Below are 144,179 nucleotides of genomic sequence, written 5' to 3' on the forward strand. Positions count from 1 at the left end.
ACACATACTACGAGTACCGTAGGCTAGCAGACGAGTACTATGCCGCCCAAAAAAAGGCCACTGCTGCCGACGGGGTCTACAGGCCTAGCTAGTTTTGGTTTTCTCACAAAGAAACAAAAAACAGCTTTTGACAACCAAAATGCACCTGCTAGCGTGACAGCTAGCACTAACCTTGCAGCTACGGAGGATGCTGTCTTTGCTAGCGGACCTGATGCTGTTGAATGTGGGACCACCTGCACACACGAAGAAAGTTCCGAAGCGGAGCGGCATGAGGAGGCAGGAGGTACTGCTACAGAAGGACTGCCACTTAACTGGGGACACAATCAGTGGAGATCCTGGAAAGAAAGAAACCCCTGGCTGTTTTCAAAGGAGGGTGGTCTTGGATGCCTCGTCTGTAAGGAAGCCAAGACTCTTTTACTTTCGGAGAAAAAATATGGAACGCATTTGGCGGATGCCTGGATCAATGGGACTGTGAGTAGCCCTGTGCAGAAGCAGTTGGGGAATTTGTTTTACATACACCGCGACTCTATTGCTCATAAACGAGCTGTTGAAATAGCGGAGCTCAAACTAAAACAAGTGCTTCCGAAGAAAGTTGCAGAACTCAGCTCCAGCCTGTTTAATGAGACAGCTAGTTCAGGGCAGCCTATACTGTCGCTAAAGAAAGGTTGCCTTATACAAAATTGAATCCCATTATGCAACTTAATGAGATGAATGGTGCGACAGTCGGCCCTGCTCACAGATCCGATCATTCATGTGCCCAGATTGTGGAGCACATTGCACAAGAGATGAAAAAGAAATGTATTTCTAATATCAAATCACTTGATTCCCGTATTAGTCTAACGCTAGACGAAAGCACAATTCATGGACGCGCATACCTGATTATTTATGTCAGGTGCGATGTCACTGGGAATGGAGATATGGACAATGTGTATTTTGACATTGTTGAACTGGACCAGGGCACTGATGCAGAGTCGCTGTGTGGCGCACTGAAAAACAGCCTCCAGGCGGGGGAATGGATGAAGAGTTTCTTCGTAAAAACCTAATTAGCATAGCCACAGACGGTGCTGCCGTGCTAACCGGGAGACAGACTGGACTCATAGCCAGGCTGAAAAAGGATTTCCCTCGTCTTCAGGCAGTTCATTGTCTAGCTCATCGTTTGGAATTAGCGGTGAATGATTCATTGAAGGCTGTGGCAGGCTGTAATCATTTAGAGTTTGTCCTCGCTAAACTCTATTCTCTTTACCACCAGTCCACGAAAAGCCCCAGGGAGTTAGAGGAAGCGGCTGCGGAACTGAACATGCAGATTCTGAAAATCGGACAAGTCTTTACAATTAGATGGGTTTCCAGCAGTTACAACACTGTCAAAGCTGTGCTGAAGGACTTCCCAGTGTTAGCACATCACTTTAAATCTGCTAGTGAAGATGGCTCACGTTCCGGTGCAGAGAAAGCCAAGTACACTGGTTTACTAAAGCATCTGACATCCACTGGATTCCTCACTGATTTAGCGACAATGAAAGACGTGTTACGTGAACTACAAAGTCTCTCCCTGAAACTACAGAAACGCGACACGTCCCTGGTTGATGCAAGCCGCTACATACATCAGAAGATCGAGGTGCTCTCTGCCATGAAGGACAACGATGGGAAAACTGAACTAAAAGTCAAAGCGGGCATAACAAGCGGCCAGTTCAAAGGGGTTGATATTAGAGAAACTCAACCTAAAGTAAAGAAGTCCCAATTTTACCAGTCAATCCTTGATAATCTCACCAGGCGTCTCCCTGATAGTGAGCTGGTAACTATGTTGAAGCAGGGCTCGACATTATAAATGGCCCGCTGGCCCGGAAGCACTATTTAGACACCCCGGGCCAGCATAACGTACTTTCCACTTGCCCGCTCGGGCCACTAAAAATATTGCTTTAAAAAAAATGTCCTGTGGTATTTTGACTAGCAATTTAGTTAAATTGTTTCGTTTATCAACGCTACAACATAGCGTTCCGTGAGTCGGTTGTCTTTGTTGGAGGAAAAGCAAACAGCTGTTTGCTGAGGAGCGCAGCGCGAGCAGGCTCCCGTGAGCGGGAGCGCGCTCCTTCACTACAGACTATCGCGCCACCTAACCACCTAACCATTCGTCAAAATGTTTTTAATACCAGCGGTAACCGGCCAAGCGCCGTGCAAAAAACAATCTTCAAATAAAAGAAAGTCACCGGAGGAGTTAAAGGAGAGTGACAGGGAGCATGAGAAGAAGAGGGAGAGAAAGTTTCAGCCAGCTTGATCGATGGAGTTGGCTTCTAGTGGTGCAGTGACGCATCCTAAAACCCTTTTATAATCTATCGATTAGATTTAAGATTCGAAAATTATAAAAGTAGGGTAGACATGTGGAGATTATCCGGCTGAACAAAACGTGCATTTGGGTCATTCTACAGAAAAGGTGGAAGTGCTGTCACTTACTTTTGCAGACACCAAAATACATGACGTTGACCTAATACTCACATTCATTATATATGTTGAATAAATAGAGATTGTCTTTGCAATGGTACTAAATACAAAATAAATAAAAAATGGTTTTATACGTAAATTGCAATTTATTTAAAATGCCAAGTTCAAGGAACTGCCTTGGAAGTGGAACCTATAGTTTTAATTTAAAAGATTTTTTTTGCTACACAAAACGCTTTTATTTTTGAAATAATGTACTGTCTCTGAAGTGCCTCCTGTAACAAGAGATCATTTGAGGCAGAGCAGTGGACAAAGACATAAGTCAGATACTTCTTACTTTGTTTGTTAAAGGTGTCATTTTATCTTCAAATTTGACGTGCGTCTTTCAAGTCTGTCATTAGTGTTACTCATTGCATAGCCCTAGGGGTGAACATTTGAATGGGAAAATGTATTGTATTGAAGAGTTAAACGATTTTGATATTGACTGAAGCCATATTTGGTCTGACACAGGGCAGCCATTTTGTTAAAATGGTAGTGTTTTCTCCAAATTGTCACTGGTGTTACTCTTCTTCCTGGTAACACGTAACACCAGTGACATTCCTATACAAATAAGCTTTGTATAAAGTATACAAAATATTAAAATACTTTAAGCTCTACTTGTTGTGGATTCATCAAGATAAGAGTTAGTTATTGATATTTAACAGGTTTTAGAAGGAATATATTTCAGCAGATTTGTATCACCCAGATTCCACCTTTTCTGTAGAATGACCCATTTATCAGGTTAGTTTTCCACAGACCTTATTTCCAGCTATTTTCCAAAACCCTGTGGAGAAATCCCATTGCTTTTTGTTGAGGGAACCAGCAGCTTACTTCCTGGTTTTATGATGCGTCACTGGCTGCACCTCTCAATATGATGCCAATATAAACAAGGTCTTCTGTGGGCTCTGTACATCAATGCCGACCTATGCTGACACATAAGTGAAGAGTAGACAATATAAAGGTATTGGCGAAATGTCCCAGCAGTTTAGGAGAATGAAGGTTCTAATCTAATCTATAGCCATTACATTTCTAACTCCTAATTACAGGAAGTAGTGCATTATACTAATAATAATACTCATAATAATAGCAGAAATGTTTTAACAATGACCACAATATCTTTATTTTAATAAACCATATATGAACAATTGAGGAAAATGAGGAAGAACTGATGATTCAAATGTTGTAGTACAAGTAGTAATGTAGCATAAATTACTATTGCAACAATGTGTTAATTTTCTTCATTATTAGTCGATTTTTTTTTTGGTGGACGCATGCTCCGGGCCAGTGGTTACAATGGTGGGGCCAGTGATAATACAAGTCCACCGGCCCGGAGGGCCAGTGGCATTTTACCCTTAATGTCTACCCCTGTTGAAGCCTCTGGATCAGCACTTCTGGCCAAAAGAGAGGACAGAGCTTGTTCTGTTTGGAGAAAGGGAGGACAGCTTTGGGACAGTCAACCTTCCAGTGCCCTCTCCCCCTGCAGAAATGACATATCCGAATCACCCTGTGCCTGACCTCGCATCAAACGTTCAGGTCTACCCCAGGTTGACCTATCTTTCTCCTCCCATCTCCCAGGACCATACATACCCCTTTCATCCTGGACCCTGAAGTTGCGACCGCCCCTGTGCGTTAGCACATAATCATCTACCAGAGCAGCAGCCTCTGCAGCAGTTGTCACTTTACGCTCTCTGATGTAAACCGCAATGTGGCTGGGCACAGAATTTTTAAATTGCTCCAACACCATCAACTCACATAATGCGACATACGTATCCACTTTCAAGGAGTTACACCACCTACCGAAAGAGGTAACCAGATCCCTGGCAAACTCAACATGTGTCTGCTTGTCAGACATCTCCCAGGACCGAAACCTCTGTCGATAAGCCTCAGGGACCAACTCGTAAGCCTTCAACACCGCAGTTTTAACCCTCAGATACACTTTGCTGTCCGCCACCGTTAAAGCAGAATAAGCCTCCTGGGCCCTACCTGTTAGCACACACTGCAGCAATAAGGTGCTATTAGCCTCTGACCACTCTTTGCTCTCAGCAACACGCTCAAACAAGGAGAAAAACGTATCTGGATCTCGTTCATTAAATTGAGGCACCACCCGCAGATTACCGGCAACGTCAAATGGAGTAGCTCTACCAGGGAAATTAGAGGCCTGACTTGCAGCCCCAGCAGGTAAACCCAACCTCCGCTCCTCTAACTCAAGCCTTTTAATTTCTACCTGCAACAGCAACAGCTCCTTTCTCTGCTCAAAAGTCAGGTCTGTATCACGACAGCCAGACGTACTGCCACTGTCTCTGCTAGGATCAACAGTTTATTTTCCCCCTTTGAAAACACCCAACTCGAACAGATTTCCTCTAACAATCCCTCTTATGTTTTCCTTCATCCTCTTATCCCCAACATCCAAGCGGAAATGTTCAGCAACACCGATCAGCTGCTCACGTGAGAAGCCCTCCAGTAGCTCCTCTGTAGGCACTCTCACAAAGTCCTCCACACTCTCCATCATGACAACACTGAGTGCACGCTCACGCTACTACACAGCCTAAACGCTACCGTGGCCCGTCCCTCTAACTGCCTACAGAAACTAGCTAAACTCCACGCTAGTCTTCAGGTGCTAGTTATGGTGGGTACTTATGCACTTAATACCGTAAGCTCGGCGAAGCGACCAGCAAACCGGCAGCTCCACCCGCAGCCTCGGCGTGCTCCCGAGCTAATAGCTCTAACCACTTTCACACCGCACTAACAGCCCCCCCTACGACCTCCAAGGAAGACCGTACTAGACCTAACAGGGACAGATACCACGGTAACTAATGATCTGTGCTCGTACTTGCTGCCATACCACTCCGTGTACTAGAACTGCGAAACACTCACCCCAGCAACGCTACTCCCAAAACAACCAGCCGCACCAAGCGACAACAGCAGCTGCGCGAAATCCGTCCCCACAACGGACATCAAGTTGCACACGCTTCTCAGGTCCAAAGCAACGAGCCCCCATCTGTTAAAACCCGGCTCCTGGGCTGCAACAAAAAGCAGGGAGGCGAGGCGAAGGGTAAGAAAATAGCAATTGTTTATTCCCTTATAAACAATTTAATGAGAAAACCAGCCACAGGTCCCAGAGGCTGGCACGGAGAGAGTACCCAGAGGAGTTCCGCCCCACGTAACCGGCTGGGCTCCTCCTATATCCTTTCCTTTCCAGGTGTAGCTCATCAGCACCTGAACCGGTGAACCTAAGCACACCCACAAAGCACACACAGAAACAGCACCCCACGTGGTGTGGAGGGGTCGTCACATACCTTTTCGGGAATATTGTTACAAATACCAGACAATTAAAATGTCGTGCTGTGGGCTTCAATGTACTAACAGAACTTCCAAGAAGTCTAAAATGATAATATTATACATGTTAACCCCGTTCGCAGGTGTTTGTGTGCTTGGTAGCTTAGCTTGTTACTTATTAGCCAGCTAAGGACGTAACCCTTTATGCATACATATACATTTTAGTTTATGATTCAGCCTTGGGTAAGACTTTTATAGTCTATGGCTATGACGCCTATAATGCTAAACGGGAGCAAATGTTAACAGGGGACCCAATTATGCCAGTGGTTGCCGCGGGAGCTAACGGAGCCGCAGGGGGCTAGCTCCAGCCGGCGTCCCGGAGCTAGCCCACTGCGGCTCCGTTAGGTCCGGGCGGTGGAGTCCGTCTTTTCTCAACGTGTGAATGACAAGCATTAAGAATAACAAAATATAGCTAATTATCTTGCAGATTGTCTCATTTGATTATGAATGTAACGTTTATATAGGGGAACTACACTGTTAGCAGTAACTTGGTATGCATGTATTTCATGTTAGCTTAGCTTCTTAGCCTGAGCTAGCTCTGTTTACTTCCAGTTCGGAGGCAGCAGGTCCCGCCCAAGCCCCCAGGAAGTGCGCCGGACTCAGATGGAAATATTCGTGCTGGCCAAACGGCGGTACTGCACATCCGTTTGGTTGCCAGGCCCGGAAACACTTTTTCCCATTGACTTACATGGGGAAAGAATGGTCTGTAACTCGTTGGATATTTTTTTTTAAACTAAATAAACTACCCAGTATGAACACTTGTATAGCCCTTATTAAAAAAATTCGTTCCTCAAGTTGTTCAGCCAAAGCCCGCTGTCTTTACAGCTGAAACCCTGGTGGTGCAGACTTTGTACTCCTTCATACTGCTTTCGGGCAGTTGCCTCGTATTTGCATCCATACCTGTCAGTCACACACACACACACACACACACACACACACACACACACACACACACACACACACACACAGTATTTTTATGCATTGAATATTTTGTGAATCATGTTTTGTAATGATAATGAATTTAGTTATAAGTTACTTGTACTGTAACTTACTGATATACGTGATATAATCAGCGTATACCACAGGTAGAATTGTAAGTTACTTTTCACAACAAGTCGGTATCCCTCCGCGTCTGAGAAAAACTGTATACAGTTTGCTTTTCTGATTGGCTCCCTAATCCCTAATAAATACCTTGTTGCAGCTGTAGAGAACTTGTATGCCTCTGGGTAGCATATGGACTTGATCAAGGACTTTGATGGCTGTGCAAGACTAGTCTGTAGAACCTGCTTCAGTCTTGAGGCTGTGATCCTTCCTGCTCTTTGGCTAAACCATATTGCTGATAAGCTCTGGTTTCTGGTCTCCTCCTCTACTGCCTGGACCTGTGGCTGTGTCAGCTTTTCCTGTCTGAAGTCCTGGCATGCATTCTGCAACTCTGTTGGGGATAGCTGTAGCATCTCTGGTGTCCTATACTGAGGTAGTGGTTTAGGTAGCTTGCTCACAGATTTAGGGACAAATTCTCTGTAATATGGTTCCCTGGACATCAGTGCAGCACTTCTTGGGGAATTTCTGCTCAAAGTCTTGAAAAACTGCATATACCTCTCTGATCCTCGCTCCAATTTTGAACCCTGGACTGTGGGACGCTGAAATGTGTGCTTCTCACCTGTCCTTCCAGCAATGGTATCATCCAGTTTTTGCTTTTTGGATTTTGCGGATGAAAAGTCTATCATCGCAACTGGAGCAGCAGGAATCTGCACATGTGAGAGACAGATCAACATGTATGTGAACATACATGTAGGTGCAGTGTAACAATGAGACAGGCAAGGACGGCATGAACAGCTGACTGACCACTGGGGTCTGAATACCTTTTTGACATGTGATGGCATTAGCCACTTGCACTTCTCAGTGGTGCAGGATGCAGTCTCTCATCTTCACACCTGCTTCGATTGCAAACAGAACTGCTCCAACATGTGAGCAGGATTCTGACAAACTGTATAGACAGAGACATACTAGAATAACTAGATTGATCGTAAAAGCTAGTAATGGTATAACATGAATATTATAGCAGGCATTATTTTGTCTGAGCTTAAGTGTTGTGTCAAATATGCTTTGGGTTGGGATATTTATTTTATGACTTACCCAGCCATACAGTTACAGTGTGCTGTAACAACCTCTCCATCTTCTTTAGCTACAATCCACGTTTTTAATGGTGTTTCTCCAGACCTCTGGGAATGGTTGACCTACACAATTGAAGCTCCAGTTCACAACTTGCGAGTTGGTAACATACATTTAACAACATCACAAGCAACACATAACCAGATGGTCTTGGTAAAGAGGTTGTTTTTAATATTAACCTCAACATAGAGTGATATAAACAACGTGCAGGCTGTTCAAAGGCTCTGAGCTGTCTATACACACAAAACACAATATATCCTAAGCTAAACACATAACAAACATACACATATATACACACACAACACACTCACAGGCCAGTTAATGCTGAAGGCAAGGCGACAGCCGTAACACTGCCTTACATGAGTCCATGTAGCTAAAGTTAGCTAGCTAGATGTCTCCTAATAATGCTACTTAGAGGTAAGAAAGTATGGAGAGGCGAAGTCCCTCCCCTTCCGAAAGCCTCCATGGGACCCCGGAAGCGGAAAATTATACATTGAAGTCAATGGAGAGAGAAAGGTTATCTTTTGATCCCGTTTGAATTGTGCCACGAATGACACATATGATGTTTGTCAATTTAAAAGAACATTTTGCAAGTCAAAAAAATAAAAATGTGTCGTAAAACTGTGAAGTTACAATTTTTTTTGTGTGAAACCGCTCAGTGAACTACAGGTCTCTGGTCTCGCACAATACGCGTCACCAACATAAAGATGGCCGTCACGTTAGCACATTTCACCACATTCTTTCAGAATGAGAATACAATTATTTTACGAGGTGAAAATCACTACAAGTCTGGGCACGTTGAGAGCTGTACATATATGAAAGGGGAGTTAGTCGGTTCTGTAAGAGCCAGCATGCGGGACCGGCTTTACAAGGTTTCGGTGAGTAATATGAGTGCAATGTTTAACGTTAATGTCAGCTAGCTAACATTAGCTAACAAGGTACACTAACGTGTTTTGTTTTAGCAACTAGTTTTCTCCTTAAGAACTTCGTGGTCTCTGTGTATGCTGTGGATAACATTAGTGTTCACAAGAACAAGGTACACTCCCGTGTTTTGTTTTAGTTGCTCTTCAGATTGAAGCGGCCAGTTTTATATCGACTATACTGTATATGTGATCTCCTTTTTCTCGTTGTGTCATTTGACTTTATTTGCTGTGTGTAGATTCAAGGATGTTGGTTATCTAGGCACAGCTGTGTGTGACTCCCTCTGGTACACTGGTATGTGTTTTCCTAATGTAGAGAGCATTGATTAATTAATAAACTACACACTGAGTCTAGATCCTGACCAAATCCTTTTTTATTGTTGATCAAATGTTTTTCAAAAATGTATTCATACACATTTAGAAAAATACAATGTACAATCACAACCAATACAGCACAAATTACAAAAAATACAGAAAAAACAAACAATAACAACAGACAAGAGGACAAAACTATGGAAAAATAAACCCTCCCACCCCCAGATCCGGACCATCCTTGTATTATTGCTCATTCAATCTATTATAGCATGTTAACAAATGGTACTTACTTTATTTTTACAGATCTGCATGGGAGACGATGGCGCGATGCAGAGCGCTGTCTGTGATTGTGCACAGGAGATGTACAAATGCAGCCACGCTGCAGCATTGGCAATATTTGCCATGTGGCAGATCAGCTCCACAGATGTTGAGTGCCAGTGGAGGAAGCCTGGCACTTCCAAAGTAGTCCAGCCGGTGTCTCAACTTTACCAACAGCGAGAGGAGACATACAACCCACTGGCCAGAGACATCGCCAACTGTCAACTGGGAGGTTGTAAACGAAGCCGAAGGGGTGAAGGCTTTTGTGGAGGCCTATCAAGTGACAGTGTTCGAATCGAGTCTGGTCTCTTTGTGAGTGAGTCGGGTGTTTTGGGAGCATCACCCGATGGACTTGTGCAGCCATCTGCCCTGCTGGAGGTGAAGTGTCCACACAGCCAGAGGAACATGACCATCGCGGAGGCAGTTTAGTTACCATCCTTCTGTCTCCGTGAGGAGGGTGGGTCATATATTCTCAAGGAGAATCACCCATACTGGCACCAGGTCCAAGGGCAGCTGCATATCACAGACCGGAGTCTCTGCTACTTTGTTGTGTGGACCACGAAGGAGGCGATCATCATCCCCATCCCCAAAGACCCTGCATGGCATGGAAATCTCCTCCTCCTGGAACAATTCTACACCCAGCATATGCTCCCTGTGTTGGCCAGTAGAGAGGAGGACATTTCAATAAACATACTCTTAACACCCTCGGACTCTGCGTTGTGTTTCGTATGTGTGATGGGGTGTTATGCAGAGGGGAGGAAAACAGGACACAGCAGATTGGGATTGTGGTGGAGATGCTGAGCAGTTATTTAATTGTTGCATGTAATTATTATTATACTGCGTGCTTCTTAGTTATTCCATCTTTTGCTGTAACATGGATCTGTATGTAACTCTATATTTACTTGTTATCTAACACACTTCCTTCTACATCATCATTATACATGATGGTGTATATAGGATATATATATTTGTATACATATCTGTAAATTGTATAATTTTATTTAAACGTCTTTTTGATCTCTCAAACTGAGTAAGATTGACAATAAAGTTGACTTTGAAAAATATATATATTCTTTATGAAAATAGTTGACTGTTGTCAAATGAATCCAAATGAAAGTTGGATTGAACTACAACTACGCCTTTAAATCTCTACGGACTGTTTTTCAGTGGGATGGCAAGTTCCTATCTTTAAACATTTATTAGTTTTTTTCTCAGAACAGATTTGATTTTCTGAAGTTAATTTAACTTTGCCGACCATGTAAGGTCATCATTAAAAGGTACAATCAATTTGTTTATGGTTGACTAAAATAATGAAAAACATTCATTTGGATAATTTACTGACAGAATAAGAAACTCAATGATGCTCTACTCACCTGTTCCTTTTTTATAAAGTGAAACAGTTGAAACGATAGGTTTTAGTAAACTTAAAAACAACCTTCTCCAAAAGCTATCAAGGAATATACCGAATACTTGTTTTAGAACTTTATTACATATTTTTATATAAATAGTTTGAATGATCCATAATTGACAGAAGCTTGTGTTTACACTGACCTGTTACTCATATATTAATGTCTTTGTAACTTCAGTAAACCACTACCTCACTCATTTCTTTCATTCATCACGGTTCAGTAAACTAAGTGATACATGAACCAGTTTAAATCATTATAATAACGTAGGATTGCAACTCTTTGAAAATGTAGGTGGCTCTTAAAAGAGCCGTTGTGTTTGGGTGTGCTGGTCTCAGGTCAGTCTAAGCTCTCTCTCCGCGGATGCGGCGGGCCAGCTGGATGTCCTTGGGCATGATGGTGACCCTCTTTGCTTGGTTCATCTTACTGGGGGGCAGCTACATGGATGTCGGTGCAGTCCACAATCATTGTGCAGTTGAAGGCAGAATGAATTTATTATTGACTCCGAATGAAGCACAACTTCATGTCATACAATACAATGACTTTATTTGTAATTGTGTAAAAAAATATGAGCATTGATTAGCAAGCAGGACCTGCAGGAACAGAGAATGGTGATGGATGGAGCTGGGAAGAGAGAAGAATAAAGAAAACAGATCAACTTTATTATCGGATATTAAAAATTCAATTTCAAAACAAGTTGCCGCTCCTACAGTTTTCTAGTATGTAAAGATGATTTCACATGACCTATGCAAAATATCACACTCAATACATGTGTGTCTCTGGGGGGTGCATTGTGCCTTTGATGTATATAAATAATATACCATAACCAAATACTATTACGTACAGTGGAAATCAGGTTGCCAGAGCAGGTCAGTGTGCATGTTCCTCAATGTATCAGCAGTTACAGGTGAGGTAAAGAAAATAAAAGAGAAAAAGGTCAGTAACAACACTTTAAAGTAACAACACTTTGAATAATTATCTCTTCTAACAATTTTCTCTCAATAAGCACACAACGACTGTCTTTCCAACAAACAGATTGTCATCACAATGAAACATGTCCAGAAGAATGTCATGCAAAGCTCCCTGCCTGCCTTCGACTCTCCCTGAACTGCTTCCTTAGCACCCGGTGGAGGGCGCAGTAGGCTACTCTTCAAATGTTTCACGAAATACTTACCATCATGTTTGGTTACTGTTTAACATTTTGGTTTACTTCATGTAATAAAATAATAACTTCATGGTAAGGCTACTAAAAATGACAAGGCTAAGTAATGTAATGCTAACTAACGTGCTCGCTACTCGTCGCTACTAGCTAGGTAGCTAACTTGACTATGAACATGCACAACATGTATATTACCTATGATATTACCTGATATGTCTGATCCAGCGACTCCTGGTCCTTTCATCAGACGGGAATCGATAGAAGGAGCAAGTGGTATGATCACTTTTATGACTACAACCTGGTACAAAGCACACAGGCATCTTGTAAAAGTGAATTTATTTTTAGCGATCTATAATTTATTGGAGGGAATAAATCAGTTATGAGATCTTCTTCTTCTTCGCTTTAATTACGAGTCTTATTATAAATCACCGAGCATGCCTGTGACATCACTTACGCGACCCAGAATGGGATTTGGGATTTGTAGTCTTTGTAGTAGCGTATTTTTCATAGTCTTATATTTCAGCAGTTTTACGACAAAATGTGACTTTTTTGACATGGAAATGATTGTTTAAGATTGACAAACATCATATGTGTAGTTCGTGGCACAATTCAAACGGGATCAAAAGATATGTGTTCTCTCTCCATTGAATTCAATGTACATTTTTCGCTTCCGGGGTCCCATGGTCCGGAAGTAGATGGGCGTGACTTCGCCTCTCCATAGGTAGTTAACACTCACCCGGGCAAAAACAAGGCGACATTTGTTTAATGCCTCTTTGGTGCCGAGGTCATTCACCAATCCACACACGAAGTAGTTTAAAGCTTCCAGGCTTTTATACGCTTTCATCTGGCTAGCCGTGTAGTAGGAGGTATGAAGGACGAGGTAGCTGGTGATATCCATCGCCTCAACAGCGGGCAAATCGGATAAATCACGAGAAAAGTCGTTTTTTTTTCAGCTGATACGGATCGTATCCGATGTGTGCTGTGATTTTTTCACGATATCTGCGGCGTGTAGGTTCATTTAATTGTTTGACATAGTCGGTGTCCTCCATGATTCCTGCGTTGATGAATGATTGCGTTTTCACTTCCTGACCTCCACTTGAATTTCGCGCGTCATAGAAGTCACGTGACTGAAACCAAGCTATAACAACGGACCCATATCGCTTTACGGAGCCCACGGAGCTGTAATAATGGATATATTGCGCATGTTTGCTGTAATTCATCATTTGTAAAATATTATACGACATGGGCTGTATGATGTAAATGTTTTATTAAATAAAGTTAATATTACCGACGTAGATTAACGTCCCTGTAACTTCTTATTGCACTTGCAAATATACCATTAAAGGAGTTGAACGTTGCTGTTTGCTATTACTATGATACCACGCAGGGATAAGCAGAGTTTACAACCTTTGCACAACACGTTTTGACCCAGATTAATTAGCTATACCATACGATATCGCCCGAGGAAGTCGTCATACTTATAAATATATATGTGTCAAAGCTCTAATCAAATTAACAGTTGTATTAATTATACTTATATATATGTATATATATATATATGTATATAGCCTGTGTTGTATATCTATACACACAAATGAACAACCTTGTGTGTGTCAAATAACAAGTTGTATTGTAGTGTTTATTTTAGTGTTGTTTTATGCTTATCCACATTTTGACTTCAGAGCACAGGAGAATGCTGGGCACAACATAAAGCTCAACAGTGAAGCTGGCAATGCTGAACAAAACCATCTAGAGTTATAATATTTATTCAGCTAAAAAAGTCAAAGCTCTACGAAAATGTAATCAAAAATACATAAGCATTTCAGGTGAAATCAGCATTTTATATAGAAATTCACAAAAATAAGAAATGAAACCTAAAAGAGATTACCACAGTACACATGTATACCTCTGATGGTTGGCAAAGGTAGAACAAATAGTGACAACAAATGTAAATACAATTTATATAGATTAAAAGGTAATATATATAATATTGATTGCAATTATTATATTAAAAAATCCACCAAACATGATCAACAGGAAAGCCCTATTAAGGCATTTCATGGTTTGAACAAAAGTTGAGGATGGGGTCCAGACAGTTCAATCAGGAGAGACTTCATTTTGTTTAAAGAACATGTATTGACACATGTCATATGATAAATGTTAAGTCTTTGGCGATTAGACCCCGATCCTGAAATCTTATATCTAAAGGTGGAAAAGCCGTGAGCATATAGGGAAACCCCCGGGGTCTAGACACTGGTGATGATGATGCTGAAGATCTGGATTTGATGAGGAGATGGGATGAAGAGGAGGTGTGATGAGGTCTTTGGATTAGCTCTCCTGGTACTGGATTTGATGAAAGGAGGTGGATGGGGGGGGAGGCGGGCGGCAGCATGAACACCTGAAATCACAGCTGACTGCAGGAGGGAGGAGAACCATTTCAAAGTTTGGCTGCTGGAGAATGAGGACATACAATGGTTAACTTCTGTGCCATTGTTGGCTGCAGCAACAGAGGTGATCGAAACAGGGGGCCGAAGTCATTTTACAGGCTGCCGGCGGTTATTATAACACACCAGGGTGAAGCAACACATGAACTTTCAAAGCGTCGCCAGGAACAATTGCTCAATAGGATCGGACGGGAGGATCTCAAACCATCCAACCACAACTATACTCGCGTTTGTGGGGATCATTTCACGTCAGGTAAGTGTCGGGTTTTACATACAAACATTCAAAATGAACATATAACCCACGTACTAAGACATGGATCTTAACAAGGAAATAGGAATCCTGGAGTCTGTCATCGATCGACATATCAGATTGTGGAGTATCTACAAAGTAAAGTCATCCCTTGGTCATCTTCACACCAGTCTGTCAATCCCCTGCAGTGCTTCGTTTAACTGTAATTTAAAGTAATTCCTCCCCCTACTGGCCATTTGATTATATGTAAACAGTAAAGGCTGTACAGTCCCTGGCACCTTTTCAGAGGCTTTTGGTTCCCTCAATTATTTGTCATGTTCTAATATCTTGACACCAGCATTTTAAATATATCTAAAGTCTGACTTGTCCTGTCAAAAGAGGTCAAATTTGTTTTAATTAACAGTTCACCCAGGATATAACTGACCTACAAGTGGCACTTTTTTGACAAAAATCATCCTGACTGGGCACCGTCTGTCAAATTGGGCCACAAGAAAATTACAGCACCTTCCCCTGCTACACATGCCAGTTATAAGTTTACGCGCCAGAAAAAGGTCATCCATCGCACTACTTGATCTCTACAGCATGGTATCTGATATACCATCTTTAGAAGAGCCCACACCAGTCCTGGGAGCCACTGGGGAAGAGGAATGACTGATTAAACCAGAGACTGGCACTGCAACTCAGACTGATTAAGCTTGGGTAAATACATTTTAAAAAAACAATTGAAAGGGCAAAGTATTATATTTATTACAGGTTTCCAATTTACCCAGTGAAAAACAAGTACATGCTTCTTTAACTGTAAGCTGCAGAGATCACCTCACATAACAGAGATAGATTAACATTGTGTTCATATTACAGTTTTTTTCAATGCTAAAACACATTTTTTGAAAGCAGGACTTATTTTCTCAAAACACTAAACACATTCACAAAACCATACACACAAAGTGCAAAACACCTCATATATACTGCAGACTTAAGCACTGCACCCAGAACTACAGAAACACTTACCAAAACCAAACTGTTGCACCAAATGGCACACACTTCATTCATAGTACAAGACATTTTGTAAAACCAACTACACACCATCGTGCTCAAGCACACAGTTTTATGGGTTTTGATATAGAGAATTCTGCAAATAAAGATTGTTCAAGTCTCCAAAATATGTGCAGAAAGACAAATATACTGTTGTTATACTTTTACTTCGTGTCGAAAGGAGCCAGTTGAGGTGGTTCGGGCACCTAGTTAGGATGCCACCTGGGGGCCTCCCTAGGGAGGTGTTCCAGGCACGTCCAGCTGGGAAGAGACCAAGGGGTAGACCTAGGACCAGGTGGAGGGTTTATATCTCTTCGCTGGCCTGGGAGCGCCTTGGGATCCCCCAGTCAGAGCTGGTTGATGTCGCCAGGGAAAAGAAAGTTTGGGGCTCTCTGCTGGAACTGCTACTCCCGCGACCCGACCACGGATAAGCGGGAGAAGATGGATGGATGGATGGAAAGTTGAATTGCAAATTGGGTGCAGAGCTGAACATGTGTTTTAGAGTTTTGGATATTTGAGCTGAGGTTTTGCTCTTTGAGTGTCAGTTTAAATAATGATGATTTTTGTGTCATTTTAGTGTGTACAACTTGTTTTGATTGTTACACTTACATTACATTGCATTTAGCTGACGCTTTTATCCAAAGCGACTTACAATAAGTGCGTTCGACCAACAAGACACAACCTTGAAGAAAACAGAATCATATAAGTACATCAGGTTTCATAGAGCAAAAACATTTCAAGTGCTACTCAACTGGCTTTAGGTAAGCCAGTCCTTTATTAGTATACAAGTGCTTTGTTAGTAGTTATATCGCTCGAAGTGGAGTCGAAAGAGATGAGTTTTCAGTCTGGAAGGTGTGTAAGCTATCTGCTGTCCTGATGTCAATGGGGAGCTCATTCCACCATTTCGGAGCCAGGATAGCAAACCCACGTGTTTTTGCTGATGGGAACTTGGGTCCCCTTCGCAGCGAGGGTGCAGCGAGCTGTTTGGCTGATGCAGAGTGGAGTGCATGTACTGGGGTGTATGGTTTAACCATGTCCTGGATGTAGGAAAGGCCAGATCCATTCTCAGCATGGTACGCAAGTACCAGTGTCTTGAAGTGGATTCTAGCAGTTACCGGAAGCCAGTGGAGGGAGCGGAGGAGCGGAGTGGTGTGGGAACATTTAGGAAGGTTGAAGACCAGACGAGCCGCTGCATTCTGGATGAGCTGCAGAGGTCGGATGGCACATGCAGGTAGACCAGCCAGGAGGGAGTTGCAGTAGTCTAGGCGTGAGATGACGAGAGCCTGGACCAGAACCTGCGTGGCTTTCTGGGTCAGCTGGGGACGTATCCTCCTGATGTTGTAAAGCGTGTATCTGCAGCAGCGGGTTGTAGCAGCGATGTTTGCAGTGAAGGACAGGTTGTTATCTAGGGTCACACCCAGATTCCTTGCAGTCTGAGTCGGGGAAACAACAGAGGTGCCGTGTACTTACATGTTCTTTATATAGATTTGATGTAAAAGAAACAAGTTCAATCAAATAAATATATACACTGTCATTCAGATTGATTAGTACTTCTGTTTCTTTTGAGAGGGGACGCCTTTTCCTGGGTAACTGTCTTGGCATCACGTATCCGTACAGATGTTTCTATGTAGAACAGGAGAGATGCAACATGTGTACATGTCGATCCCAAACCAGCCTTGCAGTTGCAGTTAGCTGTGATGACTGCACCATCCTTCTTCATCAGTACCCACGGACATGTTGGCGGCAGCCCAATACTCTGAGAATGCAATACCTGAAAAATAAAATACAAAAATATTATTGGATTGTTGACTATTTAGAACCACCAATATTTTGGTCCAACTTTACTTTCAAATACTGATTGTTTACACAACCAGTGGGTGGTCAGCTCTTGTCATATTCCTATGCTAGGTAGCCCATAACAGAAGCTGACAACCAAGAATAGGTTCACAACTTTTGTAATTTAAATATATTGCAATATATAATAAAGCTTTAGTTATAAAGACCTTTTCATAAAGCATGTGTAGCTCAAAGTGCTTTACAAAATGGCACACATCACAAGTTAAAAATAAACCACAAGAAATTCCCTTCAGATCAGATGTTAAGACCTTTACAGGTACATGCAGCATAGCAACAACATATAACATTTTAACAGGTTAAGAGACACGAGGAGGTAAAAGGTATGATAATACAAATAAATAATAAGACACAAGACTAAGTTTATTGATGTAACAATATCCCTATAAAATAAAGTAGACATATAGCCTATAGGTACAACACAAATAAAAGCTGGTGTTTAAAAATGTCCACTGAGTTGGCCTCTGATATTTCTTGGTAGCGTAGTGGATACAAGCAGTCCCCCATTTTATTTTGGGGGACTTTAGGGATATTTAAAAAGCCAGCTGAAGAGGACCTCACGAAATATTTACTCACTTTTCCAGCTATTACAGCCACATCTCCTTGATATGCAACGCAAACGTCGCGGATCCACCCGGATGTGAACTGGTTATGTGCATCGAGTCCTTTGTACGCCTTCATTTCCTCCATGGTGTACAATGGTATAGGCGAAAAAACCAGGTAGTTCACGATATCACAGTAGGAAAGTGAAGGCCATGAATTTATGTCGGTGCTGTAATCCTTAACGGGAATCAAATAAGGGTCCACCGAACCAATCGACGCACATTTGTCTCTGTAAACGGTCTTATCCTCCGGGTTTAGTGATTCGTAGTAGCCTTACATTTTTGCCATTTTTGAACGCTGCCGCCAGTGGAGTGGTACTCCAAGATGTCTGCCGCGAAATCCCGTGACGTCATTAGGAAGCCTCTATATGCCATACATTTTTGGATACATTCACAGTAAATATTTATTCAGTACTTCGCCACATCGGCAGGTAAAAAAAGTTATTTAGCATTCCCAAACCTGAGCCTCACGCGCCGCCTATGACTATGTTGTATATGTATTAATACAGTAAGGTAATTCTTAAATACATAAACTATAATGTTTTTCTCACCGAACGAAAGCCACCCAATGGCTAACGCTTTTACTGACTGTACCATCTATCATCCAATCAGAGGCATCGGTGCTGCTCTCACTTTAGCGGGTACCACTTCATGCACTTTCGACAAAGAGCTTTCCATATTCGACGCATAGCGAAGTTAACTAGCGTTGTTTTGGTTAAAAGAAATTATGCGGGATTAAAGTACGGGTTTAAGTAGTATCATGGATTTATGTTTGTTGTGAGTTATGTTAAAAACATCATGCAGGCTTCTCTTCTGGGTCGATTGTTTTCTTACTTCGCTCACTTACTTGCTAACTAGCTAATGCTAAAGCTAACTCGAACACAACATTCTGATAGTGGATTGTGGAAAAACTTCCCTTTTTGTCTTCCCGTGAAGTCGCTCGTAAACAAGAGGTCAGTATGTGTGAGTGTGTCATTTGTGTGTGGTAGTCAAAACCTTTATTTCTTAACCATATCTTGTATCTAATTTGCCATCCGTTTTTCTGTTATCAACATTCTGTCACGTCGCCTTTTAGTTTCACTTAAAGCCGCTGAATGTTCGTCTCATTCTTTAAACCATAGACAACATTATGTACTGCTAGCACATCACAGGCTTATGGTCGTGTTTCAGTGTGTTAATACCAGTAGTGGAATAATTATTAAGATATGTATCTTAAGACGTGGAATTAGTAATATTTGCCCTGTGTTTAATATATTCTTTAAATAAAAGCAATACATTATGAGCACCAACATATACTTACGTTTAATGTTCAGCTTCCTACTGTTTCTTTGACACCTTGTACTTTCAGGTGACCTTATCAACATTTTTCCTGTATTTTCTGAAATCAGAAATCACTGACAGTTTGGATGGCCGTGGCTCCCGCCTTGATGGCAGATAGGATAATAGTCCTTGATGATGACGATGAAGAGGATATCCCTCAACCCTCCTGCTCTGCCTCCACCTCATCCTACCAGCTCAAAGCCAAACTCATCTCCCCCCTCAGAGCTCCGCAGCCTGCCCCTACCCACATTACACAGTCACCTTTTGCCTCTTCCAAGAATAACCCACAGGTTCTGCAGGCCACCAACCAGAAGTTGTTTACTGAAGTGAGTTCATATCAAGTTCATATTAAGTGTTTTATCCAAAGTGGTTTGTCCTTAGAGGTTTCTCAATTCTTAAATTTCCCCTCCTCAACTCCTATCCTCGAGACTTAGTCACAGGAGATGCGAGCGGAGGACCGAGGAGAGAGGAGGGGAAGCAGCAGGCGGTTAGAGAAATGAGAACTCCTCTCCTCTGAGCGGTCATTTTAAAGAGACGTCCATCAATGATGACAGGAGGCACAGCTGATGGACAGATGATGGACAGATGTGTTCATGATGACTTATATATTTACTTTTAATTCATTCACAGTGCGATATAATGAGACAATAACAGGCTACAGATGCGGGGACACACACATATTTATATAAATATATACAATTTTTTATGTATGAGAGCACTCTCATAATAACGTAACACAACCAGAGACTGGATATATCCCCCCCCCCCCTCTCTGGTCGCTGAAATGGGGAATTGAAATTACGGGCCAAAAGATGTATTTACAAGTATTAAAAGTAAGCAGAGGACACCAAACCAACTGAGACCCGTCTGTCCGCCGCATCTACGCACTGTACAACACGGACCTACATACTGTACCACACACACACACACACACACACACACACACCTACAGCTCCTAAAGCATAATCAGGCTACAGCCGTTGTGTATTTTATTATGTGAAGCACTAAATAGTCTTAGAAAAATATCGACTCTTTGTTTGTAGATATCTACTAAACTAAAGCATACAAATACAGAGAGTAATGTAGGTCTGTTACACTGAGTGATATATATTTTACACACTGCTCTGCTTTCTGCACGGACCTCACAGCTGTTCTCTCTGGAAACATCGCGTTGCCGTTCAAGCAGTTACTAAAATAATATCCAGGGGATGCATGCAGAGCTGTCATTGGCTGAGATAACTCCAGCCGTGCGTAACGCCTCCACTGTTCCCGGAAATGCAGCCGTGGAGGACCCATCAGTGTATCCTCGGTTAGAGCTCCTCCAGAGAGCCTCCTCGACGCTCGATGCTCGGTCCTCGATGTGCATTAAGAGAAGTTAGATGTCCTTCAAAATGGCGCGCTGAAATTCGAGTCGAGGAGGGGAAATTTGAGTATTGAGAAGCCTCTATTGTGTCATAACGGTGCTTTTTGTATTGTTCCACGAACTTCAGAGATTATTATATTAGGTAGGTTTTCTGCAAATAACAGGGGTTGAACTCTAGACAAATGTACAGTCCAAGCTATATTAACCTTTGGCTGGTTAATTTTTTTATTTATTACCGTAAAGACATGGTGATATTATTACATTTGCTAGTCATTGCAGAGATCTTTGTATCAAGCACCTGACCACAAGTTTGATTAGATGTGCAAAACTTCCATCTGAACTCGTGACAATAGTCGTCATACACAGAGAGTTGTCATTTCCTTGATAATACATCAAAACAGGATGTGAACTAGACACACCTGAATCCCATATGCTGATAGTGGTTGTGTTTTTATTGATTTTCTATAAAAACACCTTGCCTTTAATCCTTCATATTTTCTTTCCTCTTAGTTTGTGGAGCACTGCACCGTTCTCACCCAGGACTGCCCTGAGGTCTTAACTTTTCTTCAAACCAAACATGCCAAGGCCTCCCCCGACTATCTGTCATCGGTGGAGTTCAGGAATACCTTGGGACGATGTTTGACTCGCGCTCAGGCCAACCGTTCCAAAGCCTTTGTCTACATCAGTGAACTGTGCACTGCACTCAAGCAGAATGCAGCCAAGAGGAGGCTGATCCTATCCAAGGTTGGACCCTGCCCTTCTACCTCAACATCAAGTTATTTCCAGTCTTCCTCTTTTATGCTAAAAAATGAAGACGAGACTAAAGTGAAGATGGACGAGGAAGACGGAGGGGTGAACCCGGCAGCGGAGGATAAGGAACCATCCACCTCAGGGCTGCAGGAGGACCCGGAAGCAGAGAAAAAGACAAAGAGGGCATCCAGAAAACAGGTTAGTGGTGAACACTACTAGGTATGGTTTTTTGATCATAATGACCTTAATATAATAATAATAAGTTGGTCGAACGAATGCCTCCTCATCCGGAAGCTGACCGAGCAGACCCGAGCAGCAGTCGAGAGGAGCCGAGCGCATCCGCGAAGCACACAAAATGGCCGGCAAATCTAAATCTCTTCGGTCAAAATGTCCGGTCAAAATTATTTCCCTTTAGCACAATACCGCTTCAGTTGCGCCACTTATGTGACAGACAAGAAGAGTATGTGACAAACAAGAATAGTCAATTCTAATATCTAACTTAATATGGAGAAAGAGATGTCCTGTGTGGGTTGATTGTGCGTTGATCTGTTGGTAATGCCTCGGGGTTCCGGTGGGCATGTAAACAAATGCATAATGCTGCGCTATACTTTGTGGCCTCACCCGGTTGCATAGCGACACTTATTGTGTAGGTGTCTGTTAATAAGCATGTAGTAATATCATTAGCTAGTACTAGCTGGATTTGATCGATATGGACATAAACGCGAGTGAAGTCTAATCTGACGGGAGAGAGAGATCAGCTGCTGCTGACGAGTCGACACGCAGCTCTGCATGAACACATGCAGCGGTGAGCGGACAAAACACACACTTCAGGTTAGAATATCACACGTAGCTATTTTAATGACCTCTCAAACTACCTAACTAGTTATAGATATGTTTAGTTTTACTGTCGGGTCACTCATTACTGATCCGCGAGCTGCATGATACTGACATAATAGATTGCCCGATCGGGCAACCAGCAGGTGAGGCTTCATTGCCCGAGCTAAATACTAGATGGCCCCGGGCCATCGGGCAGTCCTTAATGTCGAGCCCTGAAAAGTATGAATTAACAATAATCACTGAATTGCTCATATAATCAGTTGTAATCTGGTAAATAATCAGGATAAAGGAAACGTTTAATGATTTCAAAACTAGGGAAGTTATTTGTAAATGTGGTTATATACCCATAATTCATTCACTGTTCAGCAAAATGGCCTTGTGATGTATTTTGTATTTTATGGCCACAATTAGTGCTTTATTAATAGGGAGTAATGTCACCTGATTTACTCGGTAGCGTTAGAAACCATTAACCAATCACAAAATATATATTATTTGTTTTGAACTTTACCCCTGACCAGCTTGAGAGATGTAGAGCCAAGTAACGCCAAACAACCCGGGTTAAACGTCTACATTCAGGATATGACCTTTGTGTGAGCAAACACTCCTGACCCTTCATGTCTTTTCTCAATGACTCTCAGATAGCCTACCTGGAGAACCTCCTGAAGCTTTACAACGATGAGATCTGCCGCCTGCAGCAGGCCGAGCTGAGTGTGGACGACCTTGGAAAGGAGGGCTCTTCGTACATCCAGGAACACAAGCTGAAACGCAAGGTCAGGCTGGGGCTCCGCTTGTTATAAACCCTGCTGAAACATTCAAAAGAACCGTATCACCAGATGATTATAATCACACCTGTCCTAACTCTCTCACTGTCCTATTCTCCTCCTCCAGATGATGAAGATTTATGAAAAGCTGTGTGAACTAAAGAGCTGCGACACGCTAACCGGCCGAGTCATGGAGCAGAGGATCAGCTACAAAAGCACCCGTTACCCTGAGATCAACAGGAGGGTGGGTGTTGGTTTAAATAGTTATACGTGTTGAAAGTCAAACACTGGGATAAACTGAGTATACTATTAGTCTAACTAACCAATATATTAGCAATAACCTCTAACCCTCTCAGCGATATCTTGATGTCAGCTAACATCCATCTTGCATGAAATTGATTTTATTATTATCAGCTAGATTTGACAAACACACAGAGCACAATACAAAACAGAAAATGAAAGAACCTTAAAATGTGATGAATCTTAATAGTTTTGAACAAGGATCTTCAGAATTTTAGATCAAGTGGTGTTGTAACGTAGACTTAGGTTGGAAGCTGTTATATTTCCTATTACTTTATTTCTATGTGGTTGCATTTGATATGCTCCTGATTCCTTACCCTATGTTTCTTCCTCCTGTCAGATTGAGCGCTTCATCAACGGTCCTGAGGCGCAGAGGAACCCTCCGGATTACCATGACATCCTGCAGCAGGTGCTGCGCGCCAACGAGCGCTACAACCTGTGCCTGACCCGGAAACTGCTGAACCAGATCGCCCAGGAGGCTTTCAGAGAGACCGGGAGCCGCATGCAGGAGAGGCGTCACCTGGACCTGGTGTACAACTTCGGCTCGCGCATCACTGACACCTACAAGCCCGGTAAGGTTCAAGGGAGGAGAAGCTGTGGCAGACTGACAGCATTGTGACTTTACTGAAAGCTAGGTTGTTAACACAAATGTGACAGTAATTACACCACAAAAAAACACATTTTTGTTCTCTTAGTAGAACTAAACCGTTTAGAACAAACAAAACAATATAACAGAAGTGCAACATTAACTATTTTCTATAAACTGAAATGGTGTATGCTAAAGCAACAGTTCTTTGTGTCTGCCCTATTTACAACTTATGTTGGAAAAAAAGGTCAAGTCTGACAAAATCCCTACCATATTTAGGACAATGCATCAGCCTACCTCTCTATAGTTGATCCTACTTTTTTTATCTTCAAATTAAATTGCTTTTATATGAAATGCATTGATTTTTCACCATATTATTAGCAATGACCATTCCTCGTTCCTCATTTGAACAACACTCAGACACTTTCTTTGATGTGTTTCTCAATGGGCCGTAGATCTGGTTTGCAGTTCAAAGAAAAGGGATCCATTATGACAGCTGGCAGATCAGGCCCATATGATAGACGTGTGGTGTTGCCGGTGCAAAGACTTGAGTTACTTCTAATTTTTCGCATTTCCTATCTGACTAATTTATTGTCCACCCCCCTCTACAGCCTCAGACCCGGCTCTGTCAGACACCTCCCTGCTGCGGAAGCTTCGTTCGAACAGAGAAATGGCCATGTCCCGTCTCGATGAGGTCATCACCAAGTTCGCTGTCAAGCAGGATGACACGGAGGAGCAGGAGAGGGCCAAACGACTGGAGAAAGACGGCAAAGACAAAAAGGTATGGAGCAGGAAAATCACCTGCTGCTTTCAGGGTGCTGATGTTTTCTTATTTATGCATACATGACAGAACTTTGGATCAACACATGAAGGCACCGCAGTGGGGGGATTCTATAATATAAGCTTACCTTATCTGCTGTTCCTCTCAATATAAAAACAGTGGACAGCCGTAATGTAAGGGCAACTTTTAGCAAATAAGATCAAACTGTGACTTTTACATGTCCTATCTGTTTCAGGCCAACAAATCAGAAAATGGAGAAGCAGAAAAGGAGGTGAACGGCAATGCACAGGAGGAGGTGGAGGAGGAGGAAGAAGAAGAAGAGGTGGAGGAGGAGGAGGATGATGATGAAGATGAAGAAGATGAGTCGTCAGACACTGACATCGAGGAGGAGATCCAGGCCAGCACTCAGCAAGCTGGAGGTCAGAGTTCACATTGTGATGGTTAATGTGTTTGGTGTCCTGCTAATGTCAACATGCGTCTAAAACATATTTGGGTTTATTTTCCAACAAGCGCGTCTCTCTCCGATGATATTGGGTTAGGAATGGCTCGATTAGGGATACATATCTCCTGAGTTTCTCTGTTGCCAATGTCATTCATTTCCCTCTTTGCATAGACGATGATGAGGAGGACGGTAACGAGGCAGAACCTGCGTGTGACGCTGCCGACAAGGAGGATCAGACGGATCAGTTGGCAGGAAGCGTTTCCAGAGATAAAGAAGGAAACGCGAAAGAGGACGACGAGGAGCCGCCAAGTGGACTCAGTCCTCTTTCTGAGGACAGCGGCTCCCAAGTCTCTCCGCTGTCTGACCTCCCCTCCTCTAGACAGAGCCCCAGCCAATCAGAGCCCATGAAGACCGAGGAGAAGACGCCGCTGTCTAATGGCGTCCCCTCAGCATTAGAGGAGCCCGCAGATTCCTCCGATCACGTTTCAGCCGTGCCTGTGAGCACCAGCAAAGGCACTAAGGACGCTGCAGACGTATTTTCAGCAGCAGCCAATGGGGGGACTGTGCCGCTGTCGCCAGTAGTCATCGTAGAAAATGGCAACACACAGACCAACGGCACGTCGCCGCCGCCCAGCATCAGAGCCACGAGGAGCCAGAAGAGGAAGAGGGAGGAAATGATACCCAGGAACTCCCGAAACTCAAAGCACATACTCATCCACGACAGGTACAGGCTTCATTGGGTTAGAGCAAACTGGTGGCTGTTTCCTGCTGCGAGGGAGTTAGCCTGTTCTACCTGATCTGAAATGAATGATTCACCTTTGTACTCTCAATGAACAGAAACTAGCCACTACTTGCTGAAGAGCAAAATACTCCTTAGTATAGAATAACAAACCAAAGTTTTAAATGCCACTTTCAAAGATGGTAACCGTGACATGGAGGCTTATTTAAAAAGTTGAAGCTCTAGGACTCTTTGATGAATAATAATGTAGCTCTGGATACATTTCTGATTCTACCTCGTCACTTCTCTCTCCCTAATGCTTTGTCTCTATCCCACTCTGCATCCACGTGGATATCCCTCTGGATATGACCTGCAGCTCTCCACAGCGCGCAGAGTCAACCCGAGCGAGCACTCCAACCCGGGAGATAGTCAGCAGCTCCCAGTCCACACCGCCGCCCAAGAAAAACAAGGTGAGGCCCACAGAGATCAGGAATGAGTGAATACACGGCACATGTTTACTCTAGTGACCAGTATATATTTCAGGTGTGCTGATCATGATTCATATTCTAAACAATGCCAAATAAATCGTTTTTTCTTATGCATATGTTTATATTGTATGTTTTACTGGTGATTCCCATCCTTTTCCATGTCACAGTAACCACTTATTGGGAGTATTTGTCTTTGTCACTTGAGGCTCTTGTTTGTACAGATCTTTTTATTACACTTTTTTTTTTAAATAGGAGGAACCAATCAATTTCTATTTATGATCAGCAATTGTACTTCCTGCTAGATGTAGATATGTTCAGCACAGTTTACAGCAAACTTCCTTTTACAGCAAGAACTTACGAAAATAAAGAGTTTTAATAAGAGAGAAAATGTTTCGTAGAAATAGTTCATTAATACAAAAAGATGTTTCATTATGAGCGCTGATCAAACTGTACTGTTTGTGTTTCCAGGTCAACGTGGCCACCCAGTGTGACCCTGATGAGGTCATCATCCTGTCAGACTCAGAATGACCTTTCACCTTTCACCTTTCACTGGACTGCAAGATTGTTCACACTTTTTCAGGACTGGCGTTTTGTGCTGGTTTGTAAGAAGAGGAAAAAAGGCTCAAACTGTTTGGGGGGGGAAAGTATTTGGAAAGCTATGAATGTAGTATACAATTTACATATAATATCAGCCAATATTTTTGAGAAGGCTTACATTAAAAATAATCATAACATCACATTTGAAAGAGAGCTGTATAACCTGGCAGGTTTTGGGGGGGATCAAGTGGTGGTCCTTTTCTCCCAGCAGAGGAGCGTTGATGTCCCACATGTCCCCTGTCCTCTGTGTCACTAAAGGGGACCTAATCCAGATCAATTGGCTGATTCAAACTTCTGGCACAGTGCTTCCTGCCTTTCAGTGTAACACAGTGTAAATGCTTCACTTATTAGTAGCATTGAAATTAGTTTGTTGGTGCTGTGAACGCAGAGGAAGAACTGCTTGTCTTGGAATGATCGTCCCCCAACAGGAACTTTTCTTTGTGTGCTTAAAGATGGAAACCAGTGCCTGAAAACATGAACTGTGCGACGGATTGTTTTCACTGACACTCGACTGGCCAGGGCTTACTGCTAGTTTGTTTAAATTTTTATATTTCAATCTCTTTTTGTCACAAAGGAGAGAAGGGATTAAAAATGAGTTTTGACATTGTTTTATTTTTTGCCTATGGTGTGCGTGGACTAAAGCTGTGTTCTCCGGTTGGAGACCGGCAGTAATTATGGACAACAATTTAAAACAAAATGATTTTTATGTTTTACCTCAACACGTATTTTTATTTTTAGGTTTATAATGAAGTGTAATGTTAATATTTGTATTGAGATCTATGGGTCCTGCAGGAAAGCTATATAGATCTCAGAGTTTTGCCATTTTAAAATGACACATTTGGACAAGGCTAATATAGAAAGGTTTTAAGGATAAGTGCAAGCAATATTCTTTATTTGACTTATTGTTAACAGATCCCATGAAAAGACCAACCCCAGAGAATTGTTACTAAACTCTGTATGGAAGAATGATACACATGTGTGTCTAAAACCTATTGAAAGCTGCACAAAAAGAGCCCCACTGTGTAATGTTCCTTCTTTAAATTGAACATGGACTGTAGTTTATCTTAGGACCCACATACTGTCCTGCTGCTGCCTGAAATATTCAATAGAGTTTTATATTTGTACTATTCCGTGGCTAAAAATAGTCCCAAACAAAAGCACAGTAACCTAAAGGATAAAGATGGACAAACACATTAGTGGTTTTGGTCTTTGTATGGTATTTGTTGACTAAGGCCTTATCCTAAAGCACACACTCCTATGACTGAGTTGACTCAAAACAAAAGAGAGAGAGATCAAGTTAAATAATCTTATTTGATGCTGCTCTGTCTAAGCACGACACTCATCATTTGGACATGTGCCCCTATAAGTAAGTGTATTAAGCCAAGCCCAAATCTAAACTCACCAAACTTTTATTCTCACCCATACATTGATTAGGTTTCATCCAACCATTATTTTCAGAGTTGTTCCTACCTGTCATTACACTGTATTTAAAACATTTTTTTGGCCATTAAACTTGAAACAAATTGACAAAAGCATTATGATGTCTTTTGTAAGTTTTCTGGTAATTTTAGAAGTTTTTTTTCGTTGTAAAATACAATGTAGAACTTAAGATCTCCAGCAATTGATTAATGATTTCCCTTTATCACAGCCAGTTGTCCTGTCCTCATTTAATGGAGCCCTTAATCTCTTGGTTGAAGGCAACGATGTCTGTCTTTTGCCCCGAATCCAATGTTTATACATTTTCCGATTGAAAATGATATTTTAGAGTAAGCAGACTTCTCAAATGAATTTAGCTATCACAGATACTAGGCCTCATCTATGCAGAGAGGTGATCCATCCACTGTGAATTGTTTTGTTTTTCAATTTTGATAAATAAATGATATTTTTGTAATGTTTACAGCCTGTTTTTTAATGAGACTTGTTCTTCAAAATACATCTATTCAAAATACATTTTTATAGTACGAAACAAAGATTTATTTATATTTGTCAAGATTTAAACAGAAATTAAAGACATACAAAGTCCATTATTCTCACCAAATAATGTATTAATCCTTTATTTTGATACAGAGCAGAGGTGAATATTGATCTGCGGTAGAATTATATTATTAGTACCACTCAGGATTTACATCGAAATGTCTATAGACAGCCGTCATCTTCTGTTCAACAATCAACTGGTCAGAAGACATGTTAAATGTTATGTAACGGTTTGAGGAATGTAAAAAAAAAATTAAAATACCTCAATACAGTATTCAGCGACACCTTTCAGCTCTGTACACACATCCTACCGTCTTTATATCTCACAGCTCTTCTATCACTTATTCAAATAACACAAGGTGCAAGAAACCATCTGACTGATTGTAATCTAGAGTAAACTGTATGTTTGTTCAAAACTGTTCAGTGTGCTTCAGAGCTGCTGAAAACATACCACCATCATGGGATTATTTTCAATGAATTACACTTTTAAACTAAATAAAAGTACAAACTCTTGGTTTTGGGTCTAGTTTTTATCATCATTTAAGAAGTTGAATATACACTTCCTGATTTGGCACAATTTATATTCTTTTTTGTAATTGTCACAAATAGTGAACTCTTGCTGTGCACATCACTCAGTTAATAAGATGATAACTGCTGGTCTTTCTCTAAAATCCAAGTTTAAATCTGTGCCAGTTTTCATGACACAGGAAGGTAACCCGCTATGACTATCTGGGGGTGCGTTTCACTTCTCTTATTTTTCATTTCCTCGCTCCTCGGTCTCGGTATCGTTGATTTGTCTGCGCCATCTTGAGTACCGTCCCAGTGGCATTATTTGTGCCGGACGACCAGGGGTCCTTCTCACTTCGGTTAAATGGATTCCTTGCGTCCCTCACTTGCGTCGTTTCCCTGCGACTAGTCCCTCCCACCAGGGAAGCATGGAGAGATGCAAGGAAACCACGAGAAGCAGGGAAATCAGTTTTAAGAGCAATGGGACGTCCTTTCCTCCGGAGCGTCACGTGAAGCGACGTCCGTTTGTGATGACGCTGCACAGCTGATCGTCTGACAGCAGCTCTGTCCCCGTTATTTCCACACACCCCCCCCCGCCTCTGTTAGTACACATTTACTGACACAAACATTTGTATCATCTGTTGTAGACCCCAATAAATAAAATAAAATAAGAACTAATTCTCAAAAAAGATAAACGCCATTCTTAAAATGTATAAACGAACAATAGTTTGATTAATATTGATTAGAGTGCACAATAGAAATAAAATAATTGAGAGAAGAAAAATAGATATATTATCTATCAAAACCCAGTTAGATTAACATTCATTGACACACTTTGTTTATTTGTTTGGATATGTGGCACATTAACATTTTAATAGCACTTAATGACTGACTGAATGGAAATGACAATAAATGAAAATGTAAAACGAAAAAAGCGATCATGAAAATGTTTCCAAAAAAGGAATAAAATGATTTTTGACCACTTTGTTGTTCAGATATATCACATATTTGTAACTAAATGATACATGAATTGAAACAAAACACGGTATAAACTGAGGAGTGACTCCCGTGTGTCATAGTCTGCTCCATCATTCACCAGTAGTTTTCCATTCACCTGTCTCACCTGTTTTCCACACCCACTCGTTAGCTCACTCTCTTTCTCTTCTGCACCCATTAGCTTCTGCCAGTATTTAAACTCGCACCTTACACACACTCTTTGCCAGATTGTACTTTGCCTCATGCTTGTCTTTCCCGCGTTTGAAACTAGATAGCCTACCCGGTTCCGACCCTGCCTGTCCTCGATCTGCCTGCTCTGCCTGTTCCCTGATCCTGCCTGTCCCTCGACTATCCTGTCTGGCCTGTTATCCGACCCTGCCTGTATCTACGCTGACTGCCTCGCTTACTCCCTGACTCTCTGCCTGTCCCTGACTCACCTTCTGCCCGCTGTCCTCCGGTGCGTTAAACTGCTCGGTTGGTATTCCTCAGATCCAGTGGAATCTCCAATAAAGTGTATTACCAATTCTCCTTGGTTTCTCGAGTGCTGCATTTGGGTTCTCCTTAAGATTGTGACAGAACAATCTGGCCAGAACATGGACCCAGCGCACTCTTCTTCACCTAAGGACCGTTTCGAGAGAGTTGAGGACGCTCTCCAGAGGCAGGAAGCCTCGATAGCCGCCCTGGCCACCGAGGCTCATCATGCTAACTCTTCACATGACCAGACGCTAACCTATTTAGCTGCGCAGCTACAGCAGCTAACGGCTACTGTGCAGCAGCTAGTGGCAGGAGTGGCCGCTCCAGCGCCTCTTCCTATGCCGTCGACACCGGCTTCTGCATCACCTCTGATGGGATTTACCCCGGAGCCTCGGGTGGGAACTCCGGAGCGCTACGCCGGGGAACCGGAGGGGGAGGGCTGCAGCCCGTTTCTTACGAACTGTTCTATCCTGTTTGCGCTGCAGCCACACACTTTCGCTTCTGAAGCTGCTCGTGTGGCGTTCACGGTCAATCATTTGACTGGGAAAGCCCGACTGTGGGGCATAGCGGAATGGGAGCAACAAACACCCGCCTGCTCTTCGTTCCCCGCTTTTTCTGCGGAGCTGCGCAAGGTGTTTGGACCCGTGTCTGTGGGCCCAGACGCTGCAGGAGGACTACTGAACCTGAGCCAGGGTAATTGATCTGTGGTGGATTATGCCATTGAGTTTCGCACCCGGAGCCGCCTCAGCAACTGGAATTCTGCAGCCCAGTGTGACGCCTATCTGCGTGGTTTGGCGGATTACATTAAAGACGAGCTGGTGTCGTTTGATCTGCCCAATTCACTGGATGGGTTGATTGAACTGACTTCCCGCATGGATCGGCGCATCCAGACACGGAGACTGGAGCGACGATCGGCGGGAGTTCAATATGCCTGGGCGCCCCGACGTCCGAGTTTGGCTGCGACTCCTCACCTCACTCCAGAGCCGCAACCAGGGGGGGGGGATGAGCCCATGCAGGTGGGTCGCACCAACCTCACTTTGGAGGAACGTGAGCATCGCAGACGTCGTAACCTGTGTCTCTACTGCGGCCGGGCCGGCCATTTTGTTTCTCACTGCCCGGTAAAAGGCAAGGCTCCGCAGTAATGGGGAACATACTGGTGAGCCAAACCCCTGGATTTGTTCCCACTCAGAGACCATTGAGCCACGCCAGGTTGCTATTACCGGATAGCTCTCAGGCTCTTGCTGTTTTTATTGACTCTGGTTCGGACGCGAATATTATGGACGAGAAGCTTATGCTGCAGTTGGGAATAGACCGGGTTCTTTTGTCTCGCCCAGTTCCAGCCAACGCCTTAGACGGTCACCTGCTGGGGACAGTGACTCATCAGACTGTACCCGTTCACATGCTCCTGTCTGGGAACCATTACGAAACTATTCAGTTTCATGTTCTCCGGTCTCCACATATTCCGCTGATCCTGGGTTATCCATGGCTCTGCCGCCACAACCCTAACATTGACTGGGAGACGGGAGCCATTTTGGGTTGGAGTCCTTCTTGTCATCTGATCTGCCTGAAACAGGCTGCCGCGCCTCAGCGTTCGGTGAACCCCAGCCAAGTTCCAGATGTTACAGGGGTTCCACCGGAATATCTGGACTTCAAGGAAGTATTCAGCAAGTCGAGGGCTACTTCCTTACCACCACACCGGCCCTACGACTGTGCCATCGACCTGCATCCCGGCACCAGCCCTCCCAGGGGTCGATTGTACTCCCTGTCTGCTCCGGAAAGAGTTTCCATGGAGACTTATATCAATGACTCTCTGGCGGCTGGAATTATTCGCCCGTCCTCATCACCTGCTGGCGCAGGGTTCTTCTTTGTAGAGAAGAAGGACAAGACCCTAAGACCCTGTATCGACTTTCGGGGTCTTAATGACATTACGATCAAGAATCGATACCCACTGCCTCTTATCTCTTCTGCATTCGAGTTGCTGCAGGGAGCAACCATATTCACAAAGCTGGACTTGCGTAACGCGTACCACTTGGTACGTATTCGCGAGGGGGATGAGTGGAAGACAGCCTTCAACACCACCTCGGGGCACTACGAGTACCTAGTCATGCCTTTTGGGCTTACAAACGCCCCTGCAGTATTCCAGGCGTTGGTAAATAACGTGCTCCGAGACATGTTGGACCGACACATGTTTGTTTACTTGGATGACATCCTGATCTTTTCCAAGACGCTGAAAGAACACGTGCACCACGTCCAGGCGGTTCTCAGGAGATTGCTCGAGAACTCGCTGTTTGTTAAAACGGAGAAGTGCGAGTTTCACACATCCTCTGTCTCTTTTCTGGGATACATCGTGGGACAGGGGAGCATCGAGATGGATCCTTCCAAGGTTGATGCAGTCACTTCCTGGCCGGTTCCAGAATCCCGGAAGCGGCTACAACAGTTCCTCGGGTTCGCCAACTTCTACCGGAGGTTCATTCGTGGATACAGTACCTTGGCCGCTCCTCTCACAGCCCTGACCTCCTCTAAGGTTATGTTCCAGTGGTCCTCCTCGGCTGAGGAGGCGTTCCAGAACCTTAAGGCCAGGTTCACCTCCGCCCCCATCCTCCGAGTACCCGATCCTGTAAGACTGTTTGTTTTGGAGGTGGATGCTTCTGATATGGGGGTGGGAGCCATCCTGTCTCAGCGAGCAATGAACAGCCAAAAACTCCATCCCTGTGCTTTCTTTTCAAGGCGTTTGACTCCAGCGGAAAGAAATTATGATGTGGGAAACCGGGAGCTGCTAGCAGTGAAGTTGGCTCTGGAGGAGTGGCGTCACTGGCTCGAGGAGACCAGTCAACCTTTCCTGGTGTGGACCGACCACAAAAATTTGGAGTACATCCGGTCGGCCCGCATACTGAATTCCCGACAGGCTAGATGGGCCCTTTTCTTCACTCGGTTCAATTTCTCCCTCTCCTACCGCTCTGGTTCTCGGAACATTAAGGCTGACGCTCTTTCTCGTCAGTTTGGAGAGGGAGGTAACATTCCCAGGGGCTTGGACACCATCCTTCCGACTCCTCAGCTCGTCGCCGCCCTCATCTGGGAGGTGGAGGAGAGGGTCAAGGCCGCCCAGCAGGACCAGCCGGGACCCAGTGCCTGTCCTCCGAACCGCCTGTTCGTTCCGCAGACGTTGAGGTCTGATGTTATCCAGTTGGCTCATAACTCCAGACTCACCTGCCATCCTGGGATCCAACGTACATGGGAGGTAGTCCAGCAAAGGTTCTGGTGGGCAACACTTAAGGAGGACACCAGGGAATTTGTTAATGCCTGCCCTGTTTGCAATCAAAACAAGTCTTCTCACCAAGCTCCTGCTGGTCTCCTACGACCTCTGCCTATCCCTCAACGCCCCTGGTCTCACATTTCTCTGGACTTTGTTACTGGTCTACCACCGTCTAACGGACACACTGCCATCTTGACGGTGGTAGACCGATTCAGTAAGATGGCTCATTTTGTGCCGATACCCAAGCTCCCCTCAGCTAAAGAGACGGCGGAGCTGGTCCTGCTCCATGTGTTCCGGCTCCATGGGCTGCCTACTGATGTGGTTTCCGATCGTGGTCCTCAATTTACCTCAGTGTTCTGGAGGGAATTCTGCACGCTCCTTGGAGCCACGGTCAGTCTGTCATCCGGTTTCCATCCGCAATCCAACGGTCAGACAGAAAGAAAGAACCAGGAGATGGAGACGACCTTACGCTGTATAGTCTCCAAGAACCCAGCGGCCTGGGCTAAACAACTGCTCTGGGTCGAGTACGCCCACAACACTCTGGTCAGTTCGGCCACCAAGCTGTCCCCATTTCAGTGTGCTTACGGGTTTCAACCCCCTCTGTTTCCAGCCCTGGAGAGGGAGGTTACCTGTCCGTCCGTCCAGGCTTTCATCCGTCGTTGTCGACGGACCTGGAATCAAGCCCGGAGAACTCTCGTTTGTTCGGCCAACCGGTACGCCTCCTCTGCCAACCGCCGACGTTCCAAAGCACCTGTCTACCAGGTGGGCCAAAAGGTATGGCTTTCCTCCCGGGATATTCCTTTACGGGTGGATTCGAAGAAGCTTGCACCTAGATTCATTGGACCTTTTGAGATTGTCAGGATAATCAATCCCGCAGCTGTAAGGCTAAGACTGCCTCGGACTCTGCGGATCCATCCCACCTTCCACGTTTCCAGGATCAAACCTGTGCGAGAGAGTGCCTTGGTTCCTGCGGTCCCTCCCCACCACCGCCCCGGATGATTGACGGCGGGCCTACGTACACTCTCCGACGACTTATTCGTTCCCGTCGCAGAGGAAGAGGAGTCCAGTACCTGGTGGACTGGAAGGGTTACGGCCCTGAGGAGAGGGCTTGGGTTCCAGCTCGTCATGTGTTGGACCTCCGGCTCATCAGGGAGTTCCATTGGCGTAATCCCGAGCAACCGTCTAAGACCGTCACGTCGACGGGCAGAGACCAGAGATGGGGTCGTTACTAAAAAAAAGTAATATATTACATATTACTTTAAAAAAAGTAATATATTACACTACTTCGTTACTCTCTAGATAAAGATAAACTCGTTACTTTACTCGTTACTCGCAGGGCCGGCCCGCCCCTTCCTACAGGCAGATCACGCAGACTGCGGCGCACCTACAGTGTAAGCGCGCCACAGTTTTGCCTCTGCGAGTCTCCACTTGCACCCCCAATTACTATTGCATTAAGGAAGACATAACACAAGTCTTTCTTTTGATATGCTCTAAAATAGGCTACCAGCCTACCACAACAAGCTAACAGTCTGTGAAACGTCAAGACACTAATTAATGAAACCAGTTCAAGACGCGTTATTCTTATCATTCTTTATGAGCGCATAACGGTAAGGTATCTAATTACTTATTTATTTAGTATTCCATAACTTAGTAACAGAGATGGTCAAACTAAACTGGTAGAGACATGGCAGAATTCCTACAATGAAGCGGGGCATTGAACTGTTCACCCGTGAGAGGGCGATCAACAAAAGAGAGCGAGCGGCCCGTTGAGGGAGTTTACAGATGAAAAGACTCAGCCATGTTTATGCAGCACTGCTGCACGTGGAGATGTGGTCTCGCAAATCGCGCAGATTACATAGGCCTACATGTATATAAACCGATATAAACCTGCGGCGGAAACCCCTCTTGTCTGTCAGTGAGTGTGATTATTTTATAAAAGTAACGAAGTAACGCGTGTCGGGGCAATGTTAGTAACTGTAGTGTGATTACTGAATTATAAAAGTAACGCGTTACATTGCTCCGTTGCCGACAGAAATAATATTATTACAGTAACGCGTTACTGTAATAATATTACTTCTGTCTACTGACACCCAACTCTGGCAGAGACACAGAGAGAGTCTCTCCTCTTACCGTCAGCTCTTCAGAGGAGGACAGCGAGGGGCCGGCTTCTGATGAGGACGCAGATTCCGACAGGGGGCAGGAGAGGGAGGCCGAAAGAACTTTTTCAGATGAGTATTAATCCCACCTCCCACCCTCCTCTGTAGATTAGCATTTAGGGATGTCAGGAGCCGTCCATTAAGGGGGGGGTTCTGTCATAGTCTGCTCCATCATTCACCAGTAGTTTTCCATTCACCTGTCTCACCTGTTTTCCACACCCACTCGTTAGCTCACTCTCTTTCTCTTCTGCACCCATTAGCTTCTGCCAGTATTTAAACCCGCACCTTACACACACTCTTTGCCAGATTGTACTTTGCCTCATGCTTGTCTTTCCCGCGTTTGAAACTAGATTGCCTACCCGGTTCCGACCCTGCCTGTCCTCGATCTGCCTGCTCTGCCTGTTTCCTGATCCTGCCTGTCCCTCGACCATCCTGTCTGGCATGTTAAAAAGGTTGATGATATTCGCTCTTCTTTTTCTGACTCACCTTTACTCACCGCTGGGTCACCAGACCCTCCTTCCACCAACACACTTACCTCCTTTTCCCCTCTCTCTCCAAGTGAGGTTCTTACCCTCATTACCTCTGCCCGCCCTACCACCTGTCCTCTGGACCCTATCCCTTCAAACCTCCTTCAGACTATCGCTCCTGATATTCTACCGTTTCTCACCCATTTCATCAACACTTCTCTAACTTCTGGTCACTTTCCAAACAGTCTCAAGGAGGCAAGAGTAAACCCTCTCCTAAAGAAACCCACTCTCAACCCGTCTGATGTTATAAACTACAGGCCTGTCTCTCTCCTCCCGTTCCTGTCTAAATCACTTGAACGCGCTGTCTTTAAACAACTCTCCTGTTATCTCAATCAGAACAACCTTCTGGATCCGCACCAGTCTGGTTTCAAGGCAGGTCACTCCACAGAAACTGCTCTCATTGCTGTCACGGAGGAACTGCACACTGCCAAAACTGCATCCCTCTCCTCTGTCATCATCCTGTTGGAACTGTCTGCTGCATTCGACACGGTGAATCATCAGATCCTCCTTCGCACTCTCCAAAAACTTGGAGTTTCAGGCTCTGCACTTTCCCTCCTCACCTCATACCTGAAAGACCGTACCTACAGGGTGACTTGGAGAGGGTCTGAGTCCGACCCTTGTCAATTAACTACAGGGGTCCCTCAGGGCTCTGTTCTTGGTCCCCTCCTCTTCTCCCTGTACACAAACTCGCTCGGATCAGTCATTAGCCCGCATGGTTTTTCTTACCACTGCTACGCTGATGACACCCAATTAATTCTGTCCTTTCCCCGCTCAGAGACCCAGGTCGTTGCACGCATCTCTGCTTGTCTAGCTGACATCTCTCAGTGGATGTCTGCTCACCACCTCAAGCTCAACCTTGACAAGACTGAGCTGCTCTTCCTCCCGGGAAAAGATTGTCCCACCCTTGACCTAACAATCAACATCGGCACCTCAGTTGTTTCCCTGACTCAGACTGCAAGGAATCTGGGTGTGACCCTAGATAACAACCTGTCCTTCACTGCAAACATCGCTGCTACAACCCGTTGCTGCAGATACACGCTTTACAACATCAGGAAGATACGTCCCCAGCTGACTCAGAAAGCGACTCAGGTTCTGGTCCAGGCTCTCGTCATCTCACGCCTAGACTACTGCAACTCCCTCCTGGCTGGTCTACCTGCATGTGGCATCCGACCTCTGCAGCTCATCCAGAATGCAGCGGCTCATCTGGTCTTCAACCTTCCTAAATTCTCCCACACCACTCCGCTCCTCCGCTCCCTTCACTGGCTTCCGGTAACTGCTAGAATCCACTTCAAGACACTGGTACTTGCTTACCATGCTGCGAATGGATCTGGCCCTTCCTACATCCAGGACATGGTTAAACCGTACACCCCAGCGCGTGCACTACGCTCTGCATCAGCCAAACGACTCGTTGCGCCCTCGCTGCGAGGGGGACCCAAGTTCCCATCGGCGAAAACACGTGGGTTTGCTGTCCTGGCTCCAAGATGGTGGAATGAGCTCCCCATTGACATCAGGACGGCAGATAGCTTGCACATCTTCCGGCGCAAACTGAAAACTCATCTCTTTCGACTCCACTTCGAGCGTTAGAACTATTAACGAAGCACTTTTATACTAATAAAAGACTGGCTTACCTAAAGCCAGTTGAGTAGCACTTGAAATGTTTGGCTCTATGAAACCTGATGTACTTATATGATTCTGTTTTCTTCAAGGTTGTGTCTTCCTGGTCGAATGTACTTATTGTAAGTCGCTTTGGATAAAAGCGTCAGCTAAATGCAATGTAATGTAAATGTAATGTTATCCGACCCTGCCTGTATCTACGCTGACCGTCTCGCTTACTCCCTGACTCTCTGCCTGTCCCTGACTCACCTTCTGCCCGCTGTCCTCCGGTGCGTTAAACTACTCGGTTGGTATTCCTCAGATCCAGTGGAATCTCCAATAAAGTTTATTACCAATTCTCCTTGGTTTCTCGAGTGCTGCATTTGGGTTCTCCTTAAGATTGTGACACCGTGAGTTTCATGTATTTTCTTCACTCCGCTGGGAAACTGCTCTCATGTCAAGAAGCATCAGATCAGTGCATGCACTGCATCGTCCAATCAGTGAGCGATACACAGTAAGGGGCGAGTGTCTGAGGATTTCATCGAAGGATGGTCTGGTGGTTCCTCGGTTATAGCTCCTCCATTATCGCTCCTCGGTCCTCCGGCAAAGATAAGGCCATTGGGACGGTACTCAAGATGGCGCAGACAAATCAACTTCCGGTGAGACCGAGACCGAAGAGCGAGGAAATGAAAAATAAGAGAAGTGAGAAGGGCCCCGGGGATCGATAACGGAGGGGCGAAGGAACTACCAGACCATCCTCCGGTGAAATCCTCAGACACTCGCCCCGCCCCCTTACTGTATCGCTCACTGATAGACGATGGGTCCTTCTCACTTCGGTTAAATGGATTCCTTGCGTCCCTCACTTGCGTCGTTTCCCTACGTCTCTCCCACCAGGGAAGCATGGAGAGACGCAAGGAAACCACGAGAAGCAGGGAAATGAGTTTTAAGAGCAATGGGACGTCCTTTCCTCCGGAGCGTCACGTGAAGCGACGTCCGTTTGTGATGACGCTGCACAGCTGATCGTCTGACAGCAGCTTTGTCCCCGTTATTTCCACAAACACCCCCGCCTCTGTTAGTACACATTTACTGACACAAACATTTGTATCATCTGTTGTAGACCCAAATACATTAAATAAAATAAGAACTAATTCTCAAAAAAGATAAATGCCAATCTTAAAATGTATAAACGAACAATAGTTTGATTAATATTGATTAGAGTGCACAATAGAAATAAAATAATTGAGCGAAGAAAAAGAGATATATTATCTATCAAAACCCAGTTAGATTAACATTCATTGGATTGCACACTTTGTTTGTTTGGATATTAACAAATTAAAAATTTAAATAGCACTTAATGACTGACTGAATGGAAATGACAATAAATGAAAATGTAAAACGAAAAAAGCGATCATGAAAATGTTTCCAAAAAAGGAATAAAATGATTTTTGACCACTTTGTTGTTCAGATATATCACATATTTGTAACTAAATGATACATGAATTGAAACAAAACACGGTATAAACTGAGGAGTGAGTCCTGTGAGGTTCATGTATTTTCTTCACTCTGCTCTCATGTCAAGAAGCATCAGATCAGTGCATGCACTGCATCGTCCAATCAGTGAGCGATACACAGTAAGGGGCTGGGCGAGTGTCTGAGGATTTCATCGGAGGATGGTCTGGTGGTTCCTCGGTTATAGCTGCTCCTCCATTATCGCTCCTCGCTCCTCGATCCTCCGGCAAAAATAAGGCCATTGGGACGGTACTCAAGATGTCGCAGACAAATCAACTTCCGGTGAGACCGAGACCGAGGAGCGAGGAAATGAAAAATAAGAGAAGTGAGAAGGGCCCGATGCAGCGCATGCACTGATCTGGCTGCTGTCAGACAATCATCTGTGCAGCGTCATCACAAACGGACGTCGCTTCACCTACATTCCCTGGCAGTCAGTTTTCTGTATGGTTGTTTTCTGGTTTCCTTCAGATAACTCCACGCTCCGCCCCGTCTCGGGCACGTTCTCCTTTAACAATCATCCTGTGTTTTCTCTGTACATGTTCAGCGGAGGACTACACAAACAGAGCAAATGTGAAACAAAAACACAACAGAAGCAGTCATAGAGGAGGACACACTGGAGGTCACACTGAACACGTACAAACAGTCCTTTCATTTTGTCCTGGCTCCAAACCTTTGTAAAAAAATATCCATATCCAGACTTCACAGAAGGTAAAACATATCGATCACTTATCTCTTTGCTCTACGCAACTGTAAAACATCTCTGAAGGCATGTCGAATGTTAAAGAGGTCATGTGTCATATTTCTTTCAGCACTCACTGTCCTGTGCTGTAGCTACACTGGTACAGATCTTAAAAACACACATTATTAGCATTATCTCGAAATCACCGCCTTTCTGAAAGTGAATATTATTTCATCATAAACATAAAACCATATTTGTCTATAGTTCATTTAAAACAGGCTATCTATTCAAATGTGACTTACACCTTAAAAGGACACAGCACTTTGTAAAACATGTTATAATGTAAATAAACAGGGTTTGTCTTGATGATAAAGAGAAACTACTATTAAAATGATAATTGGACAATTTAAAATGAAAAACAAGGTTGAGGTGAACAAATATTTTGCAATCTAGCTGTAACTGTAATAGATAACATGATATAGTGTACCTCTATAAAGACATTACATTCCTGTGAGGTTTAAACTACACAAATCTATATTCGGCATCTTGAGAGCACTTTTTTTTATGTGTACAAGGATACACTTTTTTTGTAATTCCATTTAATATGTCACTGAAAATTAAATAGAATATTCAGCATGTTTGACTAGTTATATATTTTTGAGCATGTTCCTGGAATAAAAGTGTTCTGTAGATACTTCACCAAAGTGAAATCAAAGCGTCGCTTATCTTAACATTACCTGAAATTAATATATTCATCTGGAAAATGTGAATCAAACCCATCTTTAAATAATTTATATTAGGTGTTGGACCAAAATCAGTGCTTATAAATACGACCAGAGGGGAACTGCTGACCTCTGATCAATAAAAAGTCAACGTCAACCTGCACTACTCTACTATACTGTTAAAGATATCGCAAAAAAAAAAAAATCTACAGTCAAATAAATTAAATCTAATGAGAAAAAACGAGCTATTTGACTTCTTTACAGCTACTGAGAAAAGAAGGCTTCCTTTTTTAATGTGGCTCCATCACTTCTGTTCTGTCAGCCATTCAGAGGAGGTACGCTTGTAAACACACTATACACTGTATAGCTTAAATAAGACCACCATCTACCGCTGCTGGCTTCAAATAATCCTCGTTGAATTATCAGAGAGACGCACTGTGGGTTAAGATAATGTTTTTAGGCAGTGCAGACCCCTTTCTCTACAGCTAACTCACTTCTAAAGCAGACCACACTGCAGCAAACGCACCAGTACTACAAGTTAGCATTTGTCCCAGGTCTGATGACATATATTTCTATATATTTACAGTAATAATATATTTCACAAAGCTTGAGAACTAGAAAGTAAAAGCAATGAGAAATTCTACTTCCTCCTGCTTTTAAATCTCCACAGGGCAAGTGTTGAACTCATCAGGTACAGGTAGTGTTTGTGTTAAAAACAGATCTTTTCATTTGCTACTTTAACTACATAACATTCAGTCTAAAAAAAAGTAGCTTTCAGGCTGTACAGGTTAGTGAATAAGAAGCCGAAAGACAAACAGTGTTCCCTTGTGATGAGGAAACTAGATTGTTCCTTCCACTGTAATCCAGTCTGGGCTTCAGGTAAAGCAGCACCGTAGAGTCTCAAAACAACGTGGCAGTGCTAACAGGTTGTTACATGGGAAACTGAGAAGAAAATGTATCAAGGAGAAACATATCTGCAACTTTAGCACTTATTTTCTTTTGTGCAGTGTTTTCTCCTGTAGGCTTGTTTGAATACAATCATGTGACTGATTCCTTATAATACATCACTGCAGAACAGCAGATTAGAACAGCCATTTGTTTTACTCTACTGATAGCTAGTGAAGCACTGTCTCTTCATTTTTGGTTTCCACTCAACACGCAAAGCATTCTTCCAAAAAATAAACTTCTGGTATTTTTGAAACAATAGCTTACTCACTAGCTCAAAGGTCCTTCTTTAATGAGGTTACTATTAGGAGGAAAGATATCTTGTGATGGCACAACCGCAGATCGTTTCACAAACTTCTCGGCAGTTGACTAGCATCCAGAGTCCCACTTTTCCACAAATATGTTCAGGTTCTTCACCCTGTGTCCAACAGGATCATCGATTATTTGCCAAAATACCCACTTCCTGTTTGAAATACTGGGTGCTGGCAGTTAAAAGTGTATTTTCTATAATTTAAAAACAGCAGCAGGAACAAGAAACCTGACAAAGAGGCTCCCGTTGGACCTAACACACTTCTGGTTTAGGTCACGCTGCTATCATTAGCACTGACTTCACACACGTCTTCTTCACACACACTTCGACCCAACCCCAGAGCGGCAAACATCCCTGCGCCCTGACTCTGGGAGACCCCTAGTAGTGCCCCCGCGGCGGCCATATTGTTCACACCGTTGCTGCTGCTTCCTGTTGCTGGCGACAGAACACTGTTGGAAAAATGGTGAGAAGAAACCGACACGCCTCCTCTCCCTCCTCCCAGAACCCCGCCCTGTCCTCCCTCACCTGCAGACAGGAGGAGGTGAGGAGAGGACATCAGATTGTGCCCATCCTCCCCTTCCCCTCTTCTCCCTCCCTCGCCGCCCTCCCCCGCCCCGCCGCGCCTCTCGCAGTGTGAGCGGTGCCTCATGAAGCTGTCGCGCCACATGAACTTCTTTCCGCAGCCGAGGCAGTCGTACGGCTTGAGGCCCGTGTGCGTCTTCATGTGCTCCGTCAGGTGATGCTTCATCTTGAACTTCTTGGCACAGACGGGGCAGTGGAAGGGCCTCAGGTCCAGGTGCATGTTGATGTGGCGGTCCCTCATGCTCTTGTGGGTGAAGGTCTTACCGCAGTGGCACATAAACACTTTCCCAGAACCCCCAGTGGTGCTGTTACTGCCGCCACCTCCCATCCCCCCACAGTCCATGCCATCGACTCCTAGGCCGCCTTGCACTGACAAATGGACTGCGCCGTGCTCCAGACTGGGCCCTTTGAAAGAGGCTCCTCCCATCATACCGCCTGCCATCCCCAGGGGAGGGGGGGCCCCGTCCAGAGAGAGCCCGGAGGCCTGGCTGTAGAGGAGGATCTGGTTCCCCTGCATGTCCAGGGGGAAGAGCTGGGCCCGGGCCGAGGCTGCAGACTGGACCTGGCCCAGCAGCGCCGACACGGCTCGGTTAGCAATCTGGCTCTGACCCGCCGTGCTGTCATGGAGGTGCTGAGCCAGAGTCTGGTCCATTAAACTGCCTTCAAACTTGAGGTAGTCCTCTGAAGACTGGCAGTAGTCCACCTGGGGACACAAGGAGAACGGGGAGTTGAATCTGTCTAAATGCTTAGATTTTGCATGTTTCAAACTTAGACTCAGAATTAATCTCCAGTGTTTAAAAGACTTCTCTAACACCTGCACGTTGGACACTCAGTGCAGGGCAAGTCTTATATGCTGCATTTATCCATAAAGGTTTATAAAAAATAAAGTTCAGATGCAGAGAGAAGCTGTTTTAACCTCTTTGTGTGCAATTTGAAACGTTGGCGCCCCTTAATGGTGGCAAATGAACCCCCAACATTTTTTTTACAAATAGAAATGGAATCACTTGATAAATCTCTTCACAATGTGCCTTTAGAGTGACTTCAGCTCACCTGTGAGTCCATGTCGCTCTCTGCTCTGGCTGGCAGGTCGGCTGAAAGGCTCCTAACGTTGGAGATGTTGAAGTTGCTTCTCTCCCTCTCTCGGGCCAGCTCCATCTCCCTCTCCTCCTCGTCCTCCTCGTCTTCTCCCCCCTCCTCCCCGGACACCACGATGAGGTCGTCGTCCTCCATGCGTTCGGTCTTCACCACCACCCACTGTTTACGAGGCATGATGCTGGGCTGGCTATAGGCAGGACGCCTCAGCAGGTGATCCCCGTCCTGTCAGAGATAATGCTCGTTATAAACAGTTAGGGAAAGCTAGTCATGTTGTCAATGAAAACCTTGCATTATTATCATTTACAATCAAAAGGATGAGGGAAAAGATGCTTGACTAACATGGACTTTTGAGTCTTCCAAAAGTGTTTCATAGAATTTACAGTTTTCGTTTTTTAAAAAGGACCCTAATCCCATTTTAATAATTATAAATAACAATGCTACATTTGGTTAAGACCAATATTAAAAGGAGAGCTCCCGATGGCCCTTAAATCATTTTTGCAATAGTACAATTAACATCAAAATTATTTAAAAAATACATACGATATTTTCTAGATACCATCTTTTTAAAAAATGTTTTTAATGGGACAATAAAACATGCTCAATAAAATAAAACCATGTTCCTCTTTAGATATTGCTCCATGACTGTGGGTCCAAAACAAATAGGGATGCACGATAATTATCGGCTCGATAATTATCGGTCCGATATTAGGAATTATGACGTCATCCCGATAAACCCGATACCAGTATTAATAGCCCCGATAATATACAATATATTTTTTGGGTAAAAAAAAAGAAAAAAATACTGCGGTGTGGGTGGATTGGGATGAGGGGCGCTTGTTTTTCACTCGGCTCCTCCCGTTTTGCCAGTACTGTGGTATTAGTGGTTTAGGAAGAGGGGAGTTTTTCACAAATCCAGCGCTCCCTAACTCATGCCTGGCTGTGACGTAAATGGTGTGCGGCCGTGAAGCCAGGACAGTAAACAAACATGGCGTTGGAGCTATGTGCAACTCAAGGCATATGCTCGAACCGGAGCTGCCTGGACGCTATCATGTTGCGCACTATCCGTGCTGAGTGTGCTGACTTTTCGTACAATGTCCCACTGTCTGGCTTCCTGCATAAAGTCAAGTGCTCGGCGCAGTTGTGGCGAAATGTCGCTCCTCTGTTTTCATTTAAACAGCTCCGTATATCCGTTAGCGCAGCTAGCTAGCACCAGATGCTAACAACAACAATGCACGTAAGGTCTCTCTCTCGCTCGCTCGGGCCACACATACACACACCCTCCCGGTCCTCCAGATGGCCAGTCAGTGCCTGCCGGTGAGCGTGGAAGTGTGGTCTGCCACATGCGGGCGACAGGAGCGGGGCTGTCAGCATCAGCTTGTAGATGGTATTTTTTACACATGCGTTAATCGCGTTAAAATAATTAGTGGCGTACATTTTTTTTTATTATCGGTATCGGTCTTGAGAAGCAGGAAGTTATCGGTTTCAAAAAACCAATATCGTGCATCCCTAAAAACAAACCATATTCATCTGTTCAACAAAGATGAAAATACTGTTTATCAACATCAACTGTTGACAGACAAAATGTTAAAGGTCAAAGTATTACTTTTTTATGTCTTTTATACACAAAAATGTCCCCCCAGTGTGTTAAGGGATTCGCTTAGTGTCAGGAAAAAAGATTGTCTCTTTTTATCCTGATCCACCTGTTTATAAAACCTGTCTGAAAATGAGCTAATCAGGTTTGGCCCTATGGTTTGGCCACGTTGTGACATCACAACTGTTTTTTTGTATTTGGCAACCATTAGCCAATAGCCAATAACCAAACGGTAACACCCGCCCACCTTAGCCACGTTCACACCAAGTACTTTGCCGTACTTAGTTCCCAGCACTTAGTTCCCCTACGGAACGAGCCGATCGCGTTCACACCGGAATACTTTTCCCTGAGGGAAGATTACGCAAATGAGCAGAGTAGAAGTAGTGTAGAAGCTGCTGGGACTCCCAGCAGCTTCTACTGAAGCCTTCCGAATAAATCGCCAGAACGCCGACACCTCCACCGCTCCCATGTTTTCTTTTGTGTTGCCATAAGTTAGTCTCTCTGCGTTTGTGCGCTGGGCGAATGCTAATGCTAATAATGCTAATGCGAGGATAATAAAATGGCGGCTCTACAAAACATTTCAGAGTTTTACGGGGCGTGGTTTGCAATTAAAAACTAAAAATGGGGGTAAAAGTTCCCGGCACTAAGTACTCTTTTTGGTGTGAACGCGACATAAGAGGTACTAACGGAACTAAACGGGAAAAGTACTCCTATTATTCTTTCACAGACACATACGGGTATTGGGCCGAGCGCGACACCGTACTTCCGGTATCCGCTGTTTTACGCGAGGTGCAAGCAGCCGTACACCGTCTAGGTGTTGCTGAGCTTCCTGTACTGAATATCATAGTCTATCTATTGCCTTAATCAATATCTAGTCAACTCTAAAATACCACATATATGTAATGGCATGATAATATTATTGTGACAAGTGGGGTATTCACCTGGTGTTTCCAGAAATTAGACGTAGATGCAGCCAAAATCGACGAAGGCCACTGTCGTTTTTCCATACATCTGCAGGCAGTCTGTAAAGGCAATCCGACAACCCACACAGCTCTAATTTACGCTGGTAACGACCTAAAGCACACCGCTCAAGTCCAGAGATGTAATCCGAAGACATGCAGCGATTTCTTCGGTCGTTAATTCAGAAAAAAAACCTACTGCGCTCTGCCTGGCTACGTTAGCTAGCTGTTTATATTTGCACTTCCAGGATATTAGCACCTCCAGGAAAATGGCGTATTTATATATATATATATGGCGTGTGTTGCATTGTGGGTAGCTCGTGATGTCACTGTGTGTGAAAGAATCACCTGAATCTCCTCCAAGAGCACCAATATATTTTTTTAACCAATCACTTTCCAAAGGGGCGTGTCCAGCAGCTCATTAGCATTTATAGCAACAGATACAGAATCAGCACTTTTGAAACAGGGTGGTTGAAACAGAGGGGCATGCTACGATGCATGATCTGTATCGAGGCAAACACTTCAGAGACATGTCTTGTATGTATCTCAGACCTATAATATTGTTGAAAAAGAGTATAAGGGACCTTTAAAAGTCAAGTCCTATGAAAGCGCCCCCCAAATAAAATGTATTATTACTATTATTATTAAGTCCATTTTTTTTAAACTGCTGAAGACTGAAAATATGACTTCCTTTTTTTCCAAAATAAGAGCTTTCCAGATAAACTTCAAGGGGCCTCACCTGATAGGAAGACACGCCAAAGCTGTCACTGACCCCGACCTCCTGCTCCGACGCTGAGCTCATCTTCTTCCTCCTCCCGCTGCCTCCTCCTCTTCCTCTCTTCCTTTGGTGGTACATCACCTCCTCCTCTTCATCCTCTAAGTCATCCTCCTCTTCCTCAATAAGGAAGGCTTCCTCTCCTCCTGATGGGGTGCAGTAGCTGGGGGTGTTGCTGGCCCCGCCTCGTTCAGCTGAGGCCCTGGCTGCGGCTGCCCCGCCCCCGTCTCTGGGGCTGAAGTAGTTGGTGCTGCTGGGGGACTGACTCTCACTCACTGAAGGGCGGCTGGGCGGGAGGGAGGCACGCTGCGGCTCTTTGGACCCCACCACCTGGGGGACTCCATCGCCCACGCCACCATCACTACCAGCTCTGTTACCCCCGCCTGCCATACCCTCACCATTGCTGCTGCTGCTGCATCCGAGGTTAGCGAACCCTCCACCTCCTCCTCCAACACTGACCCCGTCCAGCACACCTCCTCCTCCTCCTCCTCCTGCACCCCCTCCTCCCCCTCCGCCCGCTGCTGCCCGGCCCTCCCTCAGCAGCTCGGTGCATTTGTCCACGATGTGCCACATCTGCAGGACGCTGCCCACCGTCAGGTAGTTGACGATGTCGTCGCGCAGCATGCGGAGCTCCCCGGTGTAGGCGCAGCTCAGAACGCTCTCAAATGCCAGCGGGTCCATCACTGCCGGGATGGAGACTGTGGACATGTTCTTCAGGAGCACCTGGTGGTGGGGGGGGATACATCACAATACTTTAAAGGGGCCCCATTGTGCTTTTTAGGGTTTTCCTTTCCTGAAGTGCGTTATCTAGATATTTGTGAATGTAAATTATCTGCAAAGACTAAAATCCTAAAGATCCTTTAGAGAGTTTCTCTCCCCCCCCTGCCTGAAACGCCTCCATTGGACTTCTTTGTTTACTTCCGTTACATAATTACATCAATATGTAACATCCAGTTCTATTGGCTAGCACTCCAACACATTTTACGTGATAGGCTAAGGGGCATCTCTAAGCGGCTGACCAATCCCAACAGAGCCAGCCAGCTAACCAATCAGAGCAGACTGGGCTCTGATTGGTTGAAGAGGGTGAAAAGAGGTGCTGCAGCACAGGCAGTATGAGAAAAATCAAGAGCTTTTTGAGCATTAAAGCATGGAGACATGTCACAGTGGAAGCACACAATACAAATATGAACCTGGCAATGAGGATGATAGGTCCCTTTAATTAATTTGTGTAGGGTTTGTCCTGCCTCTCCCACACCTCCTCCCAACAGCTTACTTCTCCAATTTCTTCTTTTTAGAGTTATTGTGATGGGAAATGAATCCTTTCTAATTGATGTTATTTATATAATCAGGAGAACATGATTTTCAGCTATGCTGTCAACTTAAGAAAAGCCATGCCACATATAGCAGGCTCTATTAGAGTATGGCCCATATGGCTTTACAAAACAAATCTCTTTAATGTCAAATGTTTCTTGCACCACTACTTTCAATGTGCATGCATCACATGGAGTTCTTCAGGCTGTTTCTGAATGACCATTTGTTTAATGATTAATTATTGAATTCTTGGCAACATTAAGCATTTAATCTTAACCGACATTCTATTTAATTAAGTGTCTGTTCCTTTAATTGTTTCTATAAATGGTTTTTGAGCAGCATGTCCTGTTATAAACGTTCCCAGTACAGTATATCCAAAAAGACTAATCAAGTCAAATATTTCCCTTTGAATCATTAGTCATATCAATTTTCTTTGAATCCTTCTATGCTAAATCAGGCTAAACCAAACTGCCAGTATGTATACATGCTTAGAAACAGGGAGGATGCATGCCTTTGAATCTCATTATTTGGCACATTTCCTACATGGTGCAGATCAGAAATGAATGAGTATGACTCCATGTAGCTTTGATGTGTTTATTCTGACCAGAAATCATCAGCAACTTAATCTCCCACCTGGTCATGGAAGTATGGTGAGGAGGCGGCCAGCACGCAGCGGTGGGCTTTGAACACGTGCCCCTGGACGTGGATGGAGAGGTCACAGAGCTGGCCGTCCTCTCTCTGCTGGTTCAGGCTGCCCAGCACCGAGCCCTGAGTGCTGGGGAAGCACACCTGCACCACCGGGCCAGATGTGTCTCTGGGGGCGGAGCTGCTGCTGCTGCCCACCTCCACGGGCAGGGACTGCATCTGGGGGGCAGGAACACTGTCATGACTGCCAGTTTAAACTCGTTATTTGGATTTGGTTTGATTATTTCCTTTTCTTTTTTTTTTTACTGCTGGACAGTTTATACTATTATCTTGATAATACTATAGGCTTGATGTCAGGATGCGAGATTAAAAAGATGTCAAATTGATCAGAGGACTTTCTAAAAATCCAGATATGTGTGAATAACCTGTGTAAATGTCATATGACTGCCATTCTCAACCCATTTTCATTTAAACCCAGAATTGATAAAGCGAGATACTCACAATCTATTTGGTAGTTTTGAATTGAACTAGTGTGATATGAAGAAAAAACAATCCTACAATGAAATATGCATTCATTACAGTGAGAATATTCAATATTTATTAAAATAATAAATATGATAATAATGATTTTCCTTAGTGTTTGATCGATCTAGTAATAGTTTATTCTATAGAAAATCTGAAAACATAAACATTTCTGACTTAGATTCACGCAGATGAAAGGAGCATCTTGTAACAATGTCTTGTTTTGTCGGACTGACAGTCCAAAACATAAAAGTATTTTAGTATAAAATGATATAAAACATGACTAGAAAATGACTCGAAACATATCATTAATTAATCTTCAATAACTGCTGATTAATGTTCTGTCAATCCACTGCTTGTTGTTAAACTAGTTTCTGGTGCTGTTAAATAAATTACATATTCAAGTCTTTTAATACAACTTTCTCCTTGAAATATTGGAGTGGACAAAAAGAAACAACAGTATAAATAATGCAAATTATTCAACACTTCCACAATCTGTATATTCTAAAATGACTTAAATTGAATTAACACCATTCTACAAATCGTTATGTCACAACTGTTGAATTACAGTGCCCTAATGTAGCTTGCAACTGGTGGTCGGTTAAACCAACCTATCACCCACTATATTGGGCTATACAAATAAACATTGACCTATAAGTAAAAAAGTATTTACTTACTTTAACACTCAGATACAAGCCCATTGGTAAAGTCAACAAATACAGAAGTTGCCCTTTTGAGCAAACATAAGGCAGTAATCCTAATCTAAACACTTAAATGCTAACAATTACCCTTCAAATTGATTGCTCAAAATGCCCACATTCAGTTTATTATCTAATACTCAGCATTATTTCTCAACCTGACCTAACCAAAAGGACTCCCAGATTAGTTCTGCAGTTAAGAGTGTCATCCTTGATCACATCATTTGTAGCAGAGATTTGAAATGCAGAGTAGACAGTGGCCAATCAAGGAAGCCTCATAATTTACCCAGAGTACACTGCAAATGAGTCCTACTTGAGACAGAAGAAGTGCAGCCCTAACCTTAAGTGTCAATTTGAAGTGTCTTTGTTAAAACTCAGAAACAGAGTGCTGCACAAAGACTTGCTGCACATTGTGTTTATTAGCAGCTTAGTTATATATGCATTTGTATTGTATGGCATGCAATGTCATGTGTGGGTTAAATCAGGCAGCACCATTGTAGACTTGAACTGATTGCACTTTGAGAACACAATGACAATTATAAAAAAAACTCAGATCAACAGTGTCATTATGTACTTCACAGAGAACAAGAACACATCACGTGATTCATTACTGAACAGAACTGCCCACATCACATACATGACCCACACGCCACTTTGTTATTGTGATATTTTTAGTTCATGGGGAAATCAACAGCTGGAGTAAAAAAACAACACTTTTTTAGTAACGGACAAGCTACAGAAGAAGAGCTGTGGGTCTGAAATGAAAGCTGGCTTTGCTGTGGAAATGTTAGTCTGCTGGCTGTGTCTCCAGACAGCAGACTAACAGTTGCACTCTTATCATACAGATGTGACGTTAGCCTGCTAGCTAGCAGGCGGCTGGCTACAGAAAACATGAGCCGCAGCGGACATTAAACTCACCGTTTCTAGTTGACACTGCCGCCTTCAGAAGTAGTCTCTGTCCGAGCGGACGGCAGGGTGTCCTGCCGGTTTATCCAGGCCCTGAAGTTTGGGGACCATTTTTATAAAATGTTCTTCCCATCTGAGCTCTCCTGCAGCGGCTGACAGACAGCGACGCGTCGCCTTTAAAAGGATTCCAGACAGACGAGCCAGACTTCGGCCGACAGAAAATACATCCAATAACAATGGAAAATAAACATTGGAATACAGCGTTAAAGTGTAAAACAATAATGGAAGAAAGCTAAAGATTATTTAGAATAGTGAGTAAAAACTGTAATGTGATGAATATACCCACAATGCCAATATGCTGTAAATATGCACATTTCATTTCCATATTTGTTCCATCTACTGTTAAAAATTACAAACATACAAGAAATAATGTAACGTAAAGTATTTAACTAAAGTGCATCTATGAAGTCAAAAAACGGCATTGGTCATGACAAACTTCTCTTAAACCTATTCATTTTGTGATTCAGAGTTGGGTAAGCACTAGCCAAAAGGCAACCAGCAAGAGGACCTCCATGTCATAGTTAAATTATACTAAAGTCAGTCAAAACAAAGTAATAGGGTCAAAAACACTGGAGGTTTAGATAAATAGTTTCAGTTGTGTTGACAAAAATGCATTGACATGCTCTATGTTTGAGAAACAATTTGCAAAGATTAGTTTGGAATGAACACGCACAGGAAATAAAAAAGGTGTCTTTATTAGATCATGTGGATAAAATGGAAAAAGAGATAGAAATCCACAATGTCACCAAAATCAAAAATGACAGTATTGGTTTGACACATTTATTAATTATTATTTGTGCAAGTTATAAGAGCAGCTCCACATATAAACGGGAAAAAAGAATATAGGTTATTTATGTCCATAAAAAAAAAATCACCATCTAAAAACATGCGTATGTACACATGTGAACAATGTTTAAGCATAGAAAACAATTATAAATATTTCATTCTGGGAACATAATGGTTAAAATATAAGAAAATAACTGTTTGTTTTTTTAAGCGTTTTGGTCTATTTTTTGTTGGCACTTGCAGTTCCGATTACACAGTCGTTCACCTGCGAAGAGAGAGAATGCAACAAAATAAATCACATGTCGAAAATCACAGTCGCAGTTATGACACAATTATAAAACATCTATAATATAACATAAGTGTTCCATGTGAAGTAATGACAGCCAAATAAAAAACTCCATACAGAATAACTAAAAGCATTTTTATTTGCAAAAGACTACCTGTATACTTTTTATATATAAAGTATTTATTTGATCCTCTTTTCTTATCCCTTTTGATTTTTACATTTGTCCCATTTAATCAGTTCATTTCTCTCTTTATATTACAATACTTTACTTGCTTTTATTTTTGTCTCTTTGTATTCCCACACTTTTATTGACTTATTTCACGTAAAATATCCCCATTTTTATTTACTCGTTTAATAACTTCACTTTAATTTCCACATTTGTTTCCCTTTTCTTTTCATGGTTACAAATGAGTAATTTTGTTAAAACAGCATTTCTTTCAAAAATATTCAAAAAAAAGCTGCGATACATTTTGGTCTATTCAAGAACTACTGTATTTTCATTTATCTTTAACAAACAATTATCAAATAACTTGGAGAACATGCTGATGACAAAACCATATAAGACAACATAGGTTCCTCAGAACATTTCTTACATACCCTAAAAAATGTATTTGATCTAGAGTTACACGTCAGAGCATTAATATAGTGAAGTTGTGCATTAAGACATTAACCAGCCATATCTGACCCGTACCTTGCTGGCAAACCTCAGCGAGTTGAGCGTTTCCCCAAAGCTGTCCAGCTCTGGGGAAATGTTCACAAACATCAAGCTGAGATGAGAAAAAGACAAAAAACATTGTTAGAATAAAATAACTCATAATGGACTCCTTTCCGATTTTAAAACCAGCAAACCATTACCAAAGATGATAAAGTCAATTATTCTGCTCAGCCAAGCTAGCTCATGATTCTGATAAAACCTCTAAATGTTGACAAGTGATAGCAGAGAGAAGTCTACTGCCTAGAGCTTGAGTGACACAACCAAACAGACAGCTGGGGACTTGAAGCTATTCTGTTGAAACACCCACGTTTTGCTGTTCCCTCCCAAGCAGCCCTGCAGGAGGTACGTCAGCTTGGAGTTCCTGTATGGCACGTGAATGTCCTGGAACACAAACAGAATGAATGGATGTCACAGGCAGAATGGATACTGAATGGTAGAATTTAGATGTAGGGTCTAAATCAGGGCTCTCCAACACGTCGGGCAGCTTTTCAGTAGCTCGCCGCTCGATTATCGATTATAGCGTAGTAAGGTTGCTTCTTGATTTTTCAGCCGCGGCTGGATAATAACGGTTTTTTATTTTAGAATTGTTTCTGTCACACGAATATAAAATTGGTCGGTGACGCAGAGATCAAGGAACAGACGTGGCAGCGGCACAGCGACACCACACACGGAGCAGTCAGTCCAGAACCAACAGCAGAATGACCCGCTCTGAATCAGGCCGTGTCGCTGCGGCTCAGAGACACACAGGGAGGGATTTGTGTTTTTTGAAAAACACTCGTTATCGTCATGTCAGGTTTTTGGTGGATTTAATCAAGTCTTGGATTGCAAGCCATTTTCAGTTGATAAATACTTGTGTGAAGTTTGTGAAGGCAGGAGGAAAGCTTCCGCGATCACCGTCTCCTCTCCGTTCCTCCAAACCCCGCCCTGAAAATAATGAGTGACAGGCTGATAGTGACCCGATAGAAACTTTATTATTCACTTAATCACTGATTGAGATGATGAAGCTAACTTAATCTCATACATTCATGGGATTAATGTAACAGTAAGACAGAGAATGTGAGTGTGCACCCACATGCACTATTTTTGTTTTTATAATGCTGTTGTCTGCTGTGTTCAGACTCAAGTCATGTTAGTGATGCCACATTCAGGACATTCAGTATCCTTTTTTTAACAGAAGACCGTAGCTAGAAGCTAGACTGCAGAAGTATTAGTTTTTGAAGATGGAACAATTTCACACAGATATAGGGAGGCTAGACCTATACACAGGGCTGCACATAACTGGTGCGCATGCGCACCTCCGCCAAAAAAAAGAGCACCGGTTCATTTGAAACAAAGCGCATTTGCGTACCAACATTGAGAGAGGGAGAGAGAGAAAAGAGAACAGAGAAAATAGAGGAGAGAGAGCGAGAGAGAAATATATTTGCGAGTTGCATATGAACCATGATATGAACTCAGGGCCGGCCCGTAGCGCTGGCTAGATGTTCGCCTAGGGCCTCCAGATCTGTGGAGGCGCTGCGCTGGCAGTTCTGGGAGGGAAGAAAACATTTTGACCGTTGGGGCTCATCCTAATTTTCGGCCTTGATGTAACAATATTAATAATTAAGTAAATGTAACACCCTTTTCACCCCGGTTACACGTTTAATTTGCCCTGTACGATGGGCGCTGTAAGTGATGAAAATGGGGGATGTTGGCTTATCTGGCGCCCGCAGCTCACAGCCAAAATGCGAGTGAGCGAGGGAGAGAGGGAGGGTGCACCGGTACCAGCGCTGTTGTTATTAGCATCTGGTGCACTGCTAGCTGCTCTAACGGATATAAGAAGAAGATGTTTCTACAATAATGTGGAGGGAGAGTCCTCTCCAGTCAGACTGAGAGGCTGATAACTACAGCTCAGTGAGGTAAAGGACTCAGAGTGTTTAGATAGTTCACTTAGTCTAAGTTCAAACGGTTTGGTCACAATTTATGTAAACACATATTTCCAAGGCACTCCTTTATAATTATTGGGATAAACAGGTTTGAGATCATTCCAATGTATACTATAGGACAGTAACCAAAAATATCCTTTAAAACTGGAGAGATACAAAAAATGCATAAATAAATGTTAAGGTAAAATAAGATATGAATGAACAACACAAATAAAATAAGTTACATTCATTTGTTATTGGCTATGGTAGGTTATTGGTTATGTTCACATACTTATTTGATTACATCCACTTGTCTGAGATGACAACAGAGACTTTCGACCCAAACCCAGCTGTTGACTTGTGGATGCAAGCAGCTACAGTAATCACAGACTCAACCAGAGAGAAAGTAGTAGGCCTACATCATCAGCTACCATGTCTGACAGAGAGGAAGACAGTGAGGAGAACAGTCAGGAGGGTAGTGATGACAGTTTGTAGGATTACTGCTCGTGCTAATGTTGTCTTGTGTTCACCTCTGTCTGCACGTGTGTTCTGTGTGCACCTCTGCATGTGTGTTCTGTGTGCACCTCTGCATGTGTGTTCTGTGTTCACCTCTGCATGTGTGTTCAGTGCCGTGTGTCTGGCAAATAAAGTCAAGACCCCTCAAAAGTTACGGTTTATTTCATTTTAAGGATGAGCACCAAGCAACATCTCCAGGTGCTCCTTTGAGAACCAGGGCAAAAAAGTTATGTGCACCCCTGCATATACAGTTGATTTATTATGGTTTATAATTGCATGTCAAGATGAAGAAGATGAAAAAGATGGCTGAACTTTTCAGTGTCAATCCTGTGGAGATGGAGGTTATAAATCTCCAAAATCATGTTCAGCTTAAGTCTCAGCAAAACTCACAACATTTCTGGAGCCTTGTAGACCCAGAAAACTATAAGAACATCACCAAGCAGCACTGAACACGTCTGCTTTATTTGGTTCTGTTCTACAGACCTTTGTGAAGCAGCTTTTTCTGGCATGAATATCATGAAATCTAAATACAGAACAAGGCTGACTGATGGACATTTAAGTGACTCTATTAGAGTGAACCTAAGTGCACTCTAGCAGACCCCTCTATGGTGGACTCCATGCAGTGCCATTCATCTCACTGACTGTCAAAAAGAGTGAATGCACTTATTTGACCATAAGTGCACGATGCTTGTCAGGTGGTGATTAAGGACATTTATGTGAATTCTCAGTGAAGTACTCACTATGTGGGCCATAATAATATGAGAGACATTTTCGTTTTCTTGGACCTTGATGTGAAGTTAAGATTTGTGATAAGCTTTAAGTATTGCAATTTCACATGTGTACAAAAGTATAGCTTAATTCAACTGATGAGGGCTATGTGAATAAGTAAGCGATGTGATGCAAGTAGCTCTTGGCCACTTTCATTTTTTCAAAGTAGCTCTTAGATGAAGAAAGGTTGGAGACCCCTGGTCTAAATAAACCATTAATCCAAGGCTTTACGGACTCATAAGATAAACCGCAGCCTCTCTGAAGTCCTGCATACAGACCTTGTTGGCCAGAGCCGTGATGACGATACCCAGGTTGGACAGGGAGCTGTTGATGGCCGTCATCTCCTTAAAGCGCTCGCCCTGAGACTGGCTCTTCAGCAAGCGCTCACTGCCAGCCAAGTCCACCAGACACAGAGTGGCTGCACACACATAATCAAACACATTACATTTTTTATTTAAGAAACATTTAACAAAATGTAATATACATTAATATCCGATTTTTCAAAACGAGATGAACAACAGCAATTTTAGACCTCCAAACAACAGAAATCTTTCTTCATTTACAGTTTTGATGTTTTAAATATACAAGTGTAACACATTGGTTACTGCCATAATGAGTGGGTTCATACTCACACTTGCATTTGACGTCCCTGCCAACATTGGCTCCCTCGATATCCAGCTGGAACACTGAATGGGAACGAGAGGAGCGGTCATTCTGGGATGTCTGGGCCGTGGAGCGGTTGTGATTTGCCATCATGATCAGACCGAGAACCTGGCAGGAGGAGGAGATGATAGAGATCATTTTCCGTTAATTAACATTTGCACGGATGACACGGTGTGCATGCAGTTCATTGAAATACCGATCATACTTTTTTCATTCTCATTTGAACCTGCAAGTGAACTTAGATAACTGCCTGGCGTACCTGATCCTCGTTGGTGACCTTCTCATATGTCAGGCTGGTGATCGTCACCTCGTTGTTTATTGACTTCCGTATTTCGTGCTCGGGCCTCTTGCTGGCTTTGCCGGTATAGAGGAGGTCCCGGAGTGTCTCATTGTAGATTTCGACAAAACTAGCAGTAAAGGTGAACTGAGATAAAACAGGAATGATTACAACATTTAGGTTAGGAAAACCCAGCTTCGTAGTACAGGCCTCTGGTGGATAAATAGTGTTTGGTTAAGCCTCCCCGTTACAGTGTTAAACTGTACAAACTGAACTTTAACTGCTTTGGTTGCAGTTTGAGAATCAACACAGAGAAGAAGAAGCTATATCAAGTGACTCAGCAGCAAACAGGAGACAAACTGAATGATAATCTTGCACCATAATGACTGAAAATCTAAATCAGCAAACAAATTAATGTTGAGCCTAATTTCTCAATGTGTGTTTAAAATGGTTTGATTGAACTAAACACTGTTTACTTTAAGACTAATTGGCATGTGTAGTAGGAAATATATATTCGCATGACATCACACTCACCTCCCAGCCCTGTGCTCCGAGTTTCTCTGCTGCTCTGAAGATTTGTGTCACGGCTCTGGGAATAACGCCTCTGGCCTCATCATACTCGGCTCCCTCCATGGTGAACGTCTTTCCACTTCCTGTCTGGCCATAAGCGAAGCAGCAGACGTTGTAGCCATCTAACGCAGACTGCACCAGCAGAGAGATCTCTTCAAAGACCTGACAACAAATGGACAAACAAACGCCACACCACACAATATTAGTATTTTAAATCACATCTGGTATTTATTCATGATAACTTGAACACTGCTTTTATATTGTAAATTGTGATTTCTTTTGTACCTCCTTTTGTGAAGCCTGGGGTCCAAACACCCTGTCAAAACTGAAGTTGTAATTTTTCTGAGTGTCAGCAGTTTTGCCTGTGTGAGACTAAAAAGCAGAAAGGGGAAGAAATAATTATTACAGTTGTTATTGGCTGGTTAGAGAGTAAATATATCACAGAAACTCTGCATGATACTAACAACTGTAGTAAACTAGGACAAAATACACACAAGCTCCATAACTACTACTTTTTATTTACTAATAAAGTAAATAACTAACAAACATATCTTTATGTCATAGCTTCTCACCTCCTGAGTTTTAGCCAGAGTTATGGTCTTGTTGTCAGTGGCTGGCAGCTGAAGGTGCTGGCTGAGGCCTCCGCCCGTCAGGGGGCGCACTCGGCAAAAGACCCTGATATTACCCTGCAGGCAAAGCATGAGGGACATATTAGTCTCATTGGTCAGAGAGAAAAGTAACATGTGTCTGTTTGTTAGAATGCTTTGGATGTTTAGTGATTACAACACAACAAAGTAGAAAAAGAAATGCAAAGAAAGGTATAAATAGTAAACAGCCGAACGTGCCATTAACTGTAAGGCCTTTCAGTGTGCTGTCATTGGGTTGTGTTCAGCTGGTACACCACATTGTTACTTGCCTTGAGCTCCTGGATGGAGTTGTGGAGCTGCCTGCGCTCCATCTCCCCAGCATGAAGCTCGCCCTTCTGCTGGACCACTGTCTCCCCCAGAGAGCGGACCTCTTCCTCTGCGTCTCTGAGGGTCAGCTGCAGGCGGGACAGAGTAGACTCCTGCATGGAGAGCTTCATCTGGAGAGGAAGGAAAGACGAAATAACTGCTTAGTTCAATTCTATACCAAAATCTGGCCATTTTATTCTAGATTTTTAAAATATCCTAACCTCTAGTATGGATTATAACTTTAGGTTTTTAAATGCCCAGTTGTATAATAGAACAACTTATTGTGTAGAGTAGTGGTTCCCAACCTGGGGGGGCCCCTCGCCAAAGATCGCAGGGGGGGGCGCCAGGCCTCAGATGATTTGAGGCCAAATATCTATTTTTTTTTTACATATAATTGTAACTCAATACATGATTGTCACTAAAAGCCTTGTCTCTTCATTACAATACAATATAAAAAATAATTGATTAATTCATTTGAATAAAAATTCAAGTTAGTAGCTATTAAAGGCATAAAAATACAAAAATGTATAATTTTTTCTTTGATAGAAGTGTCCAAACCAGGCTTTGCTGGATAAGCGCATTTTTAAAAACATAGTCATTGTCCATGCCGGTTTCAGTTGGATTATTTGTCACAGTTGCTCCGATCAGATCGGTCTCTTTTGAATCCACATATACACATCGGCAAAATCCGGCTTCTTTGAGCATGTGTTTTAAACAGTTTAATCCCTTTGTGAATTGTTTCCACTTGCGCCGTCCTTTCATTTCTTCATACAGCGGGAATCCAAATGAATTAATCCTGAGTCCAATAACCATCAAAGTCACTCCAATAGTGCTCCTTCATTATGCTTTCATCCTCCTTTAACAAAATACTTCACATTCATCCAATGTGTGACAGTAGTTGTAGCATTTTTGAGACTTTTAAACTTTAATTACCGCTGTTGCGCACCCCCCCCCCCTCCCCCCCCGTGAGTGTGTGTGTGTGTGGGGGTGGGGCGGCCTTTCCAACAGGAGTCATTTGGGGGGGCTCTTGGGAAAAAAGGTTGGGAACCACTGGTGTAGAGCAGTGCTTCTCAAAGTGTGGTCCGCAGACCACTGGTGGTCCGTGAGCGCCCCCTAGTGGTCCGTGAGTATATTGGTAAAATTTCACATTTTTAATTAATTAATTAATTAAAGTTTTCCGCACTCTCGCGGGAATATCTCCGCAATGGAGCGAGATTAAGTTTCACTTTTGATTGCATGATATAACCCAGATAAACACCTTCATCACACATGTTGCCACTTGTTTGTACAATTTTCAGGCGATTTGTAAAAAACGATGTGTTTTTGGATATTTGTGGAGTTAGGTGGTCCGTGAGTGTTTTTTTATTGGTTAAGTGGTCCTTGGTATGAAAAAGTTTGAGAAACACTGGTGTAGAGTATGCCCTAGTGTTATTAGGTATGGGGCATGTAACGGAAGTGATCTCCGGGGCCATAGATCTCCGTTACGGATTATATAGCTTCATTATTGGCGAAGCATATTAATTTGTTCCACCCTAAAACATTGCACAGGAATCATGTGAATATATGTAGTTTATGCATCTATTTGTCACGATCTGTCTATGTTTTAGTTTGTCTGTCTGTTTCCTGTTTTTGTTTGAAAAGTGCTCCCCCTCCCGTCTGGTGATTGTGTTCACCTGGTGCCCTTGTGTTTTCTCCTCCCCCCTCACCTGTGTCTTGTTGGTTTGATTAATTCTGTGTGTATTTAGGTTCTGTTTTCCTGTTAGTGTGTGTGGGTGAGATCCTGGTTGCTGTGTTCACATGTCGTTCAACAGTCATGGCTGTGTATCATGTACCACAATGATGAATAAATGCCCACACCGGGTTGTATTTGGACGTTCTGCCTCTGCCTCCTTACTTGGTCGGGCCGCTCAATGGTCAGCTTCACAGGGCACCTGCAAAAGGTCATATTTATGCAATGATAGCACCCAGCTTATACCTTGAGAGTGTGCAGCTCCGTCTCCTGGCTCTGCCGGAGAGTCTCCATGACCTTGTATTTGTCCTCTAAGTTGGAGAGCTGCTTTGCAATAGTACTCTTCTCACTGGAAACTTTATCTAACTCCTCCCGGACTCCTGACAGCGCCTGCAACTCCTCCTCATACTCACTAAAGAGAAAAAAACAATCACAGAAAGCGAAGGACATTTAATGGTGTGTAAAAATAAGACAAATTATAAACCACATTATGGTTTAAGTAAAATATTTGACTGCAGTGGTCCTTGTACCTGATCTGGCTCCTCTGCACCGCCACACTTGTCTCCAGATCAGTCACTCTTGTTTGGCTTTTGACCATCATGCTTTTCAAATCCTTATTCTCCTGGTTGACAGATTTGACCTTGGTCTGGTAGTTACGCAGCTTACTTTCCATATCGGTGACCTTGCCCTTCAGGTCCCATCCTTGACGCTTTGTGCCAGCGGCCCCGCCTGTGACTGTAAGCATACACAACCGAATCATCGACAGGAGTGACAGTCACCAGATTTTATTCTAGCCCACTACAGAACATGCTTTTTAAACATTCACCTCTATCCCATAGGAACTTGACATGTCATGGTAGGAAAAGCAGAGGTGTAAATAATAGAATAAATGGTGGATGATATCTGGGTGGGATCTCTCACCTGCTGTTGTGCCAGTGGGTGCAGCAGCTGCTTTAATGTTGCTTCCCCTTGGTGCTGTTGAAGCAATAGATTGTTTCAGGACCCCTGATGGAACGAGAACAATGCATAACAAATCACGTCAGAATAATTCATCTCACACCAGAATCTGTTAACTTAATAACACCCTTTGCTTAAAGCACTTCTGAACGTTCTTGCTACAAGTTACTGTAGGCTATTTTTATTATATGTACAGCACTGTGGCTCGACCAAAAATCGTTTATAAATGTGCTATATAAATAAAACTTGATTTGAAGTTAGTAACAATATAACTTCTTAAATGTCGTCTAATATTTGATATCAGACATAACCTCAAACTTGAATGCTCAATCCCTGCTCCAGTACAGTTCTGTAAAACAAGGCCAGCAACCATGACATAAAAGAGTATGCCTATGCACTTTGCTCCATTACCAAGCAATCATCTCACCTCTGGAAGGACCGGCAGCCACAGTAGCAGCTCCCGTTGGTCTGACTGGCCGAGCTGTGTGGGGGACGAAATGATAGGATTATATTTCGATATAATAATAGGACAGAGCTATATTAAAAAAAAATATGTGTTTCAATATATTTGGCACAAAGAAATTCCTCAACATCGACTCAATCTAGTTCCCACATAGTCTCGGTGCATTCTTACCTTGGTGAAAACTAAGTTTAATCTTGAAACTTACAAATAGGTGCTTTGATTGCAGCAACTGCAGGCCGCCTGGTACCGATGATGGTAGATGCTGCATAAGGTTTGACACGCTCTGGGTCCTTGCGAGTCTTTTTCTATAAACACAAAACACGACCAGGATAACGCAAGAGCAACGAATCAGCTTTTATGAGCTATAACATTTGGTAAAGCCAATGAGAAAAACACTAGATGCTTTTCGTACAAACCTGAGCCGGTGCCAAGTCTTGGCCATTCTCGGAGCTGCTGGAGCTGGTCGTGAGGACCCTCTTTTTTGAAATTACTGGCAAGCGCGACATGTTCTGTTGAGGGTAAGGAGGTCAATTATGAACAAAAGAGACCATCACAGAAAGAAAGAAAAAGCAAGTATCAACACTTCTTTGCCACACTAATTTAACTCAGGAGCAATTTATTCCCAGTGTTCCTATTATTTGAGTAGCATATAAGCATCAGCCTTGTTTGAACAGAGATGTTCTAACAACACCCACTATTATTCTTACATTTCCAAACTCCCTAAGACTCTTCAAACCATGTTGATTAAATAGTGTATGTGTGATTGCCATAGCATGGCTTTTCATGCAGGATGTCCCATGTAGTGCAAATGAGAACTCTTTTAGACAAATCAGTGATCTGCAGTGTTTTCTTGTATCAGCCCAGTACCAGGAATACAAAATGACCAGGTACTATACACTTTACGTATGGCTAGCCCAAAAAGAGCAGGTTTAGTTAAGTAACGTGATTAAGAACCATGCCGTATCATGCAGTGGAAATGCTGCATTTATTAACAGTTAACGTACAAGAAGCTAACTCTGTCTTTATGGTTTACAGCGTTTACGTTACATTCAGAACTGTTACTGTCGGCTGAAACTTAAGAGTCATATAACGTTAAGAGAGTGTAAGCTAACGATTACATATTACATTAGTTTCGACTGGATTATAGTTAGCCCATAGACTGTATATAGAGTTAGCCATGTAAACCCCATTAACCAACGTCCATGATATCACTGGTCAACATTTAGCACTAGCTGTTATTGTTAGCAAGAGCATAACACAGTACAATGGCTACGTCAAAGTACAGGAACCTTGTTTTTTTAAGTTTGTGAGCAGTGCTTTGTAACACCCTTTAAAAGCATTTGAACGAAATAAATACCTTTAAGTAATACCAAATATTTACCTGACTATAGTTGACTTCAGAAACAAAGACGTTCCCAATCCTCCGTATCCGGGCGGTTTGAATTTGAAATCAAACTGTTTTGGTTGGCGCTCCAGAGATGCTGCTGTGATTGGTTAAGTGTTGTACCTCCCCCTCTGTCATGTTGCCTTCAGGGATGTTAGGTAGTGTGATAAATATAACTCAATACTTTCTATACACAATACTCCCGTGATTGGTGGGAAGCAAAACTGATACCAGCGTAAAAGTTCCGTTAAGCGAGCTGTTGAGCATCGTAGTTGGCAACATTCAAGGTATAGAAAAACGCGCAATAAACTGCGCTAGAATGTTTTACGTATCCGCAATCAAGCATTGTCCTTCCCCACTTCCACGTAGCTCAATGAACGCAGCATAGTATTGGCTTGGTTTTTGCGATCAGAATCAGAATACCTTTATTAGTCCCACAGGGGATACATGCAAGAGCAAAAGACAGCTTAATGTTACCTAAAGCATGCATACAAAAAGTATTAAAGATTACAACAACAACAAAAAAAATCATTTTCATGATTAAAGACAGGACAGTTTTTATATATACAAATAAACGTTTTACTTTTGCAAATTTAAAGTACAAACGTGAAAAATAACAATACAAAGTGGCCACAGTAGCGGACTATGGAATGCCATTTAAGCCAATATTAAATAAATAAATATATACATAAATAATTAAATAAATACATATATATATATACATATGCCTATGAAATAAATTATAAAATAAATAAATTGGGCAATAAATATGTATACATGTACATTTAAATACACATTTATTTATTTCATGGGACTTTTATTTCATAATGACACATTTATTTATTTCAAGAGACTTGTATTTCATAATGACACATTTATTTATTTCAAGAGACTTGTATTTCATAATGACACATTTATTTATTTAAAGAGACTCGTATTTCATAATGACATATTTATTTATTTCAGATGACTTGTATTTCATAATGACGCGTTTCTTTATTTCAAGAGACTCGTATTTCATAATGGCTTATTTCATGTGACTTGTATTTCATGATGAGACATTTCCATTCCTTATATGCAAATGAACGGGGCGTGGTTAGCTCACAGGTCCAGAGACCCAGACCAAAGCAACAGCACCACACTGACTACTCGAGAAGAGGAAGAAAATGGAGGAGAAGGACTATAAGGCAAACTACTAAATTCTCAGAGTCAGACATCGCATGTAATCTGACTCTAAATTTCACCCGCCAGAAATGTTCGCTTCTTCTTCTTCGGTGTAAATTGTCCGTTGGCAAACCAGTTGACTTCTTCTTCTCTCGGTTTTTTGGCGGATTGCAAACAACTTTAAGGTGCATACCGCCACCTACTGTACATGAGTGTGAATCATCATATCATTCCATCTCTTAACTCATGGACGTATCTATGATCTAATCCAAAAATAAATAAATTAGGGCTGTCAAACGATTACAATTTTTAATCAGATTAATCACAGCTTAAAAAATAATTAATCATGATTAATCACCATTCGAACTATGTCCAAAATATGTCATATTGTTGTGGGAATGGAAAGATAAATGGATATATCCGCCTTCTTTCATTTAACATGTTTATTGTAAAAAATGTCTGTGTCAAAATGAAAGAGAGCACCTATCAATCATCAAACCGTGGGGTCTTAATTAATTACGTATTGATTTCTATCTTACTTAGAAACTTCAGGAAAGTCGACGGGGGGGCGCTAGTGGAGTGGAGTACTTTGTGACCACAGAGTGTGAACGTTGTGATCAGCTGTTTTAGCGCAGTTCTCCAGTGAAGGGAGGAGTCTCCCTCCGCAGCCGGTTGGCGTAATTTTGGCACAATTCCGTTGTACAGACCGACGTTAACAGCAGCCCTGTCTGTGCACACGGAGACCGACTCTGTCGTCCGGTGATCTAACCGCCTTCTGGAAAAGCTTCACAAGTACGTCGGTACGCAAATGTGCTTTGTGACACAAGTGACGGTACGCATTTCAGATTACGCACATAACCTGCGTACCAGTTATGTGTTACCTGTACTACAGCTAAAGTATTCTCCGTCGGGAAGCTGCAACAACACCACGCCGTTATCTTGATTCTGATTGGCCAGAAGACATTATCAAAGATGTTCTATTGGGAAGACGATCACTACGTGACAAAAGTTTTCAAAACCGTTTCTGGTCTTCCGTATTTCCAGACAAGTGGCTACTGAAATCAATCTTACTAACTGATGTCTGTGCAATTTACTCCGCGCCAGTTGGCGGACTTTATTTTGCTTACTTTAACATCATTTTTCATGGTGGGGCTAAGCCATTTCTTGGTATGGGTGTAGCCTACCCCAGCCATACCCTGTCTTTATAAATATTTGTCTGCTGGCATACCAGCAGACCAGCATGTATTAAATATACAATGTATTCTGGTAACTATCAAAATAAAGACATTGTATAGTGTTCATAACAGTATTTTTATTTAATAAATTATACTTAATACAATAATATTACAAAAAAAACCTACATCTAAATAAATATATCATCTAAAAAAGATGCATTTGATTTAAAAATAACAAATATAATTCAAAATGTAAACAGCAACAAAGAAATTATAAACTTTTTTTCTTTTTCTTGTTAATATCCATTATCTTCTCTGTTATGTATCTTCCGGTCTTTGCCAATCTGGCCAGCATTTCTTGGTCCTCCACGTCTTTCTCGTGCAGCCACTGCTTGAAGCAAACTGAAAATAAGACACAACAATGTTTTAACAAATCGTATTAAATTATGTGATGATAGAACTGCAAACAGAATAGCTGTAACTTTAACAAAATAAATAACTCAGTTACCTCTAATCATTAACCCATGTTTGTATCATTGAGTTAACTCTGTGTGTTGCTGCTAGCATACATAATATATACCTGACGTGGAAACGTTACTCGTGGATGGGGCTACAGAGCTACCAGAAAGACAGTCGAACCCGGTGCATTTCTCCGTCTGAATGTGGAGCACTTTTGCTAAATGTTTAGACAAATTGTTCGTGTTACCGCCCTTACATGCTAAATTCTTATTGCACTATTGGCAACAAGCATTTTCCACCTCAAGACCAAGCCCCCAGGAAGTGTGCCGGACTCTGAGGAAAATATTCGTTGTGTCCAAACGGCGGTACTACAATTTCCTTATCAGTCTGTGACGTCGACCGGCCCAGAAATACTTTTTCCCATTGACTAACATTGGGAAAGAGACGTCTGTAACTCGGTGGATACTTTTTTTGAAACTAAATAAACTACCCAGTATGAACTATTGTATAGCCCTAGAATCATTAAGTTCTTAAAGTTGTAAAATGCACTAAAAGCCGAATCTAGATTTATTCTCTCTCTCCATTCTTTCTAGTGAGCCGAGAGTGTGTACTCGGCGGGGGCGGGGCTTAAGGGGCGCATGCTCTGTGAGCGCACAAATGGGTTATTCTGCTCTGACAGCCAGGCATGACGGGTAATCTGTGACGTTTCGCTCTCTCAAAAGTTGGGCCATTTTGACTTCATGCGCCAATGAGCAGCTCTCATAGGAAAGAACGAGGCCCCTCCTCCGATGCTGTATCCAGTTCTTATTAAACATCCATGCTCAAGACGGGTAACATAACTACCCTCGGGGCGCTTAGTTCTCTCCGCCATGTGTTTGTGTGCGCACGTGTGTGTGTGTGTGTGTGTGTGTGTGTGTGTGTGTGTGTGTGTTGCATGCATGTAGCAGGTTCTGTGTGTAAACTGCCCCACCCCCTCGCACACCGACAGGGGAGAGAGATCTCGTCTGGATTGGAAAGATCGAAAATAAATCATAGACGCACTTTGTAGTCTTATTGCATATTAGAAACGGATTTGCAGTAAGACTGTAATATAATGTTTATGTAGATATAATACATATGACATCTATTTTTTCAATGTCTCCCGTAACGATAAAAACATTGATAACATTGGACGTTAACGGTACCACGGTCTTTAATAATTCAGCCCCGGGGCCCCGTTAATACTGGGGCTCGGTACCCATCCCTAGTTTCAATTATTACATCATCAATATTACATTTCAAATAACCAAGTACTTGGTTACCAACACAAAGCGCGAGTGGCTAGTGCTGCTAAGAACATACCTGGTGATGGTGTTGATGGTGGCTCTTCGCTGCAGGATCTGGTCGATGTCCTCCTAGCAGAAGCGATTGCCTTTGTCGTTCTCGTCCATGATGGCGGCGTAGGCTCCTTTCCTCAGCAGGTCCTCGATCTCCTTCTTGGAGAACTGCTGGACCGGCTAAAGGCGACGCAGAGAGACATTTACACAAGTGGATTTAGAAAACTCTTTTTGAAAATAAACTAAGCGTACTGCAACAGCGACTGACCCAAAGATGACTTGGCATCTAGAAATATGACAGATTTTCTTTTTCTCACCCCGTTGTTGTTGCCACTCATGCTCTGCAGGACGGGACGGTCCAGCCCGAGCTTCAGACTAGCTTTATCCAGCATTTCCCTCTCATAGTTTCTAGTGATCAGACGGTACACCTCCACCGCCTTAGACTGGCCAAAACGATGACACCGAGCTTGAGCCTGAAATACAAAATTAAAAGAGGGGTCAAAAGAGCATCATGTGCAGCTGCTGTTCAACGTTTTTAAGCATTAAATGGGAAAATATACACTTAAAGAACCGAGGGACTAAACGGAAAGACTGTTGTTGTTGTAGCCCTATTGAACTATCTTTAGGACGGACAGAGCAGATATATATATATATATATATATATATATTGTACCTGCAGGTCATTTTGAGGGTTCCAGTCAGAGTGGAATATCACACAGGTGTCTGCAGCAGTGAGGTTCACAAGCTCTTGATCAGGTGTTTGATGTGGGCTGGCATGATCCTTTCTGCAGCGATGAATAAAGAAAACAAAGAAGACATTATTAATAATAGTAACAACAATAATATTAGTATAACTATTTATATAGCACTTACACAATAATTGCAAAGTGATTCTCACAACAAAAATAAAGAACAAAACAATATTTATAGGAAAAAACTAATTATTATAGGAATGTTAAGAGACAAAGAAATGATAAACATTCTAAGAGGCCGACTACAAAAGGTAGACTCAATGGCTCTTGATGACATCAATGAGCAGTCCCAAAACATGCTGCTGTATAAAAATAAATAGGTCCAGATTTCTTCTATTTAGTGTTGGATGATTTGTTGTATTGATTGCTGATGGATGTTAAGATATGTTTTACAATTATAACAAAAAGATTATTGTAATTGGAATCAAAAAGTTTACAAATCGTAGTTTTAATAAAATGACTAGCAATATAGGATTTATTCAACAGCGGTAAAGCATTAAGTTACTAAATTAACGTACACTGAACTGTAAAACTTACCACTATTTAGGAAAGGACCTGGTCAGAAGGATTGACTAGTAAGACAGCAAAGAGGTGGAGGAGGTCTCTGTCATGTACAACCATTGGTAGATGTTACACCTGAAAGAAAGATAAGGAAATAAGACAACACAGGAGGACAAACATCTTCTTAAGTAAAAGACCAAATCATGTCAAGCTTTAACCTGAGGCTGTTTTTTCAGTCTTTACAATGCACAGTTGGAAATTACATTCCAAAAGCTAAATTCAAACTCAACACCATAAATAACTGGGTACCAAAGTGCTTTACCTGATAGGACACGTTCCACACGGAGCAGCAACCATCCGGCTGGGCCGTATGCTGCATATAATCTCCTCCCTCTCCACTGTTTCCAGTAGATCTCTACTGCCTGTCCAATAAAACTGAAATGCCCCAAAACAATCATATTTCAAAAGTTTAAAACAATAACTTGCTTTTGGCATTCAAATGTATTATAATCTCACCTTTTTCCTGGATGTCAGGAAGGCGTTCCCTTCAAGTCCGCAACCAGTCATAGGAGTTCAAATGCAAAGCCTGAAAGATGACAAGAGCGGGAGAATTACATGTTACAAGATAAGTAATACCAGAGCAGTGTTTAGGACATGCAGAGAACAGATCAAATCCCCTGACAGGCTCACACACTTTGGTGATGTCCTCATCTGATAATGATGTTTCATTTTTAGCAGCAAAGTAACATTACTCAAGGTATATGTTGGACCCAACTCATGTACAGTATGTTTTGCATCTCCTCAACAATGGTCTGTATAGTTGAGTAGAAACAAACTGTCCCTACAGTTTCAGGTAGATTAACAAAGAAAAGTTTGCAATGAAGCACAAAACCCCTCTTTGTATTAAGCTAGCTGACACAAAAAGTACAGCTTAACATGCTAACCTGGTGGAGTTAGCTAACGTTAGCTAACTTCATGTCCAACACAAAACCTCTAACGTGCATTACATTGTCGATTTTAAACACAACTTAACTCTCTCAACTTGTAAAATAACGTTAATTTAACATACCCTTAAATAACTACATCACGTTTTTCAGGGGCAACACAAACTGCAGAAAACGTTAGCTGCTAACTGTTGTTAGCTAAGACAGCTAGCTCGTAACGATAGCCTCCTAGCAAACGTAAGGTTACGTTAACATTAACTTAACGTTGTAAGAAAGCAAAACGAACCTTCGAGACATATTTTACTCTCAGACTGGGTGTAATTGTGTAGCGTTGCTTACCTCCAGAAGGACTTTTAGCTGTTTCCCAGTAGAGACTAGAGAGAGCTGTCAGAGCGGTTGCTCTCAGAAGAGCAGCATTGGGCGGACCAGATAAGACCAGAGAAGACCAGATAAGAACCAGTTAAGTCTTGGAGCCCACCGACGTCTTCCATGTTGTTATTTTCATTTAGTAGTTTGCCTTATAGTACTTCTCCTCCATTTTCTTCCTCTTCTCGAGTAGTCAGTGTGGTGCTGTTGCTTTGGTCTGGGTCTCTGGACCTGTGAGCTAACCACGCCCCGTTCATTTGCATATAAGGAATGGAAATGTCTCATCATGAAATACAAGTCACATGAAATAAGCCATTATGAAATACGAGTCTCTTGAAATAAAGAAACGCGTCATTATGAAATACAAGTCATCTGAAATAAATAAATATGTCATTATGAAATACGAGTCTCTTTAAATAAATAAATGTGTCATTATGAAATACAAGTCTCTTGAAATAAATAAATGTGTCATTATGAAATACAAGTCTCTTGAAATAAATAAATGTGTCATTATGAAATAAAAGCCCCATGAAATAAATAAATGTGTATTTAAATGTACATGTATACATATTTATTGCCTAATTTATTTATTTTATAATTTATTTCATAGGCATATTTATATATATATGTATTTATTTAATTATTATGTATATATTTATTTATTTAATATTGGCTTAAATGGCATTCCATAGCTGCTGTCCTGCCCTGTTGGCTGCTGTCAGTCAGCTTGATAATCGGCGTTCAGGCAGTGAGCGCGCTGCGCGTGCGCGAGCCTCGAGGAGAGGAGGACAGCAGTGGAGGCTGGAGAGAGAAGAAAAGAGCGTAGAGCGTTCGTCTGCACTCTCCACATAGTTTTGATGAAATTGACGAGTAGAGGAGAGGAAAAAATAGAATTATAAAAGTATCGATTCTATTGGCTCTAGTATCGATATTTTGAAACGTAACGTAATATCGGAAGTATCGATATTTTGGGATCGATCCGCCCACCCCTACTGCAAAACATCTCTTATTGAATATTAAATTAAATGTATCCTAATGTATAATCTACCCACATTAACTCCACTGTTTTTCAAATACATATTGATTGTCCTGTAATGTCTCAGCAGATGATCTACAACATTGTGTTGATAATTATAAATCCCAAAGGCTGCTCGAATGTTTTTACAACAAAACTAATTGTGTATGCTAAACTGACTAATCAATTAATTATTCCTTGACAATAAGTGTGGTTCACAGTTTGAGTTAGAGATATTATAAAATATTTCAGACACCTTGAACTTATGTTTGATCAAAACATTCAAAAATGCATGACATAATAATACGTTTTTGTCAGTAGTACACAGTCTGGAGTTGGAAAAATGAAATCAGACAATTGCGTTTTTTTCATCATAAACTGTTTTTCGAATTTTATTCTCCTTTAGGGAAGAAACAGTCTGTTCAGATGAGCAAGAGGTGTAATTGTGCATACAGTATGCAATAGTGTAGCATAAGAGGGCAGTTAATAACGGTACTATTATCAGGAGCATCAGTAATAACATTAACAAGAATATTGAGAATCTGTTATTTTTCATAAAAAGTCACAATGAAATACAAGGAGTATACATGAAGACAAGCAGTCGGTTACAGGCTGGCTGCCTGCGCATTCTGATTGGGTAGAGATAGCGTGTGCACAAAAACATGGCAGCAGTGTCCCAGGTCACAGATCTATAATTTAGTCATTAAACTATACTCTCAGTTTGAAGGAATTCTAATTGGTGAACAAGATTGTTGTTTCCACAATAATCTTGTCTATATTGCTACACATTAAGTGTTATAATATTCATTTAGTTAAACCATTTTATGTTACATCCTTATTAGAATAAATATCACCGTGTGCAAAGGGAGAGCAGGGCTTAAAATGCAGGAAATGTTGCGTCGTCAAACACATCATAATTCGATCAAATGATTTCCAATAGTCTCATCAAATTATTCCCAAACTTCTCAGGCCTTGAAATTATTTTATTTGGCAGGTTTTTGAAGTTACGATCGATGTGACCTGCGAGGCAGCCAATGGTTTGGCACATGCTAACAAGAGTTCCTTTAGTTTCCATAAATTCTTTACACAGGACATACTTCCCTTTTACAGATGAAAAAAGTATTTTCTATCTACAGCATACTGCAATACCATAATGCCTCAGATTGATAATAATGTGGATAAGATTTGAAATAGTTATAATGAAAGTAGTAATAATATGTATGAATAGTTCTATAAAAAAAAAAAAAAGATAACAGTACCTGTCAGCCATTTTTATCACACAATCATTATTTCCCCAACAACTGACTATGTTGCGTTGGGCCTTCTTTTTTTTACTACTTTCTTTGAATGGTAACAAAAAGAAAATAATGGGACAAAAACACTCCGTTAGGACTTGTCTCTCTGTTCCCTTCACATTCATGCATCACTATGCTTTCTCTCAGCGTTTGTTCACATGTTTCTCTGTTGGTAGAAAAATACATACATATGATATATAAAAAAAAGTACAATAATGACAAACATAGACATGAAGTACAAGCTTCATCAAGTGCTTTCTCGTTGACCCCTCCCACCCCACCAAGAGCCGTTTTTCTCTCACTTTGTTGCAGATTTCTCATATTAAGTGCATTCTTAAGCAGCCCGTCTCTTTTGTTCAATACTTTGGGCTCAGACAAGGAAATGGTTCTTCAACCCCCCCTCATGATTTCTAAAGTGAACACTTCAAAACTCAGCCCCAGGTTTTAGGCTGATCCAATAAAACACCTCATCATCTTCCTTGTCCAGCCCCTCTTTTGTTGTGGTCTTTTCTCTGGTTCCAATTTAGCGTTCCCGATCCAACCTCGATGTACAGTAAAAGGTGTCATTCATAAGCCATCCACACTTATTCAATAAGTCCTTCCTTACAGTCTTTTTTCTTTGTTTGTCTTGTTTCTCTCCCTTGTTTTGGCTTGAACTAAATAATGCAGAATGTTCAGATTAATGTGATCTGAATGTGCTCAAAATTACACCGTTCCCTGTACCATAAACGTGCAGAGAGAAGTGTCATTTTTAAATGTACAGATATTTTACATCTTCATTGCAAACAATGCAATAAAAAAAGAGAAGCGACACCAGTGAGCCTCTTTTATCAAAATCCTCAGAGGACTGCTGGTTTCGGATCAGTGTATTAGGTGTGTTTTACAAAAGTCCATTGAGTCATTGAAATTAGATTAAACATGCTTTAGAGAAATTCAGGTCTGGTTTTAATCACCATTTCATTCATAATGATGTAAAAGCCAAACGTGATCTCAGATTAGGTTTTGGTTAAGTTATCACAAACTGAAGGAATGTGGCTTTAGCCTAAATAATAAACTGCTTATATCAGTGTCCAACACCAGCATTTCTACTGAGAGATACTTGGCACAAGTAGGCTCAGGAATCGAGAAGCACATTGTAAAATATCTGTGTTCTAACAAGTAATTTATTATTCTACTCAGCATTAAAGCTTCTTAAAATGAAGGAAAAAATTGCATTGGGATTTAACATAGCCATTTTTCCTGTTAAAGAAGAACTTAATAGTGAATAGAATTCAATTACGTTTTTTAAACGTAACGTAAATTACGTTTTTTATATCGACCTTTTTACAATGCGGAATCAGTAATTACTCAAAGTGTGAAGACTCGACCTATGAGTTCATGTGCTCCACTTGTATGGCTGAGGTGGAGACGGTGAGGCAGAGGTCTTTGTGTGCCACTGGCAGGTCTGCCACAGAGACCGGTTTGTACTGGATCTCGCTGGCTGACACTGTCTTGTACTGGTGCAGGTCGAACGGGCACTGGACCACAGCCTCGGGGGGCTGCTGGCTCTGCTGGTAGATGCCTGGAGCTCCAGGGTTGGGGTTCTGGCTGTTGGGGTTCTGGCTGTGGAGCTGGTCCACTCTGCCTGCACCTCCAGCCCCTCTCCCTCGGCCACGGCCCCGGCCCCTGCCCCCTCCCGGTGTGAGGCCCTGGGCCTGCTGAGCGGCTAATGTCGCGGCCACTGTTAGCGGGTCGGGGTTGTGCTTCCTCATGTGTTTCATTAGATACGTTTCCTGGAGTTGGAGAGAGAGAAAAGTACAAGACATGACGGCACAGCTATTACAAACCTCCAAGCCTGTAATTCCTGTAAACTCTCTCTTTGGGTAGACTGCAAAATAAGGGCCTTCAATTTTTAAAGGACATCTCTTACTCTTTATAATTGTCTTCCTTCTGAAAGCACCTGTCCTGAAGTTGTGTGCCTCCTTAACATCACAAGCAAAGCACTGCACAACACTTATCAGGTTCAACATAGTGTTCAAAAAAGGGATTTTTTCTTTTTGTACAATTAAATATTGTTATTCCTGGATTCTACTGCACTACTTTAGACTGCAAATGATGTCTTTCTTCTCTGACATCATTACCAAAAACAAAAACAATGCATGTGCCTTGTTTGCTACCGTCGACAGACTAACTACCCCCAGTGTCAGAAGCCTCTGAGTTTCTATCCACCAGGGCCTGCAATGATTTTGCCTCCTTCTTCACTGACAAAATTCAGAAAATCAGACAAGCAGTCAGTGCCTCTGCATCAGGTACAGCAAATGTGTTGTCCCTATGTCCACCTAATATCAATTCAAACACCATGACACAATTCCATCAGATTAATGATAAAAACCTAGAGGACATTATTCAACTTCTGAAATCCTCCTCTTGCTGCCTTGATATTATTCCAACAGGATTTTTCAAAGATGTTTTTCGTTGCATGGCCTCAGATCTACTTCATATAGTAAACAAATCTCTTCACTCAGGTATTTTTCCACAGGCCCTGAAAACTGCAGTCATTAAACCGCTCTTAAAAAAGAATAATCTAGATGCTTCAGTAATGAACAATTACAGGCCCATATCAAACCTCCCATTTCTAGGTAAAATCATTGAAAAAGTTGTTTTTCAACAGTTGAGTAATTTCTTGCATTTAAATAACTGTTTCGATGTGTTCCAGTCAGGCTTTCGTCCAAACCACAGCACTGAGACTGCTCTTGTAAAGGTCTTTAATGACATCCACTTAAACACAGACAGTGGCAGAACTTCAGTGTTAGTATTATTAGATCTCAGTGCTGCGTTTGACACTGTTGACCACAACATATTACTAGACCGACTGGAAAACTGGGTGGGACTTTCGGAAACAGTTCTAAATTGGTTTGAATCCTACTTAAAGGACAGAAACAACTTTGTTTCTATAGGTAAATACACATCTGAGTTGACAAATATGACATGTGGGGTACCTCAAGGCTCCATCTTGGGGCCTCTTCTCTTTAACATGTACATGCTACCACTGGCTCAGATAATGAAAAACAACAAAATAAGTTACCATTGCTATGCGGATGACACACAAATTTACATAACAATTTCACCAGGAGACTATGCTCCAATTCAAACACTGAGTAAGTGCATTGAACAAATCAATGACTGGATGTGTCAGAACTTTCTCCAATTAAACAAAGATAAAACTGAGGTAATGGTTTTTGGAGCCAAGGCAGAACGTATAAAAGTTAGCGCTGAGCTTCAGTGTGCAATGTTCAAAACAACAGATAAAGCCAGAAATCTAGGTGTAGTCATGGACTCTGACCTGAGTTTCAACAGTCACATTAAAACTGTTACTAAATCAGCCTACTATCACCTAAAGAATATATCTAGGATTAAAAGAATAATGTCACAGCAGGATTTGGAAAAACTTGTCCATGCTTTTATCTTCAGTAGAATGGACTACTGTAATGGTGTCTTCACAGGTCTCACTAAAAAATCTATTAGGAAGCTGCAGCTAATTCAGAACGCAGCTGCTCGAGTCCTCACTAACACTAAGAAAGTGGATCACATCACTCCTGTTCTGAAGTCTTTACACTGGCTTCCTGTGTGTCAAAGAATAGATTTCAAAAATACTGCTGCTGGTTTATAAAGCACTGAATGGTTTAGGCCCAGGATACATTTCTGACCTCCTGCTAAATTATGAACCATCCAGATCTCTCAGGTCTTCAGGGACTGGTCAGCTTTCTGTCCCCAGAGTCAGAACTAAACATGGAGAAGCAGCGTTCAGTTATTATGCTCCAAATATCTGGAACAAACTCCCAGAAACCTGCAGGTCCGCTGCAACTCTGACTACTTTTAAATCCAGGCTGAAGACCTTTCTTTTTGCCGCTGCTTTTAATTGAACTATTCATATCTTAAACTGCACTATAACTTTTATCCATGTATTTTTTCTTTTAATGTTTATTTTATTATTTTTTCTTTTTAATTTTTTGTAAAGCACTTTGAATTGTCTTGTGTTGAAAGGTGCTATATAAATAAACTTGCCTTGCCTTGCAAAAACACTTCTGTGATGTAACACCGTGCAGCATATACTCATTTGCATTTAATTCATGTATTTTTTGGATGCGACATCATATATTATTTTATTTGTTCACTTACCTGTATAATGCGACTTATATCTTTTCAAGTTTGGATGGGTACTTATTTGACTTTTTGTATTAACGTGATTGCCCCCTAATTCAACATCTTAGTCTATTATTTATTTAGCTTTTTATCTAAACTGTCTACTTTGCTGTAAGAATTTAAATGTTGAAAGTAAAGATATATATGTGAAGGAAACTATATTCTTAAGAGGGACTGATGAAAATGAAATTATTGATACAGTTAAAAAACTTAAGAGTAAAAGGTCTACAGACTGTCATGATATTGACATGTATACAGTTAAAAACATTATTGAATGTAAACCACTAACTCACATCTGTAATCAGTCAATACAAACCGGTGTATTTCCAAATAAAATGAAAACTGCTAAAGTCATACCAATACATAAATCTGGAGATAAATATGTACTGTCAAACTATAGACCAATTTCATTGCTCTCACAGTTTTCTAAAATACTGGAAAAAATCTACTATACAAGACTAAATGACTTCATCACCAAACATAACATACTCTATGAACAACAATATGGTTTCAGAGCAAACAGAACTACATCATTTGCAGTTATAGAATTGATGGAACACATTACTAAGGCAATAGAAAAGAAAGAATATGCAATAGGGATATTTCTGGACCTTAAAAACGCATTTGACACGGTTGACCATGAATTATTAATTAAAAAACTACAGAGATATGGCATTAGAGGTGTTGCACTATCATGGCTATCCAGCTACCTACATAACAGGGAACAGTACGTTGAACTACAAAGCCATAAATCACAACTACTGCAGGTTACATGTGGGGTGCTTCAGGGCTCAGTCTTGGGGCCATTACTATTTATTCTGTATATTAACAATATATGTGAAGTATCAAAAATTATTAAAACCATTCTTTTTGCAGACGACACAAGTCTACTCTGCTGTGGGGACGATTTAGAACAGCTATTGGTCACAATGGAGAAGGAACTGAGCAGGATGAAGATCTGGTTTGACCAAAAATAAATTAACATTGAACGCAAGCTAAACCAAACTCATAATATTTGGGAATCGATCGACCAATACATAGAAGAAACTCACTATAAATGGCGTCCAATTAGAAAGAGTATCGGAAATAAAATTCCTTGGAGTAATCATAGACAATAAATTAAGTTGGAAACCACATATAAGCTATATCAAAGCCAAAATATCCAAATCAATAGCAATTCTGAATAAAGCCAAATACCTAATTAATCAAGCTTCTTTGTTTATGCTGTACTGCTCCTTCATACTTCCATACATGATGTATTGTGTGGAAGTTTGGGGGAACACATATAAAACAAATACACATCCTATCTTCATCCTGCAAAAAAGAGCCATACGAGTTATACATAAAACTACGTACAGAGAACCTACAAATACATTATTCATCAAACTAAAAACACTAAAACTACAAGACCTGGTTGACTATAAAACTATTCAAATGATATTCAAAGCCGCAAATCAACAATTACCTCATAATATCCAGGGACTTTTCCCACGGAGAGAAAGCATGCACATGTTGAGAGGAAACTGCATTTTCAAAAAACCACCCGTACGAACAAATGCCAAACTTCATTGCATCTCGTCAAAAGGTGTTAGTCTGTGGAATAACTGTAATGATGCACTGAAATATTATACAAGTCTATCTAAACTGAAAGTATTATTTAGGAGTCAAATCATTAATGGTTATGAGCAAGACCTGTAAAATCCCATTTGTTGTTATTTCTTGTAATTGTAAAAGTAATTTATTTCTGATTGTTTTGTAAAAAAACAAAAAGCAAACAAATTAACAAGACAAACATGTCACTGATGACGATGACCTAATGTTTTATTTATAAGAAAAATATATGCTAGAGGGGGTAGGACCAGAACAGTTTTTTTTAAGCTTCTTCTTGCCCCTGTTGAACATGACAGACTATCTGAGAATTATTTGTTTTTGTTATTATTTGTTTTCTTTGTTATAATTATTAATTTGAGTGAGAAAAGAAAAAAGAAAAAAAAGAGAATATATATATATATATATTATTGTTGTATGTTTTTGTTTCTGACATGTTCAATAAACTGACTAAAAAAAAGAAAATGTCTCCGCTGTGTAACTAATAACGTTTTTTCTGATTCGGATGTTTTTAATATACCTAGAGCACTTAATGTAGCGGGCCATTTTATGCTGCTGCTAATGTTACTACATTAATTTTACCCATTTGTTTAATGCTTTTCTAAACATTATGTGTGCATTTCTCTGTCTTTGTATGAATGTGCCTACTAGGACAATCTTCGATCAATCTTGAATAATGATGTATTTTCTTTGTCATACTAAGGCCAGAGTGTGTGCATTGTGTGAACCACTGAACGTCTGATGTGTGATTGACGGGTCCGAGAGCTCACCGAGGTGTAGGATCGGTTGCAGAGGCCGCAGGAGAACAGCTTGGCGTGCTTCACTGTGTGTGTGGACAGGTGCACCTCCAGGCTGGCCGCATCCGTGTAACCACGGTTACAGTTGTGGCACTTAAACGGCTTGTCTTTGTTGTGCTGCCGACGGTGAGACTGCGGGAAGAGGAATACACTTTAGAAAAATGAATACGTGATTATTTTCAAATACACGGCTTTACAATCAGAGGATGTTTTTCAACATGTATTATTCAAACAGTAGAAAATGTAATTTAAGATGGGCCAAGAACAATATTTACCTTGATCTTGGTTACACTGGAAACATTTATAACCCCTTAAAGACAGATTTATTTTACAGAAAAGGTCTTACAAGGGGACATTTGACCAGATCAGTAGCGTGGATCAAACCTGTGATTTAATTTACCTGTAGGTTGGACAACTGAGTGAAAGCTTTTTCACAGCCTGGATGGTTACACTTGTACGGTCGGTCACCGGTGTGAATCCTGAAAGAACAGTAAAGCAAACCATTAGTTGATTACAAAACAACTAATACTTTATCACTGCACTTTATAAAAGGAGGTAAGAGTGAACCTCTTGCCTTTCCCTACTGCCCAAAAAGGTAGCTTCTTTCGGTGAGTGGCTTTATAAATGATTACGTCACAGGGTTTGAGAACTTTTGTGGTTATTTGTACCCCATCAATGTTATTCTACTCTGCCTTACGACTCTTTTTCAAACAGGCAACAAGTGGCAGAACATATCTTCAGGCATGCAATTGTGGCATTTATAAAAAATATACATTCTAAAGCCACCCAAAAAAGAACATAACCATAAGACAGGTCGTTGCTTTAGCTGATCAGTGACCTTTTTAAGCCACTCTTAATGTCTTACTATGCTTTTATTTATCAAGACAACTATTTTGTGACAAAGCCGTCTGACAACAAGGCATAAGATGCTGCGAAACACACAAAAGAATGCCAAAAAGATGCACACAACCACAACTCTCTGCACACCTGCTCCCATAAATGCACACATAAATACACAAGCAGACATTGAACCCCCCCCCCACCCCAGTACCGTGTGTGCTGCTGGAGGTGACTGAGCTGCCTGAATGTTTTCTGGCAGTAGGTGCAGGAGTAGGGCTTGGCCCCGCTGTGGATGCGGATGTGCTGGGACAGGTAGCTGGAGTTGGCAAACGACTTGGAGCAGTGGGGGCACTTGTGGGGCTTGGACTCCGTGTGGTTTCTAACACAGGACACCAGGGTTGGAGGGGTGAGGAAGAGAAAGAGAGAGAGAAAAGCGAGAGATTTCTTTAGCTACAGCATGACCAAAGCTCACGTTTAACCAAATCATGCTGTAAAGTGAACAGATTGTGATATCGATTGCGTGGATCATAGATCATTAGAAAGTGTGCTCTTTGTGCTGTGTCTGAGTTGTGAAAACACAGAACAAAAACATACAGCAGGCACAGTCACGCTTTCCTCTCTCTCTCTCTCTCTCTCTCCATTGGTGTGCTCTGCTTTGAGTGTGTGTACAGTATATAATGTTTGCCAAATGCAAGATGTGTGGCAGGCCAGTGGAGCGCATCTTCCCGTTTAAAATGTAAAATAAAATGGCCTGAAAACCACACAGCCAGAACGTCGCAATAAGGGAAATGAAAATACAAGGCAGGTAATGTCAAAATCATGAGCGGGTGCTTTCATCACTTACATGGTCACAGATAGTAACAAGTCAAATCCATCTAAATGTTGAGATAGCAGCTTTATCTGCTTTGTAAATGTGATCACGAGGGTGTGTATAGGCTATATAGGCTGTCTGCAGTCCATTAAAAGAATGAAAAAGGTAATAAGGAACGTGTTTTGTTTCAAATAAAGAATATGCACTTGTTATTTAAATAGACTGACTTTCTATGTCTATCTTTCTTTCTATCTTGTCATTTATAAAACGTAATCAGTGCCTTTAATCTCCTTAGGGTTACTTTAACATTGTACTTTCACTGCCCTTTTTAATTGGGATGTTTTAACTTTACGAGGGGCATAAATGACAGGGAAAGGTCTTTATAAGGTGCCTCAAACAAAAGAGGGATTTGTTTTTTTATTATTGTAAAAGCAAAGGTGGATCCAGATAGAATATCATAGCTAAGAAAAGGCAGCATTCAGACACTACCAAGCCGAACTGATATTTTTTTTAATAGTAACTGGCAGTGGTGAAATGTAACTAAGTACATCAATTCAAGTACTGCACTTCAGTAAAAAGGTTCCTCCCTTTTTGAGTTTTACTCAAATACTTTTCATTTGTGTACATATTTAGTTACTAGCTACTTGTCAGATTTAGATTTTGAGTACAAAATAAAATCAACTAATACATTATTATAAAATATTATAGGTTAAGTTACCCAGTATATATAAAGTATTTGTAATAAACCCCATTTTTACCCAATGCAACAAGTGATGAACAAAGTAATGCATCAATAACTATAAGCAGGATCATTTAAAAATATATTGTGGTACTTAAAGTATTTATATTATATATATTAAGTTAACACTGTAGTATTGCTACTTTTACAGTAATAATAAATAATCTGAGTACTTCTCCCACCACTGGTAACTGGTACTGTAAGTTAACCTCCTCCAGAGAACAGTGTGGCATGCATCCACCCAGTATGTATTATGCAATGACACAAATGAAATGTGTTTTAGGTTGACTTGTAAAATCTGTCCAGGGACTACAGACGAAAAATAGCCTCTTGGCTAACTCTGGCACAATTACAGCAATGTTAATTAATGTGCACTGTCCCTGTTAAATAAATGAATAAATAAATAAAATAAAATTTGACTTGTAAGTGATCAAAGTAACTGATCAATTAATGACGAAGCTGGCTTCCTGTCCTGACAATTACCACTTACCAGAAAGGAATTGGTCTTAATTGATAAATAAAGTAAAAAAACAAGCTAATAACCGCTATTACATTTGAGTTGGTACACGTGTTGCTCGTTTAGAGGCGTAGAGCTTTTTACGCTGGCAACACTCTACCAAAAGACCCTGGCACATTCCCAACCCACCACCCTTTCCTTCATCAGTCCCCACACACAGGACCACACTGACACATGCTTTAACAACAGAGACCACATGCAAAGCAGGCACGCACGCACACACACACGCACACTCTGTCCAGTACCGTGTGTGCTGCTGGAGGTGACTGAGCTGCCTGAATGTTTTCTGGCAGTAGGTGCAGGAGTAGGGCTTGGCCCCGCTGTGGATGCGGATGTGCTGGGACAGGTAGCTGGAGTTGGCAAACGACTTGGAGCAGTGGGGGCACTTGTGGGGCTTGGCCTCCGTGTGGGACTTGGAGTGGATCTGCATGTCTGACTTGCTGAAGAACGTCACTGCACACATCCGACACCTGGACAAGTGAGCAGTAACAGAGACAAGGAAGCAGGTTTAATTCAGGGTTGGGTGTAGGCTTAAAAATACAGACGATAATGTCTGTTATTAAAGATGACCTGCTCTAAATGGGCATAAAAAGCTGGTGACGCCACAAAGGATAATACTTTTCTGTAATCTCATTGTTTTTCCATTACCTGTATGATTTAGGGCCATCTTTGTTGGTGTGTTCGTCCTCATCATTTGACAGGTCATATGGATCAGCATTGTGGTGCTAACACAATAACAGCATGTTACACTGACAATCAACTAGAAAATCAGTTACTGCTAAAGACAAAATATTATTAAGATATAATTCCATTCACCTGTCCACCAGCTGCAAGGTGTGCCAATATTAATGCATCACTTCCTGGAGGGAGGACCCTCCCCACTCCAGCCATTCTGTCCATCATCTGTTTGTTCTTTCTGCCTCGCTTTGATGGCATCTGCATGACGACCGCGGGGGGGACAGCAATGTCCTCCTTCTTGTCTGGAAACAAGAGAAAAGTGTAGAAAGAAAGGAAAGGAATGCATGGTGGGTCAAAAACAGGAAGTTGATGTTTGTGTTTCTAGCCTAACTAACTAATCTCAGGAATAGATTAAGAAATATTTTTTATTTTTTTTAATTTTTTATTTATCCTTTATTTATCCAGGAATGTCCCATTGAGATACAAGATCTCTTCTTCCAGGGAGTCCTGACCAACACGGCACACAACAAGTTTCAACATAAAACAAGGGCATTAAACAAAAAACATACAATTCAAATATAAATACAGAAGGCCATTTGTGCAGTGGCAAGAAGCATAATCACATCAGCAATAGCATCAGGTAAAACAGTTACATGTTTCATGAAGGGCTAATCGTAGCATACCTTTAAAAGCATTTACAGTAGGAAGTGCCTCTCGACAAAGTTTTACTTGCAGCGTAATATCAATATATATGCAATATCTTCAGTTTGTGTCATGGTGCCCTTGTTGGTCAGTCCCATTTGCTCCACTACATGGTGGCCAAAAATGTTTACAGTAGGCAGGTTTTGGCTGCCAGTTTTACTGAGAGGACTGTACTGTAAGACATTGCTGACAAAGCTTCTATATTCCTCAATCAATTCGTAAACCTTTAACTGCAGTTTGATTAAACATGACCATTAACCAAATGACTGAAGTGACGGGGAACTGCGGCCTCGTTTTACCTGCGTTTGATTGGTGCAATGCAGATACGATCATGGTGGTGGCAGTGGGGTGTCCGGCAACAAATGACTGGGTGGAGGAGGTGGGGACCAGAGTGCTTTGAGGGGTGGTGAACACTAACCCCGCTGAGAGGAGAAGAGAAACGGTGATGTTGTTATTGGTCCAAACATTACATTACATTACAATGCAATTTGGGGTGAAGTGTCTTGCCCAGGGACACAACGACATGCTGACTGCAGTGGGGTTTGAACCTGTGCTTCCCTGACCCCAACATCAACGCACAACCCACTGCACCACACGCCTCCCAAACAAACATTTTACATTAGGTTACCATTCATACTAAGAGTCAAGTAGTATAGGGCAGCAGGATTTGGAAAATATAACTAATTGCAATGGTTTGACTGATATTGCAATTGCGATATGATTCGCGATATTAGAGGAAATTATCATTGTAAATATGTCAAAATTATCATGCTTTAATTTGTATCCGTACTAAACAAAGATTTTTTCTTAAATCTGTAGAATATGATTTGTATGCCGGGAGTCTCAAGCTAAATCCCAATACAGAATGGTATTTTAATCTATAATGCCTTTAAAGGGGCCCTGTTGTGATTTTTGGGTATAAAGGTTTTGGTGCATGTAAATGGCCTGCAAAGGCTAAAATCCCTAAGTTCCCTCCAAAGGGAGTTTTTGTCCCACACACTCCACCCCTGCCTGACACGCTTCCATTGGACTCTTTTATTCGCCACATACTGACATCATTACGAACACTCACCCTTCTATTGGCTAACGCTCAAACACTGACATGATAGGCTAAGGGGCGGGACATCTCTAAGCATTTTACTAATCACCACAGAGCTGTCCACACAACCAATCAGAGCAGACTGGGCTCTGGTTTCAGACAGAGGGTAAGAAGAGGTGCTGCAGCACAGGCAGTATGAGAAAAATAAAGAGCTTTTTGAACATTAAAGCATGGAGACATGTCAAAGAAGAGGCACAAAAAACAAATATGAAACTTTGAAAATGTGCATAATAGGGCCTCTTTAATTTGGAATGGTATTTTCATTTATTTAGCCTTTTAACTAATATGGCGCATACTGGAATTTGAAAATTCTACTAGTCCTTATCAATATCGATTATTTGTGAAGCCCTAATTGAAGACGAAGAGACAATTAAGATTACATAGAAAACTATTCACATAAAGATTTCTAGCAGCTGCAGTTAAATATACATAGTGACTCATATGAACACATTTTTAAAGTGATACCAACAAACACATATAAAGAGAGGATACAGAAATGTAAATAAGTGCAGCCCACTCACCTGCAGTCATGATTCCTGTAGAGGACACAGGCACGACGGTGATGTTCTGGGTGTGTGCCTGGTGCAGGTGTCCACCCAGCGCACTCATCCCAAGGCTGCCACCACCTCCCCCTGCTGCTCCGCCACCTCCTTCCTGTTTGGGGACCAACCGCACCCCGGACCCTGCGTCCACTGAGCCCGGGGTGGCAAGCACCGCCATGGGGTAGTGGGGGGAGGAGGTGGAGGTGGCAGAAGTGTGTTGGAAGGAGGACGCATTGGCCTTCTCGTGACCCACCTGCTCCTTCGCCTTGTTCAGGAACATGGCGTTCTCGATCTAGAGAGGGATGAGTAGAGGGGCGGGTTGGGGGTAAGAGGTAGAAAAGGAGGATGGGAAGAAAGTGTGGGAGGGGTGAGGAAGTGAGAACAGGTAGGAAAATGAAGAGTTACATGCCATGGGAGATGAGAAAGACCGTGAGAAGTGATAAGAGGTGAGGAAAAGAAGGGGCCATGTGTAGGAAGACGGGAGGTCAGGCATAATGAAATGAGATGGACATGGGAAAGGACAGAAGAGGAGGAGGAGGAAAGGATGGAAGGGAAAACACAAGGATGGAGGAGGATAAGAGGATGGGAAAACAGTAGCAAAAGGAGGTGATATAGACAGCAAGGAAAAAGGGTGAGGTAATAAAAGTACGACAACAAAAATGGGTGATGGTGGAACAACGAAAGCAAGATGAGAAAAGGGAAGGAAGGTGGATAATGAGGAAATAATAATGAGTTGGATCCATGTGTGGAGAAGAAGTCAACGTGAGAGAAGATTGAACAAAGGTAAGGAGAGGATGAAGAGGTGAGGACAGGAGTGATCAAGTGAACCCTTCACATATCAAGAATATTCAAACAGCTTTTGTGTGAGATTAAACCAACTTCACCAACTAGGCGAGCTTTATTAGGTGGTGTTATTTACTAAATGTTCAGGGTCAAATCATTGTTTGGTGTCATGTAATGTTTAAAGAATTTCCACAAATGTCATAATTGCTTCCGGGGTATGTTTCGATAGCACACACCACCATGCTATCATGTGTATTTCAGGACAATAAGGTTGTCTCTACCTGTCCTTGTACAGTGTGGACGGGAGACCAAAAGTATGATGAGTTGAAATGGGAATCGTCCATTATTTCTGTAATTAAAAAGCAACACACTTAGAAAACACCCGTCCTCCTCCTCTTCCTCCTTCTACCTATGCTTCTGTTTTTTCCGCGTGAAACGAGACCATGCATTGCTGCATTTCAATCATCTTGGTTTGTTTCCTTTTCATAAATCCTCTCCTTCTTTGGATGACTCATCGAACAAGTTTCAGGGTCAGTGTCACTCGGACTAGTCATCAGATACAACATTTGTGTTGTGGCTGTTGAATCAGCCACTTTGATATGCAGGCAATTATTGCTCATAGGGATCCCAGCTGAACGTGTAAGATGGCTGTTACACAACTGAATGTTAAAGGGAATGCTTTTAGGATAACGCTGTTAGATTTGTTGCTTTTGTGAAATATTTAATCAGGTTAACAGAGAAGAGGATGTGAAAGGAATCAGGCAAAGATGTTCAACCGCGCGGGGATGGATATATACAACAAAAATAAACATCTACAGGAGGATAGAAGAGGCAAGAGTTGAGAAAGAATTAACAATAATCAGTCTTTGATAATGTTCTGCAACACAGTCCATGCACTTCCTCACTAGTTTCTTACAGTTTGCATTGCTAATAACACATAACACAATATTAGAGTGGTTGCTTCATCAGTGTTAATGTGTCTAGTTTTGGAATGCAACCCAATGCTGTGCCAAAATGTTATAACCATTTATTGACAGAAAAAGGTAACAGAGAGGCTTGTTCTTCCAAACTAGATGCTCTTACAGTATGTGTTGAAAGTGTCATCCCTTCTAAGAGTGCACATGTTTGTTTGAGACAAAACGGAGTGTTTGAAAGACTACTGTCTATCTTTCCATTATCAAACCTCTGATCTTCTGTTTCCCGATCATCTCCCACTGACACATAGGCAACATGTTTTCTGTAGCACAAGGAAGGAAGTTTCATAGTTTCATTGTTCTATTTTAGCATGCATTTGCACTTTATTTCCACATACTTTGCTACTGTTACAGACCAATAGTTAAAGAAGTTCCGAGGTATGATTTTCTGTCTGCAGGTGAAGATTGTGAATGCCATGCATAGCCATTGTGCTAACATGCCAAGAAAAGCAAGCGTGTAATAACATGTTAGTAAAGCTGAACTGATATTTAAATGTATAACTTTTAACAATAACTTGTATATGTTAGGACATTGAAGGGAGCATAGGCCCATGACAATTACACTTTTAACATAACGTTATAGACTAATAAAATAAACTCTGAAACACCTGAGGTAACAGTATAATACATGCAAAACATAACTCAATGCATGTTTTAGGTTGTCTTCATGAGCCCTTTCTCCCCTCCCCAGATGCACAACCTTTAAATAAATAATATGGCAAGCTATAAGGAAAATTAAATGAGTTCCAACAGGGTGTAGTTAATTTACATAACATCATAAGTGTAATACAAAGTCAATGTTTCAGTGCTCTGAGAGCCATGTTTGATGAGGGGCACTAGCTGGCTACACAACTGCTAGCTTGCGTTAGCAGTGATAGAGGAAATCATGTAAATACTAATTTGTCATAACACGGTTAAACGTGGGAACCCTTTGCGAAGCACCCAGCATAGATGAGTCACACTGCAGCTAACCAGCTGCCAAAGGCGTAATGAGCTATCTGGGTTATAAACAAACATGGCGTTAGCTGGTTAACGCAACAAGACAAGGGGAGCTAGCTAACTCGCCTCCATTAATGTTCTGCTTTTGTTCGCTGGCTTGCTTTGCAACAAGGAGGCCTGTATAATCATATGCTTAACTAGCTTGCTGCTAAGTAAACACAAACACTCTTCCTCTCTACGCCTCCATTCCTCACTCCCTGCTCATCTCGCTCAGAGAAAAGAAAAAAAGAGAAAAAAAGTCTCGAATAAAAAAAAACCAAGAGTGAAAAAAAACGCCGTCGACTCTGTAGGAGACGCAGCTTCATGCAGACTTCCGGCGGTCGGGACGAAGGCGCTTTCAGACACACTGAAAATAACACTTCATTAACAGCCGACTAATAACTCCAGTGTTAATTACCGGTCAAATGGATTCCCCTGCAACCCCCCCGGAGCCTCCTCGGGTCGGGACAGTTGGGAAACTTTGTCCAAATCCGCCCCTCAAATATGCCTTTTTTTCTTCGCTTTTTTCCCTTTTTTCCCCTCCAGCTCTCCTCAGCAGTGTCAAGTAAATCCGATGTAAACAGTGGCGTTTCCGGTCACAACTTTAAAAAATAAAACCCATGATTAACAACCATTGCGTTATCCAAAAGCCAAGATGATAAGTGGCTTGGAAAATCCAAATTAAATGTTAAGAAAATGTCTCATTAATTTGAGATACTAATTCGTAATTTGAGGAATAGTTTGTTTTGGTAATGACTTTTTATTATTATTAATTGGCTTCCATATTATTATTATAAGTGGACGATTTAATGAAAACATACCATGAACTGTACTCTTTTGAGTAAATTCATATATTTCATAGACTTCCTATTCAGCAGTACACTCTCCATAATGTGTTGGTTCCACTTACTTTTTTCTTTCTTTTTGCACATGAATGCAGGGCCGGTTCTAGACATTTTGGTGCCCTTGTGAATTTAAAGACAAAACTCTCTTATTTCCTGTAATAGTTCAGCTAGCTAACTTAACACAGCTGCAGACGTCCGGTGTATTAATTATCCTCTCAGTGTGTGGATTCGGTATTATGATTATCAAATAATAATGAATTGTTTGTCTTTGATTGGACACCATGGCTATTGAGCATAAAACACATCTCAATTTATTTGTAATTACTCCTTAGAAGGCACTGTAGCTCTAATGGAGCAGCTCAGTGCTAACAGTGGAAAACTCAAGCTCCAAAGAATTGTCAATGTAACCGGACATCTTAAATCAACATTACATTTAGTTAATCTTTACTAAACTCCATCATGCATTTAATAACTCCATCATAGGGTCACCTAAAAACATGCAGTTACATTTAAAAAAACAACAAAACATGCCCATTGATGACAAATAAAAACAGGAACACATATATACGGCCAAACGCATGCACAAATCAAACGTACAAATATAAGTAAAGATTAGTAATATAAAATGTAATTGTTCTGTTTTCGGTCGAACGCACTTATTGTAAGTCGCTTTGGATAAAAGCGTCAGCTAAATGTAATGTTTTCAGAATAGCAGAGAACACAGTTTGGTTTCCCTTTAACGAACAGAAACTTTATTGTGTATAGGATTGCAACATCTGCACAGACAGTAATTACAAAGCATCAAAGTGCAAATCAGTGAGTTGAAATAACACAGAAAACTTTACAGCCTAAAATACATTTACCTTAAACACTGCCTTTAGTTACAGTTGTTAATGGTAGCGTGTGAAGCAAACAGTACTGTATTCAATATCAAATATAGACTGAATAAATATCTATATGAAATGCAACAGAGTACCATTACAATTAAAACATCCCAAAAATAGAGATCACAGTTCTATAGCCAATACATTTCCTTCTACTTGGTAATTTCACATTAAAGCCGCACAGTATTGACTGAAAACATATGCATTTGCATATAATAAAGTTACAGTTAGTGTAACAATTATGCATCAAAACACTAGTGTCCCTCTTTTAATAGATTGAATGTACTTTCAGAATGCCATTGCAACACATTTGGCTGTGCTGTAATCAGCAGTTCGAAGGAAACACACATGGCCACAGATGGATAAATAGTGAGGTGTTTAGGCCGGTTTTTCATGGAGGAACAATACTATTATAGGTTCAGTGCTGTCAAAATAAATTAGACATGCATTTATTTTTCTAGATCTATAAAATACAGTTCCAACATAAAACATGTTTTGAACACCCAGCCCGGTGACAGTGTGATACAGTTATGGAATAAGGCAAGTTAGAGCACTTTTTAAGAACTAACACTTCAGAGCTAGCTCCTAAACCTTTACCCGCATATCATTCTGGGTGACTTTATTTATGAAATAACTATTATAAAATGCAAGACATTTTAAATGTTTTACAATGATTGGATTAGTATTAACTTTGTATCATAAATAAGTTAACAAATCAATACAGTACACAATACAGCAAGATTGACCAGAATACAGTGAAATAAAGAAAAATAAATCAACTTCTCATTTGATCTATTTCAACAATCATTCCTGACCAAAGCCGAGCAATCCTTCCCCTGAAGTACAAGCTGTAAACAGTAATCCTTAAAAAATAAACACGAATACTTTACAGTTTAGCATTTCCATACATTTACCTCAAAATGAAACTCTGGTATTCCCATTGCTTCAATTGAAGGTTAAAGCTACCCACTTGCTCCACAAGCTACATCTTTATGAGAGCTGCTACATAAATGCCACAATAACCCAAATGGTGCCCCACTTCCCTTTAGGCATACAATACATGTAGTACACTGTACAAGTTTCAAGGGAGCCTGAACCACAAGTCTGAGTTTTTTTATAGCTTCCGTTTTAGCCAAGATCTGTTGGACTTTCAGCATATCATAATGCCTATAGTTGATCAATTAAGAGTTTCATTCTCTTATCATATTACATATATACATTGTATGTACTGTATGTTGTATAGATAGGCTGATTTACAGTGAGGTTAAAAGTACATAGATTTACATTTCTAGGCTTGCCAACAATATAATCATCTAGTAGAAAGGGCTGTAAAGTGACCATTGCAGTGCTCTGATGACAGTTCTAAAAAAATATCAACTAGTTAGTAACATGTTAAAGAGCTTAGGACATAAAGTCAAGGGAGATGGACATATGGGTGGGTTAGTATACAGTAAGTGAACATGCACAACTTTTGCTAATAATTTAAGTCACAGAGAAATGTGTGGCATGGGTCTGCTGCACTGCTTTTTGTATTATAATACTGGTATGCTTTGAGCAAAAGGGCTATTACAAATATTAACACTGATTCAGCAAGTGGACGTTAGTATGAATGGAGAACACACAAATAGAAAATAGAAATCAATGACAGATATAAAGAAAGTATGTAGTAATGGCATACATGTTAACACATTGCATTATCATTTTGATTACCTGTTTGCTTAGAGCAGGGGTGTCAAATTAAATTTCATCACGGGCCACATCAGCATTATGGTTGCACTCAAAGGGCCAGTTGTAACTTTAAGACTATATAAAAATACATATACAAATATTTAATATATATAAAATAATGTATTACATTATTGCCTCTGAATTGGATTATTATCGGATATGGTAATAACTTCATAATTAACTACGTCTGAAAGCAGAAGTCTAGGGAAAGTAATTGCAAGTCTCTTCAGTAAGAATGTCACAAAATGATTTAAAAAGAAAAGCCAAATTAAGACATTTTGGAAAAAAAATCTAATTCTGAGAAAAAGTCAAATTCTAAGAAAAAAAAGCATATTTTGAAGAAAAAAAAGTCAAATTCTGAGAAAAAAGTCAAATTTGAGATGCATTGTGGGACATGTAGTTTATGGGCAACGTGCTTCTGTAAAGTAGCATGTAACCGTATAATAAACATATTATATTCTTTGCAAGCTCTTGTGGGGCCACATAAAATGAAGTTGCGGGCCGGATTTGGCCCCCGGGCCTTGAGTTTGATACCCCTGGCTTAGACCATCCATGACAACTTGAAAAATCTAATTTCAAAATGATTACACTAATCAAATCCCATGATGAGGATGAGTGATGGCCATGACCACAGGCGGTGGTTTTGTCCTAGTATTAATTAGAGTATGACATGTTAGAAGGATTAGGAAATGAAGCCGTGTTTGTGTTACAAACTCATGTTAAGATGCACTTAAGGTTTGGCAGCAAGGCAGTGGACAGGCAGTTATGGAGGAGACATTTACAGTTAAACACAGACAGTGAAAGTGACTCAGACAAATAAATAATTCTCAATACAGTGACACAGACACACACAATGTGACATACTGCAGAGAGAAAAACAGGGATGAAAAGAAAAAGGAATTTTAAAATGAATGGGGGGAAAAAGTATGGGATACAAAGAGGCTTCTGTTAAAAGGTGTTGTTGCTAAGCATTTAAAAGTCTGGTAAAGTCAAAGTAAATTAAGTCACAGTCTGGGTTTTTTAAATAAAGTATGTGGAAGAATTGTAATTTGAATGTCATGGGATTATGCTAAATGTAATAAAAAAAAACAGTAGCCTATATAAAAACAACAACCGAGATAACAACAGTGACAGTAGCCAGAGGAGCACAGTACTTCAGATCACATAGAGCCGCGTATCGGTGATCAAATATGATATTTTCGCAACTCCGAATCACAGCTGAAGACTAAATGGGATCAGAGGAGAGAGGCTGTTAGTGTGAGCAGACTCATGCAAAGAGCTGGAGTGGATCTGTCTGGTCACCACACTGCTGTTTCTCTTCAGCCGGTACCTGAGGTCACCTGCAGGAAGAGGGCAAGAGAGGGAGAACTTTCTTTAAGTTCCATGTATCATTTCTTTGTATTAATAACACATTATAACTTAACCTTATTAGTTTAATATATTGTTAATATATTGTTGTTGTTTGGTATTTTTTTTGCACCATTGGTTAAAGTAACTCAACTATATTCGTATGAATTTGTCATACAATGAGAGAAGATGATCATAATTGAGTTGTTAACACAAAGCGTCACTAGTCGACTTGCCCGTGTTGGTTTTAATCTGTATTCTTTATTTATGTGACATTAGTATTTCATGTTTTATTCTGCTTTTCTGTTATGTGACATTTCTGTATTGTCTGTTTAAATGTTTTTTTTATGTGGTCTCTGTGCAGTCTAAAGGATGGAAATGTTGTTATAGTAATTGTGAATAAAATGTGGAAGAAAAAGTTATTTGCAATGGTAACACTTCACATAAAAATGTCCGTCGCCCAGACTATCCTGCTGTGTTGATTGTAATGGTAATATCTGTCCTACTCTCATTCTAGTTATGTGGTCTCACTGCCCTATATCAACCCATGATAAGAATAACTAGAGAATGCAATTCCTGAAGAAATTGCTAGTGGGAATGGTTTATGCTGAAAAGCTGACGCTAAACTGCTATGCTGAAATGTAATGTGTAAGAAGAAAGTGAAGAATTTAGATTGAAATGATACATGAACACTGGGTGCTTGAATGTGTGATGAGAGAAGAAAAGAAAGTGAAAAGCAGCAGAATATTTGAACTGCAAACTTTTGAACTAACTTGATGGCGAATTATCTGTCGCCATGGCAACGGCATTTGATGACACACCATAAAACGCTTAGATGCGTTGATGGCTGCATCGTTACCAAACCTGTGAAGTGTTGGGCCATTTCGAGCATTTGAACTGAAGTTGTGAGAAAACCGTGTTTCATAGTGAGCATTGTGTTGCCAAGGCAACGGCATTTGAAGAAATCTTAAAACTGTCAAATAGATGTTTTCACGGCTGGACACATGTCACATGTGAAGTTTGAGCACTTTAATAGGAGTTATAGCAATATAGCGTTTTACGGGCTGGGATGCGTTGCCATGGCAACAGCTTTTGAGGAAAACTCACTAATGGCACACAGACATGTTGAAGGCTGGACCATTAACCATTACCTGAAGTCTGCTGCTCTGAGCATGTGAGTTGGAGTGATGACATCATCGTGTTCCATGACACAGGTGTTTATATTTGAGCTAACGAGGTGTGCAGAGATCACAGGTTTCCATTGTTCTGAATGAGAGATAAACCTCTTACATGTGAACGTAAGAACCGTAACAGATATCGGTGAAATTTCAACGCGTGAAGCATGTCAAGGAACTTGAGCATCTCAAGTGTAATTTTTGTGTACTTTCGGGTTAATAATGTGGCCTTTTTGGCAGATTAACTAAAGGTGTGCGGCTGCTGCCGTGAGTAAAGATCAGCTTGAATTTACAATTGGCTTTAATGGAGACATGTTGAAAGTTTTTGTCACCTCATGCCCTCAAGAGGCATTTTGTTTAATTATTTTTGCCTAATTATTTTTCATTTTTCAAGCTACGAGATGTTTTCCTACATTTGTCATGAAAAAATTATGTCTCAGGAGTGTAGGGTTTGGGAATTATGGCAGGTTTGAAAACAAATATGAAGGCGAATTTCAAGCTGTCCTCCACTCTAGCTTTGAGATCACACACCTTATGGAGCTGGTCAATACACACTAATGTTAAAATCTGAAGAAGGGCTCTTTACCAAGGTCTGAACAATGTTTAATATCTCTAAAAGTATGAATCAGATTTAAAAGTTGTTTAACACGAATAATGTCAGAAAGATGTGTAACATTTTAAAGTTGGAATGAGGTTTCTGAGTGAAAGTATGAAGGAACAGTTAGCAGTTGAAGTCGCATGAAGATTTTTCAAGTCTGAAGAGTTTCTCCATTGACTTCCATGTTAAAAATGGGATGTATCTCTGGAATTATGAAAGTTATGAATGATAAAAGTAATAGCCATTTATTCCCGACCGAGCTGAACGTTTTGATGTTTGAACGGAGTTTCTGCGATGTTCAATGTGGGAGAAGAAGTGGCGCAAAATAACAAATAATTTTGTGCGTAGCATAACAGATAGTTGGAATGCTGTGTCAGCATTCCAACTAAACTATCATACAAATAAATAAATGAATGCTGCTTTTTTAAACATTCTTGCATCATCGAGACAGGACATGTATCAGCAGACCAGAGTCAGAAAAGTTATGGATGTGTTACCTGGGAGATGTTGACTCCGGTCAGTTTCTCCACGGCGGCGGGGAGGCGGACCATGATGTCCATCACCTCTCCTGACAGTTTGGCTGCGCCCACCTCCCCCCCCCCACTGGACACCATGGTGATCTTATTGGCTTCACACAGAGGCCGGCTGATCTCTTCTGCCATCTAGTGGGTGACACAGATCTTACCAAAAACTTTCAAATGAGGGTGTATACTGTATACAAAGTGTAAATGGCTGTTATGGAGCTTCATTATGGTGCCATCTCTCACCAGAGGCAGTTTCTCCAGCAGCATGTCCACCATGGCTCCATCCTTGTACTGTTGGAAGGCCTCTGCCTTCTTGGCCATCTGCTCCGCCTGAGCGCGACCTTTGGCCTCCACGGCAAACGCCTCGGCTTCACCTTTCATCTGAAGGAGACAAGGAACGTACTACCTTAGGGAACCACAAAGGGAAACTCCCATCCCAACATGATATCCACTTTGAACTATTTAGAAAGAGAGCGGAGATGGATTCAGCTGCAGAGATCTGTGACTCACCCTGATGGACTCGGCTTCAGCCTCCGCCTCCATGATCATCTTGAGACTGGACAAAGAGAGAAATGTAGAGTTATATAGAGACAGATGGTTCAGCCAGTCGTGAATTGGGTTTGTTTTCTTAAAAACTATTTGTCAGTGGCTGTAAAATACTCCACCCCGTCTTCTTTTAATCAGTGTGGGTAAGTACATGTATTCAATGTAGCTTTTTGAGCTTTTTTACGAGTGTTTATCAGTCCTGCAACTGTAAAGAATGTTTCCATATCATTCAGTTATACCTTACTACATTTTAAAAAGGCAAATATTGTTTTACTTCACTGCATTTCTTTGACAACTCTAGTTGCCTGTTACTTTGAAGATTCAGATCTATAGTCTTTCATAACCCTTCAACAACAGAGATTGTAAAACACAGGGGGTTAAATCTCAGTACTAAAACTGAAAGGCCGCCTGCCCTTCACAACACCTCACTGTAGTTTCAGAAGAGCAGCTGTTAGTGAACTTGAGTCTCACCGCTGAGCTTCAGCCAGCTTCTCCAGGCGGTACCGCTCAGCGTCTGCAGGTTTCTTCACCTTGGCCTCCAGCTCCTTCTCCCTACGGGTGATCTCCTGCTCCTGCAGCATGATCTGCTGCGTGCGCTCCACCACCTGGACCTGCATTTTCTCCTCCTCTATGCGCTGCTTCGTCTTGGCCACCTGGAAGACACACAGTACATGATTCATGTAGTATTTCGTACAGCTTTAAATCCGGTCAGGTTCCACTGAACAAACTCTTTTGAACCTCCTGTGTACCTGCAGCTGGTAGGCCATCTCCGACTCCGCCTTCTTAGTGTTCACCTCCAGGTCATAGGCTGCCTTCTTCAGCTCATAGTCCCTCTGAGCCCTCGCCATGTCGATCTCATTCTTGTACTGAGCCGAGACTTTCTCCTGCATCGCATGAGCCTCCTGCAGGGACGCAGAGACGAACAGAGTAAGGAGGCGGAAAATAGGGATCAACGGTAATCACTCTTGTGAATCATATATTAGCATACAAATGCTAAAAGTAGCAACAACAATTTTGACGGTTAACTGAGCAGAACAGATTTAGGAAAAAATGACTAAAAACTGATTTCTACAGAGAAGATGATCATCACAATATAAAGAAACCCGGTTTATGTCCTGATTTACATTTTGAGAGGAACAACAATATCCTGTGGGATGGGGGCCACGTGATATATCTCACCCTGATCACAGCATCTCTCTTGTTCTTGGCCTCTCCAATGCGGGCGTCCTTCTGAACCTGGGCTGTTCGAGCCTTCCCCAGTGAATGCAGATAATCCTGAGCACCAGAAAGAGATGTTAGTTGTGCGATCTTCATTCACTGAACAAAAATATAAACGCAACACTTTTGTTTTTGCTCCCATTTTTCATGAGATGAACTCAAAGATCTAAAACATTTTCTATATACATAAAATAACCATTTCTCTCAAATATTGTTCACAAATCTGAAAAAATCTGTGATAGTGAGCACTTCTCCTTTGCCGAGATAATCCATCCCACCATCACAGGTGTGGCATATCAAGATGCTGATTAGACAGCATGATTATTGCACAGGTGTGCCTTAGGCTGGCCACAATAAAAGGCCACTCTGAAACGTGCAGTTTTGCTTTATTGGGGGGGTCTGGGGGGGTCCGAAAACTGGTCAGTATCTGGTGTGACCACCATTTGCCTCACGCAGTGCAACACATCTCCTTCGCATAGAGTTGATCAGGTTGATGATTGTGGCCTGTGGAATGTTGGTCCACTCCTCTTCAATGGCTGTGCCAAGTTGCTGGATATTGGCAGGAACTGGAACACGCTGTCGTATACGCCGATCCAGAGCATCCCAAACATGCTCAATGGGTGACATGTCCGGTGAGTATGCTGGCCATGCAAGAACTGGGATGTTTTCAGCCTCCAGGAATTGTGTACAGATCCTTGCAACATGGGGCCGTGCATTATCATGCTGCAACATGAGGTGATGGTCGTGGATGAATGGCACAACAATGGGCCTCAGGATCTCGTCACGGTATCTCTGTGCATTCACAATGCCATCAATAAAATGCACCTGTGTTCGTTGTCCATAACATACGCCTGCCCATACCATAACCCCACCACCACGATGGGCCACTCAATTCACAACATTGACATCAGAAAACCGCTCACCCACACACGCTGTCTGCCATCTGCCCTGAACAGTGAAAACCGGGATTCATCCGTGAAGAGAACACCTCTCCAACGTGCCAGACGCCATCGAATGTGAGCATTTGCCCACTCAAGTCGGTTACGACGACGAACCGGAGTCAGGTCGAGACCCCGATGAGGACGACGAGCATGCAGATGAGCTTCCCTGAGACGGTTTCTGACAGTTTGTGCAGAAATTCTTTGGTTATGCAAACCGATTGTTGCAGCAGCTGTCTGAGTGGCTGGTCTCAGACGATCTTGGAGGTGAACATGCTGGATGTAGATTCCTGGGCTGGTGTGGTTACACGTTGTCTGCGGTTGTGAGGCCGGTTGGATGTACTGCCAAATTCTCTGAAACGCCTTTGGAGACAGTTTATGGTAGAGAAATGAACATTCAATTCACGGGCAACAGCTCTGGTGGACATTCCTGCTGTCAGCATGCCAATTGCACGCTCCCTCAAAACTTGCGACATCTGTGGCATTGTGCTGTGTGATAAAACTGAACATTTCAGAGTGGCCTTTTATTGTGGCCAGCCTAAGGCACACCTGTGCAATAATCATGCTGTCTAATCAGCATCTTGATATGCCACACCTGTGAGGTGGGATGGATTATCTCGGCAAAGGAGAAGTGCTCACTATCACAGATTTTTTCAGATTTGTGAACAATATTTGAGAGAAATGGTTATTTTGTGTATATAGAAAATGTTTTAGATCTTTGAGTTCATCTCATGAAAAATGGGAGCAAAAACAAAAGTGTTGCATTTATATTTTTGTTCAGTGTAACTTAACCAAGATACATCATCATTTTTGCTGCAGCTCTTTCTGTTGACAACAAACCCATACACCACAATCACCACCTTCCAGTGTTACTCTCTGCTATATAACATGTGCAATATTATTATTATTAATAATGTTCTATAATAACGTGCAATTACGTATCTGCCACTACGACTTTTTGCACTGTTAATATTTACATTAATTATGTGACCGTCTATGTTTCCTGCACCGTTAGTGTACAGTTTTATTATCATGCTGCTGTGTTTATTGTATTTTTGTAACTCTGGCACAACAATTTCCTTCGGGATAAATAAAGTCCTATCTTATCTTATCTCTTATGCCTCCGCCAACCTGTCGAGATATGTTTGATGATCTAATCAGTTCTTCCTTGTGGCCATGTGGACTGTTAGGCCACATTTTGGAGGATTTTTTTCAATCTATCCCTGAGAGATCGCACACACTACTCTTGACCTTTGACCCTCAAATTCTAACCAGTTTATTCATAAGTGAGAGTGTGTGTCTAAGCTATTCCCTCAAGGCGTCCTAGAGATATCGCGTACACGTGAATGAGAGGCACTGACAATCATATGGCCAAACATAATGCCTCCTGCCTTGGCTTGTAATGGCTCGGGGCAAAATATAGTGAGATGTGCACGTTGATGGCCAGTGTCAACTTTTGGTGTGCAATTATTTTCCTTGAATTAGAAGGTAAATTGGTCGTCAATTTGTTTAAAAGAATAAAAGGACCCTGGCAAACAAACAGCAAATAAACATCATTCATTCATTAATCAAACGTTTTTTTAGTGGACGTCAGATTCAAATGGCTAGTGAAGGGCTAGCCGACAAAGAGTTGCAATTATACATTTGGAAAAAGACACATTAATAAAGATATGAGAAGATAAGTGGGTACCTGGTCGTCGTGAACGTCTTTGAGCGTGTAGCTGACCACGCTGATGCCCATGTTGACCAGGTCAGAGGAGGCCACCTTAAAAACCTGCTCCGAGAACTTCTTCCTGTCCTTGTAGATCTCCTGTAGGAGGAAGAAGTTCAGTGTCTCTCAAGGTCATGAAAGCATCAGAACTATACAAGCTATTATTTCAGATATTCAACCTTGTTAGAATCAATGTGACATAAACAAACCTTTAACATGAGCTTTTCCATCTTATACTCACTGAATGCAACTAAGAACAATGACATATTTGAAACCGAGTACATTTACAAGGCAAGTTTATTTTAAGTTAAAGCCTTTTATTGTCATTATACAAAAAGTACAACGAGATTCAGAGTGCAACTCTGTCCCAGTGTGCAAAAACTAGACATACATAACATTAAAAACACGGCAGTAGGACAGACAACATAAGCAATCATACAGGGGGAATACATAGTTAAAGATATTGATATAAAAATAGTATATCATTTTTAAAGTGCATTCAAAGTGTGTATATGTGTGGAGATGGTTACGGTTATTGCATTAAGTGTGGTGGTTGAGCAGCCTGACGGCCCAGGGGTAGAAACTGTTTTTGAGTCTGTTTGTCCGTGACTTGAAGCTCCTGTCTCTCCTCCCAGAAGGCAGGAGAGAGAACAGTCTGTGACCTGGGTGAGAGCTGTCCTTTATTCTTTTGCTCTGCTGAGGCAGCGGGAGGTGGACATGTGTTCCAGAGAGGGCAGGGGGCAGCCGATGGTTTTCTCTGCCATCCTGATCACTCTCTGCAGGGCTTTCTTGTCCGCAGCTGAGCATCCTGCATACCACACAGAGATGGAGTATGACAGCACGCTCTCGATGGTCGCCCGGTAGAAGGACACCAGCAGCTTCTTGTTGAGTCTGTTTCTCCGAAGCACCCACTGGAAGTGAAGTTGCTGCTGGGCCTTCTTAACTGCTGCAGTGGTGTGTGCTGTCCAGCTGAGGCTCTCCAAAATGTGTACCCCCAGGAACGTAAAGGTGGAGACCCTCCACTCTCTCTCCATTGAGGTGAAGGGGGGCGGGTTCTGGACGGTGTTTTCTGAAGTCTATAATGATTTCTTTTGTTTTGCTTACAGGTTGATACAGGTTGTTTGCTGAACACCACGCAGACAGCTTCTGGATCTCGTCTCTGTATGCCGACTCGCCGTCTCCCTTATATATTTGACCGACCACAGTGGTGTCATCTGCACATTTTATAACGGAGTTGGAGGGGTGAATGGGAGAGCAGTCGTGTAGAGTAGAGGGCTCAGCACGCAGCCCTGCGGTGAGCCAGTGCAGAGGGTGCGGGTGGAGGAGCAATAAGGGTCTATTTTCACTGTCTGAGGACGGTCTGTTAGGAAATTGTTTATCCAGGCGCATATGAAGGTAGTAGGTTTTTGAATCCCTTCGTTTAATTAACACCCTTACCTCCACAGTCAGGTGGGCGATGATGGCCCGCTGGTGTCCCTCCAGCGTCTCCAAGGCGATCTGAGCGATCTCTGCTTCTGACTTCCCCATGAACATTTGGCAAGCTGCAGCCAGCATCTGTTTGTTCTGACCCTGGATCTTCATCTGTGGGAAAAAGCAACGTTTTTAATATTAAAACTGAAAAATATTGCTGTGTTCTTTCCCCATGGCAGCTCTTTTTCTATGCAAACCAATACCAGACACTCTGATAATAAAACAATCATAATAATAGCAAGTAGTGCTTGGAAATGTACCAATATGAGGACTACATATCTGCATTAATTTTGTAATTACATTTAATTTAGCTGACGCTTTTATCCAAAGCGACTTACAATAAGTGCATTCGACCAAGAAGATACAAACTTGAGGAGAACAGAATCATATAAGTACATCATGTTTCATAGAGCCAAAACATTTCAAGTGCTACTCAACTGGCTTTAGATAAGCCAGTCCTTTGTTAGTATGTAAGTGCTTTATTAGTATATAAGTGGTTTTTATTTTGTTTTGTTTTCATTTTATTGCTCGAAGTGGTAATATCACACAAGTTGAATTAAAAGCTGCATTATAATAAATAGTGTTCTGTACTTACCCGACTCTGTATTATTTGCTTTTAGCCACTTAAGGCATTGCAGCCACATTCCTGAAGATTATTTATCAAAAACCTCATTGTGTAAATAGTAGTCACCCCTACAACATCTTGGCAATATCAATATTGAGGTATTTTGTCACAAGATATTGTGATATTTGAATCTGTTGTTACATTTGCCTGAAGTACATACAAATAGGAAAATGATTGACTAATGCTGAGATTTGAAAAGCTACAACAGGCTCCCATCTGCCACATTTACTATCTGTTTTTCTCTCTTCTCTTTATCACTGTTTTAATATTTTTTGTAAGGCACTTTGAAATGTGCTATATAAATGAATTTGCCTTGTTTGGTGAATGTAACTTTCGAAGAGATGAGGATGAGCCATAATGAACAAACTCACTGAGTGTATACACAAACCTTGCCTCTTTATTATAAAGTGTATCCGGGTTAAGATGTAAACGGACTGTTTTTTCCCTTCTGATGACCCTAAGGGACTATTTGTCCTTTACTCTAGACCTTTCCCCCTAGGAAACTCCCTCCTGCTGATCCCTCTGCAGGAGGGATGCCCCACTGACCTGGGCTATCCCGGTGACGGAGACAGGCACCCCATGGCGGGTGTACACTTTATCGCTCTTCACATTCAGAGTCAGCGTGTTCAGAGAAATCCTGGAGAAAGGCAGGGTGAGACAGAAAGGAAATGATGATTATTGATTTAATATCTACTGCCCTAATGGTATACATTAAGGTTATTTCCGCTATGTACTCCTATTGAGATTCCAGCTAAAGAAAAAAGGCCTGTCCTGCCTGCAGGCTTGATCGATATCAAATTGCTGTTGTGAGATGTTAGTTGTAGACAAACAGGTAAGCAATGGTTTGTGTAAAAAATGAATTACATTATTAGACAAGAAAATGATGCTCCTAATCATTTGTATCTGCTAAGGAGGAGGAATATGACCACCGTTTCCAGGAGTCCATCAATCATCCTGGGATTTTGATCACATTTGGTGATGACTTGTATATGGTTTGTTAGTTACCTTTCAATAAAATATCCTGTAGTGCAAGCTAATCTTCTTTGCCAAACCAGGTCAGTTAAAAACATGACATTACATTGCATTTAGCCGCTGCATTCTGGATGAGCTGCAGAGGTCGGATGGCACATGCAGGTAGACCAGCCAGGAGGGAGTTTCAGTAGTCTAGGCGTGAGAGTCTAGGCGAGAGTTGTCGTAGTCTAGGCGTGAGAGTCTCGGCGTGAGTTGCAGTAGTCTAGGCGTGAGATGAAAAAGCACCAATGTCAGGAATAAAGATGGACAGAAAACAGTAAACATTCATATTTGCCGACCTCTGTAACTGCTGGATGCACGGGATGACGAACACTCGGCCTCCAGGTATCATCAGTGGAGGAGAACGACAAAACCCTGGGACACATAAAAGATCGAGCAGAGCCTCAAGTCAGACGTCAAAGGTTGAGTGATGTGAACAAAATATTGCAACATCAAGTTGTTATAGTATTAGATGTTGTAGCATGTTCTACTTCAAAATAAGACAGCCAACTGGATAAATAGAAATACTAATCTCTGCTAACAAAATGATCAACTAGATAATGTTAAATATTTGTTAAGCCCCATTTTGAATGGATGGAAATGAATGAAAAGCAAGAATGATACATTTGATTATGGTCTTTTTTTGATGAAGAAAGATGATTTATATAGGCCTAATTGTACCTGACACCACCATAGCCTCGTTAGGACCACAGGTGTAGAACATGATGGCTGATCCTCTTTCAAACTGAAAAGGAAAGAAAGTTGTGGAATAAAATAAAATAAAAATACTGAGTCACTATTAAATTCCCACCTTGCAAACACTCAATTTAATAAAATAAGTGTTTGGACATCTTCTATACAAACACATGTGTATTATTATATTAAAATATAAGGCCTCAAAAAGTAGCCGTTGTATGTACTGTAACTTGGCTTGGGTATCTGAGAGCAGACCAGCATGGATAGAATATAATTTACACAAATGTTACGCAGTAAAAATGGTCTAAAAGCCATTGAAATAACTGGAAACCCCACACATTAGAGCAGTAAGAGAAATGTGTGTTATATTACTATGTGCATTTTGCTGGCGGCTAGCTGTTTAACCATTAACTCAATCAATTTGACTATGTATGTTTACAATCGACAATGGCTGTGGATAGAGACGTCAAATAGAGACACACTTACCGGCTAGAAAATAAATGATGTAGTTTATGTAGAGTAAGGTGATAATGGTGGAATAAATAGCGGTCTGTTTTGGGAACAATTATTGTAATTTAGTCCCAGGTGACGTTTATTCGCGTTTGACAGCAGCTGAGATGATGCGTCCATGAACACAACATTGCAGCTCAGTGGTTTTTATTCAGCACGCCATCTCTCACCCTGTGAGCGGCCGCCATCTTGTGGCGGAGTGGATAACTGCAACTAACACACTGTTTATTTTGGGAAGCATGTTCAGTGCTTTGCTACATTCATGTGCTTCCCTTCTTAAAACAGTGGTGTAAAAACTACAATCTTGTACTTAAACCAAAGTAGCATTACATAATTGTAGAAATACCATAACAAGTAAAAGCCTGGTATTCAAACGTCTACACTGCTTTTGGGAATGAGTAATTATTGAACCCCTCTGGAGAACAAACGTATTTGTGTAGGTTTTCCTTGACTTGTTTGTATAGTGTATATTTAGGTTTGTATGCACTTTGCTATACAAAGTTGGAAAAAAAGTGTGCAAAAAAACTTAGGGTGATCTAAAATATACACAATAGGCTACGACGCCAAAATCAGGTTGACAAGTTATTTTCTTCATTATAAAATATACAAATATCTACCCATTCTATTCTTCTTTACTCTATTGTTTCATTTAATTTAGCTGGGCATCAAACTTATGCTTCATATAGGCTCCAACGGGACAGTGATGACAAAATCCTTCTTCTTTTCCGTTCCTTGAAAGAAAACTCTGTCCTTTCAGCCAATCAGCACCGGGGCTCCAACAACTTCAGCCAATCATTACCGTGCTCAGAGTGACGGCCGCATCCCAACACTTTAGCCCCGCCTGCAGGATTGTCCCACCGTGCAGTGCAGCCTTCAGCCTGCCTGTCAGTTGGTCAGCAGCACCTCTATCTCTGTGCCAACACTTTACTCATCACCAAATTACAGCCGTCATGAGGGCAATTGTGCACATCCAGGCCGGCCAGTGCGGGAACCAGATTGGTGCAAAGGTAAGAAAAACATCAACCCTTTTTTTTTTTTCATGATTAGCAACTAAGTTAGTTGCTTTCTTGTCAAGACATGTATATGGCATTCTTAACACTTTTAAAGAGGCCTTTCTTTTGTTGTATGTTATGAGAAAAAATCAACTGCTTCACCATAAATATCTACACCTGTATATTATTTATTGTAAGGCAAGGCAAGGGCAAGGCAAGGCAAGGTAAGTTTATTTATATAGCACTTTTCAACACAAGGCAATTCAAAGTGCTTTACAAAAAATGAAAGACATTAAGAAAAAGGCAGAGAAAGAATTGTAAGGATATAATGGCCCTTTATTTGCACTCCATCCTGTTGTTTCATAGACTCATTAAAACATTTAATGTGTTCATGTTTCTCTGCTAGATCGCAAATGTGATCACTTGTTTAATATGTCTTTTTCATTTTGAGTAACAGACATAGCAAATGTTCCACAACAATCTTTGTTGAACAAGAAAGTATCATCTTTATAGCCTACCCTTAAGAAACAATACTTAAATTAGTATTTCTTTAAGTTGTAGGTTTTTTTTGTCACCAACATGATTTGTTTTCAGTGCAAGCTACATTATCTAAAGCAGGGGTTCTCAAAGTGCGGCCCGCGGGCCAATGGCGGCCCTCGGAAATGTTTCTGGCGGCCCGCGATAGTTAATGTGACACGCTGAAATGCATGCGTTATATTTTAATCCTCCATGGTTGTATCTAGTAAGAAGTAGAATGAGTAGCTTTCCAGCGGTATCTCCTGTGAGACTGTAACCAGGGCACAGCAGCCAATATGGCCGCTCAAAGCAGCTTGACTTTACACTGTGTGGGATTGGTGGATTTGTGTGTCCGTCAAGGAAATCTCGGCCGGCAGCCATCATCGTCTGAAATGACCAATGGACATCGAGAAATCACTAAGGGCCTACCCACCAAGTAAAAAAAACATAAACCACGTGTCTCCCATTAGTTTACATATGTGAGGAGAGAGAGAGAGACAGAGAAAATGGCTAAAAAAAACTTTACAGTTGCCGACTTCGCTAGAGATTTTTTTCGCTAGCAGCAGTGAAGATAGAGCCTCAGAACCTGAAGTCTTCGACTCTTCTGAAGAAGCAGAATACAAAGACAACAACAAGGATCCATTTGGACATGGGTAAGTGTAAATATTACAGTAATAGTGTACTGGCAATGTGTGGGGAATACCGCGAAAATGAACAATAGGTTTATTGATATATATTTTGTATCGATAGTCATGAACTTTTTATTGGAACAAAATAGACTCTCCATTAGCAAACGTTTACTCTGTGTTAACGTTATTTTGGTGTGTAAAAGTGAGATTACATGTGTAGATGATTAAATTAATCATGTATTCGTCCCACAACGGAGACATTTACAGTGACATGTTTTTGCCATCGATTATTTTTATCATACTGTTCTGTACAGATGAGACTTTGTCATAGATTTATTTACATGTGTGCCTGTTATTATTTTACCGTCCTGTACAGATGAGACTTTGTAATCAGATGTAGCCTATGTATATGTGTTTCTGTGATTTTATACTGAATGTAAAGTAACTGGAAATACCTGTCTGTGTGTGTGTGTGTGCGCGTGTGAGAGAGAGATCGAGAGAGACTCCTTCTGCAACCTCCCAAACTCTCCATCTGCGGCTGCCACCAGGTCAAGATACACCTCAGCACAAAGGCTCCACCACAGCCATCACCTTCAACCCAGCCAGCAAGGAGGTCTCGTGGAGGTCTCGTATAGCACTTGTACCCCCCACCTACACAGCAGCCCATGCACCATCACCCCCACCTACACAGCAGCCAGACCCACTGTCTTGGAAGACAGACAAAGACCTTGACACTGTCTTGACATTTATAATGAATAGTTGGTTGAAAGTTCTGATGTTCAATATTGTAAATAGTGAGATTTCCCAGTTTCTTATATTTATATAAATAGTTGGTTGAAAAAAACATATTTATAATAAATTATTGGTTGAAAAAAAAAGGTTGAATGCTCAATTTGTATTTGTACACATCACATGAACCTTGGTATGTAATATGAAGTCATTATTCAGTCCTAATGTATCTCAGTTCCTGCTGTGGTGAAAGTAGAGTGATAAACACCTGTTTCACTCAAAATTTGAATTTAATGTTTTTCATTTTAGACATGAATAACACATTTATATACAGTGTAATTCAAATATTTCACTGCTTTTGTGATCCTAGGACTTTGGTAACCAAATCTAAAACACCAAAACAATTCGATCACATGAGTAAATTTGTGTTTTCACAAGAGTTTTGAAGATTTTCCAAAAATCGGATTTCACATTTTAAGCTTTTGAGCTACTTATCTCATCAAACAGTGCTCTAAGGTGAGCAATATGCATATATAGCAAGACCAGAGATTGTCCTGAACATTTTGATATTTAACACATGGGGTGCCATGTTAGAAAAAATACATTTAAAAGGTGATTTAAGAAAACATCTAAAAATCGAGAAAATACCCTTAGACTCCAGAGGGTTAAGAATGGTAAAACTGCGCCCCCTGGGTTGTCATTCCTAAATTATGAATGACAGCTTGTGGAAAGTTTGCTAGACTACTGGTTGCATGGCAATTAGGCATCTCGCGAGTTGCGGTAATTGGTTAGTACAATAAAGAAAGGATTTGTTTTGGAATTATTTTGTGTTCCGTTTTTTCTTCAATCCAATATTGGGTACCTAAATTGGCCCTCACTTATCAAAAACTTTGAGAACCCCTGATCTAAAGGAAATGTATGTGGCACTTTTATTACACATTTAATTTTAACATGGCTTTTGCTCACATTTATCAGTAAAACTGTGAAATAACATTCAAGTCACAATCAAAATGGAAATTAAAAACAAGAACCACACTTAATCCTATTGTGGGTGATAAACTACTGTAAGTACCTGACTGATACAAAGGGGCAGACAGAATCAATGTTGAATGATCTCAGTGAAGTGAATAATATAAAAGCACCACAAAGTACAGTAAAGTCTACCCATAGCCCAACAAGCACTCTAAACTAGTTTGTATTGTAGTGTTTAATATAGTGGGTGAAACAATAGAAGATTGAAGCTACTATAGCCAACCAGAAAGAACAGCCAATAGGATTTCTGGGATGAGAACTAATCATATCTTGTCTATGAATGCAGCAATTCACACATTAGGAACTGTTGACAAAACAGTGGCTTATGTTTATCCGCAATTAATGAAGCGGGCCAGACTGCAGCAGAGGCGCAGGACCAGCTGCTGTCGTCCGCCCAGAGGGCAGGGTCTATGTCCCTGAGGAAAAAAGACAAGTAGAAAACAAGAGGGAGAAAAGAAAGGAGAACTTTGCTGAGGCAGTGCGGAGGAACGCAGCAGGAGGGGGCTGTAAGGAGGGGGGGGGGAGATAACAAGTGGATCAGTGTCTGCCCTAAGAGCACAGAAGAGGTCATTTAAATAGCTGCTCACATGCACTGTAAACTCAATAAACCTTGTTTACACATGGCGCTACAATTATAAAGTAATTATCTGCTAAATTAAAATAATGTTATCGGCATTTATTATGCAGCTCTTTAAACGTCCTGTTCCTTCAGTTCCTAGACATCCACTGTCAGTCAAAAACACTTGACTCAGCAGTGGCTCAGTCAGTAGGGGCTTGGACTGTGAGCCGTAGGGCTGCCGGTTCAAGTCCCCGAACAGACCTAAATATGGAGTGTGGACTGTTACTTTGAGTAGGTCCCAGTTCAATCAATCAATCAATCAATTAATCAATCAATCAATGTTTATGTAGGCCTACATAGCCCAATATCACAAATGCTACATTTGTCTCAGTGGACTTCACAGTTTGTACAGAATATCAGTATGACAATACGACACCCTCTGTCCTTAGACCCTCACATCGTACAAGGAAAAACTTCCGGAGAAAAACCTACAGTTTAAAGAGGAAAATGGGAGAAACCCATTTATGGCAGTTCACCTCCTGGGCCCTGCCGTGGTGCCCTTGAGCAAGGCACCGGACAACCCCCTCCCCCCCACTCCCATTGCTCCCCGGGCGCTGTGCAATAGCTGCCCACTGCTCCTAGTACTAGACTCCTGGTACTAGGATGGGTTAAATGCAGAGAACACATTTCACTGTGTGCGCTGTGTGCTCTGCATGTGTGACCATTAAAGAGGGTTTCATCCCTCCGATTCAATTCGATAATTAATTAATTTAACAAATGAGTTGGCAAATATTTTGATAATCCACGTTTGATCGCCATTTTTTAAGTGAAATACTTTTTAACTTTTGGACTGTTAGTTTGGAAAAGACATCCCTTTTGGCTCTGGGATTTTATAACAGCTATTTTTTACTAGAGTTAGGGTTAACAGATCATAAGATGTTATGTTGAGTTACACCAGTACAGTAATCAAGTACACAATTAGTCATTTATTTACATATGTATTGCAGAGCATGATAATGCTGGTGCTGGGGTTGTATGCGGGGTAACTCAACATATGGGGGTGACTCAAACTCCACGACTCGATGGCCCTGATCTGTGAAAACAAGTGGAGGATTTAATGAGGCTGAGGTCATCCTCATTTCACAATGGATTAACTCTGCTTGAATTCACTCACTTAGCCAATCCAACCTAAATATGTTGCTAGCGTCTGACGTATAACTTATTAAAGATACAATACAATGTTACTTCAAACAGGTTTTGGTACTTGTTCCTGTTGCACATTTTAGTGCTAGTGTGAAACCCAAATGTACATCACATGTATATTAAGCCAGAATCAGTCAATGTAAGTGTTTCATTTAGTAAATTATGTCATTGTTCAGTGCTCGCCCAAGGCCAAAGATGGAGAGTGAAGATTAAAAATAAGATTTACTTGCCCTCCAATCTGTTACCTCTCTCACACACACCACACGCACGCACACACACACACACACACACACACACACACACACACACACACACACACACACACACACACACACACACACACACACACACACACACACACACACACACACACACACACACACACACACAGATCAGCACAACTTGTGGCTGGTAAAGAAAATCCTCGCCCAAGGCCAAAGATGGAGAGTGAAGATTAAAAATAAGATTTACTTGCCCTCCAATCTGTTACCTCTCTCACACACACCACACGCACGCACGCACGCACCCACACACACACACACACACACACACACACACACACACACACACACACACACACACACACACACACACACACACACACACACACACACACACACACACACACACACACACACACACACACACACACACACACACACACACACACACACACACTCAATGAAGGTCTTTAAACAGCAGAACGGGCTAAATCCAGAGAAGGCTCAACTCCTTCTTCCGTTTTTGTCCTGCTTTTAAAACCCCATGGACTTTGCTGGCCTGGTAGAGAACACTGATGAGACCTGCTGCATTGACAACGAAGCCCTTTATGACATTTGCTTCTGCACCCTCAAACTCACCACCTCCACCAACGGCGACCTCAACCACCTGGTGTCGGCCACCATGAGCGGGGTCACCACCTGCCTGCGTTTCCCCAGCCAGCTGAACACTGATCTGAGGAAACTGGCTGTCAACATGGTGCCCTTCCCCGTCTCCACTTCTTCATGCCAGGCTTCACCCCCTGACCAACAGGGGGAGCCAGCAGTTCCGCGCCCTCACGTTGCCCGAGCTCACCCAGCAGGTGTTCAATGCCAAAAACATGATGGCCGCCTGCGACCCACGCCACGGACGCTACCTGACGGTGGCCGCCGTGTTCCGAGGCCGCATGTCCATGAAGGAAGTGGACGAGCAGATGCTGAACGTGCAGAACAAGAACAGCAGATACTTCGTGGAGTCGTCCCAAACAACGTGAAGACGGCCGTCTGCGACATCCCGCCAAGCGGCCTCAAGATGGCCGTCACCTTCATCGGCAACAGCACGGCCATCCAGGAGCTGTTCAAACGCATCTCAGAGCAGTTCACTGCCATGTTCCGCCAGCATGGACGAGATGGAGTTCACCGAGGCGGAGAGCAACAGGAACGACCTGGTTTCTCAATCTCGAGTATACGCTTGCTTGGTAGCACATGTCTTCCGAGCGTCTTGCTTCAGAAGCAAGGCAAGAATACTTCCTGGCATTCGGAAAACAAAGAGTGGAACAGGCTAGCAAGTGTGCAGGTGTGCATCACATGAGAAGCCCCGCCTTACATTTTTCGCCACAGATTTGGGGAAATTGGTCCGTGCGCAAAGCAATGTGGGGATTTTAAGACCGTGGAGTCTACACATGTGCAGCCTCGAAATTTCTCGCTATGAAGTACGCCGGGCTCGGTAGAATTCCAAGTATGCTGGACATTGGAACAGTACTTCGGCGGCACTCGATGACGTAGTATGCTTGAAATAGTGGCTCTGGAGCAGCTTTACTCGAGATTGAGAAACACCCACAGTGTTTATTGTCATGTCTCGTTTTCCATTTCCTGTTTTATTTTGTACTTACCTCTTGTCTTTCATTTCAGGCCCTGTTTCTTCCTCTCCTTGTGTGTTGTTCCCACCATCATCAGTATCTGCCCCTGATTGTTTCCACCTGTTCCCACTCACCTCGTGTTTAAATATTCCTGTCTCTCCCCTGTCCTGTGTCAGTTCGTCTTGTTTGTTTCTCCGAATGGTCGTGCCAAGCCTCAGCTCAGAAAGGATCACTTTCACTCATGTCATGTTAGTTTTGTTAATTTTGTAGGCTTAAGTTTCTTTCTTAAGTTCTCTTTTTGTTATGCATAGTTTTGCCTCCTTGTGAGCGCTTTTTGTTAATTCCAGTACCTACTCTGTTAAAAGTAATTTCCTGATCTATGACATCAAAGATACTTTTTTTTACATTTAAGACTTTGTCTCTGGGTCGTGCATTTGGGTTCATCAGTTTGTGTCAAAGTCCTGACAAAATACAAAATGGTGGAAAAACAATTGCTGTGATTTAAAAAGAAAAAATGTATCAGACTGGATAAGAAAGAAAGCACACAATCTGAATTGGACAATGGAGGGATGGAAACTATGTGAAGGAACAGGAATACATAATTAATGTGACACCATGTTGACTTCGCCTCCCAACATCTTTTTATTCACCCTTAATTCTTGCAGGGTAGCAAATGCACAAATCAGAAGCACTTACTCTATGTCACTTTGATCACGTAAGAATATACCTTACTGTTTCCTGGAGGAAAAAAAAAAACACCAGGGAAAAAATAATGATGGAGGTTTATATTGAAAAGTTAAGTCCACCATGAAAACATTTGTTAAATGCTTGAATTGCTGATTCGAAATGCTATATTACACGTAAAGTCATTCACACCCCAAACCAGCTTATACATTTAGCCAAATAATCAAATTACATTACTTCTTGCACGAGAAACACTAGTGTGCACTCATTGTAAAATCAAGTTTTATTCCAGGCATAAAAGCATTTAAACGTTAGAGAAGTCAAAGAATGTCACTGTTAGAATCCCTATGACTGCTTAGGTTGTTTTGGGGAAACCAGGCCTGTAACCATGTAAGTGAGCCTCAGAAATGTGAAATCATGCCATTATCAGTGTTTATTGCTTTATTAGCTTAGAAGATGCACTTTAGAGATACATGTGAAATAGGTAGCAGTCTCCTCCCTGAGGCCTGAACTGTAGGCAAATCTACAACAATGTTAACTTGTATCGAGGAGAAGAAATGTCTCACTATTTTATTTCATTCAGTAGGTCCATAAATAAATGTATAGATATCATAAAGATATTTTGTAACTTGATAAAACATACAATTGTTTCAGTGCCTGTGGCCAATTCAACATATTATAACAATCATTTCAAATTCTGAAAATGTTCATTGAGACTAAAGGTCTGTTTCATTGAAAAACAAATTGTGTTAAGGTAAGGCAAGGCAAGTTTATTTATATAGCACTTTTCAACACAAGGCAATTCAAAGTGCTTTACCAAAAATGAAAGACATTAAGAAAATGGCATTTAAAATCAGTCATTAAAAAGAAAAGCTAATAAAAGAAACATTAAAAGAAAAAGTACATGGATAAAAGTTACAGTGCAGTTTAAGATATGAATAGTTCAATTAAAAGCAGCGGCAAAAAGACAAGTCTTCAGCCTGGATTTAAAAGTAGTCAGAGTTGCAGCGGACCTGCAGGTTTCTGGGAGTTTGTTCCAGATATTTGGAGCATAATAACTGAACGCTGCTTTTCCATGTTTAGTTCTGACTCTGGGGACAGAAAGCTGACCAGTCCCTGAAGACCTGAGAGATCTGGATGGTTCATAATTTAGCAGGAGGTCAGAAATGTATTTTGGGCCTAAACCATTCAATGCTTTATAAACCAGCAGCAGTATTTTGAAATCTATTCTTTGACACACAGGAAGCCAGTGTAAAGACTTCAGAACAGGAGTGATGTGATCCACTTTCTTAGTGTTAGTGAGGACTCGAGCAGCAGCGTTCTGAATCAGCTGCAGCTTTCTAATAGATTTTTTAGTGAGACATGTAAAGACACCATTGCAGTAGTCGAGTCTACTGAAGATAAAAGCATGGACAAGTTTTTCCAAATCCTGCTGTGACATTAGTCTTTTAACCCTAGATATATTCTTTAGGTGATAGTAAGCTGATTTAGTCATCCAAATCTTTTTTCTTGTTTTGTATCTATATCTACGCCGGGATCCGGAGTCAAGGCTGATCCTCTTGCTGTAGTCCTGTGTCTTGGATCCTCTATCCTGAGTTCTGGATTAAGTCGTGGATTTCGGGTCGTGGCTGAACCTGTCTCTGCGGTCCTGCCTTGGGTCAAGTCATGCTGCTTCCCTGATGGCTTCCACAGGATTGTAGCTGACATCCTCGTGGATTCATCTTCTTATTACAGACACATGCATTTCCTAACATTTGGTCTATATGTTGTAAAATGTATTATCTCTTCGATTTACACACGGCATCTATTGCACGTCTGTCCGTCCTGGGAGATGGATCCCTCCTCTGTTGCTCTCCCTGAGGTTTCTCCCATTTTTTCCCCTTAAACTGTGGGTTTTCTCTGGAAGTTTTTCCTTGTACGATGTGAGGGTCTAAGGATAGAGGGTGTCGTTTTTCTCATACTGATATTCTGAACAATCTGTGCTGTTGTATTTTCTGTAAAGTGTCTCTACTGTAGGCTATTTTTATTATATGTACAGCACTTTGGCTCGACCAAAAATCGTTTATAAATGTGCTATATAAATTAAACTTGATTTGATTTGATTAGTAACTGTTTTAATGTGACTGTTGAAACTCAGGTCAGAGTCCATGACTACACCTAGATTTCTGGCTTTATCTGTTGTTTTGAACATTGCAGGCTGAAGCTCAGTGCTAACTTTTAAACGTTCTGCCTTGGCTCCAAAAACCATTACCTCAGTTTTATCTTTGTTTAATTGGAGAAAGTTCTGACACATCCAGTCATTGATTTGTTCAATGCACTTACTCAGTGTTTGAATTGGAGCATAGTCTCCTGGTGAAATTGTTACGTAAATGTGTGTGTCATCTGCATAGCTATGGTAACTTATTTTGTTGTTCTTCATTATCTGAGCCAGTGGTAGCATGTAGACGTTAAAGAGAAGAGGCCCCAGGATGGAGCCTTGAGGTACCCCACATGTCATATTTGTCAACTCAGATGTGTATTTACCTATGGAAACAAAGTTGTTTCTGTCCTTTAAGTAGGATTCAAACCAATTTAGAACTGTTTCCGAAAGTCCCACACAGTTTTCCAGTAGGTCTAGTAATATGTTGTGGTCAACAGTGTCAAACGCAGCACTGAGATCTAATAATACTAACACTGAAGTTCTGCCACTGTCTGTGTTTAAGTGGATGTCATTGAAGACCTTTAAGAGCTGTCTCAGTGCTGTGGTTTGGACGAATGCCTGACTGTAACACATCAAAACAGTTATTTAAATGCAAGAAATTACTCAACTGTTGAAAAACAACTTTTCAATGATTTTACCTAGAAATGGCAGGTTTGATATGGGCCTGTAATTGTTCATTACTGAAGCATCTAGATTATTCTTTTTTAAGAGCGGTTTAATGACTACAGTTTTCAGGGCCTGTGGAAAAATACCTGAGTGAAGACATTTGTTTACTATATGAAGTAGATCTGAGGCCATGCAAGGCAAAACATCTTTGAAAAATCCTGTTGGAATAATATCAAGGCAGCAGGAGGAGGATTTCAGAAGTTGAATAATGTCCTCTAGGTTTTTATCATTAATCTGATGGAATTGTGTCATGATGTCTGAATTGATATTAGGTGGACATAGGGACAACACATTTGCTGTACCTGATGCAGAGGCACTGACTGCTTGTCTGATTTTCTGAATTTTGTCAGAGGCTACTGACACTGGGGGGTTTGTTAGTCTGTCGACGGTAGCAAACAAGGCACATGCGTTGTTTTTGTTTTTGGTAATGATGTCAGAGAAGAAAGACTGTTGTGCGTTTTTCAATTCCAAATTATAAAGGCCAAGTCTCTCTTTATAGATTTCAAAGTGAACCTGCCACCTGCGTTCAGCTTTTCGACACTCTCTTTTTTCTGTTTTCACGGTCATGGCCTTTCTCCATGGAGATATTTTCTTGCCAGTCACTTCCTTTACCTTAGTTGGAGCAGTGGCATCTATAACATTTAAAAAATTTGAATTCAAATGATCTACTAGCTCATTTACTGAGATGTTAGCAGGGGCAAGTGTGGAAGAAAAATTCTGAGTAAACATTTCCAAGCAACAAATATCGCTTTGTGGTTACCTCTTTTTGAACATTTTTGTGAACAGAAATAGAGCTCTCAAAGAAAACACAGGAATGGTCAGAGAGTGCAACATCAGTCACCACAACCTTAGAGATATTCAGACCCTTTGAGATAATTAAGTCCAGAGTGTGCCCCTTATTGTGCGTGGGCTCCGTCACATGCTGAGTCAGTCCATAGCTATCAAGAACACAAAACAGTTATTTTGCCCCTCTGTCCTGGGAGTTGTCAACATGGATGTTAAAATCATCAACAATGACGAGACGGTCAAAGTCAATACACACTATAGACAGCAGTTCGGTAAAATCATCAAAAAACTTGCACAGTATTTGGGTGGTCTATAGATATTTAGGAACAGAGCTCGAGAGGAGCATTTCAGCTGAAGGGCCACATATTCAAAAGAAGCAAAGTTGCCATACGATGTCTTCCTGCATTGAAGGGAATCATTGAACAGAATAGCAACTCCACCCCCTTTCTTATGCATTCTTTCCTGACTCATAAAACTAAAGTTGGGAGGGGTTGATTCGATAAGAACAGCTGCACTGTTATTTTTGTTCAATCCAAGTTTCTGTTAAAAACATAAAATCGAGATTGTGCTCAGTGATAAAATCATTGATTAAAAATGTTTTTCCTGCCAGAGACCTGACATTTAATAAAGCTAGTTTAAGTTTGTTAAACACACTATCAGTCAGGTTTTTTGTGACAAGCTGTGGCTGATATGGAATCACTGGTACATTTGATAAACTCACAAACGTTTGAGCGCTTCCTGTTTCTAAGATGATTCACTGCTCTTAATCTATTACCTATCAACACAGATATCGGCAAAGGCCGGGGCAAAGGCCCCGGCATGTCCTGGAAAGTGTTGAGAGTGCCATACGCCCTTGAGCCTGGACCCAGCAAATATCAGTTTGCAGCGTTTTGTACACACACATCCCTATCAGGCTTTGAAGGGGAGGGAGGACCCACCACCCTGCTCCTCTCATCATAGGAGGGCAGGGTGAGGGCTACACTGTAGAAAGGGGGGTTTGGAAATCTGCTTCCATCTTCCTTGTATTGTTTTGGTTTGGATGATTGTGGTAGGCATGGTGATGAAGCCGGGGGAGATGGTGCGTGTTAAATATGCACTTTCATGGTTTTAATGCAACAGTAGCAGGATTATTCTCAGACACCAGCCAACTTCATGAGTAGGATCACACAGCGGGTGTCCAAAGGCCAGGCCAGGTCATGGAAAGAATATTACTGCTAGGACTTTGCAGTGATATTTATTCTCTTTATTTGAAATGTATTCAAAGACATTTTTTGTCTCTAAATATCCTTCTACAATTCAAAGTCCTTTTAAGATTTGATGTATTAAAGCTTCTTGCAAAACATGCCAACACTAAATGCTGGGTTCTTTTCTTCTTCTCCTTTTCCAAAAATGAACCAAATTGGAGATTAATATTTCATTACATTCCCGTGACTAAGTGCACAATTTAATATTTCTGATTTTTTTTTTTACAGTACTACAGTATGCGTTGAAAATCAATCGGAAGTTGTTTTTGTCAGTGTGTGATCCTCAACCATGTTGTCTGTTTATGTTCCATTGTTTGTTAGTACCTTTTTTTTAATCTCCTGTAGAACATTTTGTAACCCAGTGACTGTGAAACATTTGCGAGAAATAAAGAGGCATTTTGACAGAAAAACTTGTACTGTTGTTATGATAAATAGCTCTTCTAGCAGATGAGAGATGAAGCAGGCCTTTAACAACGGAACAGCCAACAATCCTAAACCAGGCCCTAGCTCGCCTGAATGGGCTGCAGTCGTTTTTGATATGTTTTGTCTCTATAGACAGATATCTGCCTACATATGCAACGTCCTGGCTTCTGTTTGTAGTCCCCCTATAGACCTGTCAGGTTGGAGTAGTCTGTGGTTGAATGCAGGTGAACTTTCTGTGCCAAACGTGTTGTCTGCAATCTCAAAACCCATTGGCTATGGCCTAATGATTTATCTTTTTATTGACTAGTTGACTACTTTTGAAATAATCAGGTCAAAATGATGTCTCTTAACTCCATTCTTGAGTCTATGTTGTAATGTCTTATAATGAGCTCAGCCCCCTCCTTTTTTTTAACGCTTTATACCCCAAATCAGCACTTTTGAAACAGGAAGTGAAATTTTCTTTTTTTGAGCAAAACACTTAATAGACATGTTTTTTTATATATTTCTATATATCTGAGACCTATGCTATTGCCTAAAAATAGCATGATAGGTGCACTTTAAAACACAATATGCCCTCTTTAAAGACCAATTTAATTCCAAATTGTTACATATGAGCAGTTTGGAAACCTTATGTCTTTAATAAATGTTGGAAAATATCTGTATAAAATGTGGTTATGTTACTCCTTAACCTAATATGGCCATAACAATTATCGTTAACTTTTCTCACTTATTATCAAATGGGGGAAAAGTCCCCATGTGCCAGTGGCTAAATTCAGGACCTTGGACAGCACAAGCAACAACAACAGAAACTAACATTTACATAATCTGGACCTTTCACAGCAACACCATAACAGGTTAGGAAAGATTAGGACAGAGGTAATAACATTATTAGTTTACTGCTGCTGATATTACCAACATACCCTACAAAAGTAAATGCAATGGTCCCAAAAGTAAGATATAACACTTCAGGGATGATGGAAAATACTGAGGATTGTGTCCAAATGTGCCGGTCTAGGGGAGGATCCCCTCTTCGAACCAAGTGAGTGAACAGCACATTGGAGAAGTCGTGCATGTGTAATGGTCGCCTGCAGAGCGGCTGTGGCTCCGAGACAGAATTGACGATACCGGATGTTCCCGAGCGTGGCAGAACTCGACGGGTCCATAAAACCGACATAAGCCGAAACACTTCCTCTACTGCCGATCATAGAAGTCTGGTGTTGTCGGGTTTTGGGTGGCGGGGTGGACGAGATTAATGAAATAAAGATTTTGAAGAAAACCATCACTCCTCAGCCCCTCCCAGCCCAGCGATTTTTGGCTTCGAGGCTTGACAAAGGTAATAATTATAATTGTATATTACAGCACTTGGTCTTTTTTCCTTGAATATTTCCTTCATACGGGGAGCCAGTGGGTTAAATTCTGCAGTTTTTTTTCCTTTGCTGTTTCACTTTTTGCTTAATTGAAGTATGATCACATATGACAGTAACGGATGATTTAGGGCGTGTAACCAACAGCAACGCGGCCAAGGCGTGCAGGATGGCAGCAATTACACAAAAATAAAACAATTAACGCTTCATAGACACAAAACAGAGGCTTAAACTGTCTTATTTCTGGGCAAAATGGATACAATGCACAGTGTAGAGACAAGAATCCAAGCCTTGCTCAGAGCAGACATTGTTTCGTAAGGTTTTCGCGCACCTAATGACCCCCTTCTTTCTCAATATTGTGTTAATTCTGTATCCTACATTTTCTGCTGCTGTCTATACGGGATTTCCACCGTATTTACACTCGGATGCTTAGAAGTATGCTAGTTGTTTTAACCCACGATATAGAAATGATTTAATATGTTGCCCAGGCTGTGGTGCATTAGCATGCCCGGTGTGTGGGATATACCCGTCTGGATTGGGGTATTTTCCGGTCCATCCCTGTGGAAATGGTTACGCAATGTACTTTGGCGCTACGGCACACATTAGAGCTGCTGACTAAGTATTTGTCACATAGAAGAGTTCTTAGTGATAAACCATTACAACTTAATATCATCTTCAAGTGGAACAGCCATGAGATTCATTTTGTAACAAATCTCGTCCACCAATAGGTATGATGCTTTCCCCCCTTAATCTTCAGTTTAAAGAAAATTGTGGGCTCACTGTAAATGCTAGTGTCTAAAACCTTTCATTCTCTGAAGGAACAGCTGAAGCAGAGAGTAAATGCTATTTTCCCACACTAAAACTAATATATTATACTCAGACGTTCAGTGTCTGACTGTGGTGATACATCCAAATTCTAATTCAAAAATGTAAAAGCTTTTATTGTCATTGTACAGAATACAACGAGATTTATAGTTTACCGCTCCAGCGAGTGCTTTAAAAACAGACATCTTAAAACACAGATTAAAAGGTCTGACAGTTACGACCAGCAAGTAGCGCACACAGCTTCGGGTCGTCATGTAGATGACCAGGATTCATAAATAAATAAATAAATGAATAAAATAGAATTATGATAAAATATATATGATAAACAGTATACACATAGAGACAGACCATGATTATTGCACAGTGGGGATATGGGGGGTTATTTGTGTGTGTTTAATGTCCTAATGGCCCCACTTCCTTCCATTCTTTATTCCTTATTTTCCTCTCCTCCATCTTCCATCCGGACACCCCCTGTAGTGGGATAGCTCCCATTCATGCCGGTCGGTCGTGACACACCCTTGGCTGCACCAGCAGCTGCTGCTGGCTTTATGGGCTGCATGCGTAAATGGTGAGGAGGGGGTGTTGCAGAAAAGGAAAGTGCAAGTGCCGAGGGGTGACCCACTTTGAAGGTGGCATTGATCTCGCTATGAAAGGTTCATGTAAATTAGCAGCTAGCAACATTAGTAGAGAGAAAAAGGCAAACCTATCAAATCAGCTAGGGGTGACATTTTTATATTATGGCAGCACATCAGCAAACAACTTTATCAGACTTAGAGGAAACAAATGGAAAGATATTTGAGGAGAGAGGGACAGCCAACAAAAGGAAGAGAAGGCAGCTCAAGTGTTTCAGAGGAGAAACAGAGAGAAGCATGGAGGATGAGAGAGACTGTATAGAGGCATGATGCTTGTGTGGGAGAGGAGAGATGAGGGGGAAAAAGCTCTTCAGTCCGTCAGTCATGATGGATGTGAGGCTGATGAGATCATCCTGAAAGATGTAACTGTCCCACACGCAGTCCAGTAAAGGCTGAGCGTCCTGCAGTTCCATTGATCTGACTGCTCATAACACGAGTCAGGAGAGCAGTGACCCATTTGGAGTCAGATGGTTGAAATGGACATCACACCCTCAGCCACAGGACAGAGGTTACATTGTTAGCTCAGGCTGCTGAGCTTATTTGTTTTCAGGACACCCCATGGTCAACAGGCTAGCCCTAACCCTCCTTCATGAGGCAGCCAAGAGTTCATTAATTCAAAATAAAGAGTCGAGTTCACCATCATCCCTTCAAATGATTTAAAATGTTAAACAATGTCTTAATCCAGTGGTTAGATAACACATCTTTTCAACCCATTCACCTTCAAGCAGCCACATAAACACACTTCCTATTGACACATATAATTCTTGTCCTGCCTTGCCCCTTTGTTAATCTTTGTTTGTTCAGGTTAGCATAACCTCTTTGGGTTTTAAGGAGGCACCGTTTAACATGATTAGGCCTCTACTTGTGTTTAAAGGGGTCCTATCATGTTCAGGTTCATATTTGTATTTGTTGCCTATTTTATGTTGCAGCACCTCTTTTCACCCTCTGTCTGAAACCAGAGCCCAGCTGTCTCTGATTGGTTAGCTGGCCGGCTCTGTTGTGATTGGTGACCTGCTTCGAGATGTCCCGCTCCTTAGCCTATGACGTACAATGTGTTGGAGTGCTAGCCAATAGAAGCGACAGTTTTCACTAGTTTCTGTCTCAAGAAGGCCATTTACATGCACACACATCTGTATAACACACAGCAGGAAAGGGAAAAGCACAAAAAGCACAATAGGGCCTCTTCAAGTCATATTCTTTTAATGCATAAGGAATACACTTTTTGCACTCAGGCAAAAACATTTTTGTCAAACTCTGATTGTACACTATTAACTTTGACGCACTTCTTCAGATGTTCAGTTGTCTTCACCTATAAATCAAACCTGTAATTGACGTCTTTGCAGCACTCAGGCTCAAGCACTCACACATACAATGAGCTAATGGCTCTGTAGATGATGATTCAAACCGGCTTTACAGGCCACTGATTAGAACATATGCTATGATTACTGTGTTGTGCTCAGGGACTGAAAGCCTCTTGAGCTCTTTTTCTGCCCACTTAAATGCTAGGGCGTCATTTGGCAGTGCATTTTCGTCTGTTGATGTGCACGGTGAGATTGGCTTTTTTTTCTTTCTTTAAATAGCACTCTTATCCTTCATCTGAAGAAGAGATTCAATAGCTTGTTATTGTTCTGAGTGAAAATATGCGGTTATTCACTTTGTCCCCTAACACTGCATACTGGAAACTTCAGTACAGGACATAATGACGCTGGGGCTTATTTCATTTTAGTAAAACATACAATCAATAGACCTTCCATATACATAAAGTTGTACTGTACACAAACAAAGTCTTTTCAGTGTTGAGAGGAAACAGACTGATTTTATTTGAGTACTCACATGACCTCATATACATCAGAATAGCTATAAATTGTTTAATCAACTTCCTCCACGTACTGTACTGCCCCTGAAATGACTCCCTTCGAACTTCCTGTAAAGAAAGCATGTCCCGTCCTCCTGCTAAAGTACTTGAGCCAATATGATGCTTCAGCAGTCTGATTTAGACATAGTGTCTTGGCAGTGATGTGCATGTTTGTTTATTTATTTACACATACAGAGGTATACAGTAAATATATATATCATTTGCAAGAGAATACGTTGGAGAAATACCTGCAGAGGAGCTTGAAAAGTATAATTCTACAGGTAATATCGTAAAGGAAAAAGATACACTTACAGTAGCTGAAAACAATGCATCCTGTTAAATGTAAATCTGTTACACTCATAAGTTGTTACCTGTGTTTTCTTGGCAAAAACACGTCCACGTTATATTCCTCCACTGTGGTTTACTTTGGGAATAGTGACGAGTCATTGAAGATTTTTACTTTCAAAAACATGAGGGGATACCTTTATATATACAGTCTATGGGGGATACACATACAAATAGAGTGAAAAAGAGCAAACAAAAGAAGCAAATAGTATCTACTTAGACAAGAAAGAATACGGCACATTTGAATATCTTTCTTGAGTCAGATAGTCACTTTTCTGTAGTTTCCCACTCTTTCACAACCAGGGTTGGTGTTGATCAGAGGGCTCAAAGAGAATCTATTGTGCTTTTTGGGGTTGTCTCTTTCCTGTAGTGTGTTATATAGATCTTTGTGCATGTAAATGGTCTGCAAAGGCTAACATCCCTGTGGGAGTTTCTCTTTCACACACTCCACTGGACTCCTTTGTTTACTTCTGTGACATCACTCCATAACACTTTGTCTCGTTGGCGAGTGCTCCCACACATTGTACATGATAGGCTAATGGGTGGGACGTCTCTGAGCACTTGACCAACCACAACAGAGCCGGCCCGACAGCTAATCAGACCAGACTGGGCTCTGGTTTCAGACAGAGGGTGAAAAGAGGTGCTGCAGCACAGGCAGTGTGAGAAAAATAAAGAGCTTTTTGAACATGAAAGCATTTAAACATGTCACAGTAGACACAAAATACTAATATGAACCTGAAAATGAGCATAATAGGGCCTCTTTGAAGAAGAATTGTTAGTAATGCAGTTTTAAATTCCAGTCTCTCCAGCTGTTTCCCTCGGTCTCTGCGTCTAATTATCCCACCTTAATAACTGCGTGCTATACTGCTCAGTGTAATCCAGTGCAGCAGTGCTGACAGGTTAGAGGCCCCTCAGGCCAGCTGGCTGCTGTCCATCTCAGCGTCCCAATGGGACCTACTCTATCCCTCTCTCCCTCCATCCCTTTCACCATTTCTCTTCTCTTCCTTCCTTTCTTTATTGCTTCTCTTCCTTCATCGTGTATTTCTCCAGTTTGTGGTCTTCGTCATGATAGCTGCTCTTGAGCTCACCACACAGCTCCATGTCTTTGAAACACACATTCTGCTTTTAAGATGCTTTATCTATAACAAATGGGCTTATATTCTACCTTACAGCAACACTATAGATTTTCTTTTCAAGATGTATTGGCAGTGCTCTCCCTCAGGTATTTGAGCCAATTTGTGGAAAGCTATTTAGTGCAGCAGGGTGATGCAGGGTGATGACTTCAACTTGGGGACACAGATTGAAATGTGTATGCTTCTACTCTGCAGAGGTCTTTTGAATCAAACACCCAAATAGGCTACCCATTTTACATTTAGTAAGTTAACCTGATCGTATGGCAAATAACAATGAGGTAATTAGCAGGTTCTTTTTTTACTAAATTGTAATTGGACATAATCCTGCTATAAAAGGCTCTTTTTAAATTTACGTTTTTTTTATTTGGTGTGTTTCTATTTTCTAGACACTGACCATTAAAGATGAAGGTACTCAGCGCTGCAGTGTTGAGCGCCCTGATCTGCACGGGTAAGCACAAACTAAATCATTCACTTGGGAGTGGGCTCAGATAAACGGCTGAAGCAGACTTCCTGCAAAGCTGACTCCGATTAACTGAATAATAAGCTCGTACTGTATGAAAACCGCACCAAGGAATTTATTTTGTGATCTATTTGATTATTATTTGGTGCACTTTCCTTTTCAATACTTTCTTATTTTTTCAGGAAGTGGTTTTTCTACTAAGAACAAAGAAAATCTGACTTATTTTAAGAGATTGTACAATAAAAGACAACAAAAGAAACAATATATTTTAAAACGAACACACTCTCTTGTCTTTTTGCAGCTGTGGCCTCTTTGGAAGGTAAAGTTGCATGCTTCTTTTTGTAGAGCCACATCAATGTTATATCGATATTGTGATATCAGACTAGATATTGTCTTAGATTTGTGATGTGACAATATGGCAAAAGTGTTACCTCTTTCTGGTTTTAAAGTAAAGTTATGTATTTTTCTAAAATGTTTCAGACTGTTCTAGCTCTTCTTTTATTTACCTTAATTATATCCATAATCAGGCTGAGGCTACTGATAATTATTTATCAATCTCAGTGAGTAAATATCTTTGTAACAGCACCACTTATCCACCCTGCAATACTGTTGCAGTATCTGGATGGACGTATTTGGTCAAAACATTTGTGATATTTGATTTTCTGCATATTGCCCATCCCAATCTATAATGCATGCTTAAAAATAGGGCTGCTCGATTATGGCAAAAATCATAATCTCGATTATTTGGGTCAATAATTGATATCACGATTATTAAAAACGATTATCCATTTACTTTGAAAACATCCATTTATTGAAAAAAATATTTGAACAGTATGTTTTTAACAGTTGATTACCCTGAACTTTAAGTATAATTCAACTGAAAAACCAATAAAAATAAAAATAAATAATAATAATCGTTTTATTTCGATTATGTTGTTTTCATAATCGTTGCAAGCCAAAATCGTAATTGCGATTAAAATACGATTAATTGAGCAGCCCTACTTAAAAATGCTTTTTGAGAATGAACAGATTATATGCATGAGGAAAGGGCCTAAATAAGAAAATGAAAGCTCTCTATCATATCTAATTAAACATTTCCACCAGTTAAAGAGGAACACCAGACAGCCTTCTTTGGGGAGGAGATTCACATCAACGTCCCGTCTGGAAACCTTCATGAGGTCGTGTTCAAACCCAGGACCAACGGCTCCGCTGAGGTGGTTCTGCTGCAGGCGGGCCAGGTGGTGAATCCCAGGGCCCGCCTCAGCTCCCTGGGCCACCTGGTACTGGAGGACATGCTGGAGGAGGACGAAGGGGTGTACGTCATCAAGAACACGAACAGCCCCAACACCGCCAAGCACCTCATCATCATCGTCAGGGGTGAGCTCTCTGTGCACTCCTATCCAGAGGCAGCGCTAGAGTGTGTTTACCAGCTTGAGGTTGGCTGTTTAAAGTCTTTTGGAATAGTAGTTCATCTTTAAAAAAAAATACCTTTTGAGTGGTGAAAACAACTTTATGAGTCTTTGGTGTCTTATCTAGAAAAAAAACAAAACATATAGAGAACTATGGAAGGATGGTGCCAAACAGTCACATATGCTTGTTTATTGTATATACCAGATCGTGGCCCATGCTAAACTAGCTTCAATCTTTATCAACAGCATTATTGGAATATTTAGGACTACAAAATTGTGTAGTCCTAAATGTGCATATATTTTGTAGACCTAATGATCATATAATAATGTATTATATGATCATAAAAAGAGTAAGCTGTGTGCTATCTCACTGTAGCACTTTTTTGTTTTTCTTTAATGGTTGATAATTGGTTTATGGTACATTCAAAAAATATAAAATACAAATACTAAATGAACACTAATAATTAACATTTCATTGTTTTTTAATAGTGAAATAACAATTAGCTTACATTTAATAACAATTTAAATTAAATTGCCATTTACAAATGATGGTTATTTTAAAGTGTTACTCAATTTGGCAAAGATTAGATTCTGTTAACCCCAGAAGATTGTTCAAATTAAGGAACCAAGCAACCATAAAAACATTTGACCTTTCGCACTCAGCTCAACAACATAGGTGATTTGCCTTTCACAAACGTTCCTGCTTTGACCTTTATTTCCTCTGGTCTTGTTGATCAGACTGCGCTTTGGAGCAGATGGTGAACTATGGAGAAACTTACCAAATCTATCTCAACCAAGTGGAAGGCCCCATCACTCTGGAGTTCAGGTACGGCCAGTGAAAGCATAACAAGAAAAACAAGAATGCATGAATGGAGTCATGCTTATTACAGATTATTTATCCACATTTAGCAGCCAGCACTATATATAATACATCTATTGTATAGTATTGTAACGTTGTTGATCTGTATAGTAACTGTTACATAAACTCCAATAGCTGCAACCATCACAAGAGTCTACAACAAACAGGCTATGCAGGGGGCGGGGCTTATGTGTAGGCGGCAGAACAGTCTATAACAAATGTCTCAAGAGCTTGGCCTGTTTTGAAGTATAGACCACACTCTTCTTCTTGTACCAAATTAGCATGACAAAAACACTTCTTTTCTGATGAAGGCTGAAATGTGGCAAAAGGTTAAAAACAACTGTGGTGGGTAAATGTTGGGGACATTTTGATTTAGCTGGGTATGGCTAATACACAGGAGAGATATCCTGCTGCTTTGCTGAATGTTCACCACTGGCCAATCAGCAATTAGCATTAAAACACCTGCTGTGACATCACTGATTGGGCTGAACAGGATTTACGCTGATTTCTCATGTGGTGGTTTAACACTCATTCACTTCCTTTCTCTCCGAACCTCAGGCCCGCTCTGACTCCGCCCAATCAGACGGAGATACATCACACTACAGAGCCCCCACCCCTGGTGCTGTACAACCAGACGGAGGTGCTGGGCGAGGAATATGTGGGGCGCCTTAGTGTGTCGGAGAAAAAGGTGACACTGCACTCGGTCAAGGTGACAGACGAGGGGAGCTTCACAGTGTTGGACCGTGAGGGCAAAGTGAGAAGGAGAAACTGTCTGAATGTGAGAGGTGAGGAGAGATTTATGCTCTGCTGCATCCTCTCAGTTTTAATTATCGGATATATTAATCATATGTGCATGTTTTTATAGTTGTTGCAATAGGGAAATGAAATATAACTGACAACTCAGATACATTTACTTATTGCGCTATTTTGATTGCTTTAAAGCAATCAAAATGATTGCTTTAATCAAAAATCAAAAACAATCAAAAACGGTTTATGTCTCCTACATGTTTCAACTAACACCAATTGGTGTTAGTTGAAACATGTAGGAGACATAAACCGTAGATATATCTAACTTCTCTCCAATTTAGATGAACATAATCATTATTTGCTTGTGGTGCTAACACTAATACAAGCCAACAAAATGTTTGTGAAAAACTCACAGATGTCTTTTTCAGAAATCATGACCTGAATGTAGTTTAGTTCCTACAGTAAACTGCTCATGAGGCTCCATACATTTTCTGTGGAGGAGGAAGTTCTGGAAAGAGATATTGCTGAAGTGTTTTATGGCGCTTTGCAACAAAAACAAACATTTTAATCTTTGATTTGAGGTCACACTCTCCCTTTTTAACAAGGCTATCCACAGCCATACTTGTTGTTCTTTGAGGATATTCTGTTGTAGCCTACATGTGGTTTGAGCTAAAGTTCAGTCTGGTACATATGGTCGAAATTATACATAGGCTATAGAATGAATTAAACATTTCCGGAAGCTATTAAAATGTGTAGCATTGACTTTCCACATTCTCAGACCAGCAGGGGGCAGTTCAATTAAATCAGGTTACTTTGAAATGTTTATGCTATCAGCGCTAACGGTGAATAGCTAGCATCTTTAACTATTAGCTTTTCACTCGAACATGATGAACTGGCTTCCATCAAAAGAAACGTCTACAAATTAGTCTACATTAGCATCTGCACATTGCTAAGCCAGCTATTATAACCGTTGTATTTCTTCACACAGAGCACCAGGACTTTCTCCACCTCATCCACGGAGAAAACCGGAAGATAAAACTCTACCTGCACCACTCCAACGCTAACATTGTCTACAGGCCCAAATCCGGCCATCAGGACCGGCCCATCCTGGAGGAGGGGGTCATGGTGACGCCGCTGGACCCTGAGCTGGAGGGCAGGCTGAGTGTGGAGGGGTCGGAGCTCATCCTGAAGAAGGCCACCTTCACAGACACGGGGGTCTTCACTGTGACAGACCTGACGGGCTTTACTGTGGCTCATGTCCACATAGAGGTTGAAGGTAAGATGGAGAAAACACTGTTGACAGATCTGCTGTTTAAGTGTCCGTGACAGACCTCACCTACCGATCCTATCTCTGTGACATGTACCATTGCTAATACATATATAATAGGCGTTAGTTTGGTTTGATGGAAAGTAAGTATTTCTCAGAAATCTCTTACCAGACATCGGAAACCAGAGTTGATGCATACTGAACTTTTGAACTAATCTCATTTTTGACTCCTCAGCTTGAGTAAGCGTAGGTTTTCTTCACCAATTCTAGGAAAGAAGGCCTTGTGATTTTGACTAGGACGGTTACAACCTCAAAAGATTACCTCAAAAGAACAATTAAACATTTAAGAAGTTAGTTTTCATATTTTCAATTGAGTTAAAAGAAGTTTAAGCTTTCGACTTTGTACCTGACTTAAACTTTTTGTATTTGTATTTTAATTTTTGGATCTTGTAATCCTCTATTTTTGTAAAAAACCAACACAACCGGTTTGTACTTTTTACATCTTGACCCAATTTGTGGTCTCTGGTGGTCTCTGAAGGTTTCTGCTTGGTAAGGTAAGAACTGAACACCCTTCCTTGGAAAAGGCTGACAGAAGTTGATCATTTAAATTCCAAATGTTGGAATTCAAATGTGGAAAGTAGAAACCACGCGAAAGATAAGCTATAGTTTCATATCGGTAACTGTGGTTGATTTGGTTTTGATTGATGCTGAAATATGATTTGTGCTTTGCTGGCATTGTAAGATCACAGCTGTGATATTTGTGTTTGACTTTGGTTTATGCTCAGTTTGTTAGATTATTAAAATTGACATCATTAAGATTAAAAAAGGGGGGGGTTAAGGAATGAGGGTCCTGAAGCTGCTTTAAACCGGGGAGTGTCCTACAGGGTTTCTCCTCCAGGGGCAGTTTGATACTGCTCTGGGGCAGAGTCCTGCACGGGTCTGATTTTCAAGACCCGCTCCCGCCCCGCACCCGCGAAGTGCAATACCGAACCCGCCCCGCTACCCGCACATATTGCCAATTAGTTCCGCAACCCGACCCGACCCGTCGGCACAAGATCCGCAACCGACCCGAACCCGCATAGCCTATGAGCAGTGAAAACGTGCAATTATTAACACACGCAGTTGCATATTTGTCTCAAAAAGCGTGGGATGTTGGTTATTTTCTCCGTCTAGGAACCAAAAGCCTCCCAGACGTTGGATTTCGCTCTTGAGGAAGTGTTATTGAAAATGCTGTATTCTCCGTTAGAGAGCTTCACCTCAGCCATTTCGAATGTGGCGCGCACAGCAGCAGATTGATGAGCTGCAGAGGTTATGATTATGCGCGGTCCCGCGGGGGAGAGGTCTGAGGATTTTAAACATTAAACTAAATTACTATTATTTTAATATATTTATTATGCAATACCCGCGACCCGACCCGCATCATCTTTGTTTTACCCAGAACCGAACCCGGAAAAAAGTGTTTGAAAAAATACCACCCGCGAATCACCTTTTTTGCGGGTCACCCGTCGGGTACCCGCGGGTACCCGACCCGATGCAGGACTCTGCTCTGGGGTTCTACCAGCCCACCAACACCTACACTACACATTCCGTTGATATCCTAGCCGTCAGACATGCAACGTTTTAGTGCCTGAAATAAGTGATACAACAGCAAACAGTGTTTGAGGCCACGCTGTGAGTTGCCTCCCTAAGCAGGTGGTCTTGCGTGTAGATTTTAGCGGGAACGTTGTAAACCTAGGTCGGAGGAATAAGGACAGCCGTTTTCCGATGCCTTTTCAGCATCGGAGCTCGGTATCAGAAATGACTTAGAAATGATAGGGTTATATCGAAGTTAGATATTTTTCTACAATATTTTTATGAACTAACATGCACTATATGTTCAATATGTTCTCTGCCTTAACCTAGCCTAGCAACCATCCAACATCTGCTAGGCTACGCATACAACTAACCTGCATCGGTTTATATACTGGAGAAAGATTAACAGTGATATCTTATATAACATTTAAAAAAAGCTTCTAATAGATTGTGTTGATTGAAAGACTTTCATACAGTAGGAATAGTGTAGAGACAGTCAAAGTAATGCATCTTGAATAAGTATACAAGCAGGCTGGCACATCCTGCATAGCTGTGAACTCAGAGCTATTTTGAAACCATTGAGATCACAAGTGTCAGTGAACACAGATCATCTCTTAAAATAATACCCTTCCGATTTAGCTTTGCACTCATAACACTGTTGGACCATTGACAGGATCGAAATCAAAGTAACAGAAGAAATCCACACCCCCAGTCCATTGCTTTATTCTATTGCCTCTTTTATATAGAGTGCCATTTGATACTTTACAGCTAAACTCAGTATTAGGCTAGTCATAAATGTAAACAATGAAGGTGTCATAATAGCAAAACCACAAGAAACAGATGAGTAGCTTTACTACACAGTTTGAAGCAGCATTTATGCATGAGGTCACAGTAGGCTGATTCTTTTTCTCTGTGTTTGTGGTTTCTCCCCCCCCAGCCTATAAGCTGCCTCGTCTGACTGTAGCCATCCTGGCTCTGATGGGTGTGATCGCCTTCATGCTGCTGCTCTGCCTGCTGTCCTGTGTCTACAGAGTGCACATGAGGAATGAGAAGGACAAGAGGGTGATTCTGCTCGCTCAGCAGGCCGGCAATAAAGAAGGAGAGGCTTTCAGACAGGTAACATCCACCTATTGTATTACCGTCTTCATGTCTTATGAATGGAGGAGTGTTGTAGAGTCACTGAGATATAAATAAGAAAAGGCCCTGGTGGAACAGTGGATCTTTAGGCTAAATGAACATGTGTCACATGGTGAAAGTAAGGTCTGTTTGTCTGCTGCAAAAGGATTAAAAGGTAGAACAGGATGTTCCTGTTGTTGGAGATAGGTTGGCCAGCTGGTACAATCCTCCCCTACTGAGATCATATGGTACAGTCCAATTAAAGACAACCACAATGCAGCGGAAAACTCACAAGAAATATAGGTTGCAATCAAATTGTCTTTTTAGCTTAGGAAGGTTCCTAACAGAGGGATAAACCAGAAGGAATCTAATCTGCAGCTACAGTAGGATCAAAGTTGGTTGAATCCTCTAAATGCAAAGTGGTTGATTGCTTATTATATTTAGTTAAGGCAAACTGGATCACAATTGATTACAGCAGCAACAATTATATTGACCCAGCATGTGTCTGTAAGAAACATCTGTCCTTGTTGTTTAATGTACAATCTGGAAAATGTCAAGGTGTGGACTCAAGTTCTATTTGTTATAAATATATTAACTTAAAAAATATATATCCTTGGTCTAGTTCATTGGAAAATTTCCTTAGCATTGTGGTTGTCTCTTGTGTGCTCAGGAATTCTCCCTAACAACTTGCTTCATGCTTAACACTTTTCCACAGAGGAGAGATCGAGAAAATTGATCAGGAAACGTCATTTTTTTACTATTCGACCGCAGCTTTAGTATTTATCGTTCAGCTCCCTGGGTCTCTTTTTTCTTCTTTTACTCTTACAGTCAAACATATACATTCAAGGAACAGAAGGGATTAATGTATGTGGTGTTAAAGTAAACGACTACAGCTCTGCCAGTTATTACTAATTTACTATGAGATGGAGACTTAAGCCTGAAACATACTGCATTCAAATGTGGAACCTTTGAGCCGTGGCAATCCACTTTCACACGTTTTGACACAGCTCACATTTTCATTATTAATGAAGAACAGGTCCAAGTTACAGTCTCTCTAGTGTCAGTGGTAGTGACAAGATGTTGGCACAAATATTATATTGTATCAACATTTGTAAATGGTTTCTTTGCACAGGGTAGTAGTTTTGTCATATACATGACTGAATGTTCCTACAATAACAAGCACCCTGTGTCACGTAATAAAATCCCTTTTGCACTACTTTATTACTCATTTGAATTTTGAACTATTAATCAGTTTTTAGATTGGGTGTATCGCTACAGAAAGGCTTTTGAGAGTCAGTCGTTTTCATTTGAATTTATTTTTCACAACTATTCAATTAGGAATTTCATTTGACGACTATCAATGCTTGAGCACAAGTACACAACAAACAACTAAAATACACTTCTTGTTTTCTATTGTTTTCTATTTATTTCTATTTGAAAATCTTTGCTCTGCCTGTTATCACCTGCTCAATACTGGCTAGACTGACCGATGGGATGATGAAGAGGAGTTGACAGTTAACCTTTCTGACACTACGGCCCTCCTTTTAGCGTCCACAGTTGGGGTTTGTTAACCAACTGAATGTATAGATCAATTAAAAGCCCATTACACACTGATGACTCGGCTGTAAAAAAACACCTAAACATCAGATTCAGATATTGATTGTTCCACAGAGGGACGCCATATAATGTTTAGTTCAATACAGGCTCCATTGTTAACAGAGATATGTCCAGATTAATTACATGAGTGTTTTTAAAAAAAAAACTGTATACCTCAAGTGTTGCGTTTCAAACTCTGCCGGTCTTATCTTATCACCAATGATCATTTTCATATAATTACAAATCGATGGGACTGATTTATCAAAGGTTATTTTAGACGTCTTATAATCAGAGTTTATAATCAGAGTACTGTTTTCCAAAATGAATGATACATTTAATTATTTGATCTTTAAAACATCTGACAGATATCCCCTCTCTCTCCAGCATCCAGAGTTAATGTTCTGAGAGAACATGTAATTGTGGTTCAATTAAAACTCACTGGAGTCAGAATAAAGGCTTTCTTGGATCAATTGACTGTCTTTGATATCAAATTAAGTGATCATGACTCCATAGATCATCCGGAAATGGAATGATAATTATAGAAATAATAGAAATGGTCTGAGTGCGGCTTTACAAGTTCTGGTAATAATATAATAATTGATCCAAACCACAGAGCTAGAGTGGAAGCTGGTGTGAGATAAACATCATGTACTGTTGCAACACACAGTAGCTATCTTTAAGTGGAAGATAATACATTTGTAACCGCCTCTCTGTGATGGATATAGTGATGTCAGGTCATATAATACTCTAAAACATGTGATCCCAACTTAGAGAAGTGTAGATGTGGTTTGAAGAAATCAGGACTGAGACTTTTGACTTGAGTTCACCAACAGAGGCCAGAATTTGAGACAAATTGAACAAATAAAACAACGGGCAATGCACCAGTTATTTACAGCCTTTGAAAAAGCGAGTATTTGTGTGTGATGACACATTAATGTTACTTATGTTTCTCTGTTCTCTTTTTTCCCCCCGTATAATTGTATGCATGTTGCAGTGGATTTGTATTGTTTCCATAGATTCAGATTTCGCCGAACCTACTGTATAGACATGCAGGCAGGTCTTAGCTGACAGTCTTGTGAGGCTGTTAAGATAAAACATTCCTTATTCTGTCTTTTTAAGGTTGCTTCACATTTTTAAATGTAACTTCAATTCAACTATTTACATCATTAAGGGTCATGTGTTTGTATTTATGTATGTTTGTTTTTGTTTTAAATAATATATGTGATAAGTTTCTGATGTGCCTCTTGGTTCAGCTTGAGTCAATTGAAAATAAAGCTGTGCAGACTTCCTGCTCCCAGCTGGATGCCTGTGGTCCGTGGCCCAGCTAACGCTGTTGCCTGTGCGTTACGTTTCTCCCTCTTACTTTAAGGAGCCTCAAACGGAGCCTCTTCTTGGTGAGACAATTGTGTTCTCGCCTCCTTTTTTACTGCCCTTCCTTTGGTGTCTAGAGAAATGTACTCTCCTTTTTTTTTGTACAAAATAGTTCCTTGATCAACTTTTGACAGTTTAAGAAATGTTTGTTCAGTATTAGGTAAATCGTGTGGTTTTGAGATGATACAAATCCATCAAAGCAATGCCCCACCAACACACTAAATAAACCCTGAACACCGAGGAGAATCTGCTATCCTTCTAAATGAACAGGCAGAAGTTGATCGAAGACCTACTTTGAGAAAAAGTCAATGAATTACCTTAAGTGGGGCTCCACAATCTGGGACAATCCGTGTCTGGGATCTTTAAAGAGTATTCAACATTCAAATGACTGAGCTTTGTCCAAGTATACCTTACCTACAAATATAAGTACATAAGGTCTAGAAACCAACAGCTGCCAGGAGCCTGTGAAATCATTAAAAAATGATGTTACACAGTGTTGTTGTTTTTGAGTATGGTCAACAGCATGGGAGGCAAATGATCAGTGCCTAATGTCTGTTAGTTTGACAAGCTCAGTCATGAGTGTGAATTATCTGCAGGGATTTTAGATACGGTTTTGAACCAGGTCGGGGTGCAAACTGCAAAAATGTCCATTTTGAAGTAATTCAATCTAATATTTAACTATCAAAATCTTACGTTTCTTAAAAAGAGTGACACTCTGCCTTGCTCAAAGACAGTCTATGAAACAAGCCAATGTAGAGTAGAGTTGTTCACTTGCTTTAAGAAAATAAGGTTTTAAACCTAAGTATAGGTCCTGAGTGACTAATTAAGATGTCTAAGCTCTCCTCTATATTGGTGTGTGTAACTGCAGCTGAGCAATGATTTGAGATGACATCACACTGATGTCATGTGTGCCCCCCACGCCTCTGCTTTGCCTCTCGCTGTCCTTCCTTTGTTTCTCTCTCACTGTCTTTTTAGTTCCGCTGGTTTACGGCTCAGATGCAGACCTGCAGTTACTCATAAACAATCTAGTTATGATAAGTGCCAACATGCAGCTTCACATACACATACAGTGTGTGGTGATTCAGCTACCACACATGCACATTATGTATCTTGAGTGTTGTTTTATTGTATGGGTTGATTAACAAGGTGAATATGCTGTGTATGTGTGGGTAACCGTGCTGGTTTTGCGTGCTGTGTATGTGTTAGGGCAGTAGCAGGGACGTGCACAGACATTTTTGGGGGCGGGAGCTCAAGTGAGAAAAAGGGCACTTCCCATAATCATTTATAAAAAAAATGTTTTAAAACAAAAAGTTAAATATAGTTGCACATCTCTGACCTACTGGCCAATCTATTTGAATACCCTCACACTCACGCAATTGTTTAATACTCAACAGAATTCTACAAAATAATCAGCTAACACAGAGACAATGGTCTTCTTTAGTATTCACAATGCAGACAAAAACTAGTACAATGAATAGTTATTAAATGAGCAGCCAACAATCAAAATGATGAAGTGACTGTTTAAGGACATTACAGGCTAAAAGATCGTTTTTTCATGTACTTGTACATTTTGTTATTTTGGTCTATTTTGCTTCCATGTTTGCTTTCACTCTAATGGAAAGAAAACTTCCAAAAAACACAGATAAATGGTGTTCGTTTTACTGCACGTCTGAATACATCTATAGATTTCAAACTAATCTGCATTTAACATAACATTTCAGGGGAAAATACTGACTTGACGTAAGTAAATATCTGGGGAAGTTGTGAGGTGATATGTTTTTTTGTTTGTTTTTTGTTTTATCCTTTTCATCTGCAATGCCTATATTAGTTTTTGTCTTTTAGCTAATTAGCTGTAAACTCGAGGCACTGGCAGTTTAGTCATTTGTTCATCATCACTCACTTTCAAACAAGCCAAGAAAAGCTGGCATAACATGGGACAGTAAAGTGGGAGGTGCTGCTGTCTGAAGTGACTGCCGATGTCCGCATCGCTGTGCGCGAGACGTGGAGGGAGGGAGGGTAGAGAGAGCATCGGAACTTCACAGTCTAATCTCCTGACCTGATATTTTTATTTAGTATTCAATCAATATATTTTTGGAAAGGAAACTATGCGCAAACAGCAGTAGATATATATTAATTTATTTAAAACAAAAAAGGGCGCTTTCTCTGGAGGAAGAAAAATGGCAGGGGCTCAAGCCCACTTTGATGTCTGTGTGCACGTGCCTGGGCAGTAGTGATTAGTTATTGAACCTTCATGATGTACAGTGGAGTTGTTGTTCTTGTTACTGTGTAACCACATGCCCAGTAAGTGTGTTGGCGTGCGGTCTGTGTCCATCTGTGTTTGTCTAGTTTCTGTGAATTAGATGTTATTTGTTCATATTCTAGTTTTCAAGCCATAATTATGACATGTGACATTGAGAAAACTCCCCTGTGACGTGCTGTTTTTACATTTATTCCCAAGTGTAATTACTGAACAAAAACCATCACTTACATGTGTCACTATTCTTCACATGCTTAGTTTCTTATTTGATATTAGTAAAGTCTTATTTGTAAAAATATCAAAAAATCCAAACAACTGCCCCTTCAAAATGGATTCCGGATTTATTACAAAGAAGAATAGAGGTGCAACAGGAAAAGTCAGGCGATCACTAAAAGTATTAGGTTTCCTCTTGGAACCATAAATGTCTGTATAAAATGTCATCCTTGCTGCATGTTTAGCTATAACATCGTAATAAGCAAATGTTTTTTAGCTATTAGCTTTACACCACTCCCTCATTTAGACACATAAGATCATTTGGCACCTTTTCCATGTCATTGCCTCGATTATTACTATTGATTACACACTAAATTAAAACAATAACTACTTACAACAAGATTCTATTTCCTTACTGTTAGTGCGACCAATAACAGTTGACTGTAAATAGTATACTTAAAATACTTATTTCAGTAACTAGCAAAAGCACTGGAAGAGCAGTCAATATAATAGGTAAGTAAATAGAATAATACATGTAAAATCAGCAGGTCACACTCCCCTGTATCTCTCTCACTCACTGTGTTGATTTTGTTTTGGGTGTGTTTGTGGGTCCAGTGTGTATGTGAACTTGTGTTTGTATGTTGACAGTAGGAGGTTGAGATGACGGCAGTTGCCCTTGATCTCTGACATGTTATGGATTTCCTCATAGATCTGAGAACACAGAACACGCGTGAGAGGTTGTCAGCGGCCTCTCTGGACAATACCCAAGAGAGTCGGATATTAAACTAAAATCGATCATACCTCATACTCCTGAATCCCTTTCCCTTCCCCTCTCTCATTGTCAATTTCAAAAATACAGCTGTAATAATAGTGAAAGTAAACATAGGATCATTATGATATATCTGAAGATGATATAAATACTGTACAAGTCTCTATTGGACTAATGTCTTTACTTCCATCACTATGTAACACTTGCACTTCTAGTGGCAAAAGCTCCAACACATTGTAAGTGATAATGGGATAAGGGGCAGGACTTCTCCAAGCGGTTGACCAATCACCACAGAGCTGGCCAGCTAACCAATCAGAGCAGCTTGGGCTCTGGTTTCAGACAGAGGGTGAAAAGAGGTGCTGCAGCACAGGTAGTATGAGAAAATAAAGAGCTTTTTGAACATCAAAGCAGTCAGTCTGAGACACGTCACAGTAGAGACAGAAAACACAAATATGAACCTGAAAATGAGTCTTAAAGGGCCCCTTTAAATACCATGCTTCACAGCTTTATCTATTTCCCTCATTCTCTTAACTGCCTCTATTAGCTTTCATCTAGGACTTATTTTTCAACAAATCCATCTCTTTCTTTCCTCTCCACCTCTTCCTCTTCGACTCTTTAATCCAAAAGCATCTATCCATTTATCTATCCCTAGTGGTGTCTCGGTGCTGTTCAGTGAGGCCGACATTTGAGCGATTGCAGCCCCCTTGGCTCTGTTTCCTCTCAACCTCCCGACACCCCGTCAGGACAAATAATTCAGCTTGTCTCTCAGTCATGTCACAAAAACTTCCTCTTCAATATCCTATATGGGGCTTTGTGTCCAGTGACGTGTGTTTGTGTCCTCTCTAGCGGTGTCTTTGTGTTTTATGATGACTAGTTTGCTGCTGGGGCAGAACGTTGTTTTGGCTGCATTTTGACATATGTATGTATGTCTGTGTGTGTGTGTTTGTGTGTGTGGGTCTGCAGGTGGTCCAAGACGCTTACACCAGGTTCACTGAGGAATCTCTGATGCAGTCTGTGTGTGAGAACCCGTCGGAGAGCACAGAGGTCCCCATAAAGGTCAGTGGTGGAACAACGAAAGCAAAGAGGTTGACCTCAAACAGAATTATGTTGTAATGCATTATCAACATGCCGCTTATATCTGCCTTAAGTTATTTATTACTTTTTATTAAAACGCCAGCCATGAGTTTTAGACAAAAGCAGGTTTTATTTTGTAAAAATGAAACCATCATAAGATTGTTTGGTGACAAAGTGGAAATCAGGCTCATAGGTCAGCAAAACAAGCAGAATATTTAGGTTGCATAACAATTTTAATAACATACAGAGTCCAAGAATCATTCCAACAATAATAAAAGTCTTCATCTGGAGTCTAATACGCCTTGTAGGAAAGGTTTCCTACAAGGCGGTATATCAATAAAACAACAGATCTGAAAAACAGGTCATTAACCATCCTCTGTTTAAGATTATAGAGTCACATCAATGCCAAGTGCAATTAAAATGCAATGAACCTTTACACTGAGTAAGGAAACTGATTAGATTCAAGTTTATGGAATGGACCTTAAGTGAAAGCGAGAGAAAGTGGTTATGGTTCAGTTTGAAAAGAGCTTCTGCAGCAATCCGACTCAAAGGATCAGAATTCAACTGAAGTAGCTTTCTTAGGTTTGTTGATTAAACATAAAAAACTATCCTGGCATCCATAATTGGGCAACAACCTTTTACATGTGTGTAGGTTTTAAATGACTATCCATAGTGTCTGAATACCAATCTGCAAGTTTAATGAAGGAGTGAGGTGTCATTCATAGCCTGCATTCAACACTCTTTAGTGATTCTTTTGGTGTCAACACACTTACAGTAAGTGGACTCCTGTAGATTCCCATTGTACACACTGCCATCACAGTTTAATGTTCACATTCAGACCGTGTAGCCCAGTTGTAGACCTGACCCTTGCAACACACAGAGGAATTTAATATAAAATAATACAACAAAGGCAACATAAAAACAAAGTAGCACTGATGAAATACATTTTCAAGGAAGATTTACAGTTAGATATAGTCACGCAGAGAATACATCCGATGTCAATGTAGTATTAGGTGGTAGTAGGAATCCGGGTAGCGAAGGTAATGGGGCGGTAATGTTCAGGAGGCCTGGCAGAGAGCTGGTGCCATGAACAATTCACAGCTGCTGTGCATGTTGTCATGCAAGGAGGAACATAAGTCAGGTTGGTAGCTGGGAGTGGAAGGTAAATCTATAAATATGGACCCGGAAACATGTGCATACATTATTCACGTTGCGTTTCCTGACCTACATTTTACCACCTCTGCTTCTTCACTTCCATCTCTTCCCCTCTGGTGGGGGGATCCTTTTGGTCCTGGTTTCCCTCTCTTTCTGCCCCCTGTTGTTTTATTATTCTCTCCTCTTTTCTCGTCTCTATTCTTCTTTGTGTTTTCCTTGCCCATGGTAATTTCACATTCCCTGTGTCTTTCATGACCCTCACCCTCCTCCCTTCCTCTAACCACTCCTCTCCTGTGTCTCCTCCTCCCTTACTCTCTTCAGGGTCTGGAGGTGTCCAAACCGGGCCGCTATCACACTCTCTCCTCTGACAACCTTTTGGAGATGAGCGACTCCGGGGTGGAGTTCACCTCCTCTGGCCTCCCACTGGACAGCGATACGGATGGCGGCATGACCTACGCCTCCCACAAGCCCCTCCTGAAAGCCGTCTCCCCCACAGCCATGACGGAAGAAGTTCCCCCCGAGAGCCCGGAGGCCACCCTGGCCCCCGACGGGGACCTCAGCGGCAGCCGGACCCCTGACTCAGCCATGAGTGCGAGCCCAGCTTCCAATCCACGCTCGCTCGCTGCTGCTGCTGCTGCCACCCCCAACGGCAGCCTGCACGGAGCCGCATCGCCGGGAGCAACCTCCGGGGGCACCGTGGGGTCAGATCCAGCCCAGAAGGAGGGAGGGGCTGAGAGCGAAGAGGTGGGGCAAAAGGAGGAGTCGGCCCAGAGCACCTGAGAGGCACCACGGTGTGTTTTGTAGCCACAACAATCTGGCTCCGTCCATCATATCCAAACACCACGAGTCCTTCATCACTGCATTTCAATCGACGACACAGACAAAATATTCATGCTTGGATCCAGATGTCATATTAGACCAAAAGAAAATGTTGCACAAAACGCACAAAACGTAACGCACTGAGCACTGAAAAGTTAGATGCAAAAGAGTAAACCCACACTCTCATATGGAAAATGCATGCATTTAAATGAAACATTAAAGTAGATATCATAGTTAGGAAAATGCTGACGTTAGCGTAGACTGACTGCATGCGAGCTTCAACGGGCAATAAAAGGAAGCTATTTGAAAAAGGGGTTAAAACCCTCTCAGCAATGTTGGGAAAACACCTTAAAGGGATCAAATGATTTCACCCCCTGTCAACAAGGTGACAGTGGGAGTCAGCCGGCTCTGAGGAATCAGAAATGATTCACTAAGACCAAGGAGACTGACAACAGCAGCAAAAAGCCTCTCCTGTATTGAGGAGAATCTCAGTGTGTTGCCTGACAACACTTGCATCTGCTCTCACGGCATCAGACAAACAGCAATGATTGCATTCCATCCATCCACAGACTCTACAATGCAAGTATGTCAGAAAGCGCCTCTGCCTCTCAGACACAAGTGCTTGTCTCAGCACTCATTCACAGATATCCACTAGAAAAAACCTCCTCAACTTGCCTGCACAGAAACAAGCTCTGTAAATTGAATAGCACCACTCCTATGTGAGTGACGGTGATTGTTTTTTTTCCCCTCTCATATATTTGCTAGATATTCCCTCAAGAGCCACAGCATATACTCTTGAAACTCTCCCCCCCCCCCCAGTGGAATTGTCCCGAGCCCTGTCAGGGCAAAATAAATTAGGAGAACACTGCGAAACACTTTTGGAATGGTTCCCGAGAACATCATTGGTCCCTTTGCAGAAAGTACCAGTTCACGGACACCATAGAGTGAGCAGCGGCGATAGAAGAGACCTCAGAGATGGATCAGGGTACTATTCGGAGAACAGACCATTGACTTTTATGATTTAAACCATCCTGTTTTCCTCTCGACTGCCTTCCATGGGACAAATCTCAGATAATTGTAGCCCAGTTATTTATCAAAATGTAGGGACCGGATAGCAGGCAGCCGACAGCCCCAACAGAGAGTCGATTGTGAAGGTGTGTGTGTGGGTGTGTGTGTGTTAGAAAGCAACTTACATTATGAGACATTCAGTGCTCTGCATGGAAACATGATCCCTTTCAGCTCCTGGAAAATAGGAAATGAAAAAGAGAAGGGCAACCTCAGAGGACCTTAATTAACCGTTCAGAATAATAGCTCAAAGCGGCTTGTGCTCTGTGAATCCAAACCCATTAGTACAACACAATATTCAGTCCTGCTATTAACTGTACCAGTAATAGCGTATAAGGTCAAATGTTTACAACCAATATAGTTTAAATATATTCAGTTATTCTTTACACCATCTTTCTCAGTCAAAGGTATTTTAAATCCCAATAATTACCAGTTCAAACTGAACTGTGTGAGTTTAAATAAGAACAGATCAAAGTAGGTACAGATACTGTTGACCAGGTAGCTGATTATTAAGACTTTGTCTCCTTGTGACACCAAAAAGACTAAAGAGTGGCTCGTTTTACGGTGGCTACAACGGCCCAAAATGCTTATTAGGAGAAATGCAATGCACTTTCAAAAACAATGCACATAAAAACGCAAATGTGCCAAAACACATGCAAATGAGTACACATCTTCAACAACTTGACAACACATGCACAAACACAGAACGCTGCAAATCGAAACATGCTGCAGGAATCTCTAAACACAACGGAAACACTAAATGATCCATACAGCTGGGACCGGAGCGCTTGTTGACGTTAGGATGATAACATTTGCACACTGTCACAGAAAAACTCAAATGTTTGTTTTATTGACTTTTTTAAGAATGTGATTGCATCATTCCTTCCCATATTATTATATCACTAGCTAACGTAGCTAACCTCATTTCAGTTATACTGACAAAACACTTGACTACTAGACAGACTAACTCTACCAACATGGTTTTTGAAAGTGCAGCCTAATCGTTTTGGGCCGTTGTAGGGTGTTTGCCTCCATCAGCCAGCGTATCATTTAATTACACACTTTACAACAATAAACATATTGATGGAGGATTTCAAAAAACCCACAAGCAGTACGACAGAGATGAAGATGAGAGAGCGGCATAAGTTCAAGCATGAATAAAGTCAATTAGATGAACAACATATTCAAATGTTGACTAATTAGTTCCCTGCCAACTCAGCTCACAGGAAACTGATTTCCAATGCTGAGGAAACATGAGACCCCCTCCACAGTCAGAGATTGACATTGAACCCTTGCAACACGTTTACTGCTTTAAGGAATCAAAGCAGAGTCCATCAAAAACATCCATCACCTACTTCACCCCATGAAACACACCAAACACACTGATATCCATCCGGACAGGGTCCACCGTCCCTTCTGTTCATATCTGCAGTAAAGTAAACCTGGAAAGTCTGTAAGATTTACGACCTCATAGGGTTACTAAAAGCAGCCGCACGGACACCCACGATTGGTGTCTGAGCGAGAAGAGCACAACGTTTATCATGCGATTGCGATGCGTTATAACAAAAAATGTAAAAAGTAGCAGCTATTGTAAATGCAATATATGGATTTGCAAAAAGAAACGACTAACTAGGTCCCTTCTTATTCAGGAAAAAGCGGCTTTGATTTAGTTTTTATTTACTGCAAAGGGAAAATATATAAACCCTGAATGTGTAAAGTGATGTGCACACCCTACTTGTTATTGGATATTGATTTTGTATGGCTGTTTTGCAGAGAAGCACATTTGCTTGTTCAGGTAATGGTTCAGATTTATATACAACACAAAGACAGTAAGGCTCCAAAACTGACTTTGTGTTTGATGTAAATATCAGGTTGATTCAAATAAGCTCTGATAAGGAGATTAGGTCATAACAAATTGGTGGTCAAGTGACTTATCTTCAATGAATTCTAAAGCAATATTCATTATGATATCACTGAGACATCCCACCGGGCAGAATGAGGAACCTGACATCTCAACATCACCCTTTTTTCCCACTGTTGTATATATAAAGAAATGTGATCTGCATGTGTATAGTGTGAAGATACTAATATGTTTCTCACTGCAAGGCTTATGCAAGGTTTTATACTATCCAAACGCTGCATTGATCCTTTAACCGCGCGTCCACAGCAGGTAGAAAACAAACACGTAGTGCTGGAGGAAGACGCTCGCTCTTACTCATGTCACGTTTAAATGTTGGGGTCATGGAGACGCTGCGTGAAATCCTTTCATAGATATTCGTTCAGTAGTGTTGGAGTATCTGTAGTCGCCTCAGGGGTGCACTATTACACAGTAACAGCTTTGTAGACTGACACAAGGAAACCAACATGCAGTGGTGGAATGTAACTAAGTACATTTACTCAGGTACCACACCTCATTTGGACATAACTGTACTTTACTTGAGTTTTCCATTTTATGCTACCTTGTACTTCTATTCCGGGACATTATAAAAGCAAATATAGTACATATCCACTTACAGTATATGATATGATGCATTACTGTACTAATCAAACCAGTATTGTATCTGAAATTGGCCAAACATTGACAAAAAACAACATTAAAATGCTCCTACATGGATGTGTTAGTGATTAAAACAAGATTATACTGTATAATAATCTATTATCATATAGTACATCCTCAAAGGGCCATCCTGCATACCAATTACTTTTACTTTTGAGGCTTTGAGTACATTTGGCTGA

The 144,179-nt window shown here is 41.4% G+C and overlaps 6 protein-coding genes, 2 long non-coding RNA genes and 1 pseudogene across 16 annotated transcripts in view; 3 read left to right on the forward strand and 6 right to left on the reverse strand.

The window, feature by feature from the left end:
• Window positions 1–6,736: 6,736 nt before the first annotated feature.
• On the reverse strand, window positions 6,737–13,177 carry LOC117534677. Its single transcript, XR_004567305.1, has 4 exons — window positions 12,832–13,177; window positions 7,942–8,042; window positions 7,668–7,792; window positions 6,737–7,553 (listed from the first exon to the last, which is right to left on the reverse strand). It is a non-coding gene; the product is annotated as an uncharacterized LOC117534677 (long non-coding RNA).
• Window positions 13,178–18,859: 5,682 nt separating this feature from the next.
• On the forward strand, window positions 18,860–29,115 carry daxx (death-domain associated protein). 2 transcript variants are annotated; one of them, XM_034198896.1, is made up of 11 exons: window positions 18,860–19,230; window positions 19,626–19,923; window positions 21,471–21,908; window positions 23,186–23,317; window positions 23,436–23,552; window positions 23,949–24,180; window positions 24,806–24,975; window positions 25,211–25,394; window positions 25,589–26,141; window positions 26,512–26,605; window positions 27,092–29,115. In XM_034198896.1, the coding sequence occupies exons 2-11, from the start codon at window positions 19,684–19,686 to the stop codon at window positions 27,149–27,151; spliced, it is 2,220 nt and encodes a 739-aa protein (XP_034054787.1). In that variant the 5' UTR covers window positions 18,860–19,230; window positions 19,626–19,683; the 3' UTR covers window positions 27,152–29,115. The 2 variants fall into 2 exon arrangements, with proteins under 2 accessions (XP_034054787.1, XP_034054786.1); XM_034198895.1 differs by having other exon boundaries at window positions 19,666–19,923.
• A 12,164-nt stretch (window positions 29,116–41,279) lies between these two features.
• zbtb22b (zinc finger and BTB domain containing 22b) lies at window positions 41,280–52,147 on the reverse strand. Of its 2 annotated transcripts, none has more exons than XM_034198893.1 (5): window positions 51,962–52,147; window positions 49,812–50,036; window positions 47,832–48,590; window positions 44,498–44,764; window positions 41,280–44,150 (listed from the first exon to the last, which is right to left on the reverse strand). In XM_034198893.1, the coding sequence occupies exons 3-5, from the start codon at window positions 48,573–48,575 to the stop codon at window positions 43,134–43,136; spliced, it is 2,028 nt and encodes a 675-aa protein (XP_034054784.1). In that variant the 5' UTR covers window positions 48,576–48,590; window positions 49,812–50,036; window positions 51,962–52,147; the 3' UTR covers window positions 41,280–43,133. The 2 variants fall into 2 exon arrangements, with proteins under 2 accessions (XP_034054784.1, XP_034054783.1); XM_034198892.1 differs by having other exon boundaries at window positions 49,812–50,042.
• Window positions 52,148–52,775: 628 nt separating this feature from the next.
• Window positions 52,776–64,087, reverse strand: kifc1 (kinesin family member C1). The gene is made up of 17 exons (XM_034198913.1): window positions 63,975–64,087; window positions 63,010–63,102; window positions 62,799–62,898; window positions 62,558–62,611; window positions 62,095–62,178; window positions 61,704–61,908; window positions 61,420–61,585; window positions 59,408–59,575; window positions 59,064–59,177; window positions 58,777–58,863; window positions 58,456–58,653; window positions 57,904–58,068; window positions 57,614–57,752; window positions 57,260–57,399; window positions 54,104–54,177; window positions 53,773–53,848; window positions 52,776–53,060 (listed from the first exon to the last, which is right to left on the reverse strand). Exons 2-17 carry the CDS (start codon window positions 63,097–63,099, stop codon window positions 53,016–53,018), a joined length of 1,905 nt encoding a protein of 634 aa, XP_034054804.1. The 5' UTR covers window positions 63,100–63,102; window positions 63,975–64,087; the 3' UTR covers window positions 52,776–53,015.
• A 2,416-nt stretch (window positions 64,088–66,503) lies between these two features.
• Window positions 66,504–70,851, reverse strand: LOC117534673. The gene is made up of 8 exons (XR_004567304.1): window positions 70,628–70,851; window positions 69,861–69,930; window positions 69,667–69,779; window positions 69,381–69,479; window positions 68,765–68,876; window positions 68,409–68,564; window positions 68,117–68,271; window positions 66,504–66,718 (listed from the first exon to the last, which is right to left on the reverse strand). It is a non-coding gene; the product is annotated as an uncharacterized LOC117534673 (long non-coding RNA).
• Window positions 70,852–72,031: 1,180 nt separating this feature from the next.
• On the reverse strand, window positions 72,032–88,795 carry znf384a (zinc finger protein 384 a). 6 transcript variants are annotated; one of them, XM_034198898.1, is made up of 12 exons: window positions 88,633–88,795; window positions 87,446–87,499; window positions 86,544–86,611; window positions 85,459–85,771; window positions 84,138–84,260; window positions 83,275–83,438; window positions 83,107–83,183; window positions 82,704–82,928; window positions 80,603–80,770; window positions 79,952–80,030; window positions 79,525–79,683; window positions 74,332–74,736 (listed from the first exon to the last, which is right to left on the reverse strand). In XM_034198898.1, the coding sequence occupies exons 2-12, from the start codon at window positions 87,492–87,494 to the stop codon at window positions 74,332–74,334; spliced, it is 1,830 nt and encodes a 609-aa protein (XP_034054789.1). In that variant the 5' UTR covers window positions 87,495–87,499; window positions 88,633–88,795. The 6 variants fall into 6 exon arrangements, with proteins under 6 accessions (XP_034054792.1, XP_034054788.1, XP_034054794.1 ...); XM_034198899.1 differs by having other exon boundaries at window positions 87,593–88,784; XM_034198901.1 differs by lacking the exon at window positions 87,446–87,499 and having other exon boundaries at window positions 72,032–74,736; window positions 88,633–88,784.
• Window positions 88,796–92,066: 3,271 nt separating this feature from the next.
• flot1a (flotillin 1a) lies at window positions 92,067–104,252 on the reverse strand. 2 transcript variants are annotated; one of them, XM_034198904.1, is made up of 13 exons: window positions 104,017–104,252; window positions 103,516–103,579; window positions 103,134–103,209; window positions 102,370–102,460; window positions 101,166–101,309; window positions 99,708–99,827; window positions 97,041–97,136; window positions 96,611–96,763; window positions 96,333–96,514; window positions 95,826–95,871; window positions 95,559–95,696; window positions 95,289–95,453; window positions 92,067–93,011 (listed from the first exon to the last, which is right to left on the reverse strand). In XM_034198904.1, the coding sequence occupies exons 2-13, from the start codon at window positions 103,556–103,558 to the stop codon at window positions 92,991–92,993; spliced, it is 1,275 nt and encodes a 424-aa protein (XP_034054795.1). In that variant the 5' UTR covers window positions 103,559–103,579; window positions 104,017–104,252; the 3' UTR covers window positions 92,067–92,990. The 2 variants fall into 2 exon arrangements, with proteins under 2 accessions (XP_034054795.1, XP_034054796.1); XM_034198905.1 differs by having other exon boundaries at window positions 102,902–103,209; window positions 104,017–104,159.
• Window positions 104,253–110,435: 6,183 nt separating this feature from the next.
• LOC117534675 lies at window positions 110,436–111,216 on the forward strand (annotated as a pseudogene).
• Window positions 111,217–118,603: 7,387 nt separating this feature from the next.
• LOC117534676 overlaps window positions 118,604–144,179 on the forward strand; it is a 28,038-nt gene continuing 2,462 nt past the window's right edge. Inside the window, exons 1-10 of the mRNA XM_034198908.1 lie at window positions 118,604–118,873; window positions 124,081–124,142; window positions 124,456–124,473; window positions 125,259–125,531; window positions 126,302–126,389; window positions 126,981–127,207; window positions 128,158–128,445; window positions 130,946–131,124; window positions 138,294–138,386; window positions 139,881–144,179. The exon at window positions 139,881–144,179 is cut by the window's right edge and continues 2,462 nt beyond it. Coding sequence (XP_034054799.1) covers window positions 124,097–124,142; window positions 124,456–124,473; window positions 125,259–125,531; window positions 126,302–126,389; window positions 126,981–127,207; window positions 128,158–128,445; window positions 130,946–131,124; window positions 138,294–138,386; window positions 139,881–140,339 — 1,671 coding nt within the window. The 5' untranslated portion in view covers window positions 118,604–118,873; window positions 124,081–124,096 and the 3' untranslated portion in view covers window positions 140,340–144,179. The remainder of the gene's footprint in view (window positions 118,874–124,080; window positions 124,143–124,455; window positions 124,474–125,258; window positions 125,532–126,301; window positions 126,390–126,980; window positions 127,208–128,157; window positions 128,446–130,945; window positions 131,125–138,293; window positions 138,387–139,880) is intronic.

This window comes from Gymnodraco acuticeps, unplaced genomic scaffold (assembly GCF_902827175.1).
Source record: "Gymnodraco acuticeps unplaced genomic scaffold, fGymAcu1.1, whole genome shotgun sequence".
Classification (NCBI taxonomy): Eukaryota; Metazoa; Chordata; class Actinopteri; order Perciformes; family Bathydraconidae; genus Gymnodraco; species Gymnodraco acuticeps.

Coding starts and splice junctions, on each gene's coding strand:
- daxx (XM_034198896.1), top strand. CDS start 19,684: ATGGCCGTGGCTCCCGCCTTGATGGCAGATAGGATAATAGTCCTTGAT. Junction 19,924..21,470: donor ACCAGAAGTTGTTTACTGAA/GTGAGTTCATAT, acceptor CTTTCCTCTTAG/TTTGTGGAGCACTGCACCGT. Junction 24,181..24,805: donor CACTGACACCTACAAGCCCG/GTAAGGTTCAAG, acceptor CCCCCTCTACAG/CCTCAGACCCGGCTCTGTCA.
- zbtb22b (XM_034198892.1), bottom strand. CDS start 50,042: ATGCAGTCCCTGCCCGTGGAGGTGGGCAGCAGCAGCAGCTCCGCCCCC. Junction 44,765..47,831: donor TTGGCGTGTCTTCCTATCAG/GTGAGGCCCCTT, acceptor TATCTCTGACAG/GACGGGGATCACCTGCTGAG. Junction 44,151..44,497: donor AGAGCGACATGGACTCACAG/GTGAGCTGAAGT, acceptor TTGTGTCCCCAG/GTGGACTACTGCCAGTCTTC.
- kifc1 (XM_034198913.1), bottom strand. CDS start 63,099: ATGTCGCGCTTGCCAGTAATTTCAAAAAAGAGGGTCCTCACGACCAGC. Junction 62,179..62,557: donor GGCTGCCGGTCCTTCCAGAG/GTGAGATGATTG, acceptor TCGTTCCATCAG/GGGTCCTGAAACAATCTATT. Junction 61,909..62,094: donor ACCCACTGGCACAACAGCAG/GTGAGAGATCCC, acceptor GTATGCTTACAG/TCACAGGCGGGGCCGCTGGC.
- znf384a (XM_034198897.1), bottom strand. CDS start 87,494: ATGTTGCCTATGTGTCAGTGGGAGATGATCGGGAAACAGAAGATCAGA. Junction 83,184..83,274: donor ACCTTGCAGCTGGTGGACAG/GTGAATGGAATT, acceptor TTATTGTGTTAG/CACCACAATGCTGATCCATA. Junction 82,929..83,106: donor GATGGCCCTAAATCATACAG/GTAATGGAAAAA, acceptor TCACTTGTCCAG/GTGTCGGATGTGTGCAGTGA.
- flot1a (XM_034198904.1), bottom strand. CDS start 103,558: ATGTTCTACACCTGTGGTCCTAACGAGGCTATGGTGGTGTCAG. Junction 101,310..102,369: donor CCGTCACCGGGATAGCCCAG/GTCAGTGGGGCA, acceptor TTTTTCCCACAG/ATGAAGATCCAGGGTCAGAA. Junction 95,697..95,825: donor CTGAAGCCGAGTCCATCAGG/GTGAGTCACAGA, acceptor TGTCTCCTTCAG/ATGAAAGGTGAAGCCGAGGC.